We start from the raw sequence: 119837 nt of genomic DNA on the forward strand, positions 1-119837 counted from the left end.
TTGACTTGAGAAAGTTGCAGAGTTCAAAAAGTTAAACCGCAGAATTAACACACATTCTACAGTTGGAAAGTTCAAGAAGTCAAACCGCAGAGGTCCTATGTTAAAATGCAGAATTAGCCCACATGGAGTTTCCTGCTTAAGAAACAAGGGAAGACTAGCTAAAGAGGCAGATCTAAGATACTTCCTGTTTTTGTTAGTATATAGGTACATATCTTAAACAGAATCCTTGTTCAGATGTTAGGGTTAATATTATGCTATCTGAACCTTTTGGCCAAAATAAAGCTTTTTCTGGTTTTGAAATTCATCTCTTTATTTTTCCACGACAATGTGATGTGACCATGATGCAGTGTGAAAAACAGTCCTAAGTTATTTTTTTTCCCAGTGCCGTTGTAACTTCAAACGGTCACTATACGAGTTGTCAGTGGTAAGTCGAGGACTACCTGTAAACCAGCGAAGTGGTCCGACTGAACCCGGAAGCCCCCCCCCCACAAACAGAAGGCGAGGTTGGACCCCTCTTCATTTTCCTACTTCTAGGCTAAACCGCGAATCACGTAAAGTCGTTCCGGCAAAACTTCCTTTGCGCTCTCAACCAAACTTCTCTAAGGGGGCGGGGCCACACGACGCTAACCTATCGGAGCCCGAGAGTGACGAACTTGTTGGCCGGAAGACGGAAGAGGCCCGTGCGCCGCTGTAGGCTCCACGTGGTTTTGTCTTTTTTTTCCCCCTTTTTTGCCGAGTTCCACCCACGTGGCTGCCCGAGCTGGTCGGCTGAAGGTGAGTTTGCGGCTGAGCGGAGCGCGGTGCGGGGGAAAAAAAAGATCTGGGAGAAGCAGCACCGTAAAGGGACCCCGGGGAGCTTCTCCCGTCTCCTCCTCGGACTACAAACCCCATCATCCACGGCCGGGGGGGGGGGTCAAGGACGATGGGAGTTGTAGTCCAGGGCTGCCCCAGTCTCTCTCCCTCGCCTCGTTTAAGGTTTGTTTTTGGGGGGGTAGGTGGGGGTGGTGGAAGACAATCTTAGCCTGGTCCCAACTTGGCCAGAGCTTGATCTGTTGAACTGGAGGGCTGGACTAGAAGACCTCGAGGGTCCCTTTTGTTATTCTGAGTTTTTTTTCTTTTTTTTTCGATTTTAAAAACAAACATTCAATATAAAAAGATAAAAGATTGTACAAAACGTTCTTAATTCTAAAAAAAGAAGGTACAATTCTAAATTTTATATATACTAAAAAAAACTAACAAACAGGATTATCTATCTATATTTGAACATGTAAGTACATATATACATTAACCTTAATTTCTTAATGACGGTGTAAATTTGTTATCCTTAATTTCTTACTGTATTTTGACTTTAATTTTTTTTTCTTTCAATTGATCCATTCATACCATCTGTTCCATATTTTGTAATACTGTGAGTCTTCCTTGTTGTTTAATTTTAAAGTTAATCTATCCATTTCTGCACATGTGAATAGTTTTTTTTTTTCCTTTTTGGATGCATCTCAGCATCGCTGTGTAGTTAATTTTGGGAAAAAAGGGGGAGAAAGGAACTTTTTTTCCTCGCCCCCCCTCACCCACCCCGTATTTCCTGCAAAATATATTTGATTTTATGCTGCCTTCTGTTTCTTGCAGCAGCTCAGGTAGTCAAGGCCACTTGTGAAGAAGATTTAAGGGCCACCAAAGCCACTTTGTAGGGTTTGGTGGCTGCAGATGGACCAGGACTTGGCTCTCCTTTCCATTGCCTTGTTTCAGGATGCTTTTATTTATTTCCTGCAAACCTGGGATGCCTGCCTGCTGGCTTCTCACTCAAAAATGAGACCCCAAGGATGGAACCTTATTTAAGTTTAATCTTAAGAATAACAGAGTTGGGTGTCCCAAAGTGAGCTAGGCTAAGATCCGATATTGGGACAAAATTCAAATATTATAATTCTAAATCTTTGGTCAAGACAGAAGTGCCTCTTCCGTGCCAAGGTGCTAAATTGACAAAAAGTATTTTTTTTTTAATTTGATTTATATGCCGCCCTTCTCCGGAGACTTAGGGCGGCTTACAATGCATTAAGCAATAGCCTTCATTCTTTTATATATTTTATACAAAGTCAGCTTATTGCCCCCACAAACTGGGTCTTCATTTCACCTACCTTAGAAAGGATGGAAGGCTGAGTCAACCTTGAGCCTTGGCGAGATTCGAACCTGCAGTAATTGCAGGCAGCTGTGTTAATAACAGGGTGCATTAAACCACTGTACTATCAAGGCTCTTTGATTTCTATTTCTATAGCTCTTTGATGCCTATTTGACGAAGGCCCAGAATTGTAAAAGGGCAAACTGACCCTAAACAGATACATCCTGTTGTTTATTGTTTATTGCATCCCAAATGTCATGTATATCCCTAGATGAGAAGTACTGCTTCCTTTACTGCCCTTGAGGTGTCTCCAAGCCTCTTATCTCCTTTTTATTATGTCTTGAGCTCCGGAGCAGAGAACCTGAGTCTGTGAGAACAGGATTGTTATTTCCTTTCCTAGAGATAGATGAAAGGGCAGCTTCTACGTGTGAAATGTATCACTCTCTGTAATAATTTTGCCTTTAAATTGTATGAATACATGGCCAGAAGAAGCCATCAATGTTCAGACTTTTTGCTTGTCTTTGGACTGTTTGAACTGTGCACAATAAACTCTTTCCTGCATTGAAGAGCTTGGCCTGGTTCCGTTTCTTTTCCTGCAACAAAAGGGTTTTTTTTCCAAGAGGCAACTGGACTTTTGTGGTTTTTCTTTTGAAGACGTTTCGCTTCTCATCCAAGAAGCTTCTTCAGCTCTGACTGGATGGTGGGGAAGGGAAGGATTGATACTCCTTGCAGACAGCTGGTTATTTGCATCCTTTTTAGCAAGTTTGTTGGAGGTTTGTCTGTAGTCCTCAGGGTCACCTGAGTGATGCAAATGGGTGTGGAGCCTTCTTAGAATTGCTACAACTGTGTTGTAGACTGGAGATAGATGATATCAAATCCCTCCCCCCACTGTTGAGAGAGGGCTGTTCAATTTGGACATAGATGGCCTCTTTGGCCCTCTAAAAAGGATGCAAATGACCAGCTGTCTGCAAGGAATATAAATCCTTCCATTCCCCACCATCTCAGTAAGAGCTGAAGAAGCTGCTTAGATGAGAAACGAAACCTCTTCAAAAGAAAAAACTAGAAAGTCCGGCTGCCTCTTGAAAAAAAGCACTTTTGGGACATCCATGACCTGGATGACTGAAAATCTTCATAAATTACAGAGTTGGAAGGGACCTTGGAGGTCTTCTAGTCCAACCCCCTGCTCTTAATCGTCTTAACTATTTTTTACTTGATTCCACAATACCTGAGCCACCCACAGTCACTCTGAATGGGAGATGGGTGACATAGCAATTTAATAAACAAATAAATAAAATAATGGGGGGCTGAAAACAGAAATAGTATTGCAGTATTAAAGTATGGTATAAAAAGAGCAGGCAGTTATAGGTAATACCGCCTGATGGATCCTGATAGGTTCCAGACGGAGCTTGGGCCATTTCCTGAGGATCTAGCACATGACTCGGCCGAGGACCTGGTAGCCGCCTGGGATCGGGCGGCTGGTGGGGCCTTGGACCGAGTTGTGCCTTTGCGGCCTCTGACCCGGTGTCGATCCCTCGCGGCTCCTTGGTTTACTGAGGAGCTGAGGGAAATGAAGCGCCGGAAAAGACGCCTGGAGAGCGGTTGGAGGGCCAGTCTCGCTGAATCTGATTGAACACTGGTAAGGTCGCATATTAAGGCCTACCTAGTGGCGATAAAGACGGCAAAGTCTAACTACTTTTCCGCCTCTATTGCGTCATCAGGGAATCGTCCGGCCGCCCTGTTTAGGGTGACCCGCGCCCTGCTCCATCAGGGAGTGCGGGAGGATCCCTTAGAAGGCAGGGCGGAGGATTTTGGACAATACCTGTATGACAAAATCGCTCAGATCCGGGGGGATCTGGACTCTGACTGGGTAGATCAGGGCAGGGTGACGAGGAACAGTCTTGAGAATGTTATCTGGGAAGAGTTTGATGCTGTGACTCCCGATGATGTGGACAGGATTTTGGGGAGACTTAGTGCGGCCACATGTTTACTGGACCCGTGTCCCTCTTGGTTGGTACTGGCTTCCCGGGAGGTTACACGAGGCTGGCTCCAGGGCGTCATTAATGCTTCGTTGAGTAAGGGTCACTTCCCCGCTGCCCTGAAAGAGGTGGTGGTGAGGCCTCTCCTCAAGAAGCCGTCCCTGGATCCAGCAATATTGGCCAACTATCATCCTGTTTCCAACCTTCGCTTCATTGCGAAGGTTGTTGAGAGTGTGGTCGCGCAACAGTTTCCGCAATTCCTGGAGGAAACATCCTATCTAGATCCGTTCCAGTCCGGTTTCAGGTCTGGGCACAGCACGGAAACGGCATTGGTCGCGTTGGTCGATGATCTCTGGAGGGCTCGGGACAGGGGTTATTCCTCTGTTCTGGTCCTATTAGATCTCTCAGCGGCTTTTGATACCATCGACCATGGTATCATGCTGCACCGGCTGGAAGAGTTGGGGGTGGGAGGCACTGTGTTGCAGTGGTTCTCCTCCTTTCTCTCCGACCGGTCGCAGTTTGTGTTGGCAGGGGGGCAGAGGTCGACCTCGAGGCCTCTCATCTGTGGAGTGCCGCAGGGATTGGTCCTCTCGCCCCTTCTGTTCAACATTTATGTGAAGCCGCTGGGCGAGATCATCCGTGGCTTTGGGGTGAGATACCACCAGTACGCTGATGACACCCAGCTGTACATCTCCACCCCAGGCCACCCCAACGATGCCCTTGAAGTGATGTCCCAGTGCCTGGAGGCTGTGCGGATCTGGATGGGGAGGAACAGGCTCAGGCTCAACCCTTCCAAGACTGAGTGGCTGTGGCTCCCGGCATCCCGATATAGTCAGTTGACTCCATCACTGACTATTGGGGGCGAGTCTTTGGCCCCCACTGAGAGGGCTCGCAATCTGGGAGTCCTCCTGGATAGGCAGCTGTCTTTGGAGGAACATCTAACGGCTGTTACCAGGGGGACCTTTTATCAGGTCCGCCTGATTCGCCAGTTGCGGCCCTTTCTCAATCGGGATTCCTTGTGCACAGTCACTCACGCCCTTGTCACCTCTCGCCTTGACTACTGCAACGCTCTCTACATGGGGCTCCCCTTGAAGAGCACCCGGAGGCTCCAGCTGGTCCAGAATGCAGCAGCGCGGGTAGTGATGGGAGCAACATGGCGCTCCCATGTAACACCGCTCCTGCGCGAGCTGCACTGGCTCCTGGTGGTCTTCCGGGTGCACTTCAAGGTGTTGGTTATCACCTTTAAAGCGCTCCATGGCATCGGGCCTAGCTATCTTCGAGACCGCCTGCTGCTACCGATGACCTCCCATCGACCCGTGCGCTCCCACAGAGAGGGCCTCCTCAGGGTGCCATCAGCCAGACAATGTAGGCTGGTGGCCCCCAGGGGGAGGGCTTTCTCTGTGGGGGCTCCCACCCTCTGGAATCAGTTGCCCCCGGAGATAAGAAGAATCCATGACCTCAATGCCTTCCGTCGTTCCCTGAAAACCTATCTTTTTCAGCAAGCCGGGTTGGCTTAGAACAAATTTTTAAATTCTTTTAATTAGTTTGTGATTCTTAACTTCGGGCCAAAATTTATATATATTTTAAATGTTTTAATATTTGTATTCTATGTTTTTTATCTTGGCTGTACACCGCCCTGAGTCCTCAGGGAGAAGGGCGGTATATAAATTGGAAATTAAATTAAATTAAATTAAATACTTGATTTACCACTAAAATTGAGCCCAAAATTTGTGTTGCTAAGTGAGATGGTTGTTAAGTGAATTTTGCCCCATTTTATGACTTTACTTGCCACAGTGAATCATTGCAGTTAGTAACTCGGTTCTTAAGTGAATCCGGCTTTCCCCTTGACTTTGCTTGTCAGAAGGTCAGAAAAGGGAGTCACGTGACCCCTGGACACTGCCACCGTCATAAATACGAGTCAGTGACCGAGCGTCTGAATTTTGATCACCTGACTATTATTGGGGAGGTTGCAAGAGTCTTAAGCATGAAAACCAGTCATAATTCCTTTTTTTCAGGGCTGTTGGAAGTCTGAATGGTCACTAAACAAAAGGCTGCAAGTTAAGGACTGCCTGTGTAATTGTTGAGCAGCGTAGTTTTCAAAGATGGAATAACTATACAAATGTTATCCATAAAGAAAAGCTTAAAAGCTCACGGAGGAGGGGAATAAATAATAAATACAGTTTAAAAGTTTGTGAAGGAGGAGAATTAGTTGGCTTAATTCTGTTCTTGGGCTTCAAAGAGGCATTGGCTGGCTGGGGAATTCTGGGAGTTGAAGTCCACACCTCTTAAAAGTTGGTAAAGTTGAACAAAACACTAACCCAAGGTGGAAAAAAGGATCTAGAACAGGTATGAAAAGCAGGAGGGGCTTGCCTCTTTTGTGACCACGGTGTTAAAACAGACCAGGTAGCAAGACTCTTAAAGACAAAATCAGCATCTTTATTTGGGTGAATAGAATAGAATAAAATAACAAGAGTTGAAGGGACCTTGGAGGTCTTCTAGTCCAACCCCCTGCCCAAGCGGGAAACCTTACACCACTTCAGACAAATGGTTACCCAACATCTTCTTAAAAATTTCCAGTGTTGGGGCATTCACAACTTCTGGAGGCAAGTTGTTCCACTGATTAATTGTTCTAACTGTCAGGAAATTTCTCCTTAGTTCTAAGTTGCTTCTCTCCTTGATTAGTTTCCACCCATTGCTTCTTGTTCTACCCTCAGGTGTTTTGGAGAATAGCTTGACTCCCTCTTCTTTGTGGCAGCCCCTGAGATATTGGAAGACTGCTATCATGTCTCCCCTGGTCCTTCTTTTCATTAAACTAGATATACCCAGTTCTGCAATAATTCTTCATATGTTTTAGTCTCCAGGCCCCTAATCATCTTTATTGCTCTTCTCTGCACTCTTTCTAGAGCCTCTTTTTTATGTCATGGCCACCAAACCTGTATGCAGCATTCCAAGTGTGGCCTTACCAAGGCATTATAAAGTGGTATTAACACTTCATGTGATCTTGATTCTATCCCTCTGTTTATGCAGCCCAGAACTATGTTGGCTTTTTTGGCAGCTGCTGCACACAGCTGGCTCATATCTAAATGGTTGTCCACTAGGACTCCAAGATCCCTCTCACAGTCACCACTATTGAGCAAGGTACCACATATACGGTACCTGTGCATTTGGTTTTTCTTCCCTAAATGTAGAACCTTCCTTTTTTCACTGTTGAATAATCCCTTTCTTCTTCTTTTTGTTTGTTGTTACCTGCAGATGTTACCTGAAAGTGACGAGGGAACTAAAGGTCCGGAGAATGAAGAGAAACAAAATGGCATCTCTAAGGAAGAGAAACCAAGGGGAAAGAAACGGGCTTCTTCTTCCGAAGGCCTCTTGCAGCCGGTGAAATTGGGCAAAAGTGAGCTGTACAAGGTGCCCACCAACGAAGAGCTGAGCCACCTCAAGGAGACCGAGAACCTGTTCCATTCCAACCTTCTGCGCCTGCAGGTCAGTTCCGGTTGGGAAATTGGAAGGAGGAGTCAAGCTGGGACCTAGCTTGGAATCCTTGTGTAGCTGCAAACGGGATAAACTTGACGCCTCCAGAGATCACTGAAGCCTTATCTGGGCGTTTTCAGTAGAAGGAAAGCAATCTAGGGAGATTCTTGTAACACAGGTAGTCCTCTACTTACGACCACAATTGAGCCCAATATTTCCGTTGCTAAGCGGGACAGTTGTGAACTGAGGTTTGCCCCATTTTATGTCCTTTCTTGCCACAGTCATGTAGAATACTCTACCTTTGAATTCGTAAATAGAACAAATAATTTTCCAAAGCACCAGAAGGCAGAAGAAGAAGCAATGGATGGAAACTAACCAAGGAGAGAAGCAATCTGGAATTGAGGAGAAATTTCCTGACATTGAAGACAATTAGCCAGTGGAACAGCTTGCCACCAGAAGTTGTGGGTGTTGCTCCATCATTGGAGGTTTTCAAGAAGAGATTGGACAGTCACTTGTCTCAAATGGGGTGGGGTCTTCTGCTTGAACAGAAGGTTGGACTAGAAGACCTCCAAGGTCCCTTCCAGCTCTATTCTGAATCTGATTCTATTCATTGAGAAGGTCATAGTGAGAGGCTTTTTAACATTCTTGCCGTATGCTCAACAAATGAATAAATCAAAGTCCCAAATTTCTGTGGCTCAGCCAGACTATTATGAAGGGAGTTTCCCTCCATTTTATGACCTTTCTCGCCAACGTTGTTAAGTGAACCGCTGCAGTCGTTAACATTAGTCACACGGTTCTTAAGTGAATCTGGCGTCCCCTCCTCAACTTTGCTCCTCAGAAGGTCGCAAACTGGGATCACATAACCCCAGGACACTGCAACTGTCATAAATATGAGTCAGTTGCCAGAGCCTCCAAATTTTAATCGCGCGACTTTGAGGTTGCTGCAATGGTTGTTAGCGTCGAAAACCGGGCCCAAGTCAGGTTCTTCCAGTGCCTTTGTAACTCCCGAACGGTCACTAAACGGACTGCTGTAAGTCGAGTTCGGCTACCTGCCTGGGAAGAGGACAACAAAGTTGCTTCCTGTAGTTAGTTATGAGTAACTCTTGTGTTGCTTGCACTTGCTTGGCATCTTAGTGGTTTGAGTAGATTTGGCAGGGGGAACCAGAAAGGCAATTCCTATGACCGTGATGGCAAACCTATGGCACCATATGGCTATGGAGCCATATTGGTGGGCACGCGAGCTGAGCTCTGGCGTGCATGTGTGTGCCCACCAGCTGATTTTCAGGTTTTCTGGGCCCACCGGAAGTCAGGAAACATAGTTTCCGGCCTCCGGAGGGGGGGGATGGGTGAGAAAGGCTCGTTTTTTCGTTCTCCCCAGCCTCCAGAGCCTTTCTAGGAGCCTGGGGAGGGCGAAAACAGCCTTCCTCACCCCTCCGGAGGCCTTCCAGAGGCCGGAAACAGCCCGTTTCCTGACTTCCGGTCCACCAGAAGTCTGGTGGCCCACTGTGCCATCACATGCCAAAAAGGGGGGGGCATGCGCTCATGTGCATGGGGCAGGGCACATAGAATTATGGCTGTGGGCACCCCCCGCATTCCCCTCGCTTTTGGCACTCGATGGCAAAAAGGTTAGCCATCACTGTCCTATAACAAAAGGCACATCCAGAATGCTTTGCACTCCATTCTGAGGAAGACCCCTATATATTGCATTTTTCTCCTTTTTGCAGATTGAGGAGCTGTTGAAAGAGGTGACCCTCAAGGAGAAGAGGAAGCAGAGGATCGATGCCTTCCTTCACGAAATCAGCGCCATGCTTAAGAACGTCCCGGAGGTTCCGGCGAGAGACGTATGTTTTGGATCCGTGCAGTTGATAGTATCTTGAGATACGACTATGGTGTCATCCAGGTCCTGGTTTGTCCCAAAGGTGCTTTTTTCAAGAGGCAACTGGACTTTCTGGTTTTTTTCTTTTGAAGACGTTTCGCTTCTCATCCAAGAAGCTTCTTCAGCTCTGACTGAATGGTGGGGAAGGGAAGGATTGATACTCCTTGCAGACAGCTGGTCCTTTGCATCCTTTTAGCAAGTCGTTGAGGCCACTTGGAGGTTTATCTATAGTCCTCAGGGTCACCGGAGTGGTGCAAATGGGTGTGGATCCTTCTTGGAACTGTTGAAAGGACTATATTGTAGATTGGAGATAGATGATGTCGTATCCTTTCCCTTCTGTTGAGAGAGGACTGTTCAATTTAATTTAATTAATTTAATTTAATTAATTCAATTTATATGAATCGCCCCTCTCCGAAGACTCAGGGCGGCTCACAATACATTTTAAAAAATCATTATAAAAAACATTTAAAAATTAAAAACAATTAAAACTCATTCACACCATTCATGGCTGGATCTCTCCAGATCGCAACAGCGAGATCAACGGTGATTTCCAGGTCTGCCGGAAAAGCCAGGTCTTCACCGCTTTCCGGAAGGCCAATAGGGTGGGGATGGTCCGGATCTCAGGAGGTAACTGGTTCCAGAGAGCTGGAGCAGCCACAGAGAAGGCCCTCCCCCGCGGGCCCGCCAGCCGGCATTGTTTAGCTGACGGGACCCAGAGGAGACCAACTCTGTGGGATCTTACTGGTCGTTGGGAGCTATGCGGTAGAAGGCGGTCTCGAAGATAACCTGGCCCTGAGCCAGGTAGGGCTTTAAAGGTAATTTGGACATAGACGGCCTCTTTGGCCCTCTAAAAAGGATGCAAATGACCAGCTGTCTGCAAGGAGTATAAATCCTTCCATTCCCCACCATCCCAGTAGGAGCTGAAGAAGCTTTTTGGGGTGTCAGACTGACAGTCTGTGGGATCAAAGAGGCCATGTATGTCCAAATTGAACAGCCCTCTTTCAACAGAGGGTGAAGGATACGACATCATGTATATGGAACTATCAAGGAACATAATCCTTCCCTTCCTCACCATCCAGTCAGAGCTGAAGAAGCTTCTTGGATGAGAAGCGAAACGTCTCCAAAGGAAAAAACCAGAAAAGTCCAATTGCCTCTTGAAACAAAAAAGCACCTTTGGGATTCCCATCCAAGAATCTCTGAGCTCTTCAGTCAGAACTGAAGAAGCTTCTTTTTTTTTTTTAAATTTGATTTATATGCCGTCCTTCTCCGGAGACTCAGGGCGGCTTACAATGCATTAAGCAAAAGCCTTCATTCTTTTGTATATTTTATACAAAGTCAGCTTATTGCCCCCACAATCTGGGTCCTCATTTCACCTACCTTAGAAAGGATGGAAGGCTGAGTCAACCTTGAGCCTTGGAGAGATTCGAACCAGCAGAAATTGCAGGCAGCTGTGTTAATAACAGGGTGCACTAAACCACTGTACTATCAAGGCTCTTGGATGAGAAGCGAAATGTTTTCAAGGGGGAAAAAAAACACCCCAAGCAAGTCTAGTTGCTTTTTGGAAACAGCACCTTTTGGGACATTTGAGACCTGTTTCCAAGGAAGACAATTGTTCTGTTTTTGGATGGCACGTGCTCACATTTCCACATGCTGGCCAAACAGGTTGTTACAGTATGTGATGCCCACCTCTCGTCGGGGGTTTTGAGGGGGACCTTTGGACTGGACCTGGCAAGTAACCCCAGATTAGTGGCTTCCTGGCCCTGTGTTCGAGTTTACAACCCAACCTCCAGAGGTCAATCCTGACTCGAATGGGATAGAGAATAATGGGAGATTGTGTTAAAGATGCTTGTGCACCTTCGGGAATATTTTTATGCTAATTTGCACAGGTGAGGTGTAGGATACCTCACACTAAGGACTTTCTGGTACAGTTGGGAGGGTCTCCCCCAAATTTGGGAAGAAACCTCAATCTCCTTGCAATAATGTATTGAATTTTGAACGCCTGAACAGGAATATAGCTTCTTTTGACTTAGCATGGCCCCCTCCTATTGTGGGATCAAAGGAAGGATTGCAAAACCAGCACGAGTAGTCCTCAATTTACAACGGATCATTTAGTCATCATCCTCTTTTAACAATCCTATAATCCCTTTAGGGCAGTGTTTCTCAACCTTGGAAGCTTGAAGATGGGTGGACTTCAACTCCCAGAATCCCCCAGCCAGCAACGCTGGCTGGGGGATTCTGGGAGTTGAAGTCCACCCATCTTCAAGCTTCCAAGGTTGAGAAACACTGCTTTAGGGGGTGGAGTCTGGGCAACTGAATGGAGCTGAATGTTTCCTGGCCGGATGCCCTTCCTGTCACCAATGCGGAGTTTTGTTCAGCAGATAGATTCTCATTGTGCCCAGAGAGAGAAATATCTGCCTCTACCTAGGATTGAACTCACAACCTCCTGACTTTGAGGCGAGAGCTCCACCTCTAGGCTACTGCACCACTCTACAACAGTTCACTTAGTGACCATTCGAAAATTGCAGTGGCACTGAAACATGTGACTTGCGACTGTTTTTTCACGCTTAATGACCGTTGCAGCCTCCCCGTGATCAAAATTCAGACAGTTAGCCACCGGCTCATATTTATGACGGTTGCAGTTCACACCGGATCCTGTGATCCTCTTTGGCGACCAACAAAGTCAATGGGGAAGCTGGATTCGTTTAACAACCGTGTTTTCCTCACTTAACAACTGCAGTGTTTCACTTAACAGCTTGAGGCAAGAAAGGGCGTCAAATAGGACAAAACCCAACAACTGTCTTGCTTAGTAACGGAAATTTTGGGTCGTAAGTCGAGGACTACCTGTATTTTTGGAGTTTCTGGGATTGTTCCGTTTGGACCACCTGGGACCGTTTCTCCCACTGAACCTTTGATCCAGGGACAAAAGGGTGGATTCCACTTTCTGTTTTTCAGATCACCGACCAGTCCTGGCTTCCCACGGGAGTGAAAGTCCCTATCCTGCAGATTCCTTTCAAGGTGAAGGGCAAGTTCCATTTTCTGCCCCCAGCAGAGGTGAAGGTGGTGGGGAGTTACCTGCTGGGCACCTGCATCAAGCCAGAGGTGAACGTGGATGTGGCAGTGATCATGCCCAAGGTGAGTGGCCCTTTTATTATTTATTTATTCATTTTGACTCCCATCTTTTATTGTTTTTTTGTAAAGAACTCGAGGGGGAAAACATAATACCAATACTCCTTGTTCCACCTATTTTCCCCCACAACAACAATAATCTTATGGGGTGGGGTGGGCTGAGAGAGAGAGGCTGACTCAAAGTCACCCAGCCGGCTTTCGTGCCTAAGGCGGGACTAGAACTCACCGTTCTCCTGGTGATTGGCCCAAAGTCAGCTAGCCAGTTTCCGTGCCTAAGACAGAACTAGAATTTACTGTCTCCTGGTGATTGGCCCAAAATCACCCAGTTGGCTTTCATACCTAAGGTGGAACTAGAACTCACTGTCTCCTGATTGGCCCAAAGTCCCCTAGGTGGCTTTTAATGCCCAATGGGGAACTAGAACTCACCATCTCCTGGTGATTGGCCCAAAGTCACCCAGCCAGTTTCCGTGCCTAAGACGGAACTAGAACTTACTGTCTCCTGGTGATTGGCCCAAAGTCACCCAGTTGGCTTTCATACCTAAGGTGGAACTAGAACTCACTGTCTTCTGATTGGCCCAAAGTCCCCTAGGCGGCTTTCATGCCCAAGACCTAGGCTTTTATGCCTAAAATGGAACTAGAACTCACCATTCTCCTGGTGATTGGCCCAAAGCCACCCAGCCGGTTTTCGTGCCTAAGACGGAACTAGAACTTACTGTCTCCTGGTGATTGGCCCAGAGTTCTCCAGCTGGCTTTCATGCCTAAAGCAGGACTAGAACTCACTGCCCCCTGGTGATTGGCCTAAAATCACTCAACTGCCTTTGAGGCCAAGGTGGGTACTAGAACTCACGGTCTCCTGGCTTGGTGCCTTCACCATCCACCAAAGGGATAGTAAGACGGATAACAACATTGGCAAGACGCTCAGCACATAAAGAGATCTTTCATCCTCATCGGTGTTCTGTTTTCTTGGCCAGGCTTCTGCAAAACTCTGTTAACCAATATCTGGCTTAGCAACATAAATTTGGGGCTCAGTTGGGGTCGTAAATCGAGGACTACCTGAAAACGGCTTTTGTCTTGTTAGGAAGTTTTCCAAGAGAAGGATAACCTCAACCAGCGCTACCACCGCAAGAGGGCCCTCTACCTGGCCCACCTGGCCCAACACCTGGCCGAGACAAACCGCTTCGGGAGTGTGGCCTTTGCCTACCTGAACGGCAACCATCTGAAGCCCATTGTGCTCCTCCAGCCACAAGGTGAGAAGGGGGGAAGCGAAGGGTTGCTAAAAGTGAGGAAGTGGAGGAAGCAGGAGCCTTTCTTGGCCGGCTGAGAGGAGAGGATTGCTGTCATCTTCCAGGACTTCCTTCCTTCCTTTCTCCCCTCGCCTTCTGACTCTCTTTTCCTTCTTGTCTCCTTCCTCCCTCCCTCCCTCCTTCCTCCTTTCCGCTCTCCCTCCCTCCATCCTTGACTCCTTCCTCCCTTTTCCTTCCTCCCTCCCTTCATCGGTTCCTTCCTCCCTCCCTCCCTCCCTCTCTCTGTCCTTGACTCCTTCTTTCCTTTTCCTTCCTTCCTCCCTCTCTTTGTCCCTTCCTTCCTTCTTTCCTTCCTCCCTCCGTCCTTGACTCCTTCCTTCCTTCCTTTTCCTTCCTCCCTCCCTTTGTCCCTTCCTTCCTTCTTTCCTCCCTCCCTCTCTTCTTTCTTCCTCCCTCCCTCTGTCCTTGACCCCTTCCTCCCTCTCTCGCTCCGTCCTTGACTCCTTCCTTCCTTTTCCTCCCTCCCTCCCTTTGTCCCTTCCTTCCTTCTTTCCTCCCTCCCTCTCTTCTTCCTTCCTCCCTCCCTCTGTCCTTGACCCCTTCCTCCCTCTCTCGCTCCGTCCTTGGCTCCTTCCTTCCTTTTCCTCCCTCCCTCCCTTTGTCCCTTCCTTCCTTCTTTCCTCCCTCCCTCTCTTCTTCCTTCCTCCCCCCCTCTGTCCTTGACCCCTTCCTCCCTCTCTCGCTCCGTCCTTGACTCCTTCCTTCCTTTTCCTCCCTCCCTCCGTCCCTTCCTTCTTCCCTCCCTCCCTCTCTTCTTCCTTCCTCCCTCTCTCCCTCCGTCCTTGACTCCTTCCTTCCTTCCTTTTCCTTCCTCCCTCCCTTTGTCCCTTCCTTCTTTCTTACCTCCCTCCTCCCTCCTTGACTCCTCCCTCCCTCCCTCTCTATCAGCCTGCCAGACAGGCCCCCATCCATAGCTTCCGCTTCCCACCACTGCAACCGATTCCCATCGGGTGGGATTTTTTAAAAGGCTTATTTCAAGATAAAGCCCAAAGCCGAACAGACAGGACTCTGATTGCTTCTGTCTCTGCGTTCGGGTGTAACGACATTTTGAACAACGTCCACGTTGCTAATTTCTCCCTTTTTTTATTCTCTTCTCCCTTCTTTTCTTCCCCATCTGCCTGGGTGTGTGTGTGTGTTGTTGCAGGGAAGGATGCAAAGACGCTGACCATCCGCCTCCATGCCTGCCCAGCCCCGGGGGTCTTCCGGCCTCTCCGTTTGCACCCCAGCAAAAACAACGTCCGGACTGCTTGGTTCACGGAGAAGGACTTGCCCGGGACAGGTAAACTTCAAAGAAGTTCAGGGGCCGTTTTCCAAACGTGGCTACTAAACCTAACAAGAGTTGGAAGGGACCTTGGAGGTCATCTAGTCCAACCCTCTGCTCAGGCAGGAAACCCCACACCATTTCAGACAAGTGGTTATCCCGTCTCTTCTTCAAAACTTTCAGCGATGGAGCACCCACAACATCTGGTGGCGAGCTGTTCCACTGGTTAATTAATTAATTAATTAATTAATTAATTAATTATTCATATTTCTATGCCGCCCACTCTCCGAGGACTCTGGGCGGCTTACAACAATCAACAGTATACTAAATAGCATATTGCCCCCTAACAATCTGGGTCCTCATTTTACCCACCTCGGAAGGATGGAAGGCTGAGTCAACCTTGAGCCAGTGAGATTTGATCTGCTGAACTAGCAGTCAGCTGAAGTAGCTGCAGTACTGCACTCTTAACCACTGCGCCACCTCGGTCATTGTCCTCACTGTCAGGAAATTTTTTTCCTTACCTCCAAGTTGCTCCTCTCATTGATTAGCAATTGGTTTGCATGCTCTTACTTGTTGCTCCAGCCAGACAGGAAGTTGGTCCGAAGCATCCTTTGTCAGCATCCAGGTGAGATGATCCTGACCATCCCATCCCTCTATGCTTCTTTCCAGGAGTCGCTGAGCCCCCCACCCCTCATTACAACAACTCCATTTTGTGGGACCTGGTGATGGAGACCAACCTGCTCTACCTTTCTGAGGCGGCCAGCGCCTTCCGGGGCTTCCAAGATGGAGTGGCCCTCCTCAAAGTTTGGCTCCGCCAGCGAGAGCTGCATCAGGTAAACCGGGTTGACTGGTTGAAATTGGTCAAAGCACAGAAGCTCTTTTGAGGTTTCTGTCATGGATGAAACGTTGGCAGCTACATGCCTCTTCCTTTCAACTTGCCATTAGAGTGGGTGGGTGGGGGGGACAGGGAGGTGTTGCTTTTGAATGGGTTAGATCAGGGGTGTCAAACTCAAGGATCCAGCCTGCAGGGTGCTTCGATCTGGCCCACGGAGTCGGCCTGGAAACGGCAAAGGAATGGCCCGTGGTGCCTCCAGCAACGAAAACTGAGCTCGGGTGGACGTGGCCCTCTGCACCCAATTTTCGTCCACAATGGCCGCCTGCAGCCCTCTGCCAGCGAAAACGGTCCCCCCACCCAAGCTCCGTTTTCGCTGGCAGAGTGTTCTGCCCCAGCTACGGACCCCAAAGAACGCAGCACACACAAAGTCCGTGCAAACCTTAGTTTACTAATTAAGGACTACTAATGAGCTTTCTTAGTAGTTGTTCGAACACAAGTACAGTTTAAACCAGTCTTTTCTGAACAAGGGCTGTTAATTTAAATTCATTAACAGCCAACAAGAATCCAAAGAATAATAACTCAGTTCTGAGGCACAGTCTTTCAGATAACCGTAAGCTTACTGTGGTTGGCAGAATGCCCAGAAGCAATTTGCAGGAAAACTGACACGAGAGAAACAAGAGCCGATCAGACGTTTCTGGAGTCAAGACGCGAAAGAATATGAATGAAGTTGTTCCCTGCAAATTGCTTCAGTTGGTGTTCCTCCTTAAATAGGCTAAGGGAGTGGCCAATTAGCCCCAAGCCTTACTCTCGAGGAGACCTCCTCCTGAGGAGCCACTCCTGCCTTTTGGCAGCTCTGCGCGCCCGTGCATCGAGAAGAGGCTCCTCCCCTTCTTCCTCTTCACTTATGGGAGCTTCTGGAGGCCCTGGCTGAATCCCCGGGATTTTCGCTCCCAGGAGGCTTCAGGGAGGCCTCCTAGGCCCAAAACGGGGTGCAGGGAGGGTGCGCCTCCCCCAGCCTGTTTTTGCTCCCGGAGAGGTGCAGGAGGTTGAGTGCTGCCTATCACACCCCCTGGCCACGCCCACCATGGCCACGCCCACCCAGCCGGTCATTTAGGCAGAGAACTGGTTGCCTTCCCCTTATCAGGGCCAGAATTATGGTTCTGGAGGGCATGGAGTTGGAGAACAATTTTGACCAATAGAAGAATATCTTTGTAGCTTGGAATTGAACTGTAAGGTCCTCAGTGCTCTCTGAGCTTGGGTGTTTTCTTGTGGACATTTCATTATCCAACTAGGTAACCTCATCAGTGCTAGGAGGAGGAGGAGGAGGAGGAGGAGGAAGAGAACTGTGGGTTCCTTGATGCTCTCTGAGCTTGGTGGCTTTCTTGCAAACATTTCATGACCAAACTAGGTAACAGCATCAGTGCTAAAAGAGAGAGGAGGAAGAGGAGTGAACTGTGCAGTCCTTGGTGCTCTCTGAGCTTGGGTGATTTTTTGCAGACATTTCATGACCAAACTAGGTAACGTCATCAGTGCTAGAAGGGAATGGGGTTTTCCCTATTGTTTACATAGATGTGATTTGACCTGTCTCCGCTTCCCTCAAGCACTGATGATGTGTCCTACTTGGGTAATGAAATGCCCACAAACCAGCAAGCTCAGAGAATACCAGGGACCCCACATTTCTCTACTCTTTCCACCAGGACGAAAAATTGTCGGCAGGGAAACAAGGGAAGGTGTGATCTGCGTCTCGAAAGTTGTCTTCTGTGCAAAGACTGTTCTACGATACACACCAGAATTACGTCTCAGTTTTTTGGGTTTTTTAAAATCAAGATTATGAGCCCTGTGTGTTTTGGACTGTGGAGGGAAGGGGTGTGTGTTTGTGTTAAGATCTCACGTCCGTCAACATTTCCCAGGGTCTGGGATGTTTCAACGGCTTCATGGCCTCCATGCTGGTGGGATACCTGCTGGCCACTCACAAGATCAGCAAAATGATGAGCGCGTACCAGGTGCTGCGAAACGCTCTCCACTTCTTGGGTAAGTTGCATAAAACCTCGAGCTTCAGCCAGGAGGCTGAGTTCAGATGAAGCCGCCTCCCTGACGCTACATGGGGGGCTTCTGGGGGCTTTGGGTCTGATCGGCGGCCCTTGGGCCGAACCTCAGATGGGATCTGTGTGTGAGGGAGGGAGGGAGGGATGGGGTTTTGTTTTGATTGTTTTTCCCACCTGAGGAATTCCCCCTGTGAAGGAAAAGGGAGCAGGCCATTTTTCTGAAATGCTGAAGTTCTAGGTGTAAGATGGGGCAGCAAGGAGGTACGTAAATGGAAGAATAAAGGGTCTACGTGGAATCCAGAGAAGCAAATCTTTTGGCAGATAAAATAATACAGTTCAGAGGACATAACTTGCTCAGATCCCTTTCCCTTCCCTTCCTGCATTTTTTTTCCTTCACTCCTTTCTCTGATTTCTTTTTCTGCCTTCCTCCCTTCTCTGATTTCTTTTCCTCCCTCCCTCCCTCCCTTCTCTGATCCCTTCCCTTCCTACCTGTTTTCCTTCCCACCCTCCTCTTCTGGTGTCTTTTCCTTTCTTCCCTCCCTCCCTTCTCTGATCCCTCCCCTTCTTGCCTGTTTTTCTTCCCTCCCTCTCTTCTCTGATTTCTTTTCCTTCCTTCCTCCCTCCCCTCCCGCCTTTCTTCCCTCCTTCTGATTCCTTCCTTCCTCTCTCCCTCCCTCCCATCTTTCCTATCTCCTTCCCCTGTTTTCTTCCCTTCCTCCCTCCCTCCCTTCCCTTCCTACCTGTTTTCCTTCCCTCCCTCCTCCTCTGGTGTCTTTTCCTTTCTTCCCTCCCTCCCTTCTCTGATCCCTCCCCTTCTTGCCTGTTTTTCTTCCCTCCCTCCTTCTCTGATTTCTTTTCCTTCCTTCCTCCCTCCCCTCCCGCCTTTCTTCCCTCCTTCTCTGATTCCTTCCTTCCTTCCTTCCTTCCCTTCCTTCCTTCCTTCCTTCCTTCCTTCCTTCCTTCCTTCCTTCCTTCCTCCTCCCTCCCTCCCTCCCTCCCTCCCATCCTTCCTATCTCTCTCCCCTGTTTTCTTCCCTCCCTCCCTCCTTCCTTTCCATCTTACCTTATTTTAAAAAAATAAAGGTACTTTTAAGTACTTTTAAAATCTACAGTGGCCCTTCCTGTTCACAGTTGGAAATAGCTGTAGATTGTCCTACACTCCATCCAATAAGAATGTCCTAATGAAGCAGCCCCCAAACTCTCGTTCCAAATCCAGCCTTGTGATTGGATCTACTTTATGGTCCTTACCCTCCAATTATTCCTGGGACCAGTAAGCTTGGGGGTAAAGGGATCCTTCAAGGTTTAGATTCCTCCACCAAAGAGTGGGCCTCTCACTGCGTGGGACCAGATTTATGGGACTCTAATTCCCATCATCCCTGCATGCCTGTGATGTATGGAACTTGAAGTCCAATGGCTTGTTGGGTGCAGGTAATCCTCGACTTACAACAGTTCATTTAGTGACTGTTCAGAGTTACCACAACACTGAAAAAAGCGACATGACCGTTTTCCACATTTATGACCATTGCAGCATCCCCATGGTCACATGATCAAAATCAAATTCATGGCAACTGACTCATATTTATGACGGTGGCAGTGTCCTGGAGTCACGTGACCTTCTGACAAGTAAATGGGAAAGCTGGATTCACTTAACAACCCTGTGACTAAATTAACAATTGAAGTGATTCACTCAACAACTGTGGCACGAAAAGTCGTAAAATGGGACAAAGCTCACTTAAAACATGTCTCGCTTAGCAACAGACATTTGTCATAAGTCAAGTATTACCTGTAACTGCCTACTCTTTTTATACCATCCTTTAACTTTTGGGCTCAGTTGTGGACGTAATTCGAGAACGACTTGTATTTATTTATTTATAATTTATAATTTAATTATAAATTAAATTATAATTTATACTTATAGTGTATACTTATAAGGATATAAGATGGGGACCTCCGTCCGAAGTGATTATTTCTCTTTTTCCTCTTCCTTCCCAGCTACTACAGACCTGACAACATCTGGAATCAGTCTCTCAAAAGACAGAGAACCCAGTGTGGTAAGAGAGGCATTTGAATTATTTACTGATAAAGAAAAGATGGAGAGAGAAGATCACATTTTAAGCTTATTATGTAAATATGTAAAATGTTGATTATGTAAAAAAAGATGTGGAGACTCTAGAAAGAGTGCAGAGGAGAGCAACGAAGATGATGAGGGGGCTGGAGGCTCAAACATACGAAGAACAGTTTCAGGAACTGGGTATGTCTAGTTTGATGAAAATAAGGACTAGGGGAGACATGATGGCAGTGCTCCAAGATTTGAGGGGATGCAATAAAGAAGAGGGGGTCAAGCTATTCTCCAAAGCACCTGAGGGCAGGACAAGAAACAATGGGTGGAAACTAATCAAGGAGAGAAACAACCTGGAACCGAGGAGAAATTTCCTGGCAGTTAGAACATTTAATCAGTGGAACAACTTGCCTCCAGAAGTTGTGAATGCTCCAACACTGGAAGTTTTTAAGAAGAGATTGGACAACCATTTGTCTGAAATGGTTATAGGGTTTCCTGCCTGAGTGGGGGTTGGACTAGAAGACCTCCAAGGTCCCTTCCAACTCTGTTATTCTAGTCCAGTCTAGTCTATTCCTCATTCATATTCTATTCTATTCTATTCTATATTTTCTATTCTATTCTATTCTTCATTCATATTCTATTCCATTCCATTCCATTCCATTCCATATTTTCTTTTCTATTCTATTCTGTTCTATTCTATTCTATTCTATTCTATTCTATTCTATTCTATTCTATTCTATTCTATTCTATTCTATTCTATTCCATTCCATTCCATTCCATTCCATTCCATTCCATTCCATTCCGATATTCTATTCTATTCTATTCTATTCTATTCTATTCTATTCTATTCTATTCTATTCTATTCTATTCTATTCTATTCCATGAATCTCGCTATTGAATAGGGAGCAAGTTGATGTGAGTGACCTAATGGTATTGTAGTTAAAGTATGTTATGGAAGTGGAGAAAAAAATCAAGTTTTTCTGTAATCTTGGAAGCAACTTGAATGACTTGGGCTAGAAAGACAGTCCTGGCTGTTGTTGGCTAAAATTGGAAATATTATTATAGGCTTTGCCTCAAATTCAGAGATTGAATCGTAATCTGATTTTTAAAAACTGCACCAGTGAAATTCATAATGGAGATATTAAGTGGAGGGCAGTCTTTTGTCTATCTGCCTCTGTTTTAGTGTGAGATGTGAAGATGTGAGATCTCTTGAAGGATAGCTTGATTCCTTGGAAGCTGCCACTCATGTTTTAATCAACGCTGTCTTTGCAATCTTGATTTTCTTCTTAGCCTTCCCTGACGGACTTCCACCAGGCATCCCAAGTGGTGTTTGTAGACTCTTCTGGACTGGTGAACCTGTGTGCAGATATGACTGCCAACACTTACAAGCAGGTAAAGAGGGGAGGAGTGAAATTACTCCTGGAGTAGGTTACCAGGAGGAGGTAGCAGCTGCTAACTAGAAAGGAGAGTTTGAAAGACTCCGCAGTCTATTCAGATTCCGAGGCTGGGTCCCATTACAAGCGGAACTAGATAGTCCACAGGTAGTCCTCGACTTAACGACCATAGTTGAGTCCCAAATTTCTGTTGCTCAGCGAGACAGTCCCCCCCCTCCCAATTTTACAACCTTCCTTGCCACAATTGTTAAGTGAATAAACGCTGCAATTGTTGAGTTAGTAACACGGTTGTTTAATGAATCTGGCATCTCCATGGACTTGGCTTGTCAGAAGGTCAGTCAAAAGGGGACACTGCAACCGTCATAGATATGAGTCGGTGGCCAAGGGTCTAGATTTTGATCACATGATCATAAGGAAGGCTGCAACGGTCATAAGTGTGAAAAATGGTCATAGGTCCCCTTTTCCAGTGCTGTTGTAACATCGAATGGTCACTAAATGAACGGTTGCAAGTCAAGGACTACCTGTACAATTTCATAAGGGACTATTACTTCCGCCTAGCTAATCTGGTCCAAAATGATGGCTGCAAAGACCTTTAGATGCCTTCAGAGAAGAAAAAATGCTGTTCTCTGTTTTCTTTTCCTTCCTTCCTTCCTTCCTTCCTTCCTTCCTTCCTTCCTTCTCGCCCTCCCTCCCTCTTTCTTTATTTCCCTCTTTCTCTTCTTTCTCTTCTTTCTTCCTTCCTTCCCTTCCTCTTTCTTTATTTCTCTTTCTCTTCTTTCCTTCTTCTTTCTTTCTTTCCTTCTTCTTTCTTTCTTTCTTTCTTTCTTGCTTTCTTTCTTTCTTTCTTTCTTTCTCTTCTTCTTTCCTTCTTTCCTCCCTCCCTCCCTCCCTCCCTCCCTCCTTCCTTCCCTCTTTCTTTCTTTCTTTCTTTCTTTCTTTCTTTCTTTCTTTCTTTCTTTCTTTCTTCCTTCCTTCCTTCCTTCCTTCCTTCCTTCCTTCCTTCCTTCCTTCTCACATCCCTCTCCTCCTCTTCTTCCTCTTCTTCCTCCTCCTCCTCCTCCTTTTACTTTGCAATCCACCCACCTCCAGCACTGATAATGTTTATTTATTTTATTTTATTTTATTTTATTTTATTTTATTTTATTTTATTATTTTATTTTATTTTATTATTTTATTTTATTTTATTATTTTATTTTATTTTATTTTATTATTTTATTTTATTATTATTTTATTTTATTTTTTTATTTTATTTTATTTTATTTTACTTTACTTTATTTTATTTTATTTTATTTTATTATTTTATTATTTTATTATTTTATTTTATTTTATTTTATTTTATTATTTTATTTTATTTTATTATTTTATTTTATTTTATTTTATTTTATTATTATTTTATTTTATTTTATTCGGCTTATATGCCGCCCTATCTCACAATGGACTCAGGGCGGCTCACAACAATAAAACACAAGCCACAATAAAAATAAAGACTAAAATCTAAAAAATTTAAAATTAACCCATTAAAACCCTTAAAACCCCATCATCAGACCAGGTCAAGGGATTTGAAAAGCCAAGTTTTTAATTCCCGGCGGAAGGTGCGAAGGTCGGGCGCTGGTCGGAGCTCCAAGGGGAGTTGATTCCAGAGGGTGGGCGCCCCAACCGAGAAGGCTCTACCCCTGGGGGCCGCCAGCCGCCACTGTCTAGCCGACGGCACCCTGAGTAGGCCCTCTCTATGGGCGCGAACCGGGCGATGGGATGTTGTTGTTGGCTGTAGGTGGTCCGCCAAATATCCTGGTCCTAAGCCACGTAGGGCTTTATAGGTCAACACCAGCACCTTGAATCTCACCCGGAGGGCAACCGGTAGCCAATGCAAAACGCGCAGGAGGGGTGTAACATGGGAGTATCGGGATTCTCCCGTCACAACCCGCGCGGCTGCATTCTGCACCAGCTGAAGCCTCCGAGTGGTCCTCAAGGGCAGCCCCATGTAGAGAGCGTTGCAGTAGGCAATCCGTGAGGTGACCAGCGCATGAGTAACTGTGTGTAGGGCATCTCGGTCCAAGTAGGGACGCAACTGGCACACCAGACGTATCTGGGCAAATGCCCCCCTGTTACCTGATCGGGTAATGAAACATCTACAAGAATGTTTCCTTCTCATCTTACCTTAATTTAAAAAAATAAAGAAACCCGATTCCTGTACTCACTAATATTCAGGTGGTTCTGTTCTTCCTTAGGTCCAATTTGAAGCCAGGCAGTCGATGGAGATTCTGGATGATAAAATGGTAGATGGGTTTCAGCTGCTTTTCATGACCCAGAAGCCTCTGCTCCGGACCTTCGATCACGTGTTTCAGTAGGTTGTGGATTTCAAAAGGATGGAGGGATGGGTGCCTTTCGGTTGTTATCAAGGCCAGGAGTGGGTTTAAAAATGGGTTTTGCCTCTATTTTCCCACCACTTAACAGAAAACAAAACCTAAGTTTCTAGTCCACACTGTTGGAGAAAAGTTTTTGAAGGTCTTCCAGGGTTTGAAAGGCAGGGAAAGAAAGCATAGAGTAATTGAATGATAGAGAGAGAGAGATAGGTAGAAGATAGGTAGGCAGGTAGAGAGATAGCAAGATAGATATAGGTAGAGGATAGAATAGATAGATAGATAGATAGATAGAGAGAGAGAGAGAGAGAGAGAGAGAGAGAGAGAGAGTGTTTGCGCAGAAGTGGAAAGAAAAAGATACCCCAAATGAAGAGGAAATACTACTAAAAATTTTCAACTGCACAGAAATGGATAGACTCACCTTGGAACTCGAGGATAAAAGCGAAACATTGTACTATAAAATCTGGGCAAAATTCTATGAATGGTTAGATAAAAGGAGGATAGCCGAGACAAATGTGTAATGTTAGACTAGAATTAGATACGTTATTATAGATAAATATGTATGTGAATTGTATAGATAGGCATATGTAGGTATAGATATGTATAATTGTATAGGAATAAGGTATAAATGATTAATATTATACTATGTTTAAATAATGTATAAGGAATATATTATTATATCATCATTGGTATATTATTGTAAAGTGTTGGAAGATGCTTGGGACCAGTGATATCATATCTATGTCCAATGTTTTTAATTTTGAATTACTAATAAAAAACTTTTTTTTAAAAAAAAGAGAGAGATAGAAAAAGAGAGAGAGAGAGAGAGAGAGAGAGAGAGAGAGAGAGAGAGAGATGTATAGGTAGAGGATAGATAGAAGATAAGACAGTAGATAGGCAGGTAGAGAGATAGCAAGATAGATACAGGTAGAGGATAGATTAGATAGATTAGATGGATGGATGGACGGATGAACGGTATATACTGTAGGTAGGAAGTTAGAGATGGATGAATATATAGAGAAAGATGAAAGAGGTAGTTAGGTAGATTGATAGGAAGATAGAGGTAGGTAAATAGGGAGAGATGAAAGATAGCTAGGTAGATAGATGAGTAGATAGGTAAGTAGGTAGATAGATAAATAGATAGATAGGTAGATAGATAGATAGATAGATAGATAGATAGATAGATAGATAGATAGATAGAATACGAAGGAGGATGGATGATAGATAGATAGATAGATAGATAGATAGATAGATAGATAGATAGATGATAGATAGATAGATAGATAGGTAAATAGATAGATAGATAGATAGATAGATAGATAGGTAAATAGATAGATAGGTAGGTAGGTAGATAGATAGATAGATAGATAGATAGATAGATAGGTAAATAGATAGATAGATAGATAGGTAGGTAGGTAGGTAGATAGATAGATAGGTAAATAGATAGATAGATAGATAGGTAAATAGATAGATAGATGATACATAGATAGATAGATAGGTAAATAGATAGATAGATAGATAGATGATAGATAGATAGATAGATAGATGGATGGATGGAAATAAATGATAGAAAAAGAAAAAAATTGGCTACTTTTTGTGTGATAAAAACTCACACTACCTGGGGATTCTGGGAGTTGAAGTCTTAAGACTTCTAGAAGATGAAAGGTCTACAGATACAAAGGTATATCTATAGCTCCGTACAAATATTTTCCTTAACACAAATGTTTAATTTCCTTGCTTGTGAGCCCTCTTGCCCCAAAGCTGCTCACCTGTTTCCCCTCTGAGAAGCTTCCTGCGTGTCGCTCACGTGTCTCCTCCTGTCCTTCAGCCTCCGTCACGTCTCCAAACTCCAGGCGGCTTGCAAGAAGATGCAGCTGCTCAACGCGTTGATGGACCGCGGCGGGAATTACGTGGCCGCCGTTCTCCCGTTCTTCCTCAGCTTGCTGGAGCGTGGACTGGCCCGGCGATTGGTGCTCCTGGCTCATCGGTTGCCTCAGACTCCACCGGTAACTTCACCAAAAACTTACTTTCTTTACTTGCTGAAAGAATCCAGTGTTCAGAATTGACCAACTTAAATAAATAAATAAATAAATAAATAAATAAATAAATAAATAAATAAATAATTTTATTTCTATACCGCCCTTCTCCCGAAGGACTCAGGGCGGTGTACAGCCAATTTAAAAACACAGGACACAACAATGATTAAAAATTAAAATTTTTAATTTTAAAACTTTTGCTTTTGCAACCATTATGGCTTTTCAGCTTGCCAACGAACCAGGGGGGAGAGAAGTGGGAGATGGAATGTAGGCTCCAGACATCAATAATAATAATAATAATAATAATAATAATAATAATAATAATAATAATAATAATAATAATAATAATAATAATTTTATTTCTATACCGCCCTTCTCCCGAAGGACTCAGGGCGGTGTACAGCCTATTTAAAAACACAAGACAAACATCAATTTAAAATTTAAAATTATTAAATAAATTTGGCTCCATTTAAAACCCCAGAAATTTAAAATACCCTAATTTAAAATTATCATGTCGATAGCCCGGCCTGGCGGAACAACAGGATCTTCAGTGCGCAGCGAAACACCCGGAGGTCGGAGATCTTACGCACTTCCGGAGGCAGTTCATTCCACAGGGCTGGGGCTCCCACAGAGAAGGCCCTCCCCCTGGGTGTCGCCAGCCGACATAACTTGGCTGATGGCACCCTGAGGAGACCCTCTCTGTGGGAGCGAACTGGCCGGTGGGCGGCTATTGGTGGGAGAAGTCGGTCTTGGAGGTACCCGGGTCTTATGCCATGGAGCGCTTTAAAGTTGGTAACCAGCACCTTGAATCGCACCCGGAAGACCACTGGGAGCCAGTGCAGCTCGCACAGGAGGGGTGTCACGTGGGCACAACAGGTTGCGCCCATAACCACCCGCGCGGCCACATTCTGGACCAGTTGGAGCCTCCGAGTGCTCTTCAAGGGGAGTCCCATGTAGAGAGCATTACAATAGTCCAGCCGGGAGGTAACAAGGGCATGAGGGACCGTGCGCAAGGCATCCCGGTCCAGAAAGGGCTGCAACTGGCGGATCAGGCGAACCTGATAAAAGGCCCCCCTGGCCATGGCCGTCATATGCTCTTCTAAAGACAGCCGTGCGTCCAGGAGGACACCCAGATTGCGAGCCCTCTCTGTTGGGGACAGCGATTCACCCCCAATAGTCAGCGATGGCACCTGCTGACTATATCGGGACGCTGGAAGCCACAGCCACTCGGTCTTGGAAGGGTTGAGTCTGAGCCTGTTCCTTAAGGAGCTGTGTGGTCCTTTCAATACTGTGTTTTCCCCAAAATAAGACTTACCCCGAAAATAAACCTTACCCTGGTTTTAAGTGTGCGCCTAATATAAGCCCTACCCCAAAATAAGCCCTAGGAAAGGAGGGTGGGCACAGGAGGCGGCAAGCGCACGGGGGACGATGGCGTCAGGCAGCAGCCCACACAGCACAGGTGAGTTGATTACCTGTCCAAGCAGCAGGCGGAGGTAGTGGGGAGGCACGCGATCTGGACGCGTCGTGCAGGCCGCAGAAAAACCAAGAGTGGTTGAACTGGAGCTGTGGACGGTTGCGGAAGGCTTGTCTGTGTGTGGTGGCACTGGCAGCAGATGAAGGCAGAGGCGGGGGAGGGGAAGGCAGGCGATCCGGACACGCCGCGGGAAAGCCAAGTGTTGGTGGGCTGGAGCGGGCAGCTGGCTACGGGAGACTCATCTTTATGTCTCTCGGCTTTCCCGCGGCCCGGTAGGTGCATCTGGATCGCCTGCCTCCTGCCACCCTCCACCCTGTGTCTCTGCTTTCTTCTGCTGCTTGGACAGGTAATCAACTCACCTGCGCTGTGCAGGTTGCGCAGCCCCAGAGTGCGTTGACCAAGGGGGCCAGCAGGCTGCAGCTGCTCCCGGATACTGTCGGTTCCTGCGTGCTTGCTGGCTGTTGTGTGCGCGCTGGGGGGGTGTGGTGTCCAGCCGGACTGATCACCCTGAAATCGCGTTTCCCCCAAAATAAGCCCTTGTACTTGCGGGCCCCAAAAATATAAGACCAGGTCAGTGGTGAAATCCTCCACAGTTTGCCACCAGTTTGCTTCCCGCGCATGCATGTTGCGCGCCAAACGCATTCTGCTTTCCTGCTTTCTAGCGACTATAAATCGCGCGGTACAGCTGATTGTCAGAAATACTAGTTCAGACCAACCAGTAGCTTTTTTTTTTTACTGCCGGTTCGTCAAACTGGTAGCTTTTATCACTACCGGTTCGCACGAACTGGTGTGAACTGGTAGAATTTCACCACTGGACCAGGTCTTATTTTCGGGGAAACACAGGTACTCAATTTGTGGCTGTTCAGATATTGGCCATCTATCAGGGCCAAAGTGTCACACGGTCAGAGATATAGGTTGTCCTTGACTAACGATGATTCATTTACTGACTCATTCATATTTACAAATTTATGAGTAATTTTCAGATTTACAGCTGTGACAGCTTTCCTCATAGCCACCTGATCAGAATTCAGACACTTGGCAAGTGGTTCATACAGGTAGACCTCGACTTACCACAGTTCGTTTAGTGACCATTCAAAGTTACAACAGCACTGGAAAAAATGACTTACAACCGTTTTTCACCCTTACGACCATTCCAGCATCCCCACAGTCGCGTGATTGACACTTGGATGCTCGACAACATGACGGAGGTTGTGTCCCTGGGGGTCACGTGATCCCCTTTTGCGACCTTCTGGCAGGCAAAGTCAACAGGGAAGCCGGATTCACTTAACAACCGTGTTGCTCATTTTACTGCTGTAGCAATTCACTTAGCGACAGTGGCAAGAAAAATCATAAAATGGGGCAAACAAACAGAAACTGAACAAATTTCTCATTTAACAACATAAATTCTGGGCTCGATTGTGGTCGTAAATCGAGGACTACCTGTATTTATGACGGCCGCAGTGTCCTGGGTTCAGGTGGTCTCCTTTTGTGACTTTCTGACAAGCAAAAGTCAATGGGGAAGCCAGATTTCACTTAACCCCAAAACTCCTGCCTTCTAAGGGTTCAGAGTATTATACTTTCTGGGTTATCTAAAATTGCAGTCAGTTGCCATATCTAGAGTCTGAAGATGACAGCACAGTCCTCAAAATGACTTAAAATAGAATAGAACAGAATAACAAGAGTTGGAAGGCACCTTGGAGGTCATCTAGTCCAACCCCCTGCTCAGGCAGGAAACTGTATTCCATTTCAGACAAATGGTTGTCCAGTCTCTTCTTCTTAAAAACTTCCAGTGTTGGAGCAGCCACAACTTCTGGTGGCAAGCTGTTCCACTGGTTAATTTTTCTCACTGTTGGAAGTTTCTCCTTAATTCCAGGTTGCTTCTCTCCTTGATTAGTTTCCATCCTTTGCTTCTTGTTTTGCCCTCTGGTGCTTTGGAAAAGATTTTTCTGTTGTTTTATTAATTTATTTTTTTTTATTTAAAAAAAAACAAACTTTATTACGCTTAAAAAGATAAAAATATACAAATTATTCTCAATCATAAAATTACATATACAATACAAATCACCACAAACAGACTAAATATATGTAATTATATATACACACATATATAGACAGTGACTTATTACCTATTCTATCTAAATGACGGTGCCTATTTATTACTTTTAATTTTTTACTAAATTTTATCTTTATCCTCTTTTCTTTTGATTTATCCACTTATACCATCTATTCCATACTTTAAAATACTTTGAGTCTTCCTCGTCTTTCAGTTCTAAAGTTAATTTGTCCATTTCTGCATATGTATAATTTTTTTGAATTACCTCCTGATCCATTGGCAAACGATCTGTTTTCCACAATTGTGCTAATGCCAGTCTAGCCGCCGTGATTATATGTAGTGTTAAATATTTTATGTCTTTTCTAATATTCCCTTTAATCATGCCTAATAAAAAGATTTCTGGTTCCAATTCAATTTCTTGCTCTATTATTTCTACTATCCATATTTTTATTTTCCTCCAATATTTCTTGATTTCCGGACAAAGCCACCAGATTTTTGTGTTGTGCTAACAGGACATTTGTCCTACTCAAAAGACTTGAGGTCCCAGTAGGACCGTTTAATTCCAGAAGCTGTGGGTGCTCCATCACTGGAGGTTTTCAAGAAGAAACTACACAGCCAATGTCCAGAATGGTATAGGGCAGAAGTGTCCAACCTTGGCAATTTTAACAGCTGTGGATTCAGCTCCCAGAATACTCCAGCCTTCAGGAATTCTGGGAGTTGAAGTTCACAGGTCATAAAGAGGCCATAGTTACCCACCCCTGACGGGGACACTTCAAATTGCCATAAATGCAGGCTGGTTGCCAAGTGACCAAGATATGATCTTATTGATTGCTGAGAAAGAAATGCCTCTCAGAACTCCAAATCTGGGTCATAAGAGAGTTGGAAGGGACCTTGGAGGTCTTCTAGTCCAACCCCCTGCTTTAGGCAGGAAACCCTACACCACTTCAGAGAAATGGTTGTCCAATCTCTTCTTAAAAACTTCCAGTGTTGGAGGATTTACAACTTCTGGAGGCAAGTTGTTCCACTGATGAATTTTTCTCACTGTTAAGAAGTTTTTCCTTAATTCCACGTTGCTTCTCTCCTTGATTAGTTTCCATCCTTTGCTTCTTGTGCCGCCTTCTGGTGCTTTGGAGAACAGCTTGACTCCCTCTTCTTTGGGGAAGCCCCTGAGATATTGGAAGACTGCTCTCATGTCACCCCTGGTCCTTCTTTTCATTAAACTAGACATACCCAGTTCCTGCAATCATTGTTTGTATGTTTTACCCTCCAGTCTAAAGATGGCAGGTGGTGGTTGGTTTTTCCTAGCTGCCCTCGCTAATTTTTCTCCTGCTGTCTTTTCTTCCAGTGGCCGATTCACGTCGACCCCCCAAAGCACAAAGACGTCGGTTCCTTATCCTTCGGACTGTTGCTAAATCTTGACTTCGCAAACAGTGTTTTGGAGCGAGGACCAGAAGCAGATCAAGACGAGGTGAGGACCAGATTAGGCTGCTGATTTACCGTTTCTTCTCTCTGGATGGAAAACTTCAGCCAGTGCAAGATTTGACCACAAAAACTTTAGTTCTCATAGCCCACCAGGTTAGAGGATGCTTCGTGAAGAATGTGCCTGGCACACTGGACAGGCATGTCCATCTAATTCAGAACATGTTGCGGAATCAAATGCAGGACCCAGAGCAAATAATCACGGCTTACTGAAGTCTTTATTGGACAGCATGTATAGAACAGAACAGAACAGAACAGAATAGAATATAGAAATAGAATAAATAGGAATAGAATAGAATTATAGAAGAGATTATAGAATAGAATATGGGAATAGAATAGAAAAATAATAGAATACAATATAGTAATAGAATAGAATAGAATATAGTAATAGAATAATAATAGAATAGAGTAGAACAGTGATGGCTAACCTTTTTTCCTCGGATGCCAAAAGAGCGTGTGATAGTGCTTCCATGCGTGCTCACACCCATTATACAATGCCCCCCACGCACGCCCCCCCCCGCCATCACAGGAATAGAATAGAATAGAATAATAGAATAGAATAGAATAGAATAGAATAGAATAGAATAGAATAGAACAGAACAGAACAGAACAGAACAGAACAGAACAGAACAGAACAGAATAGAATAGAATAGAATAGAATAGAATAATGGAAGGGAAGGGAACAGAACAGAACAGAAAATAGAGTAGGGTAGAGTAGAGTAGAGGAGAGGAGAGGAGAGGAGAGGAGAGGAGAAAAGAGAAGAATGCAATGCAATGCAATGCAATGCAATGCAATGCAATACAATACAATAACTTTATTTTTACTTTCTACATTAATTGGCATACATTAAAATGAAATTTTGTTCCATACAGCTCTCAAAGGTGATGGGACTCTTCCAAAGAATATTGGAATCAGTTCCTCTTTTTAGGGGCCAGTTTGGTGCAGGGGTTCAGGTGCTGGTCTAGAAACCAGGAGATTATGAGTTCTAGTCCTGCCTTAAGCAATCAGCAGGAGAAAGTGAGTTCTAGTTTTGCCTTGGGCGTGAAAGTCACTTGGATGACTTTGGGCCAACTCACCAGGAGACAGTGTGTTTTAGATCCACCCTAGGCATAAAAGCTAGCTGAGTGACTTTGGGCCAATCACCAACAGATGGTGAGTTCTAGTCTTGTCTTAGTCATGAAAGCTAGCTGGGTGACTTTGGACTAGTCGGTCTCTTTCAGCCCAGCCCACCTCACAGGGTTGTTGTTCTGGGGAAAATAGCAAAAGAAAGGAATATTATGCATCGATACTACCTTGAATTATTTATAATAAGAAAGGCAGGATAAAAAAACAAAACAAAATACCACTTTATAACGCCTTTCTAGGAGCACACTTGGAATATTGCATCCAGTTTTGGTTGCCATGATGTAAAAAAGATGTGGAGACTCTAGAAAGTGTGCAGAGAAGAGCAACCAGGATAATGAGGGGACTGGAGGCTAAAACATAGGAAGAACGGTTGCAGGAACTGGGTATGTCTGGTCTATCATGTCTCCACATGACAGCAGTCTTCCAATATTTGAGGGACTGCCACAAAAAAGATGGAGTCAAGCTATTCTCCAAAGCACTCAGGACAAGAAGCAACGGGTGGAAACTAATCAAGAAGAGAAACAACCTGGAACTAAGGAGAAATTTCCTGACAGGGAAAACAATTCATCAGTGGAACAACTTGCCACCAGAAGTTATGGGTGATTCATCATTGGAGGTTTTTAAGAAGAGATTGGACAACCATTTGTCTGAAATGGTAGAGGGTCTCCTGCTTGAGCAGTGGGTTGGACTAGGAAGACCTCTAAGTTCCCTTCCAACTCTGTTATTCTGCTAAAATCCCCATGGAATCTCCAATTGTTAAAATACTTGAATTGCCTTATAGTTGTTGAAGGATAATGTGCCGAAAAGGGTTGGAAAATATCTCTCTTGCGTCTGTTCCTGTAGGCCATGGAGTTTCGGCAATTTTGGGGAGAGCGGTCGGAGCTGAGGCGTTTCCAAGATGGCGTCATCTGCGAGGCCGTTTTGTGGGATGCTGCAAATCTGTGCCAGAAACGTCTTGTTCCGGAGCAAATAATACGTCATATTTTGAAACTGTGAGTAGAGTAAGATAATCCTTCCGTGTAAGAGAACAGGAAGATGGAATGGGGGGCTTATCTTGTCAGGAGCATCTTGATTTTCATTTTTAATTCTCTCTGATCTTGGCTTGTTTTCTTGCAGATGTTTCATTATTCTAACTAGGTAACATCACTAGCACTGATGATGTTACTTAATTAGGTAATGAAACGTCTGCAAGAAAAAAAGGCAAGCTCAGAGAGCACCGAGGACTCCTCCTGAGCTACGTATATTCTCTCTTTTATTTGGAAATCTGACTAGAACCCTAACTGGATAATTTATTTATTGTATTATTTATTTATTGGATTTGTATGCCGTTCTTCTCCAAAAGGATAATGTAGGAGTGAGCAAAATCCCACAAGCAAACCCTTTTTACAGAAACAGAGGCTTGAGGTGGAATGCAGGCTGTATTCCACCTTTCTTAAAAATAGAGAATATTTGTAGCTCAGGGTTGAAAAGTGACGTTTTTGGTGCTCTCTAAGCTTGGTTGTTTCCTTGCAGACGTTTCATGGCCCAACTAGGGAACATCATCAGTGCTAGAAGAGAGGGGGGTTTTGATTCTGTTTAAATGCAACAGGTTTGAAGAGAATATTTATAGCTCCAGGTTGGGCTGTACAGTCCTTGGTACTCTCCGAGCTTGGTGGTTTTTTTGCAGACGTTTCATGACCCAACTAGGTAACATCATCAGTGTTAGAAGGGAGGGGTGTGTGTGGGGAGGAGGAGGAGGACTCTAAAGTCCTTGGGGTTCTCTGAGCTTGGTGGTTTTCTTGTAGACGTTTCATGACCCAACTAGACAACGTCATCAGTATACAACTAAGCTCAAGAGGGACCAAACATCCTATTGACCACTTTTATCTCCTTGAAATCCCAGCAGAGTTTCACCCTATTCACCCATTGTACTAAACCGTGGCTCGTTTTCACCACTGTTTACTGAAAAAGCAACAATGATCATTGTGTGCAGCTGTAAACCGTGGTTTACAAACCATCTTGGCTGGTTTTAGACGTTGCCCCAAGCTGGCCTTAAGCCAACGATACCTTTGTTTTGGGGGGAGATGCCTGAATGCAACCCTAATTCTTGGCAGCTTCAGAAGTTGTTTAAGAGACAGGAAGAATGCAAACGGACTTTGAAGAAGAAGAGATATTTATAATGCTGCTTTGTCTCCTTTGTTTTCTCTTCTTTCCAGGCACCTGGACATTCCAGAGACTTCTATTTCGTACACGGGGGCCCTGCTGGAACCCCTAATTAAATTGGGGCGTGAGGTGAGGTCCCTTTCCACCTTCTTCCTTGTCTTCTTCTTTGCCATCCCTGCACGTCTCTTGAGATATTTGCCCAAGTTTAGTTTAGTTTTATTAAATTTGTATACCGCCCTACTCCCGAAGGACTCAGGGCGGTGAACAGGCACAGGATAAAATACAGAAATACAAAAGTTAAAAACCAGTTAAAATCAAATTAAATCATTTTGGCCCAGACAAATTAAAACACCCCAATAATTTAAAAACAGATTAAAATTTACATATTAAAAGAGGGAGGAGATTAGGCCAAGCCTGCTTGATGGAATAAAAAAGTCTTCACAGCGCGGTGGAAGGTACGCAGATCCGGGATCCTCCGTATCTCCAGGGGGAGCTCATTCCAGACGGTAGGTGCCCCCACAGAGAAGGCCCTCCCCCTGTGGGCCGCCAGTCGACACTGCTTGGCTGATGGCACCCGGAGGAGCCCCTCTCTATGAGAGCGTACCGGCCGGTGGGAGGCTATTTGTGGTAGTAGGCGGTCCTGTAAATAACCAGGTCCTAAGCCATGGAGCGCTTTAAAAGTGGTAACCAAAACCTTGAAGCGCACCTGGAAGACCACCGGGAGCCAGTGCAGCTCGCGCAGGAGAGGTGTTACACGGGAGCACCATTACCACTCGCGCGGCCTCACTCTGCGCCAGTTGGAGCCTCCGTGTCCTCCTCAAGGGGAGCCCCATGTAGAGAGCGTTACAGTAGTCCAGGCGGGAAGTGACTAGGGCATGAGTGACTGTGTGTAAGGAGTCCCGATCCAGAAAGGGACGCAGAAAAGTTAAAAGTTGGCCACGCCCACCCAGTCACATTACCCCCCACCACCAAGCCACGCCCACAGAACCAGTAATAACAATTTATTTTTTATTTTTTAATTTTTAATTTAGATTTATATGCCGCCCTTCTCCGGAGACTCAGGGTGGCTTACAACGCACTAAGCAATAGCCCTCATCCTTTTGTATATTTATACAAAGTCAGCTTATTGCCCCCACAAACTGGGTCCTCAGTTTACCTACCTTAGAAAGGATGGAAGGCTGAGTCAACCTTGAGCCTTGGAGAGATTCGAACCTGCAGTAATTGCAGGCAGCTGGTCTTAATAACTAACTTAATAACAGGGTGCCTTAGACCACTGTACTACCAAGGCTCTTTTTTACATTTGACCCCTGCTTAAACCCCACTCCCTTCTCGCACTGATGTTGTAACCTGGTTGGGTAGTGAAACGTCTACAAGGGAACAACCAAGCAATACTTTTTATGTTTACTATTTATTAAATTTATATTAAGCTGCATCCTTGTGGTTTAGTACTTAGAAGGGGCGTATCAACTTCTCAGCCCCACCCACCCCCTCTCTGTCAAAAGCCCCTTTTCCTTTGCTATTCCTTTTCCTCCTGATTTTGGAAAAAGGTGGATTGACTCTGTGCTGTTATTCCTTCTTGGCCCCCTGGTTTCTCTGGGGTGTCCGCAGCCTGCAGGGACTGGCGAGGAAGACATGGTCAGCTTGATCCGTTCCTACGACGACCTGAGCCGCAAGCTCTGGCACCTGGAGGGGATGCCCTTAACGGTGACGGCGGTACAAGGAGCTCACCCTGCCCTTCGCTACACAGATGTGAGTTGAGTGCAATGAACGGAAGGTGCCGGGAGAAGGGGTGGCAACCCAGGAAAGAAACCTTTGGGGGCACAGGTAGTCCTCGACTTACGACCCCAATTGAATCCCAGATTTCTGTTCCTAACAGAGACGATAGTTACGTGAGTTTTGCCCCATTTTATGACCTTTCTTGCCACTGTTGTTAAGTGAATCGCGTAACCCGGTTGTTAAGTGAACCTTGGCTTGTCAAAAGGTTGCAAAAAGGGATCACATGATTCAGGGACCCTGCGATCCTCATGAATATGAGCCAGTAGCGTCTGAATTTTGATTACGTGTCCCTGGGGATACTGCAACGGTCGTTAAGTGTGAAAAACGGCCATAATTCATTTTCAGGGCCATTGTAACTTTGAATGGTCGTTAAATGAGCTGTTGTAAATTGAGGATTACCTGTATTCTGGGGAGTGGGTGGTGGTGGTGGAAGGAAGGGGTCTCAGGAAACTTTGCATCAGGCTGAAGCTATCAAACAACTACATCAGTGTTTCTCAACCTTGGTAGCTTGAAGATGGGTGGACTTCAACTCCCAGAATCCCCCAGCCAGCAGCGCTGGCTGGGGGATTCTGGGAGTTGAAGTCCACTTATCTTCAAGCTTCCAAGGTTGAGAAACACTGAGCTACATTCTGCCCAGGCTGAAGTTCTCAGGTAGGCTGTCCTACCTAGATTATTTGGGATGTCACTGTTTCTGGGGTGACCAAAAATGAGGGCAGAGCTTTCTTGTAGAGGTACCAACCCCAACACTCTTGGTTGATTGAAAATCTGAGGATTTGCAGGGAAGAGCAACCTGGATGATCAGGGGCCTGGAGGCTACATCGTATGATGAACCGCCATCGGAGCTCGGTATATGTAGCCTAACAAAGAGAAGGCTTAAGAGAGACATGAGAGCAGTCTTCCAATATTTGAGGGGCTGCCCCAAAGAAGAGGGAGTCAAGCTATTCTCCAAAGCCCCTGAAGGTAGGATCAGAAGCAATGGGTGGAAACTCTTTGGAGGAGATCCAAGCTAGAAATAAGGAGGAACCAACTAATACAACGACTCACAGGGTTGTAGATGTTCCATCACTGGAAGTTTTCAAGAAAAGATTGGACAACCCTTTGGTAGGGATGGTATAAGGATTTATGCCTTGAGCAAAGGGTTGGAGCAGAAGACCTCCAGAGTCCCTTCCAGCCTTACGATTCTAGGAGTTATGATGTTCTAGAGAACCTACCTTAAATGTGTTCTAGGCTGCATTAACAGAGCGATAGAATCAAGATCACGTGAAATGTTAATGCTGCTTTCTAATGCCTTGGTAAGGCCACACTTGGAATCCTGCATCCACTTTTGGTTGCCACGATGTACAAAAAGTTGTGGAGACTCTAGAAAGAATGCAGAGAAGAGCAACAAAGAGGATTAGGGGCCTGGAGGCTAAAACATATGAAGAACGGTTGCTGGAATTGAGTATGTCTAGTTTGATGAAAAGAAGGACTAGGGGAGACATGATAGCAGTGTTCCAATATCTCAGAGGATGCAACAAAGAAGAGGGAGTCAAGCTATTCTCCAAGACACCAGAAGGCAGAAAAAAGAAGCAACGGATGGAAACTAATCAAAGAGTGAAGCAACCTAGAATTAAGGAGAAATTTCCTGACAAGGAGAACAATTAACCAGTGGAACAGCTTGCCACCAGAAGTTGTGGGTGCTCCAATACTGGAAGTTTTTAAGAAGAGATTGGACAACCTTTGAAATGGTATAGGATTTCCTGCCTGAACAGAGGGTTGGACTAGAAGACCTCCAAGGTCCCTTCCGACTCTGTTATTCTATTCTATAACATAGAAAGTGCTATCAATTTTGGAGTGATTTTTAGGAGTTTTCTCTACTCCCCCCCCCAAGACTTTCATTTTTATTTTGGCATATATGTCTTTTTTTTCTGATTCTTTCCTAGACTTTTCCTCCAGTCCCTGTGAAACCAGATTATACGTTCCACGGCAAGATCAAAGACCGAGCATCCTTTCTCCCCGTGGCGGAAAAACCATGTCCTGCTTACGTGGCCCCAATAAAAGGTAAGGATTTTCTCACCAGGATGGGTGGGAAGGAAATTCGAGTCTTTCTTGGGTTGAGTTCCAGTAAGTTTTGAAAAGGGATGACTTCTGGTTTTGAAGATCCTGGAAGGAAAGGAGGCGATTGAAAGTGGCCATGTAGACTTTGGGATCAGAGGCTCAGTTTTCAGCGCATGGGTTAATAATCCCACGTTACAGGAACACGGATTCAAGTTGAACGTTAGAAAAATTATCTAAAGACAAGAACAGTTTTGACGCTCAACCCCTATTATCTAGAGAGGTAAAAACATCTAAAGATAAGGAGAGTTTGACGCTTAACACCTATTATCTAGAGAGATTGTGGTACAGCTGGGTGGGTTAATTTGAGTTGCTTTGATTCGGATACCTGCGTTGAACAGAGAGTTGGACTTTGAGGCCTCTTCTAACTCTGCAGGTTTGATAAGAAGCCACCTAACTCAGCTTTTTCTTCACTTAGTTACCGTTGTTGGGTAGACACTGTTTCTGGGTGTGTTTCTGAGTTTTTGTGTTGATGTTGAAAAATAGAGTAGAATTAGGATTAGAACAGACCAGAACATGAATATGAATAAGGAACTTAGAATGGAATGGAATAAGAAATTAGAATAGAATAGAATAGGAATAGAATAGGAATAGGAATAGAATAAGAAATTAGAATAGAATAAGAAATATAGAACAGAACAGAATAGTATAAAAATGGAATGGAATGGAATGGAATGGAATGGAATGGAATGGAATGGAATGGAATAGAAGAATAGAATAGAATAGAATAGAATAGAATAGAATAGAATAGAATAGAATAGAATAGAATAGAATAGAATAGAATAGAATGGGAGGGAGGGAAGAGAAGGGAAGAGAATATAGAACAGAACAGAATAGTATAAATATAGAATGGAATGGAATAGATATAGATATAGATATAGATATAGATATAGAAGGGAGATATAGAAGAGAATATAGAACAGAACAGAATAGTATAAATATAGAATGGAATAGAATAATGGAATGGAATGGAATGGAATAGAATAGAATAGTATAAATATAGAATGGAATGGAATAGATATAGATATAGATATAGATATAGATATAGATATAGATATAGATATAGATATAGATATAGATATAGAAGGGAGTTATAGAAGAGAATATAGAACAGAACAGAATAGTATAAATATAGAATGGAATAGAATAATGGAATGGAATAGAATAGAATAGAATAGAATAGTATAAATATAGAATGGAATGGAATGGAATGGAATGGAATAGATATAGATATAGATATAGATATAGATATAGATATAGATATAGATATAGATATAGATATAGATATAGATATAGAAGGGAAATATAGAAGAGAATATAGAACAGAACAGAATAGTATAAATATAGAATAGAATGGAAGGGAAGGGAAGGGAAGGGAACGGATCATAACATCCGATCAGTCATGTAATCAACGTATTTTATGGCCATCCTGAGTTACTGCTGGGATGGCCAGCTCCGTTACAGTCGTAACCCGAGGACGACCTGTACACGGGAGGAGAAGGCCATTCAAAACTGCCAGTCCCAAGGACCATCTCTGTCACCCTGGCAACCCCAGCTAGTGTCCCTAAAGTTGCTGACCTTCCAGAGGCAGCTGCCCAGCTGCCTACCAGGTGGAGGAGGAAAGGCTGGTCCTTGGGCTGATGCTTCTTCAGCAGGGCTCACGGATGGCCGCTCTGTGGCTCCTTGGTTGACCATTGCTCTCTTGCTGAGCTTCCTTCTCTCGTTCCAGTGATTTGCCAGATGGAGGGAAGCGGTCAGTGGCCTCGGAACAAGGAGGCCATTCAGCGCATCAAAGCTGCTTTCCAGTTGCAGCTGGCGGAAATCCTGAACCAGCAACACCACCTGCTGTGCCGGCCATCCGCCACCTACACCGATATACATAAGGTGATAGTCCTGGGGCACCTTCCCCCCCTCCTTCCCTTCCATCTATCTATTATCTCCTTCCACCCACCCATCTATCCATCTATATTATCTTTCTTTCTCTCTCCTTCCTTCCCTCCCTTCCTTTTCTATTATCTTCCATCCATCCTTCCTCTCTCCCTCCCTCCCTCTCTTTCCTTATTTCCTTCCGTCTATATTATCTTCCTCCCTTCCTTCTCTACTACCCTCCTTCATTCTATTATCTTCCTTCCATCCATCCTCCTTCCCTCCCTCCTTCCCATCTATCTCCATCCATCCATCCACCCACCCACCCATCTATCCATCTATATTATCTTCCTTCCTCTCTCCTTCCCTCCCTTCTCTATTATCTTCCATCCATCCTTCCTCTCTCCCTCTCCCCTTCCTTCCTCCCTCTCTTTCCTTATTTCCTTCCATCTATATTATCTTCCTCCCTCCCTTCTGTACTATCCTCCCTCCCTTCTGTACTATCTTCCTTCGTTCTCTATTCTTCCTTCCATCCATGCTCTCTCCCTTCCTTCCTTTCTTCTTTCCATCCTTCCTTCCTTCCTCCCTTTCCTTCCTTCCACCCATCCTCCCTCCCTCCCTCTCTTCCTTTCCATCCACCCATCCTTCCTCCATCCCTCCCTCCTTCTACCCATCTCTTTTCTCCTTTCCAGCCCTAGAGAAAATATAGGCAGTCCTTGACATATATCCATTCATTTAGTGATCATTTGAAGTTAACAGCAGCAATGAAAAACAGAGACCGATCACCGTTTTCCACACTGACGACCGTTGCGGCATTTCCCCTTGTCACGTGATCGAAATTCAGATGCTTGGCAACTGGCATGTACTTACGTCGGTTTCAGCATCTCAGGTCACGTGATCTCCTGACAAGCAAAAGTCAAAAGGGGGAGCCAGATTCACTTTACAACCAGATTACCCACTGAAATTGCAGTGACGGGCTTAACAACGGTCGTAAGAGAAGTCCTACAAAGGGGCAGAACCCAACTGTCTTGCTTAGCAACGGAAATGTTGGGCTCAACTGTGGTCGTAAGTTGAGGACTACCCGTCGGGGATACAGAGGCTTCCCAGCAAAGTTGGGATGGAGAAGCAGAGAAAGACGGTTGTAATTTCTAATTTGGTGTATTTCTGTAGGATGGCTACGTCTTCCGCCTTCAAGTGGCCTACCACCGGGAGCCCCAGATCCTGAAGGAGTTGGTCACCCCAGAAGGGATGCTGAAGTACCAGGACACCCCAGAATCTCAGCAGCTGGAACTTGAGACCATACATCTGCCTGTCTTGACTAGCTCGCTCCATGGGTAAGAGGGAAGAGCCCTGCTTGGATCCAGTCCTCTTGTGCTCTTTCGGGGGATATACACAGAGGTGGTATTTAGCCGGTTCGGGCGAACTGATTCGGGCGAACCGGTAGTGGCTATTTGTGGGTGGACCCACCCACTCGCCCTGGCGCTATGCCCTCGTCCTATTTAGCCACGTTTTCGAAGCTGTGCGCATGCATGAAAGCCACATGTATGTGCAAAGTGAGCATTTTTGGTGTGGGGCGAACCGGTGGTAAAATTATGCAAAATCCACCTTTGGATACACAGGTAGTCCTCAACTTACAACAGTTCATTTAGTGACCGTTCAAAGTTACAACGGCACTGAAAAAAGTGACTTAGGACCGGTTTTCACATTTACGACCTATGCAGCGTCCCCATGACGACAGGATCAAAATTCAAGACGCTCGGCATCTGTTTCGTACGTATGACCGTTGCCGTGTCCCGAGGACATGCAATCCCCTTTTGCGACCGGGCAAAGTCAAGAGGGAAGCCGGATTCACTTAACAGCTGTGGCAGGAAAGGTTGTAAAATGGGGCAAAACTCATTTAACAAATGTCTCACTTAGCAACAGAAATTTTAGGCTCGATGGTGGTCGTAGGTCAAGGACTACCTGCATGTTCTTTTTAGGGGGAATGAAGGAAGAAGGGGGTATTTGGCCTGGGGTCCTTGGTGCTGTCTAAGCTTGGTGGTTTTCTTACTGACGTTTCATAACCCAGCTAGCACTGATGATGTTCCCTAGTTGGGTCATGAAAAGTCTGCAAGAGAACCACGAAGCTCAGAGGGCACCAAGGACCACACAGTCCTTCTCCTCCTCCTCCTTCTTGCACTGATGATGTTCCCTAGTTGGGTCATGAAACATCTGCAAGAAAACCACCAAGCTCAGAGGGCACCAAGGACCCCATAATCGTCGTCATCGTCCTCCTCCTCCTTCTCTTCCTTGCGCTGATGATGTTCCCTAGTTGGGTCATGAAACGTCTGCAAGAAAACCACCAAGCTCAGAGAAGACCCCACAGTTTTGTTTTGTTTTTAAATTAGATTTACATGCCGCCCTTCTCCGGAGACTCAGGGCAGCTTACAATGCGTTAAGCAACAGCCTTCATCCTTTTGTATATTTATACAAAGTCAGCTTATTGCCCCCACAATCTGGGTCCTCATTTCACCTACCTTAGAAAGGATGGAAGGCTGAGTCAACCTTGAGCCTGGGGAGATTCGAACATGCAATAATTGCAGACAGCTGAATGTTAATAACAGGTTTTTAGTCTGTTGAGCTATCCAGGCTCAACCCTGAGCTATAAACATTCTCTTCTAGCCAGTATTTGGTGTCTCCTCTCCCATGCAGTTATGGTAGAGAAGGTCCTTTGTGAACACCAAGAGAAGTCCTCCATGTTTTCAGCCCAATAAGTCTTTGTAGGCCCCAACTCCCTGAGCCCTTCCAAGCTCTCCATGAGTCAACCCTTGGGTGTGATTGCCAACTTCCTTCTCCTATCCTTGATGGAAGCTTCAACCACCAATCTCTTCCTTTCCCAGGGCAGCTGATCCCCGGCCAAGATTCAGCTCCTGAGGTCCATCTACTTCCTGCTTGGGCCTTTGCATTTCCATAGTTGCGGAGGATTGGAGTCCTCAACTTACGACCACGATAGAGCTCAAAATTTCTCTTGCTAAGTGAGACAGGTGTTACTTTCGTCCCATTTTACGACTTTTCTTGCCATGCGAATCCCTGCGGTTCTTAAGTTAGTAACATGGTTGCTAAGTGAATTTGGCTCTCCCCCCCCCCCCATCTTTGTCAAGAAGGTCACAAAAGGGGATCACATGACCCCGGGACACTGCAACCCGTCATAAATATGAGTCGATTGCCGTGCGTCTGAATTTTGACCGCGGGGATGCTGCCAACGGTTGTAAGTGTGAAACACGGTCGTGTCACTTTTGTTAGTGCCGTTGTAACTTCGGTCACTAAATGAACTGTTGTAAATCAAGAACTAACTTGAGACCCCTTCTCATCATCTCCTCTGTCTAGAGAGCAGAATCTCTTCCAGCAAGAACTCATTGGCCATTCCATCCTCTTAGGATCTTTGATCCTCAAAAGATCCTAGTCCTGATTCCTTCACTTCTCTTCCCAAACAGGCTGCAGCAACAATATCCGGCTTTTAGCGGCAGCTGCCGTCTCGCCAAGCGATGGATCAACGCTCAGTTACTCAGCGACAGCCTCACGGAGGAGGCCGTGGATTTATTAGCGGCCTTCCTTTTCCTCTCTCCAGCTCCCTTCACGACACCCAGGTGAGGAGGCAACTCGTTGGGCCTCTCCTCTCCTCTCCTCTCCTCTCCTCCTTGCCTTCCCTTCAATAACACTCTCCTCTCCTCTCCTCTCCTCTCCTCCCCTTCTTCCTCCTTTCCTTCCCTTCTATAACTCTCTCCTCTCTCCTCTCCTCTCCTCTCCTCTCCTCTCCTCTCCTCTCCTCTCCTCTCCTCTCCTCTCCTCTCCTCTCCTTCCTCCTTCCCTTCCCTTCTATAACTCTCTCCTCTCTCCTCTCCTCTCCTCTCCTCTCCTCTCCTCTCCTCTCCTCTCCTCTCCTCTCCTTCCTCCTTCCCTTCCCTTCCATAACTCTCTCCTCTCCTCTCCTCTCCTCTCCTCTCCTCTCCTCTACTCTACTCTACTCTACTCTACTCTCCTTCTTTCTCCTTCCCTTTCATAACTCTCTCCTCTCCTCTCCTCTCCTCTCCTCTCCTCTCCTCTCCTCTCCTCTCCTCTCCTCCCCTTCTTCCTCCTTTCCTTCCCTTCTATAACTCTCTCCTCTCTCTTCTCCTCTCCTCTCCTCTCCTCTCCTCTCCTCTCCTCTCCTTCCTCCTTCCCTTCCCTTCCATAACTCTCTCCTCTCCTCTCCTCTCCTCTCCTCTCCTCTCCTCTACTCTACTCTACTCTCCTTTCTCCTTCCCTTTCATAACTCTCTCCTCTCCTCTTCTCTCCTCTCCTCTCCTTTTTCCTCCTTCCCTTCCCTTCCATAACTCTCTCCTCTCCTCTCCTCTCCTCTCCTCTCCTCTCCTCTCCTCTCCTCTCCTCTCCTCTCCTCTCCTCTCCTCTCCTCCTTCCCTTCCCTACCATAATTCTCTTATTCTCATTCTATTCTGTTCTATTCTATTCTGTTCTGTTCTGTTCTATTCTAATACACACACACACACACACACACACGAAGAAAGAAGAAAAAGAAGTAAACAGTTTAAGCTAAGCATTACCCTAATCTTCAAATCTCTCTGTTAAGCAACTGTTATTCTTTTGGCGCGTAGAAAGTCCACAAACGGTTTCCAGTCTCTTATAAAGCTGTCTAGCCCATCATCTCTAAACAAAGCAGTTAATTTCACCATCTCTGCTAATTTAGTCAATTTCAAAATCCACTCTTCCAACTGTCGGCAACCCTTTTTCTTTTCCAGTGTGTGGCAAGTGCAGTCCTCGCAGCCGTCACCACCCCAAATTGTTTCTCAATTGACTTGTCCATCACACCTAAAAGGAAAAAAAAAAAAACAGCTTCAGGTTTCATTAATATTGGTAAAAATATTTTTTTTTTTTTGCATTGTCATTGTTCATGTCCCAAAGATGCTTTTTCAGGGGGCAACGGGACTTTCTGGTTTTTTTCTTTTGAAGACGTTTCGCTTCTCATCCAAGGAGCTTCCTCAACTCTGACTGGATGGTGGGGAATGGAAGGATTTAAAAAAAACGCTTTTGGGACAACCATGACCTGGAGGACTGAGAATCTCTACTGACGTTTAGCTATAGAATTTGGGATGGACACCCTTGGAACGGTGTGGGAGTAGGAATGGATTTCCAGAGGAAAAAAATGCAGACTACAGGAACCATTTGCACCATTCAGGTGACCCTGAGGACACAGAGAAACCTCCAAGTGCTTCAAAGACCCTCTAAAAAGATGCAAATGACCAGCTGTCTGCAAGGAGTATCAATCCTTCCATTCCCTGCCATCCAGTCAGAGTTGAAGAAGCTTCTTGGATGAGAAGCGAAACGTCTTCAGAAGAAAAAAACCAGAAAGTCCAGTTGCCTCCTGAAAAGATCGCCTTTGGGACAACCAGGACCTGGATGATGGAGAATCTCTACAGACTGTCATTGTTCATGTTTATCCAATTGTTTTTCACATATTTGCAAGACCACATAGGACCAAATGAACCTGGATTTCGACTACAGTTCCAGCACTTGTTAGAAATCCCTTTGTACCACTTTGCTAGTCTTATCTGGGGTCAAGTACCAGTGATACATCATTTTATAAAAGTTTTCTTTCAAACTATAATGTAATGTAAGTTTTAGTCCATTCGTCCATACCTTCTCCGTTATATTACACCCACATTTTTTTGCCCGTTTTACCATATACTCTTTAACGTATTTTTTTTTTTTAATTTGATTTATATGCCGCCCTTCTCTGGAGACTCAGGGCGGCTTACAATGCGTTAAGCAATAGCCTTCAGACTTTTGTATATTTTATACAAAGTCAGCTTATTGCCCCCACAAACTGGGTCCACATTTCACCTACCTTAGAAAGGATGGAAGGCTGAGTCAACCTTGAGCCTGGTGAGATTCGAACCTGCAGTAATTGCAGGCAGCTGTGTTAATAACAGGGTGCTTTAAACCACTGTACTACCAAAGCTCTTGGTATTCATCTTCTAGATTTATCTTTTTTTTTTTTTTGTAAAATTTTATTATAAATTAGAAACAAAAAACAGAATAGACTATAACGAAACACAATCACATACATACAACTGAGGTTGATTCAACCCCCATATATATACAGTTTCTAAATAACATTACATATCATACTACAGCTTCAATTTGGTTTATCATACTGCATCTTGCATTTGTTAAATCTTCTTATATCGAATGTTCCCTTATTTATATTTAGCTTGCTATTTACTACATGCTTCCCTATGATCTACCTCATGACATTTTTACTTCTATCCATTGGTACCATTTATCCCAGCTTTGATTGAAAATTGATTCTTGTCTATCTTTAAGTATGTATGTTAATCCATCACATTCTGCACACCACAAAGTTTTATCTTTATCTTGAGTAACATTTTATATACTTTAGAAATCAAGTGGTCATCTCCGGAACGTAAATCTCCGGTCCAGTTCAGATTTAGTTCCTGTGAAACCAAAATTTTTCAAATCGAAATTTGAAAAAATTCTATAACAATTAAACCAATCACAAGCAAATCCTTCACTTACTAATTGTTCTCTGTCTATGGAGATTCTCAGTCCTCCAGGTCCTGGTTGTCCCAAAGGTGCTTTTTCAAGAGGCAATTGGACTTTCTCGGTTTTTCTTTGAAGACGTTTCGCTTCTCCTCCAGGAAGCTTCTTCAACTCTGTCGTAGCTAAATGCCAATGGAGATTCTCAGTCCTCCAGATCATGGTTTGTCCCTTCCCTTATCCTCCTTTGAAGTATTATCCAGGTTCAGTTCTACGAACCCTCAATAAAACTGGACTTTCTTGTTTTTTCTTTGAAGACGTTTCGCTTTTCATCCAAGAAGCTTCTTCAGCTCTGACAGGTCAGAATCCTTCCATTCCCCACCATCCTGTCAGAGCTGAAGAAGCTTCTTGGATGAAGAGCGAAACGACTTCAAAAGAAAAACCAGAAAGTCCAACTGCCTCTTGAAAAAGCATCTTTGGGATTCTCTTGTCGTTATCTTAAATCCCACTTTTTCAACTATCAATGTCTTGGGATTTATGATTCATTTTGATCCCACTTGGATAAATATGGCAAGTCTGTCTCACAAACAGGTGAACTGGAGTGTGCAAAGCAAAATATTTTTTTCCCATCCTGTTTGTTTGATCTGTCTGCAATTACAAAATTCCAGAAGTCATAATACGTCTAGAAGGTGATGAAAGCAGACAGGTAAATGCTAATCCTTAACGACTGCTGTTGGGTAAATCTTTCCACCACTGGCAAAATTAGCATTCCAGGTAGTCCTCAACTTGCAACAGCTCATTTAATGACCCTTCAAAGTTACAAAGGCACTGAAAAAAATAATTTAGGACCATTTTTTCACTCTTAATGGCCTTTGTAAGCTGCCCCGTGATCACGGGATCAAAATTCAGAGGCTTGGCAACTGACTCATACTTACGACCGTTGCTGTGTCCCAAGGTCAGCTGATCCCCTTTTGTGACCTTTTGTGAGGAGCAAAATCCACGGGGAAGCCAGATTCACTTAACAACCGGATTACTAACGTGTCCACTGCAGTGATTCACTTAGCAACTGGGGCAAGAAAGGTGGTTAAATGGGGCAAAGTTTACTTTCACCAATGTCTCACTTAACGACGGAAATGTTGGGCTCAATTGTGGCCGTAATTCGAGGGCTACCTTATTCTGCAGAGAATCTCTTTGGTGCTTTTCCCGTAATCAACCAATGCCATTAATTAGCAGTGAGAACTGTGTTAATTAACCTGTAGTAGCTAAAAATCCTCAGAAAATAGGTAGCCCTCTCTTTACTCCTGATAAATTTTATTACAGGTAGTCCTCGGCTTACGACCTCAGTTGACCTATGTTCCTAAGCAAGACATTTGTTAAGTGAGTCTTGCCCCATTTTACGAGCTTTTTTGTCACCGTTGTTAAGTGAATCACTGCAGTTGTCAAATTAGTGACACAGTTGTTAAGTGAATCTGGCTTCAACGTTGACTTGGCTTGCCAGACGGTCGCAAAAGGGATCACGTGACCCCAGGACTCTGCAACTATCATAAGTATGAACCAGTTTTCCAGTATCCAAATGTAAATCACTGTGAGCATGGGGGGAAATGCTGCAACAGTCCGTAGATGTGAAAAACGGTCGTAAGTCACTTTTTTCGGTGCCGTTGTAACTTCAAAACAGTCACCACGTAAATGGTTGTAATTGAGAATTACTTACAGTGGCTAAAAATCCTTAGGAAAACTGGTAGCTAACCCTTTTCTGCTAAGAAATTTGATTAAAAGGCACAGCCTCACGAGCTTAGGCCTTATTGCGGGTAGTCCTCGATTTACCACAGTTCACTTAGTGTCCATTCAAAGTTACAACTGCACTGAAAAAAAAATGACTTAGGACTATTTTTCATACTTATGACCGTTGCACCATCTCCGTGGTCATGTAATTTACATTCAGATGCTGGACAACTGACTCAATTTACGACGGTTATAGCGTCACAGGGGTCATGTGAGCCCCCCCCCCTTTTACGACAGTCTAACAGGTATCCTGTCGCCCTGCCTATTTAACTTATATGCAGAGCACATCATGAGAAAGGCGGGGCTAGATGAATCAAAAATTGGAATTAAGATTGCCGGGGAGAAATATCAACAACCTCAGATACGCAGATGATGCCACTCTAATGGCAGAAAGAGAAGAGGGAACTCAAGAGCCTCTTGACGCGGGTGAAGGAGGAGGCGAGTGCAAAGGTTGGCTTGAAACTCAACATGAAGAAAACTTTAAGATCATGGCATCCGGCCCTCTCAATTTCTGGCAAATAGATGGGGAAGAAATGACAGGTAGTGACTGATTTTATTTTCCTGGTCTCCAAGATCACTGCAGATGGGGACTGCAGCCAGGAAATTAAAAGGTGCTTGCTCCTGGGGAGGGAAGCCATGGCAAATCTAGACAGCATACTAAAAAGCAGAGACATCACCCTGCCAACAAAAGTGCATATAGTCAAGGTGATAATTTTCCCAGTTTGCAATGGATGGCTGTGAAAGTTGGACCATAAGGAAGGCTGAGAAGGCCAAAGAATGGAGGCCTATTGAACTCTGGTGTGCTGGAGGAAGACTCCGGCGAGTCCCTTGGACTGCAAGGTGATCCAATGGGTCAGTCCTAGAGGAGATCAACCCTGACTGCTCTCTAGAAGGCCAGATCCTGAAGATGAAACTCAAATACTTTGGCCACCTAATGAGAAGGAAGGACTCCCTGGAGAAGAGCCTAATGCTGGGAACGATGGAGGGCAAAAGGAGAAGAAGGGGACGGCAGAGAACGAGGTGGCTGGATGAAGTCACTGAAGCAGTCCGCGTGAGCTTAAATGGACTCCGGGAGATGGTAGAGGACAGGAAGGCCTGGAGGAACGTTGTCCATGGGGGTCGCAATGGGTCGGACACCACTTCACAACTAACAACAACAAAACAGGCCAAGTCGATGGAAAGCCAGATTCATTTAACAACTGTGTGACTAATTTAACAACGGCAGTGATTCACTTAACAAACGGGGCAAGAAAGTTCGTAAAATGGGGCAAGGCTCACTTAAACAAATGTCTCACTTAGCAACCTAAATTTTGGGCTCAATTCTGGTCTTAGGTTGAGGGCTACCTGTATAAAATTTGTTAGCAGGACAAGGGGCTACTGCAGTAGCTCCTTTTTTGGATTCTTTTGCAAGGAACAACTGCAATTTCATGTTCCTTACCAAGAATTAAGTACGGTAGAACCCAACTCCGCTTAACATTTATTTACTTACTTACTTACTTACTTACTTACTTACTTACTTTACTTACTTACTTTACTTACTTACCTACCTACCTACCCTACTTACTTACTTACTTACTTATTTATTTTATTTAACTTCTTTAATTTTATTTAACTTCTCAATAAATCAAGTTTTCTCTTGTGGAAAAAAAAAGCGCAGAGAGGAGCAACACTAAGATGATTAAAGGCCTGGAGACTAAAACATACGAAGAACAATTGCAGGATTTGGGTTTGGCTAGTCTAGAGAAAAGGAGGAGTGGGGGGGGGGGAGACCACGCGATAGCAATATTCCAGTATTTGAGGGGCTGCCACAAAGAAGAGGGGGCTCAACTTACTTTTCAAAGCACCAGAAGGCAAGACAAGAAACGATGGAGATGAAATCGAGGAGAAAAGCAACCCTAGAACTAAGGAAAAATTTCCTGACAGAACAATTGATTTAATCCGATTTTACTTCTGCTCTAAATTTTTGCATTCTATGTGTTTTATCTGTGCCTGTTCACCGCCCTGAGTCCTTCGGGAGTAGGGCGGTATATAAATCAAATGAAATGAAAATGAAATGAAATGAAAATTAACCAGTGGGACAGCTTGCCACCAGAAGTTGTGGGTGTTTCAACACTGGATGTTTTTAAGAAGAAATAGGACCGCCATTTTGTCTGAAATAGTAGAGGGTCTCCTGCTTGAACGGGGTTGGACTAGAAGACCTCCAAGGTCCCTTCCAGCTCTATTCTGATGGAGCGATTTGTGTGTTTGCTTTTTCTACTCGCAGCCCAAAGCTTTCCTTTTCTATTCTCTGTCGTTAGAGGCTTTGTTTCAATCTGGTGTTGAGATATAATACTTCTCACCTGCTTCCGATTGTTTTCCTCCGCCCGCAGCTCTCCCCAGGTGGGCTTCCTTCGCTTCCTTCACCTGCTCGCCACCTTTGACTGGAAGAACAGCCTTCTGTTGGTGAACCTCAACGGTGACCTTAAAGTGAGCCAGCGGAGGGGATGAAATTTCCATTTGTCCTTAATTTTTTTGGGGGTAGATCCAACGGCTCAAGAGGCGGTTGGATGGAGGTGAGAAAATTCTTTCCCCCGAAAGATTGCCTGGCCCAGGGATGTCTCCGAAGACACAAAAGATGGAAAGCGGCACTGCAAACACAAGGATTTAATCATCCCTGCTTTCTTTACACCTTGTTGTAAGGGATGTTGTCATCTGATCTGGGCCGCAGGGCAGGTGGTTGTAATCCAATTGACACGGCAGCTTAAAGACCATCCCGAACCTTTTGTTCCAAATCCCTCCCCCCCCCCAATATAAATGTACTAAATCACATTGTCGAATATAAGTTGAGGCTTGCTGGATTTTTGTTGTTGCTGTTTCCAACAATTGTCAGCCCAGCGTTTCTGGAATTTTCCAGCCAGGTTGGGTGCTGGCCTGAGGTAGATGGATCTTCCAACTCCTCTAGGTTATTTGTACAGGTATCCTCAACGTACGACCACAATAGAGCTCAAAATTTCTGTTGCTAAGCGAGACGTTGCTCCTAAGTGAATGTTGCTCCTTTCTACAACGTTCCTTGCCGCCGTTGGCAAGTGAAATCGCTGGCACTTGTTCAGTTAGTGACACGGTTGTTAAGTGAATTTGGCTTCCCTGTTGACTGGGATTATCAGAAGTCACCAAAGGGGGGATCGCATGATCGCCCCTCGCAAATTTTGATCACGTAACCAGGAAGATACTGGATGCAACGGTCGTTAAGAGAGCTTTGAGTACAGGTTCTCCACAGGGCTGTGCCTTGAGTCTTTTTCCTTCTGTCCTGGTCACTTTTTACAGAGCCACAATTGAGAGCGTTTTAACAAACCGCATCCCTGTTTGGTTTGGTGGCCGCAGTGCCTGAAATAGAAAGTCCCTATAGAGAGAGGTGAGGACAGCGGAGAAGATTATAGGAAGCTTGCTTCCCGTTATTCAGAATACCGCTTATTAGTGCTATGTGCATAAAAGCTCAAAGCATTGTTAGAGACCCCACACCGCCCCTCCACAGTCTGTTTCTGTTGCTCCCCTCTGGGAGGAGGTCTCGAAGTATCTCTAGCAGGACTTCCAGATTCTGTGACAGTTTTGTTCTCTAGGGCATCCGTCTGGTAAACTCGCAAGATTCCGTCTCTCTTCTCGCCATGTACATGTATACATCCGAAACTTTTTTCTTTTCTTTTCTTTTCTTCTTCTTTTTCTTTTCTTTTCTTCTTTCTTTTCTCTTTTCTTTTCTTTTCTTTTCTTCTTTTTTTCTTTTCTTTTCTTTTTCTTTTCTTTTCTTTTCCTTTTCCTTTCCTTTCCTTTCCTTCCCTTCCCTTCCCTTCCCTTCCCCTCCCTTCCCTTCCCTTCCCCTTCCTTCCCTGTCCCTTCCCTTTCTTTCTTTCTTTCTTTCTTTCTTTCTTTCTTCTTATCTTCTTTCTCTTTCTTCTTCTTTCTTTCTTTCTTTCCTTCTTTCTCTTGTCGTGTTTATGTTTATGTTAGAGGTAGAGACCCTTTGAGAACTGCGTGCAACATAATTTCATTTTAACGTGTGCCGATTAGTGGACATTCAAAGTGACAATAAAGTTATTCTAACTCTTCTAAATCTAAGAATGAAAAACAGTCAGAAGTCACTTTTTTTGAGTGCCGTGGTTACGTTTTAATGGAAAAACAGAGTTGGAAGCTACCAAGGTTGAGAAACCCTGAATTAAATAGTTTTGAAGCGCCGGGGAGAAAGACTGCAGAAGGGGTGAGACCTGCTCAGTTCTTTTCCACACTTGTCAAAACGCACAACCTTGACATGCCACATCCTGAGTAGGGCGCCTAGGTATTTCTGCGTAGACCTGTTTACCTGACCGGGGCGTAAACCTGAAAAGGTTGCAAAATGATAGGGTTTCTCCCACCCCCCACCCCCTATTTCCCACCTCCCTTCTCACCCCTCTCTGAGGTCAGGCGAGGCATTGCGTGTTTTCAATCATATACGGACAGTCCGACAACTTAACAACCGTTCTTTTGTGGCCCTTCAAAATTAACAATGGCACTTTAAATAAGTGAGGTATGTCCGGTTCTCGCACTTTATGACCATTGCAGCATTCCCACGGTCTCGTGATCAAAATTTGGGCTCTTGGCAACTCACACACAATGGCACATAAACAAAGGAGCCTGAGTGGCGTAGGAGGCTAATGCCTCCTACTAAGGCAGCATTTAACATCCAGCTGCCTGCAATTACTGCGAGTTCAATAACTCACCAGGCTCAAGGTCGACTCAGCCTTCCATCCTTTCTAAGGTAGGTTAAATGAGGACCCAATTTGTGGGGGGGCAATAAGCTAACTTTTGTATAAAAATATACATACGTATATATGTACGTATGTATAACGTACTTATGTAAAAATATACAAAAGTATAAAGGCTATTGCTTAACGCATTGTAAGCCGCCCTGAGTCTCCGGAGAAGGGCGGCATATAAAAATGAATAAAAATTAAAAATTAAAATTAAAAAAAAAAATACAGCTTTAGGGGCTTACGTCGACAAAGGAGCTCAAGATTTTACATGGTTAGGTGAGACATTTGTTCAGTGAGTTTTGCCCCATTTTACGACCTTCCATGCCACGGTTGTTAAGTGAATCACGGCAGTTAGTCTAGTAACACCGGTTGTTAAGTGAAATCTGGTTTCCCCCCAATTGACGTTGCTTGTCGGTAGGTCACAAAAGGAGACCCTGCAGCCGTCATAAATACGAGTCAGTCCGTTGCCAAGCGTCACCTGTGGGGGGATACTGCAGCGGTCGTAAGTGTGAAAAAACGGCCGTAAGTCACTTTTTTCAGTGTCGTCGTAGCTTTGAATGGTCACTAAATAAACTGTTGATAAGTCGAAGCTGCCTGTATAAGAGGCTTAAGCTTAAAACAGCAGATTTAGATAGAACTAAAATAATTTAGAGCCTTGGTAGAACAGTGGTCTAAAGCACCCTGTTATTAAGACCAGCTGCCTGCAATTACTGCAGGTTCAAATCTCCCCAGGCTCAAGGTTGACTCAGCCTTCCATCCTTTCTAAGGTAGGTTAAATGAGGACCCAGTTTGTGGGGGCAATAAGGCTGACTTTGTATAAATATACAAAAGGATGAAGGCTATTGCTTAACGCACTGTAAGCCGCCCTGAGACTCCGGAGAAGGGCGGCATATAAATCAAATTAAAAAAAATAATAATTAAAAGAATCGTTTTTTTAAAAGGTGCCATTTTGTGGCCTCCTCCTTAGTTTTTGGAGTGGGATCTTTAGTTCTTTAGAATATCCGGGCCTGGAGATAATTAATGCTAGAATTGAAATTAGCGCCTAGTTCAAATATAGTGCACTAGGTGGCATAGATGTCAGCCTTTTTCAAGGGAACTCCTGCGTTAATTTCCTAAGAGGCGTTTCAGAGTTAAACACTGAAGCATTTCTAGAGGCTCTGGCTAGGAGAACATGTCTGCAAATCGGTAAGGTGGCATATAAATTTCTTTGTCCTTGTCCTCCTGTTGCTGCTTTTTTCATGTTATTTACAAGGGCAAGCTACTTGTACATAAATAGGGAGAAAAATCTCACTCCCTTCTGGCACTGAGGTTGTTAAGTAGTTGGGTTGTAAAAGGTCAGCAAGGAACAACCAAGCACAGAGAGCATTGAGGACCCCATCCTCCTCCTCCTCCTCCTCCTCCTCCTCCTCCTCCTCTCCTCCTCCTCCTCCTCCTCCTCCTCCTCCTCCTCCTCCTCCTCCTCCTCCTCTCCTCTCACAAACCCCACTCCCTTCTGGCACTGAGGTTGTTACCTACTTGGGTCAGGAAACGTCCGCAAGAAGCGTATGTTGTTTTTTAATAATAATAATAATAATAATAATAATAATAATAATAATAATAATAATAATAATAATAATAATTTTATTTCTATACTGCCCTTCTCCCCGAAGGACTCAGGGCGGTATACAGCCAATTTAAAAACACAAGACACAACAATAATTAAAATTGAAATAATTAAATAGATTTGGCCGATTTAAAACCCCAAAAATTAAAATACCCCAATTTAAAATTATTATATTGACCAGCCCTGCCTGTCAATAAAATTTATTTTAAAATAATTTCCTTGAAATTATAATAATGTAATATATACAAACGTAAAGTAAAAAGAGTAGGGCAATTGGAAAGGATAAGAAAGGAAGAGAAATATAAGATACAGGTGGAAAGGTTTTATAAAAGAAGGTTAAAAAATAGATTTCAGTGCCAGAATAAAATACAGAATAAACTTTTTTTTTGACTTTTTTTTTTCCTTTTACATGCTTAATAATCACATAGCCATTTCTATGATTTTAGAAATTATAGGTAGTCCTTGACTTATGACCCGTTCCTTTAGTGACCGTCCAAAGTTACAGCAGTGCCTGAAAAAAATGGACTTAGGACCGTTTTTTCATACTATGTCCATTGCAGCGTCCACTGCAGTCAGGGCGATCAAAATTCAGACGTGTGGCAACTGACTTGTATTTATGACGGTTGCAGCGTCCCAGGGTCACTTTTGATCCCCTTTTGCGACCTTCCAGCCTGCAGAGAGTCGACAAGGGAAGGCAGATTTCCTTAACAACCATGTGACTCGTTTAACAACTGCAGTGATTCACTTAACAACGGCGGCAAGAAAGTTCATAAAATGGGACAAAATTCACTTTAACAACTGCCTGGCTCGGCAACAGAAATTTTGGGCTCAATTGTGGTTTGTAAGCCGAGGAACTACCCGTGGGTTGAATCGATCAAACCAGGACTCAAAAAACTCCATTTATTTTTTTTTTCCTGTTTTCTGGAGAAGAGCAGAAGCTGAAAACAAAACCCGAATCTGTTCTTTTCTCTAATTAAAAGCACCCAATTTTGCATTTCTGGCAGCTCCGTCCTAGTTTGTGTACTTTTGACTAAAAGAGTATTCCCCCCACTTCCTTTTAAAGGGCGGAGGCCCTTTTCCAGCTCAAAATCCTGTTTGGCCACTTGCTTTGCAGAAGAAAGAAAATAAATCCTGGCTGAGAAATTATCCCGAAAATTAACCGGATTCGATTTCGGAAAGAACAGCCCCTGCTTTTCAAGCTGAAACAGGCTCCCTTTGCAGTATCAACCTGTGAAAAACAGGATTTATGCTGAAAGAAAAGAAGGTGGATGAGCTAAGGGACCTCAACCCAAGCGGGTTACAAAATTAGGCCACTTTGAAGAGGTCCACGCGGGGACTGCCCTTGGAGACTGCCCTTGTTTTCCTTTCAGAAGTAACCTCATCAGTTCTAGAAAGGAGGGGGGATAGGAGGAGGAGGAGGAGGGTGGGGTTCTTGGTGTCCTCTGATCTTGGGTGTTTTCTTGCAGACTTTTCGTTACCCAATTTAGGTAGCATCTTCAGTGCTAGAAATGTTGGGTTTAGCATGGGCAAGTCTAGTGCTGATGACGTTACCTAGTTGGGTCAAGAAACGTCTGTAAGAAAACAAGCAATCTCAGAGAACACCAAGAACTCCATATTTCAACCCTGCAGAACAAATATTCTCCTCTATTGGTGTCTGTCTGTCTGTCTATATCTATTTGTCTATCTGTTTATCATCTATTTGTCTGTCTCTGTCTGTCTATCTATCACTTATCTCTATCATATCTATCTATTTATCTCCATCCATCATCTATCTATCTATCTATCTATCTATCTATCTATCTATCTATCTATCTATCTATCTATCTATTATCCTGTTCTGTCCCCCTTCCTCACACAGGCAAACGTAATACCAAGCATGCCTGCCAATATTTTATTAGGTAAACAGATTAGAATTCTTGGCAGACCAAGGTTTTGGCAGCAAACTGCTGAATGCCTGCCAAGACCGTTTTCGCTCCCATAAAGCAGAAGAGGACTTATCTTCAGTCCGTTCCAGGAGCAACAAATTATCCACCAGACAAGAGTTCAGTCAATGTTCGGTCCAAAATATATCCAAGCCGAATTTCAGAGATCACGGTGTGACATTCAGGTTTTTAACTTTGTCCGTCACAAAGCCTGAAGAGCAATCCCACCCACTTTTATTTCCCGGTGGGGCGTGGCTCCGTGACTCAGCTCAATCTCTGGCCCTCCCACGCCTCTTCCGTTGCTGCGCACGCTTCTCCCTCCGACGCTGCCTGGGATCAAGCCAGGATTCATCCTCCTCACTCCCTATCAATTGGTGCTCCGATATGCCTTCTTCCTGGCACATCCCAGGCTGTTCCTCCTGGCCTTCGGATGGAACCTGAGGCATTGCCAGAGAGGAGGGTCCTGGAGAGGGAGGCCTTGGCAGTTCCTCCCCATCACCTTCTGAGTCCTCTTCCTCTGTTAGGACAGGCTCGGGAGTTGGGGTCACAACACATCCATCCATCCCTCTCTCTCTCTCTCTCTCTCTCTCTCTCTCTCTCTCTCTCTCTCTCTCTCTCTCTCTCTCATCGTCTCTCTCTCTCTCTCTCTCTCTCTCTCTGTCTCTCTCTCTCTCTCTCTCTCTCTCTCTCTCTCTCTCTCTAAATTAATGCTAGACCAAAGGTCAAAAACTAAACAACAGCTTAATTGTCAAGTTTCCGAAAGATGCCCTAATTAATTCATGAGCCATGATCCAAACTTCAAAGGAAATACAGTGATTTATTAGGAGCACCATTCCGGCAATACTGGGATGCAGTCAGGACTCACCCCACGCAGATTTACGTCCCCCTATGACCCTTTCTCTCCCCTCCTCCCTGGCCATGTCATAAATCACATTCTCCAATTAACCACTTTGGCTGGCTGTGAAACCTAACACCCTCCTTCTGATTGCGGTCAGGAAGAATGTATGGAATTCACTTCAGTTCTCCCTCCCTCCTGCTCATGGCAACTGGAAAGCTTTGCAAGTTGACATTAATAAAGAACCACCAAGAACATTCACAGTAACATTGTCAGGGCAAGCAACTTGTATATAAGTTCATTACCTACAGTTAGGTAATGAAACGTCTGCAAGAAAACTTCCAACCTCAGAAAGCACCAGAAACCACACCGTCCTTTTCTTCCTCCTCCTCCTCCAACCCCACTCATTTCTAGCACTGATGATGTTCCCTGGCTGGGTCACGAAACGTCTGCAACAAAACCTCCCAGCTCAGAGAGCACCAAGGACCCCACCGTTCAACCCTGAGCTACAAATATTCTCTGTTGTTATAAATGAGTATCAAAAACACCCCACTTCGTGCCCCTTAATAAAACATCTCTTTCTCAAAATGATGATTCTGCCTTCTTGGGGCCCAGAGAGTCAAGAGGCTCAGTCAGGAGGCATTATTAAAACTCAGCTAAATGCGATCATCAGTTTTGGAACCCGGGGCAGTCAAGTTAACAAAAACTGCCCTCCTAGACGGGTGTATGAAAATCTGCGTTGTGCGTCTACGTGAGGGATACATCAAAGGCAGATCTTGGCTGGGTCAGCTTGGTTCTTAACGAAATGCAAGCCCTTTGATTAAATCACCCCATTAAGTTTTTGCTGCCTTGAAATGCAAAATTTATGCCAGAAAAACCTGTTTTCTTTCCATCCTGTGGGGGGGGGGATTTACCCCTCCCAACACGTTTGCCTTGTCATTCTCTTTTTTTAATTAGTGCAGTATATTGTGACAGACAAACATAGAACAAGGCAGCAGTGTCAGTACAATGAAAAGTTATGGTGATTGGCACAAAGTCACCCAGCTGGCTTTCGTGCATAAGGCGGGACTAGAACTCAACGTTTCCTGATGATTGGCCCAAGGTCACTCAACCATCTGGTTTTCATGCCTAAAGTGGGACTAGAACTCACTGGCTCCTGGTGATTGGCCCAAAGTCACCCAGATGTCTTAAATGCCTAAGGCGGGACTAGAATTCACCGCCTCCTGGTGATTGGATCAAAGTCGCCCAACTATCTTTCGTGCATAAGGCGGGACTAGAAATCACCGTCTCCTGGTGATTGGCCCAAAGTCACCCAACCGTCCTTTGTGCCTAAGGCAGGACTAGAACTTAACGTCTCCTGGTGATTGGCCCAAAGTCACCCATCTGGCTTTCATGCCTAAAGTGGGACTAGAACTCACTGGCTCCTGGTGATTGGCCCAAAGTAACCCAGCTGTCTTTCGTGCATAAGACGGGACTAGAATTCATCGTCTCCTGGTGATTGGATCAAAGTCGCCCAGCTATCTTTCTGGACTAGAACTCACTGTCTCCTGGTGATTGGCCCAAAGTCACCCAGCCAGCTTTCGTGCCTAAGGGGGGACTAGAACTCACCGTCTCCCTCTTTTTAGCTTGGTGCCTTAACCAGTAGATCAGGGGTGTCAAACTCACCGCCCGCAGCCCGACTGTCACCTGCTGGCCCGCCCCTTCCCAGTTTAGCAAAGGGAGGAGGGAAGTCCCGATACGTCACGTGACACTGCCATGACGACCCAAGTTTGACATCTCTGCAGTAGACCAAAGTCTCTCTCTCTCTCTCTCTCTCTCTCTCTCTCTCTCTCTCTCTCCCTTTGAATTTTCCTAAAAATATGATTGCGAATAAATGGTTAAATACAAAAGCAATTCAGGGATGGGCAACTGTCTTCTGACATGGTGACATTTTGGGTTTTCTTTCATCCAGAGGCAGATTGTGTAGCCATCAGAAGCCACTTCTTGGAAAATCGGCCTCGTCTCCCGGCCATGTTCATTGCTACCCCCGAAAGACCAGAAATTATCAGTGTGGACCAGAGAGAAGCCATCACCTCAGGTACGTCCAACTGTGGCCCCCTTACCTGGGCAGTGTCTTCTTTTCTCTACTTCTCATTGCGGAATGAGATCAGCTGCTGGAGCTTTCCGTTGGCACAGATGAATGAAAGGTCCGGTATGAAGGCCTGTCCTTCACGTGGCCCAACTCTGTTGTTCTCACTTGGTTTTTTTTTTTTTTTTAAATTTGATTTATATGCCGCCCTTCTCCGGAGACTCAGGGCGGCTTACAATGCGTTAAGCAATAGCCTTCATCCTTTTTGTATATTTATACAAAGTCAGCTTATTGCCCCCACAAACTGGGTCCTCAATTTACCTACCTTAGAAAGGATGGAAGGCTGAGTCAACCATGAGCCTTGGCGAGATTCGAACCAGCAGAAATTGCAGGCAGCTGTTCTTAATAACAGGTGCTTTAGACCACTGTACTACCAAGGCTCTTTGGTAGGCTTGCAACTTGGTTGCAAGAGAACTGGTGAAATCTCATTGCCCACTCAGCCTTGTGGAGTCCTTGGTGGTCTCTCAGCTTGGTGGTTCTATGGTAGACGTTTCATGACCCAACTAGGCGACATCCTCAGTGCTAGAAGGGACAGGAGTTTGTGGAGAGGAGGAGGAGGAGGACTACGAGGTCCTGAGCTTGGTGGTTTTCTTGTAGACATTTCATGACCCAACTAGGTCACATCATCAGTGCTACTGAGTGTGGGATTTATGGAGAGGAGGAGGAGGAGGACTTGGGTTCTTGGTGATTTCCTTGCAGAAGTTTCATTACCAAACTACATAATATCATCAGGGCTACAAGGGGATGGGGTTTGCTCTAGGTTTATGTAGTCGTGACTTGCCTGTCAGTGTTGGTGGAGAACTTCTTGGTAGTTCTGTTATTTATTGAGTTGATAATCAACTAAAAACAGCAAACCTCACTCCCTTCTTGCACTGATGCTGTTACCTAGTTGGGTCATGAAACATCTAAAAGAAAACCTTCCAAGCTCGGAGAGCATCAGGGACCCCACAGTTGAACCCTGAGCTACAGATATTCTCTTGTCACCACCAAGCTTTCAATCCACCACTCAGAGCTGAGAAATAAGATACAGATAGTCCTCAGGTTACGACGGTAATTGGGACTGAAATTTCTATCACCAGGGATGCCAGAAAGGTCACAACTGTGGAAAATGGTCCTAAGTCACTTTTCTCAGTGCTGTTGTCACTTTGAATAGTCACTAAATGAACTGTTATAAGTCGAGGTCTACCTGTACTGAAAAAAAGTGATTTAATGACCATTTAACAACCGTGATCATAAGGATGCTGCAATGGTCGTAAGTGTGAAAATCAGCCATCAGTCACCTTTCTTTCAGTTCTACTCACCCTGCCTGGTTGACCTCTCCTTAAGTGCTCTTCCTCTTCCCTTCCGCAGATCCTTCAGCGCCTCCTTGTACTGGCCCAAGAGGCCCTTCAGGTGTTGGACAAGCAGCTGATGGACCCTCTGGAAACCCAGGATGTGAAGGTGAGTTCTTCAAGAGGAGGCCAGAGGTCCTTTTCACCAGAGGTGGACCACCCCAGGATGGCCATGTCCTACTTTGAATGCCCTTCTTATCGCTCAAGCTGGAAGAAATCGGAATGGGGCAACTTGCCATGGCCAACTCACCAAAGCTGGCTCACCATGGCCAGCTCCCTAGTGAACTCCCCATGGCCAACTCCCCACAGTCTATTCACCATGGCCAACTCACCATAGCCATTTCACCAAGGTCAACTCCCCACGGCCAAATCTCCATGGCCAACTCACCACGGTCAACTCACCACGGCCAACTCACCAAGGCCAATTCTCCATGGCCAACTCCCTATGGTCAACTCCCCATGGTCAACTCCCCACAGTCAGCTCCCCACAGTCAATTCACCACAGTCAACTCACCATGGCCAACTCACCATAGCCATTTCACCAAGGTCAACTCCCCACAGTCAACTCCCCACAGTCAATTCACCACAGTCAACTCACCATGGCCAACTCACCATAGCCATTTCACCAAGGTCAACTCCCCACAGTCAACTCACCATGGTCAGCTCACCACAAACAACTCCCCACGGTCAACTCCCCACGGTCAACTCTCCATGGCCAACTCACCATGGTCAACTCACCACGGCCAACTCACCAAGGCCAATTCTCCATGGCCAACTCCCTATGGTCAACTCCCCATGGTCAACTCCCCACAGTCAACTCCCCACAGTCAATTCACCACAGTCAACTCACCATGGCCAACTCACCATAGCCATTTCACCAAGGTCAACTCCCCATGGCCAACTCACCATGGCCAATTCACTATAGCCATTTCACCAAAGTCAACTCCTCACAGTCAACTCCCCATGGTCAACTCACCACAGACAACTCACCACGGTCAACTCTCCATGGGCAACTCCCCACGGTCAACTCCCCACAGGACAATTGGAGAATTCAATTTAATTATTTAAAATATACAAAAAAAATCATTTTTTCATTTTTGTGTCATTCACCTTTCATTCTGCCTCTCCTTTTGCATCTCTTCTTTAATTGTTCTGTTCCACCGTTTCATTGATATTAGCGTAATTATTGTCCCGCAGCGAGTTGGCCGTGTCAAGTTGTCCACGCACGTTGGCCGTGGGGAGTTGGCCATGGGCAAATTGTCCTAGACCCCAGGGGAAATCCTTCAGAAGATCGACTCAAGATTCAAAAGGTTTTTGACAGATCTGAGCATTGGGCCCTATCGAATAAAATACAGTTCATTGGTGAAAAAAGCAAGGCTCTACACTTCGGCCGGAAAAACCAAATGCACAGGTAGAAAATAGGTGGTACCTGGCGCAATAGTAGTAACTAGGAGAAGAATCTGGAAGTCCTGGTGGACAATCTTCAGTTTAGAATAACAGAGTTGGAAGGGACTTTGGAGGTCTTCTAGTCCAACTCCCTGCTTAGGCAGGAAACCTTACACCACTTCAGACAAATGGTTATCTAACATCTTCTTAAAAACTTCCAGTGTTGGAGCATTCACAGCTTTTGGAGGCAAGTTGTTCCACTGATGAATTGTTCTAACTGTCAGGAAATTTCCCCTTAGTTCTAAGTTGCTTCTCTCCTTGATTAGTTTCCACCCATTGCTTCTTGTCCTGCCCTCAGGTGCTTTGGAGAATAGCTTGACTCCCTCTTCTTTGGGGCAGCCCCTCAAATACTGGAACCCTGCTATCATGTCTCCCCTAGTCCTTACTAGACATACCCAGTTCCTGCAACCGTTCTTCAAATGTGTTAGCCTCCAATCCCCTAATCCTCTTCATTGCTCTTCTCTGCAGTCTTTCTAGAGCCTCTTTTTTATGTCATGGCCACCAAACCTGTATGCAGCATTCCAAGTGTGGCCTTACCAAGGCATTATAAAGTGGCATTAACACTTTTAACGTGATCTTGATTCTATCCCTCTGTTTATGCAGCCCAGAACTGTGTTGGCTTTTTTGGCAGCTGCTGCACACGGCTGGCTCATATCTAAATGGTTGTCCACTAGGACTCCAAGATCCCTCTCAGAGTTACTACTATTGAGCAAGGTACCACATATACAGTAGCTGTGCATTTTGTTTTTCTTCCCTAAATGATCATATAATCAAAATTCAGGCACTTGGCAACTGGCTTGTACTTATGACGGTTGTAGTGTCCCGGGGTCAAGTGATTCCCTTTTGCGACCTTCTGACAAGCCAAGTCCAGGGCGAAGCCGGATTCGCTTAATGACCCCAGGATTTGCTTAACAACTGCAACAATTCACTTCACATCTGCGGCAAGGAAAGGAAAGGTCGTTAAAATGGGGCAAAACTCACTGAACGACTGTCCCGCTTAGCAACATGAAATTTTGGGTTCCATTGCAGTTGTAGGTCGAGGACCGCCTGCCATGCGATCCACTCGGAGAATTTTCTCGGCGAAATTAGGGGTGAAGATTTTTATAAGGATCTTTTATCATTTGGGAGACGTTTATACATGTATTTCTTCACGAAGTGCAGTACTGGGTTCCAGTTACCTCGGCTACCAGATCGGAATTTGGGAGCGTGTGTGTGCGCACGCTTGCTTTGCTTGCGTGCGGTGCTTCTGTGCACGCGCAAAGTGTCCGTGATGACGTCGGGCGGGCGGGGCAGAGCCAAACGGTTCGTTTGTGTGTGTAAATGTTCCCCAAACAGAAGGGATGGAAAAAGCAAACACGCAGCAAACGAGCCTTGATTTGATTTAATTTAAAGTTAATTAAAATCAGATTACAGCGATGACGATGTTTGTTTATTTCCGCTGACTTATTAAATAGTAACCTGGAGTTGGATGCTCTTCGTAGCTTCCCTTCTGGAAACCCAGACTGTACTTTCTTGCCATGCAAAGAGGCCAGTGATATTAACCATAATCTCTGCTTCCCATCTCGGTTAAGGTGGCTGTTTTTCATGGCTTAATTATATCTCAGAAGCTGCTGTTTTTTTGGGTTTTTTTTACGTCTTCTACCGTAAGTCCATTTCAGCTGTTGGCATAAAGATTCAGGTCAGAAGAGAGAATAGAGCTGGAAGGGACCTTGGAGGTCTTCTAGTCCAACCCCCTGCTCGAGCAGGAGGCCACATATACTATTTTTATTTTTTTTATTTTGATTTATTTATTTTGATTTATATGCCGCCCTTCTCCAGAGACTCAGGGTGGCTTACAAGGCGTTAAGCAATAGCCTTCATACTTTTGTATATTTATACAAAGTCAGCTTATTGCCCCCACAAACTGGGTCTTCAATTTACCTATCTTAGAAAGGATGGAAGGCTGAGTCAACCTTGAGCCTGGTGAGATTCGAACTCGCAGTAATTGCAGGCAGCTGGAAGCTAAATACTACCTTTTAACAGTAGCATTAGCCTGCTGCGCCACTCAGGCTCCATTTGAGACAAATGGTTGTTTGTGTCTCTTCTTAAAAACTTCCAGTGATGGAGCACCCACAACTTCGGAAGGCAACTTCCATCCCTCTGATTAATTTCCAAAATGACAGAATTGGGAGGGACCTTGGAGGTCTTCTAGCCCAACCCTCTGCTCGAGGAGGAGATCCCATTTCAGACGAGTGGTTGTTTGTGTCTCTTCTTAAAGCCCTCCAATGATGGAGCACCCACAACTTCTGGTGGCAAGCTGTTCCACTGGTTTAACTGTCCTTACTGTTAGGAAATTTCTTCTTAATTCCAGATTGCTTCTCTCCTTGGTTAGTTTCCATCCGTTGCTTCTTTTTTCTGCCTTCTGGTTTTTTGGAGAATAGCTTGACTCCCTCTTCTTTGGGGCAGCCCCTCAAATACTGCAAAACTGCTATCATGTCTCCCCCAGTCCTTCTTTTCATTAAACTAGACATACCCAAATCCTGCAACGGTTCTTCGTAGGTTTTAGACTCCAGGCCTTTAATCATCTTAGTTGCTCTTCTCTGCATTTTTTTTCAAAGTCTCAGCCTCTTTTTTGTAATGTGGTGACCAAAACTATGTGCAGTAACAGCTCATACAGGCGCTCCTCGACTTACAACGGTTCATTTAGTAACCGTTCAAAGTTACAGCAGCACTGACAAGAGTGACTTATGACCATTTGTTCACACTTACGACCTTTGCAGCATCCCCCCTGGTCATGCGGCTGCATTCTGTTGCAGGTAAGTAGTAGCATAAACCATTAGACAAAAGCATTAAGTGAGTCTCGCCCCATTTTTTCCGACCTTTCTTGCCCCTGTCGTTAAGTCAGTCACCGCAGTTGATAAGTTAGCACCCCGGTTGTTAAGCGAATCTGGCTTCCCCCTTGACTTTGCTTACCGGAAGGTCGCAAAAACGGATCACCTGAACCCCCCCCCCCCGGGGACATTAGAACCGTCGTAAGTACGAGTCAGTTGCCAAGTGTCTGAATTTTGATCACGTGACTGCGGGGATGCTGCAAAGGGAGCTGTGAAAAACGGCCCTGAGTCACCTTTTTCAGTGCCGTTGTAACTTCGAACAGTCACTAAGCGAACTGTCGTAAGTCAAGGACTACCTGCATTGAATTCGCCCGGTGCGCGATACTCTTTTCAGATAGTCAGGAATCAGTAAAATAATAGAATAAAATATAAAATAATATAAAATAATAATATAAATACATTTATATAAATTCTTTTATATCCCCTGTTTCCCCGAAAATAAGACCTCCCCTGATAATAAGCCCAATCGGGCATTTGAGCGCATGCGCTAAAATAAGCCTCTCCCCCGAAAATAAGCCCTCCCTGAAAATATTTAAACTTAGAACTGGAAATCAGGTAAGACGGCAAAAGGAGCCCCATTTTGCTCCACGCCCCCCAAAATAATAAGACCTCCCCGAAAATAAGGCCAAGCGCTTATTTCGGGGTTCAAAAAAATATAAGGCAGGGTCTTATTTTCAGGGAAACACAGTAAATAATATATAAATAATATATAAATATATATAATTATATATATATTATAAATATGAAATAAATATAAAATATGAAATAATACAAAATAATATAAAATGTAAAATAAAATAAAATGTAAAATAAAGATAAAATATGAAATAATATAAAATTTAAAATGCAAAATGAATATAAAATATGAAATAATATAAAATTTAAAATGCAAAATGAATGTAAAATAATATAAAATTTAAAATAATATAAAATAATCAATAAAATTGTGTGATTTTTGTGATTTTTTTTGTTTTGTTGTGTTTTTTTTTTTTTTTTTTTGAGCCTGCCTTAATTTTATTTAAAGCCGGATTAAGCCCGACAGCTGCTTCCTCTTGCTGCTCTACGCCAGGAAATCTTTTGCACGGTTCCCTTTTTTCCAAACTCTTTGCGGCCGAATCGGGAGCCCGAGAAAATTGCGCAGACGGTCGCTTCGGGGGCCGAGGGGGGTGGCGGTATCTGAACCTGTGAACACCAGCAGTGTGTGACTCAGCCCTGGCGTTTGTGTGCAAATGTGATTTGTGGTCATTGATGAGCTGGTCTCATATTTGATTTTCTTTCTTTTTTTTTCTTCCTTTCCCAGGAGAATTGCTTAATGGCAATTGGGAGGGATTGGTTTTTTTTTTTTTTTTTTTTTCCTTTCCTGCCCGACGTCAATTAAGCAAAATTAATCTTTAAAAGCTTGTGGGGAGGGGAAATTGTCAGCCCCATCAGCAGAAGGAACGTGGCTGGGTTTGTACTGATCTCAAGTTCGGGAGTCCTTGGTGCTCTCTGAGCTTGGTTGGGTTGTTTTTTTTTTTGCAGACCTTTCGTTGCCCAACTAGGGAACGTCATCAATGCTAGAAGGGAGTTGGGTTTGTGGAGAGGAAGAAGAGGAGGAGGAGGAGAACTGTGGGGTCCTTAGCACTCTCTAATCTTTGTTGTTTTCTTGCAGACATTTCCTGACCCAACTAAGTAACATCGTCAGTGTTAGAAGGGAGTGGGGTTTATGGAGAAGAGGAAGAGGAGGAAGATGACTGTGGGGTCCTGGGTGCTCTCTGAGCTCGGTTGATAGTTTTTTGTTTTTTTTTTGGCAGACTTTTCATTACCCAACTAGGGAACGTCATCAGTATTAGAAGTGAGTTGGGTTTGTGGAGAGGAGGAGGAGGAGAAAGAAGAAGAATGTGGGGTCCTTGATGCTTTCTGAGCCTGGTAGTTTTCTTGCAGATGTTTCATTATCAAACTAGGGAACATCATCAGTGCTAGAAGGGAGTTGGGTTTGTGGAGAGGAGGAGGAGAAAGACGGCTGTGGGGTCCTCGGTGCTCGCTGAGCTTGATAATTTTCTTGCAGATGTTTCGTTACCAAACTAGGGAACATCATCAGTGCTGGAAGGTTTAGGGTAAGAGTGGGCAATCCCCACTCTTTTCTAGAACTGATGATGTTCCTTAGCTGGGTAATGAAATGCCTGCAAGTAAACAAGCAAACTTAGAGAGCACCAAGGACCCCTACAATCATTCTCTTCCTCCTCCTCCTCCTCCTCCTCCTCCTCCTCCTCCTCCTCCTCCTCCTCCTCCTCCTCCTCCTCCTCCTCCTCCTCCTCCTCCTCCTCCTCCTCCCCCTTTTCCACAAGCCCCACTTCCTCCTAGCACTGATGATGTTCCCTAGTTGGGTCATGAAACGTCTGCAAGAAAACAGCCAAGCTCAGAGAGCAGCAAGGACCCCACAATCCTCCTCCTCCTTCTCCTCTTGACAAACCCCTCTCCTTTCTAAACTGATGATGTTCCCTAGTTGGGCCATGAAACGTCTGCAAGAAAACAGCCAAGCTCAGAGACCACCAAGAACCCCTCATTTCAACCCTGAGCTACGGAGATTCTCTTGGATCGATACCAGGCAAACGATCAGGCAGAAAACGGCACCCTGATCAAGGAGTTATCAAGGAGGAGAACTCACTCCACCAAAATGGCAGAGCGAGTTACTGTATCTAAGCACCCTCCCTTGCACTGATGATGCTACCTAGTTGAGTCATGAAACGTCTGCAAGGAAACACCCAAACACAGAGAGCACCATGGGCTCTGCGTTCAATCCTGAAGCTGCAGATATTCTCTTCGGTTGGATCTGAAGTCTCCCCTTCAACCCAGACCCAGAGGGTTCATCGTCTTCTGTGATGCTCTTTTTGGGAGAGATCAGGTGTACATGGCCTATTTTTGCGTGTGCGTGTGGAGGTGTTAAAACAAAAACTTAAGTGCGATTAAAGCGGCGTGAAATTATTATTCGGTCTAATTCATTCATCTCTCCTATTATTTACGTAGTCATTTTTTTTCCCCTTCTGGCGTGCAACAAATTACAGTTTGATGGCAACTTTTACGCGGCTTGGAACCTTGATCAAAGTTTTATCGTGGCCAGCTTTTGATTCTCGCTTGTGCCTTGGGCGACTGCAGCATTCAAGCTCTGAATTGTGGTTGCTCTTAAGTGGAGGTGGCCCATCTTGAATTTCCAGATGTATAGTAAGAAAAAGAGCATTTTGTAGCTGGGGGTGTTGAATTATGAGGTTCTTGGTGCTCTCTGAGCTTTGTTGTTTTCTTGCAAGACGTTTCATGACCCAGCTAGCTAATTTCATCAGTGCTTGAAGGAAGTGTGGTTTATTCTCTGTTCACATATAAGGGGTTTGGATAGAAGAGAGCCTTTGTTGCTCAGGGTTGAAGTGTGGAGTCCTTGGTGCTCGCTGAGCTGGGTTATTTTCTTGCAGACGTTTCATGACCAGACTAGATAATCTCATCAGTGCTAGAAGGGAGTGGAGTCTACAGAGTTTAGGAGATGTCATATGAAGAATAGTTGCAGGAATTGGGTATGTCTAATTTAATGAAAAGAAGGACTAGGGGTGATATGACAGCAGCCTTCCAATATACGAGGGGCTGCTACAAAGAAAAGCCTGGTGGCGCAGTGGACTAAGTGCTGTTAAAGTAGCACTTAAGTTTCAGCTGCCTGCAATTATTGCAAGTTCAAATCTCACCAGGCTCAAGGTTGACTCAGCCTTCCATCCTTTCCAGGTAGGTAAAATGAGGACCCGGTTTGTGGGGGCAATAAGGTGACTTTGTATAAAAAAGAACACCGTTTGGGGGGGGCAAAAGCCCTACTAAGCAGGTATATACAAAAGTATGAAGGCTATTGCTTAAAAGCATTGTAAGCCGCCTTGAGTCTCCGGAGAAGGGCAGCATATGAGGGTGGTGAATGAGTTTTTAATGTTTTTAATTTTTCAGTGTCTTTTTATAATGATTTTTTAAATGTATTGTGAGCCGCCCTGAGTCTTCGGAGAGGGGTGGCATATAAATTTAATTAATTAAATTAAATTAAATTAAATATAAATCTAACTAACAAACAAACAAACAAACAAACAAACAAATAAATAAATCTGTTCTCCAAAGCATGTAAAGGCAGGGCAAGAAGCAACAGATGGAAACTAATCAAGGAGAGAAGCAACCTAAAATTAAGGAGACATTTCCCAACAGTGAGAACAATTAATCAGTAGAATGGGCTTTCCTCCAGAAGTTGAGGTGCTCCATCATTGGAAGTTTTTAAGAAGAGAATAGACAACTATTTGTCTAAAATGGTATACGGTTTCCTGCCTGAGCAGGGGGTTGGACTAGAAGACCTTCAAGGTCCCTTCCAACTCCATATTCTGTTAAAGAAGAGGGTGGGGTCATCCTATTCTCCAAAGCACCTGACGGCAGAAGAAGCAACAGGTGGAAACTAATCAAGGAGAGAAGCAGTGCAGAACTAAAGAGAAATTTCCTGACAGTGAAAACAATTCACCAGTGGAACAGCTTGTCACAAGAAGTTGTGAATGCTCCATCCCTGGAGGTTTTCAAGAAGAGATTGGACAACTATTTGTGTGATATAGTATAGGGCAGGGGTCAGCAACCTGTGGCTCTGGAGCCGCATGTGGCTCTTTCACCCCTCTGCTGCGGCTCCCTGTCACTCAAAATATGCGTCACAACCGCCAATGTGCGACACCCACCGGCACATGATTTATTGAGCTTTTCAACCCCCAGAACACCAGCCATGGATAAATCCAAGACAAGAAAAGTTTCAGAAGAAAACAGAACGTTTCATTCAACTACATCTGCTAGTTTTGTGGCTGCTCAGGAAATAGTCAGGCACGGGAAGACTTTTGTGGCTCCCGGTGTTTTCTTTTCTGTGGGAAATGAGTCCAAATGGCTCTTTCAGTGTTGTTGTTGTTGTTGTTGTTGTTGTTGTTGTTGTTGTTGTTATTATTATTATTATTATTATTATTATTATTATTATTATTATTATTATTTAAATTTGATTTATATGCCGCCCTTCTCCGGAGACTCAGGGCGGCTTACAATGCGTTAAGCAATAGCCTTCATACTTTTGTATATTTTTATACAAAGTCAGCTTATTGCCCCCACAAACTGGGTCCTCATTTAACCTACCTTAGAAAGGATGGAAGGCTGAGTCAACCTTGAGCCTGGCGAGATTCGAACCTGCAGTAATTGCAGGCAGCTGGTCTTAATAACAGGGTGCTTTAGACCACTGTACTACCAAGGCTCTTTTAAAACCATTTTTTCTACAAGAGGTTGTAGAAAAAATGCTTTTAAAAGCCTCTGATGATCCCAGCTGAGCCGCGCAATCATCAGAGGCTTTTTTTTTTTTAACTTTTAAAAGCATTTTTTCACCCAAAGAGGTTGTAGAAAAAATGCTTTTAAAAGTAAAAAAAAGCCTCTGATGATCGTGCGGCTCAGCTGGGTATTGGGGAGGGGGGGGGCAGGGATTTTTGCTACCGGTTCTCCGAACCACCCGCCTCCATCGCTACCGGATCGGGAGCATTTCACCCCTGGGTTGGGCTAGAAGACCCCCCCCCCCCCCAAGGCCCCTTCCAGCCATAGAATTCCACGATGATTTTCTCAGGTTTTTGCGGGTGTTTGTATGTAGGTCTTTGGTTATTCGGGTCTTCTCCCACGTAAAATTGGAAGTGTCTTGGCGACGTTTCGACGAAGTCTCATTCGTCATCTTCAGACTGGTGTTCTCGGCTTCCAGGAGCTTCATTGCTCTTGGAAGCACGAAGCCGAGAACACCAGCCTGAAGATGACAAATGAGACTTCGTCGAAATGTCGCCAAGACACTTCCAATTTTACGTGGGAGAAGACCCGAATAACCAAAGACCCATTTTAATTTATTTATTTATATATATATTGTGATGACCCTGAGCATGGCGGCATATCCCCAAGAGAGCTTGTGTTTGTCAGTGGCTGTGGGCAGGTGCTTTCAGCACCTGGGTAGATGTCTATTTATTTAAAGCCTTAAGCCTTTCAGATCAGGCCCTTTTGCTAACGCCTTGCAACTTTTAATCTTATGGTTGTTAAAGGCTGGTGCATAACGTTGTTTTCATTGCGTTGTGTTTCTTATGGTATGTTCCTCTGAAATCCCATCAACGTCCAGAGCGGATTTGGCAGGAGAAAAAGATCAGCTCGTGGTTGAAGTCTATGGCCGTGAACTTTGGAAATATGGGGGATTTGTAATTTTGCAGCCTGATTTCTACAGTTGTTATAATTCAATTTTTCCCCCCTCTCTCATTAATCTACATTCAGTACTTCGTAACGACACAGTGGAAACAGAATTTTAGAAATGTCTGTGAATTTATTAAAAAGAAAAAAAACTGAAGTATCACATTCGGCATAAGTATTCAGACCCTTTGCAATCATACGTGAAATTTAGCTCCGGTGCCTCCCATTTCTCTCTCTCTCTCTCTCTCTCTATATATATATATATATATATTCCTCGACTTACAACAGTTTCATTTAGTGACCGATCAAAGTTACAACAGCCTTGGAAAAAAGTGACTTGTGACCGTTTTTCACTCTTACGGCCGTCGTGGCCTCTCCTTGGTCACGTGATCAAAATTCAGAGCTTTGGCACGCTGACTTGTATTTATGACGGTTGCAGTGTCCTGGGGGCACGTGGATCCGCTTTTGCGACCTTCTGACGAGCAAACTCTAGGGGCAAGCCAGATTCACTTAACAATCATGTGACTACCATAAGAACTGCAGTTTTTCACACTTACGACCGTTGCAGTATCCCCACAGTGGTGCTTGACAACGGACTGACTTGTATTTATGACGGCTGCAGTGTCCCTGGGGATCAAGTGATTCCCTTTTGCGACCTTCTGACAAGCAACGTCAATGGGGGAAACCAGATTCACTTAACAACTGGGTTACTAGACTAACTGCCATGGTTCACTTAACAACTCTGGCAAGAAATGTCATAAAGTGGAGCAAAACTCACTTAATAACTGGCTTGCTCTGGTCTCCATTGCAGTTATAAGCTGAAGATAAGATGTATTATAGAATCAACTTAAAACCCCAACTAAAGTCTTTTCTTTCTAATAGCCATAGTTAAATATCTGGCTGTTGTAATCTTAGGATATTCATATAAAGGAGAATCTTTGTAGCTCAGGGTTGAACTATGGGGTCCACGGTGCTCTCTGAGTTTGGTTGTTTTCTTGTAGACGTTTCAGGACCCTACTAGGTAACATCATCAGTGGGAGAAGGGAATGGGGTTTGCTCTCTTGTTTATTTACAAGCAGATTGGATATGTTGTGGTCCACCAGGAGCCTGCGGAGCTGACAGCGGAGTCAGACAGTGAGGAGGCTGGGGAGGACCATGGACCAGTCCTGGAGTCTGGGGAAGGCCCAGACGTGGGCTCTGCGTCGGAGGCAGAGATGGAGCCAGGGCCATCTGGGAGTGATGCGCAGACTCTGGAGCCCCAGAATCAGACAGCAGAGAGGAGCCTGTTCCTAGTGCACACATGCGCAGAGCTGCGAAAGGCAAGAGCAGCTAAAGCAAAAGGGACGACTCAGGAGGAAGGCCAGGAGATGATTGGCCCCTTCCTTAAGGCTTAAAAGAGAAACAAAGGCACTTGGGCCTTTTTGCAGGAAAGCAACGTTGCTAACTCTGTTTTCCAGTCAGCATCTCTTGTTTGTTTCTGAACTCCGTGGGGCTTTGCCAAGTAAGGCCTTTGGCAGGGTGTCAAAGAAGATAAAGGTTGGTGATTATCCCGAAGAACTTCTTCCGAAGGTCTTGTTTTGCAACTAATTGGGACTCAGCTGGGAATGAATGTAATTCTCAGCTGTTACAATAAAATGGGTTTTTTGGGGACTAATTGTGTATTGTAATGACTCAGTAAGCCTAGGTCACAACAGGATAGAAGAGAATATTTGTAGCTCAGGATTGATGCTCAATCAATTGAGCATCAATTGGTGCTCTCTGAGCTTGGTTGTTTTCTTGCAAACATTTCATGACCCAACTAGGTAACATCATACGTGCTAGTAGGGAGTGGGATTTGCACTCAATTTATACTCGCTCTGTCAATGTTGGTGGGAGTGGTCTTGGAGGTTTTTTGTTTGGGCTGTTTACTTTTAGCTTGTTTGCCAGTTCCTTGATTGAGTTATATGTTTGTTACCTTTTCGGCTTGTTGATTGTCTCTTGCACAGCATGTAGATGTTGTTTATGTCTGTGGGTCTGTTGATGGCCAATTTGTCGGAGTGCCAGGCTTCCAGGAATTCTCTAGTGCCGTAATGGCGAACCTATGGCACGTGTGCCACAGGTGGCACACGGAGCCATGTCACCTGGCACACCAGCTCAGCTCTGGCATGCGCCTTCTGGACCCAACAGAAATAGGGAAATAGGCTGTTTCCTGCCTCCAGAGGGCCTGGGGGAGTGGGGAAGGCCCGTTTTTCTTTCTCACCTGGCTCCAGATCTTCTCTATGCATCTGGAGAGGGCAAATACAGCCTTCCCTACCCCCTTGGAGGCCTCTGGAGGCTGGGGACAGCAAAAAAGTCACTTCCTGTCCAATGGAAAGTTGGAAAACGGGCCGTTTCGGGCCTCCAAGGGGGTGGGGAAGGCTGTTTTCGCCCTCCCCAGATGCATAGAGAGGATCTGGAGCCAGGTGAGAAAGAAAAACGGGCCTACTGGGCCATCGCGTGCCAGGAGCGGGGGGGAGGGGGGGGTCGCTCACACATGCATGGGGTGGGGCGCATAGAATTATGGGTGTGGGCACGAGCATGCGCGAACCTTCCCCGCCGCCCTTCTCCCTGGCACACGATGGCAAAAAGGTTAGCCATCACTGCTCTAGTGTATTTGAACTTGCCTTGGTCTAGGATGGTCACTTAGAAAAAACCAGCACCAGCAATCAAAACCCAGATAAACAGAGATTAACACCAAGATTACTCATCAGGCCCACAATCAAGAAGCAAACACTACTCCAGTGGGCGGAGGGTTGGACTAGAAGGCCTCTGAGGTTCCGCCCAGCCCTGTGATTCTTATCTGCTGACCATAACACCATGGCTTCTCCCTTGCAGATGGCCTTCCGGCCTCCCTTGGACCTTTACGATGTCCTCATCCACCTGAACCCCAAGCAGGTTCCCAGGTACCTGGAGGCCGTGGACCGGCCCACCATGTCCTTCTACCGGGGGATGTTGAAGAGCAGCAGTACTACAAAAACCATTTCTTTCCCAGTGGTGGATTACGACCCCGTGCAGTGCTACCTGCAGGAGCTCCGAGTAAGTAGCTGGCTGGTGGACATCCGGCTTGTTTGTTTGTTTGTTGTGCTCTGCATCTAGTCAGATGACACCTTCTTAATCACCCCCATTAAAGCCAGCCGGGTGATTCAGAAGCTGTTTTATTTTTTATTTTTTATTTTATATCAAATTTATATACCGCCCTTCTCCCTGAGGACTCAGGGCGGTGTACAGCCGAAGTAAAAACATAAACTACAAACATTAAAATACGATTAAAAAGATATATATATATACACATTTGGCCCCATAATTAAAAGCAATGGCAAAACAATTAAAAACATTTTAAAAACTGTTAGGCCAGCCCAGCTTGCTGAAAAAAGAAGGTTTTAAGGGCACGGCGGAAGGCACCGAGGTCTTGGATTCTCCTTATCTCTGGGGGCAGCTGATTCCAGAGGGTGGGAGCCCCCACAGAGAAGGCCCTCCCCCTGGGGGTCACCAGCCTGCACTGTTTGGCTGATGGCACCCCCGAGGAGGCCCTCTCTGTGGGAGCGCACGGGTCGGTGGGAGGTCGTCGGTGGCAGAAGGCGGTCTCGGAGATAGCTAGGCCCTATGCCATGGAGCGCTTTAAAGGTGATAACCAACACCTTGAAGCGCACCCGGAAGACCACTGGGAGCCAGTGCAGCTCACGCAGGAGCGGTGATACATGGGAGTGCCAGGCGGCTCCCGTCACTAACCGCGCAGCCGCATTCTGGACCAGTTGGAGCCTCCGGGTGCTCTTCAAGGGGAGCCCCATGTAGAGAGCATTGCCGTAGTCCAGGCGAGAGGTGACGAGGGCATGAGTGACTGTACACAGGGAATCCCGATCAAGAAAGGGCCGCAACTGGCGAATCAGGCGAACCTGACAAAAGGTCCCCCTGGCTACAGCCGTCAGATGTTGAAGCAACCCAGTGCAGAAGCTTTGTAGAAATGGGGGAAAGCCATCCGCGAGAAACTCTCTCCTCCCGAGAAGGAAACAGATCAGGAACGAACCTGTTTTATGCAGTTCTTGCAGGATTGTCCGTCTTTTGTAAGAGAGGACGCAACAACCCCTTTGCATGTCCCTGGCTTCTCCGTGGCGGGGCCTTGATCAATCCCTTGTGCCCGGGTTTGTGATGACAACGCCTCTGAGGCAATTGTCTCTCTGTGTGTGTGGTCTGGATTGAGTAACCTACAACTCACTCATTTTGACACCAAAGGAACTTTCTCCCTGTCTTGGAGTCTCCATAAACAAAAATAGAGATGATTTTTTTTAAAAAAAAATACAAATCGTTTTTGACGGGCGGGGAGATTGAGACACACGCACTCCCATTTTCTCATTTGGGTGTCCCGATATTTATATTTATCTATAACCCGCCTTTGTTATTGTTATAAATAACTCAAGGTAGCAGACATACTTAAATTGTCTCCCTGATTTTCCCTACAAAAACCACCCCTGTGAGGTGGATTTTTTTTTTTTTTTAAATTTGATTTATATGCCGCCCTTCTCCGGAGACTCAGGGCGGCTTACAGTGCGCTAAGCAATAGCCTTCATACTTTTGTATATTTATACAAAGTCAACTTATTGCCCCCACAAACTGGGTCCTCATTTCACCTACCTTAGAAAGGATGGAAGGCTGAGTCAACCTTGAGCCTTGGAGAGATTCGAACCAGCAGTAAATTGCAGACAGCTGGTGTTAATTACAATGCTATTAGTCTGCTGAGCCACTCAGGCCCGGATTGAGCTGAGAGAGAGAGAGCTGGCCCTAAGTTACCCAGTCAATTTTTATAGTCCCCTCTTAGGCACGAAAACCAACTGGGCAATTTTGGGACAATCATAAGGAGACAGAGTTCTAGTTCTGGCTTAGCCATGAAAGCCAGCTGGGTGACTTTGGGCCAATCACCAGGAGACAGTGACTTCTAGTACCATTTTAGGCACGAAAGCCAGCTGGGTGATTTTGGGCCAATCACACTCTCTCTCAGCCCATCCCACCCCACAGGGTTGTTGTGGGGAAAATAGGAGGAGGAAGGTATGTTGGATATGTATGCCTCTTTATTTGTAAAAATAATAATGGTAGGATGGATTTGATGGATACCGCTAGATTATTAATTTGGAGATTTTCTTTCCTAATATGTTTGCTGCCTTATTTCTAAAAATAAAAATAATACAGATGGGATGGAAGGATGGATGATAGGTAGGTAAGTAGGTAGATAGATAGATAAGGATGGACGGATGGATATGGATGATAGATAGATTATATATTTATTTTATTTATTTATTTATTCAAATTTCTATACCGCCCTTCTCCTTTCGGACTCAGGGCGGTGAACAGCCAAGATAAAAACATCTATACAAAACATCACAGTTTAAAAATAAAGTTAAAATAATTTATAATTTGGCCCATAATTTAAAACTTGTCAATTAAAATCAATATTAAAATTTTAAAAACTAACCCTAAAATCAAGACAGACCGGCTAACTGGAAAAAATGAGTTTTTAGGGCCCGACGAAAAATCCGAAGGTCGGAGATCACTCGTATCTCTGGGGGTAGATTGTTCCATAGGGTAGGTGCCACCACAGAGAAGGCTCTCCTCCTGGGGGTCGTCAGCCGGCATTGTCTGGCCGACGGCACCCTGAGGAGGCCCTCTCTGTGGGAGCGAACCGGCCGGTGGGAGGCTATTGGTGGCAGAAGGCGGTCCCGTAAGTACCCTGGCCCTAAGCCATGGAGCGCTTTAAAGGTGATCACCAACACTTTGAAGCGCACCCGGAAGTCCACTGGAAGCCAATGCAGCTCACGCAGAGAGGAGTCACATGGGAGCGCCCCGTCGCTCCCATAATCCCCCGCGCAGCCGCATTCTGCACCAGTTGGAGCCTCCGGGTGTACCCCAAGGGGAGCCCCATGTAGAGAGCGTTACAATAGTCCAGACGAGAAGTGACGAGTGCTTGAGTGACCGTGCGTAGGGAGTCCCGGTCCAGAAAGGGGCGCAACTGGCGTATCAGGCGAACCTGACAAAAAGCCCCCCTGGCCACGGCTGTCATATGCCCTTCTAAAGACAGCCGCGCATCCAGGAGGACACCCAAGTTGTGGGCCCTCTCCGTGGGGGCCAATGATTCGCCCCCAATAACCAGCGATGGCGTCAGCTGGCTATACCGGGACGCCGGCAGCCACAGCCACTCGGTCTTGGAAGGGTTGAGTCGAAGCCTGTTTCTCCCCATCCAGACCCGCACGGCCTCCAGGCACTGGGACATCACTTCCAAGGCATCATTGGGATGGTCTGGGGTGGAAATGTACAGCTGAGTATCATCAGCGTACTGATGGATAATATATATATAAATATGGACGGATGATAGATAGATAGATAGATAGATAGATAGATAGATAGATAGATAGATGATAGGAAGGTAGATAGATAGATGATGGATATGGATGATAGATAGATGACAGGGATTGATGATAGAAATGGATGGATGATAGATAGATGGATCGATGGATGGATCAATGGGTATAGATGATAGATGATAGATAGGATATTTTCTTTCTTGATACGTTTGCTGTCTTATTTGTAAAAGTAATAAAGGTGGGATGAATGAATGAACAGTAGATGGTGATAGATGATAGATAGATAGATAGATAGATAGATAGATAGATAGATAGATAGATAGATAGATGAGAGAGGGTGGGAGAGAGCGATGGATGGATATAGATAGATACATAGATAGACAAACAGATAGGTAGAGATAGATAGAGATGATTGATAGATAAAAAATAGATAAACCTCATAGATATAGATAGATGGATAGATAGATTGAGAGAGAGAGAGAGAGAGAGAGAGAGAGATGTAGGATAGTGGAAACCATTTTAGCTTTTTGTGCCAGAAACTTGCCCTTTTGGACACCAAAACGGGGCTAATTCAGCTGCCAGATGGAGCGTGTTTCATCCGTGGTATTGATGGTTGCCCTTCAGTGATGTTGGCTAGGCGTGAATGCTCCTCCCCAGGATTTCGGGATCTTATTTTCTTTTTTAATCATTTTAAAAGAATTAACAAAAGGTACCACCCAGGTTGGATGGGTGTGCCCTGACAGGACTCCTTCGCCTGAGGCGTTCCGCGTGACTTGTAAAACATACGTCGAATCTTGTAGGAAAAGTCAAAAAAATATTCTAAAAACAAGAAGCTTATAAGAAGGAGGCGATTCTCAACTTACGACCACAAATTTCCATTACTAAGCCAGACAGTTGTTAAGGGAATTTTGCCCTATTTTACAACCATCGCTGTTAAGTGAATCACTTCAATTGTTAAGTGAGTCACACGGTTGTAAAGCGAATCTAGCTTCCCCCTTGACTTTGCTTGTCAGAAGGTCGCAAAACGTAACCATGGGACACTGAAACTGTCATAAGGACATGCCAGTTGCCAAGCCGCTGAATTTTGATCATGTGATGGTCATAAATGTGAAAAGCGGTCATAAATCACTGTTGTAACTTCGAGCGGTCACTAAAGGAACGGTTGTAAATTGAGGATTACCTGTACAGGGTATGGTCATTCCATGTCAAGATGGCAGCCATGCCTGTTGTTGTTTTTTTTTTAATGCTGTTGGAAATAACCAAGAGTAAACCCAACATAACCCAACTAAACCCGGTTAGTAAGATACTTCCTTCAGCTTGTTGCTGAAAAGACTCTTAACCCCAATTTATGGCTTTCTTCTGAGTACCACAAGGTTAATTGTTCCTTAGGCTGAGCTTAGTGTCTTGTGAGTAGAGAGATCAGTTTCCCATTTCAGGTAACAGCTTGTGGGTTTCCTGGTGGTCTCCCTTTCGCACTCTAATTCAGTGTTTCTCAACCTTGGCAAATTTAAGACAGGTGGACATCAAGACATCAAGAATTCCTAGAACCACCAAGATAGAAAATAACAGACCCATCATCACTCACAGTGTTGTGGCTCCGTTGCCTGAGCCTGGGCTATTGACAGATGCAGACTCTGAGAGTGAGGGAGAGGAGTTGGCAAGGCCTCCCTCTCCAGGACGCTCCTCTCTGGCAATGCCTCCGGAGGACACCGAAGGCCAAAAGATAGGCTCAGAGCCAAGCACGTCCCCGCAGCCACAGGCAGACAGCGACGAAGGAGATAAGTGCTGGCTGGACCCTCAGCAGAGGCGCAGGGAGAAGCGTGCACAGCAGAGGGGAAGGCGTGCCAGAGATTATCTGAGTCACTGGACCACACCCCACAGGGTATAAATGTGGGTGTGGTGGCCGGTTCAATTTGTGACGAGCAAAAACTGGTAATACTCCATGATCTCTGCTGGACTTTGCCTTTGACTTTATCGGACTGCATTTGGATTAATCCTTGTATTGTTGAAACTCTGCCTGTTTTATCAGAATGCTTGCAGTCTAATCTTTGTTTTGTGCGAGTAAAGTCTGAATTGGCAGCTAGCCACTGGGTTGCTGCCAGCTTTATCTTCAGAGTTTTGTCGTGTGGCTTATTAACTCTGGGCCATCAGTGGGGGTACGTGTGTGGTACGGGGACAGAACAGACAGGGCAAGCCACTGTATATAAATAGAAAGCCAACTCTCCTTCTTTGTAGAAGTGATGATGTTACCTAGTTGGGTCATGAAATGTCTGCAAGGAAATCGCCAACTCAGAAAGCTTAGAGAGCACCAAGGACCCTAAAGTTGTTGTTGTTGTTGTTGTTGTTGTCGACCTCCTCCTCCTTGTCCTCCACAAGCCCCATCTCCTAGCACTGATGATGTTAGCTAGTTGGGTCATGAAACATCCACAAGAAAACTACCAAGTTCAGGGAGCATCAAGGAGCCCACAATTCAACCCTGATTGCAAATATCCTCCTCCTCCTCTTCTTCTTCTCCTCCTCCTTTTCCCCTTCCTTCCTTCCTTCCTTCCTTCCTTCCTTCCTTCCTTCCTTCCTTCCTTCCTTCCTTCCTTCCTTCCCCTCCTCCTCCTCCTCTTCTTCCTTCTTCTTCCTCCTCTTCCTCCCCCTCTCTCTCATCTCTCTCCCCCCCCTCCATCCAACACCCTAATTAAGGAATACCAAGTTACTACCAACTTCCAACTTCCACCATCGCTCATAGGGCAAGCCACAGTATGTAAACTGAACCAACCTCACTCCCTTCTAGCCCTGATGATGTTCCCTAGCTGGGTCATAAAACGTCTGCAGCAAGGAAACAACCAAAGAGTTGTTGACCTTTAGAGTCAAAGGCCCTAGAAGAAAGCCTTGGCCAACCACCTCCATTCTAGGAGTTAAAAGAGACACCTTCACTTGTCCCTGTTGCAAGCTGAAACACTTTCAGGCAGGGTCACCCTCTGTGTGTGTGGGTGCCAAGATGGCAGTTGTGAGCTTGGAATCATGAAGCTGGAGTAGACTTGTAGATGTTGGCATTTCCCTTTAATGGAGCCTTTCTCATTGCAGGAAGCCTTCAGTGACTTCGCCCTGTTCTTCTACGACAAATACGGAGGAGACGTTATTGGGGTCCTCTGGAAGCCCTCGGCCTTCGAACCCCAGCCCTTCAAGGTGAGCCCTCAACTCTGAGATTTGACTCATTGTCCCCAGTTTCTACTGTTCGCAAACAACATTTTAACTTTATCTAACTCTTGGGGAAGTTTGGAGTTCTCGTGAGAATTCCCTCATTTTGTAAAAAAAGAGAAATGGTTGTGTATCCATATTAAAAAGATACCTCATACAGTAGTGGCCAAAATTGTGGAAATCTTTTGGGAAAAGTGTATTTTTGAGGTTTTCATGGCTAATAACACCCCCTTTTTTTTGGAGTTTCAAGATAATCTAATTCCGTTGCTGGAATGGCCTGGGAATAGCCCAGACCTTCACCCAATTGAAAATCTATGGAGAAGAAACTGGTTAGTCAGAAGCGACCCAGCAATAAAACCCAGTTAATAGAAGCCATCCTTCAATCTTGGTTTCCCATTAGAACAGCTGCAGAACTAAAAGACTTGGTTCCCTCCATGGGAAGACGTTGTAAGGCTGTAATTCATGCTAAAGGTTACCCAACTAAGGATTAACTGACATGGGGATGATATTTGCATATCTCATTTTTTTCTATCATGATCATTTTTGTACATCTCATTTTTTCTATGTGTTTCACTTTTCTTCTTTATCCTGTAACTGCTATTCTAATAGCAAATCCTTCATACAAGTTATTGCATTACGTTCTTGATTCAATTATCTTTCCACTGATATATAATTTTATGATACTACTCCAAAAAAAAAAAAAAAGTGGTGCTATTAGCTAGTTTTAGAAAATACACTTTTCCCAAAAGGTTTCCACAATTTTGGCCACTACTGTATATGGAGATACGGAGGATCCCGGATTTACGCACCTTCCGCCGTGCCCTCAAGACCTTTTTATTTCAACAGGCTGGCCTGGCCTAACTTCCCTTTTTAATTGTAAATTTTAAATTGTTTTAAAACATTAGGGGTGGTTTAATTTGTTTTTGGGCCAAATTATTTAATGGGTTTTTATATTGTCTTTTAAATTTTGCAGTTTGTGTGTTTTATCTTTTTGGCTGTTCACCGCCCTGAGTCCTTCGGGAGTAGGGCGGTATATAAATCCAAAAAATTAAAATTAAAATAAAAAAATAAACTAAAAAAATATACTCAAAGATAAGCCAAGAATTTTAGGTGCTAAAAAGTTACCTCCAAAATTGTGATCAACTACATCTGTGGATAGGCTTATCTGCAAGTACAGTATATACAGTAATTTTTAAAGCATGCTTATCTCCCATATACGACTGCAGATGAGCCCGACATTTCTGTTGCTAAGTGAGACATTTCTTAATTGAATTTTACCCCATTTGTACGACCTTCCCTGCCACTGCTGTTAATTGAATCACTTGCAGCTGTTAAGTTAGCAACACAGTTGTTAAGTGAATCGGGCTTCCGTGTTGACGTAGCTTGTCAGAAGGTCACAAAAAGGGATCACGTGACACCCCCCCCCCGGGGGACCCTGCAACTGTCGTAAATATGAGCCAGGCATCCATATTCTGATCATGTGACCCCCCAGCGGGAGGCCGCAAAGCTTGTAACTGGGAAAAACAGTCATATGTCACTTTTTTCAATGCCGTGGTAACTTCAAGCAGTCACTAAATGAATTGTTGTAAGTCGAGGGCTATCTGTCTATGCGGATAAACCTATGGATAAGCAGATCCTTAGTTTCTGTAACCAAAATGCCATCAAAAATGCTTGTGATGGCAACAATCGAGCTCAGAAAGCACTAAGGATCCCATGTGTAAAAATTGATGGATTATCGGCAATCATTTAATGCAGTGGTCACCAACTGGTGGTCCGTGGACCACTGGTGGTCTGCATGACAATTTTGGTGGTCCGCAGAAAAATTATTTGCATTTTTTTATATGGCACTAAATCAGGGGTCCTCAAACTACGCCCCCTGGGCCGGATACGTGCAATGAACGTTTGTGTTGCTGCAGAGAGTCTCCCCCTTCGGGGTCTTTTTGTGTGGGTTGGAGTGGGGGGCAGAAATTCTGACTCGGGGTCTGCTTCAGCCTCCTGGTGTGGGGCTTTGGGCGAAGGCTGGAGGGAAGCGCTGCTGGTGGCAAAGAGCCGGAGGACCTCGTTCCAGTGGGACTGCATCATGGCCTGGAACTGGCTGACCATCTCAGCCCACTGAGCCTCCAGGCGCCGGTACCTGGCCTTGCACTCCCGCAGGTCTTCCCTCTGCTTGGAAAGCCTATGCTCCTAGTCCTCAGTGAGGTGCTTCTGCTGAGCCTCCTCCTCGGCCAGATCCAATTTGAACTGAGCTGTTTTGCCAACTCTTCCTCGTGGTGGCTGCTTAGCTCCAACAACTGCTTCCTATTGGGGCCCTAAGGAGCCCAGGTGGGCAGGCGAGGAGGGGCTGGGAGGGGAGGGGAGGGGCGAGTAGAGACCAGCAAGGCGCTCCTCCACATGAGTGACATTGAGTTGGCCATGCCCACCCAGTCACATGACCACCTAGCCACGCCCACCCAGCTGGTCATTCGGCAGATCATATTAGTGGTCTGTGGGATTTAAAATTATGAATTTAGTGGTCCCTGAGGTCCGAAAGGTCGGTGACCCCTGGTTTAATGTTCTTCTCTTAATTCCACCAGGTATCAAATGTTAAAGGAAGGATGATATCCAGAGTAAGTTCTCAGCCAACCGTAGTTCCAAACGTGGAGGCTATTTTGGAAGACTTCAAGATCTTGGGGGAAGGCCTGGTCAAAATGTTGGAAGCTCGGACAGAGAAATGGTCCATCTAGAATCACCTGGAGCCCTCCTTGGATTTGGAAACGTTGAGGGTGGGTTCTTCTCACCCGTAACTTTTTTTTTCTTTAGATTTTTCCTAGATTTTTTTATTACATTGTGATTGGAAACTCTTTCCATCCTAGTCTCCTTCCAAAAGATGCATTCAGTTCAGATGAGCCTCCATTAAAGGACTTTTATTCAATCTTTGTGCCTTCTGGTCAAAGAAAGAAACCCTGGAAAATGTCTCTTCGTTCATTGAGTTGAAATCAAATGGACCTCCAAGGTCCCTTCCAGCTCTGTTATTCTATTCTATTCAAATCAAGCATCACTTCGCTTCCTCCCACTTTCCCACTTCCTGGAAGGAAAAAGAAGATTACAGCAGTGGCCAAAATTGTGGAAATCTTTTGGGAAAAGTTGTTTTGGAGTAACACCGTAAAACTATATATCAATGGAAAGATAATTTAATCAAGAATGTAATGCAATAACTTTTATGAAGGATTTGCTATTAGAATAGCAGTTACAGTATAAAGAAGAAAAGTGAAACACGTAGAAAAAATGAGATATACAAAAATTATCACCATAGAAAAAACAAGATACACAAAAGATACAAGATACAAAGGAGCCTTGGTAGTACAGTGGTCTAAGGCACCCTGTTATTAAGCTGGTTATTAAGACCAGATGCCTGCAATTACTGCAGGTTCGAATCTCGCCAAGGCTCAAGGTTGACTCAGCCTTCCATCCTTTCTAAGGTAGGTTAAATGAGGACCCAGTTTGTGGGGGCAATAAGCTGACTTTGTATAAATATACAAAAGAATGAAGGCTATTGCTTAACGCATTGTAAGCCGCCCTGAGTCTCCGGAGAAGGGTGGCATATAAATCAAATTAAAAAAAAATAAATATCCCCATGTCAGTTAATACTTAGTTGGGTAACCTTCAGCATGAATGACGGCCTTACAACGTCTTCCCATGGAGTGAACCAAGTCTTTTAGTTCTGCACCTGTTATCATGTGAAACCAAGATTGAACGATGGCTTCTCTTAACTGGGTTTTAATGCTGGGTCACTTCTGACTAACCAGTTTCTTTAGTCGGCTCCATAGATTTTCAGTTGGGTGAAGGTCTGGGCTGTTCCCAGGCCATTCCAGCAGTGGAATAGGATTATCTTCAAACTCCAAACGAAAGTGGTGTTATTAGCCATCAAACCTCAAAAATACACTTTTCCCAAAAGGTTTCCCCAATTTTGGCCACTACTGTAGAAGAGGAAAAAAAGAGTGGGATTGGTTAGGGTTTTTTCCCAGAATACGTTTTATTAGGTTACAAAGTGTTATAAAACACAAAATATGAAAGCAAATAAGGGGGCAGGGAGAGCGAAGGGGAAGGGGCAAAGAAAAGTGAGGAAGGGTAAGGAAAGAAAAAGAAAAAGAAGCATTGACTTCTGATTCGATCAGTTATAGTAGGATAGGGCATTAACAACAATCACAACTTTTTGGTTTACCACAATCGTACAAACCAATCATTTCTACAATAATCTATCAGTTCAATCTGTAAAACCCAGAATCAAAGTTTCATTCTTTTCCACATCAAGCACGAAGTTCAGAAGCAGTTTCCATGTGGAGACAAAGGTACTTATGTTTTTTTCTTTAAGCAAAGTGGGCAAGTTTGCCATTGCAGCCAACTCTGAAATGTTGGATGGGGATTGCATCAGTGGTGAAATTCAAATTTCTTTACTACCGGTTCTGTAGGCGTGGCTTGATGGGTGTGGTGTGGCTTGGTGGGCGTGGCAGGGGAAGGACACTGCAAAATCTCCATTCCCTCCCCACTCCAGGGGAAAGGTTACTGCAAAATCCCCATTCCCTCCCCACTCCTGGGGAAAGGATATTACAAAATCCCCATTCCTTCCAGGGGGAAGGAAACTGCAAAGTCCCCATTCCCACCTCACTCCTGGGGGAAGGATATTGCAAAATCCCCATTCCCTCCAGGGGGAAGGAAACTGCAAAATCCCCATTCCCACCTCACTCCTGGGGGAAGGATATTGCAAAATCCCCATTCCCTCCAGGGGGAAGGAAACTGCAAAATCCCCATTCCCACCCCACTCGGGCCAGCCAGAGTTGGTATTTGCCGGTTCTCTGAACTACTCAAAATTTCCGCTACCGGTTCTCCAGAATCTGTCAGAACCTGCTGAATTTCACCCCTGGATTGGATGTAAGAAGCAAGGCTTGGGTTAAATCTGGTGAGGGCTGAGGTCACGATGCCGTCCAGAATCGGAATCCCCTGGCAGCTGGCATTTATGGCCATTCTCAATCTCTGTGACTGTGTTTTATGATGGGTTTGCTGAAAACCCACATTTCCAGGTTTTGAGAAAATGGCTCCATGGCAAGTCTGTTAAGGAAATACTTCTGAAACGATGACCCAGGGACTCATGGGTTGTCTGGGAATAAATAAATAGGATACCCATGGGTCTGAGCTCAACATCACAATCTTTCAGGTGTGTTGGTTGGAGAAGACTCCATAGCTAGGTCTCCAACTGCAACACTGGAGGCCATTGTTCCTCAACCTCAACAACTTCAAGATGGGTGGACTTCAAATCCCAGAATTCCCCCAGAGAGCTTCAGTTTGGGTGTTGAAATCCACACAGCTTCAATTCTAGGAGCTGAAGTCCACCAAATTTCCTCTGGGAGTTGAAGTCCACACAACTCAGCGTTGGTCCACACAGCTTTAATTCTGGATGTTGAAGTCCACACAGTTTCTGGGAGTTGAAGTCCACCACAACTCTGGAAGTTGAAGTCTACACAATTGGGAGTTGGTCCACACAGGTTCGATCTGGGAGCTGAAGTCCACCCAACTTCAGTTCTGTGTGTTGAAGTCCACACAGCTTCTGGGAGTTGAAGTTCACAGAACTCAGCGTTGGTCCACACAGCTTTAATTCTGGGTGTTGAAGTCCACACAGCTTCTGGGAGTTGAAGTCCACCACAACTCTGGAAGTTGAAGTCTACACAACTGGGAGTTGGTCCACATAGGTTCAATCTTATTCAAAATTATTTAATTGTTTTTAAATTGTTTTTTAAATTTTGTATACAATGTTTTATTTTGGCTGTGCACCGCCCTGAGTCCTGCGGGAGAAGGGCGGTATAGAAATAAAATAAATAATAATAATAATAATAATAATCTGGGAGCTGAAGTCCACCCAACTTCAGTTCTGTGTGTTGAAGTCCACACAGCTTCTGGGAGTTGAAGTCCACACAGCTAAAGTTGAGAAACACTGCCGTAGATTCTATTCTGATATTCATGTAGACTGCGCTGCTATTCATTCCTGCCTCCCTTTTTGGCCCTCAGACCGGTTCAGTTATCTCCTTCCGGAGTCTTCCGTGCTTTACATAATCCTCCCCTCTCCCACCTGCTCCAGCAGTGAGCCCTGCCCTGTGCTTTACATACATGATTGAACAAACTCAGTTACGCAATCACCAGGACGGCTGATAGTTATATAATGAGCATTTGGTGAACAGCTCTACAGTATTCAAGGGCCCAAGATGAGTCACCAACAGGAAGTAGTCAAGATGATGAGATGGAGTCAAAAGAACGCAGCAAGAAGCCACTTTGGCTGGAGGACTAGGCAGGAGAACCAAGTCTGGATCTAGCAAACATCTTGATGTCAAGTTAGAAGTTTGGTTCTTCTGATCCAGGGCATCTAATCCATCTGAGGGACATCTTCTCTTAAGATGTTTTGGGTTGGGAAGCTGGAAATCTAAGACCAGGAAAGTCTGGTTGACTGCTGACTTGACTGTCTGAGGTTGTATTTGCATAAATGCTTATTGGGCTAATTGTAATAATGATTACTTCCCTAACCCATTTTCTGGGCTTGTATGACACATCCACACAATAAGCACATACTGTGTGCAATTCTCTAGAGCAGCGTTTTTCAAGCTCAACAACTTGAAGATGCTGGGACATCAACTCCCAGAAAAGCTCGTTGATTCCCTTTGTTCTTTCCTCCTGAGATGGAGATCCATCTCCTTGGCTGAGTTAATTCAGAATGCGGAGTAAAGAATAACGAGAGTTGGAAAGGACCTTCGAGGTCATTTAGTCCAACCCCTTGCTCAAACAGGAGACCCCCTAGCCTAGATCATCCCAGAGAAATGGCTGTCCGGTCTCTTTTTGAAAGCCTCCAGTGATGGAGCACTTCTGAAGGCAAGCTGTTCCACTGATTAATTAACAGAATAACAAGAGTTGGAAGCAGTGGTGAAATCCATTTTTTTTTTTAACTACCAGTTCTGTGTGCATGGTGGGCATGGCTTGATGGGCGTGGCAGGGGAAGGATACTGCAAAATCTCCATTCCCACCCCATTCCAGGCGAAGGACACTGCAAAATCTCCATTCCCACCCCACTCCAGGCGAAGGACACTGCAAAATCTCCATTCCTACCCCATTCCAGGGGAAGGATACTGCAAAAACCCCATTCCCACCCCACTCGGGAGCCAGCCAGAGGTGGTATTTGCTGGTTCTCCAAACTACTCAAAATTTCCACTACCGGTTCTCCAGAACCTGCTGGATTTCACCCCTGGTTGGAAGGGATCAAACACATATTTCACACACCTCTTATCTAAAACAAGAAGTACCAGAACCAACAGAGCAACAGGTCAGAAGTGACTTTGGAGGTCTTCCATTCTAAGCTTCTGCTTCAATCTGAATAGAGCTGGTAGAGACCTTGGAGCTCTTGTACCCTCTGCTCAAGCTGGAGGCCAAGTGGCCGGGCACAATCGGGGGTTTGGGGACGCCTGTTTTAGTCCATAACTACTTTCCATAGTTGAGGTTGAGTGACACTGATCTCCCTACTACTGGAAGCCATGAATTCCACAGGATGAAGCACCCACAACTTCTGAAAGCAGAAGTTCCACTGGTTAATTGTTCTCACCGTCAGGAAGTTTCTCCTTCGTTCTGGGTTGCTTCTGTCCTTGATTGGTTTCCATCCATTGCTTCTTGTCCTGCCTTCAGGTGCTTTGGAGAATAGGCTGACCCCCTCTTCTTTGGGGCAGCCCCTCAAATTTGTTAGCTAGATGGCTCAGTGGCTAAGATACTGAGCTTGTCGATTTGGCAATTCGGCAGTTCGAATCCCCAGTACAGATCTCCTGCGTGAGCAGGGGCTGGGACTAGAGGACCTCCAAGGTCCCTTCCAACTCTGTTACTGTTACTGTTAAATACTGCTATGGTATCACTCTTAGTTCTTCTCTTGGTTAGACTAAACCAGGGGTTTCCAAACTTGGCCCCTTTAAGACTTGTGAACTTCAACTCCCAGAATTCCTCAGCCAGTGGAGGAATTCTGGGAATTGAAGTCCACAAGTCTTCTTTTAAAAAATAATTTTATTTATGGGTTTTTTTCTTCCCCCTCCCAAATACATATAAATCTCCCCCTCTCCGTTACTATGGCAGCCGATAGCAAGCAAGCATCATAGAGGCTGACAATATATAAGTATTTAGTGAACAGTACATTGTCTGGGTCAATTTCAGGGGTGAAATCCAGCAGGTTCTAACAGGTTCTGGAGAACCGGTAGCAGAAATTTTGAGTAGTTTGGAGAACCAGCAAATACCACCTCTGGCTGGCCCCAGAGTGGGGTGGGAATGGAGATTTTGCACTATCCTTCCCCCAGGAGGGGAGGGAATGGAGATTTTGCAATATCCTTCTCCTGCCACGACCACCAAGCCATGCCCACAGAACCGGTAGGAAAAAATTTTGGATTTCACCCCTGGTCAATTTACTTTATACAAAATACTAGTAACAATAATAATACTGTCAGCACTCCAAGCTGCATTTACTCTAGTGCTGACATAAGAAGGAGAAGCGTAGGCGTCTGGAAAGGGACGTTTGACTTTTCACCTACTTATTTTCCCTGGAGATAATATCCCCTAGGAGATGGGATGGGAGGGGGGAAATTCCTTTGAGCTGGAGCAGTAGATTAGGGGTAGAATGACTTGGAAGATGGCCAATGAGTGCAGGGGAGTGGGGAACGGAAAGGGAGGGTTTTGGGTCTGGAAGTCAGTGTTGGCTTCGATGGAGTCGGATTTAGAATGTCGTGCTTAATAAATAAATAGGAGTTTTTCTTCAAAGACTTGTTTGAAATGCAATTTATTTGAGACGACCTCGAAACCTGACAAATACTGTTTAGATATACATAATAAAATTTCAACTTCTAAGATTTACAAATGTATTATATTTTGTAGCAGTATACAGAGTAATACTGTATTTTCTCCATTTTTCGTCCACTTTTGCTGTAAAGTGGCCAAGTTCCCTGGAGCGGAGATACAGTTGCATGTATCTGCAACCATGAAGTTGCATGTCTGTAATTATGGGGGGAAAAAAACATCCAGATCTAACAACCTTCATGGCATGGAGCCTCCCCTGGCCCTCAACTTTGATTCAGCAGTCCACATTTTGCACATGCCCAGTGGAACTCTTGCCAAAGAGCAGGATTCGATCCGGCGTTGAGCGGCACCAAAACCTTTCCCAAGTAAGGGTGGAAATATTTCCTTTCACCCTCCAGCAACGGGTTAATGCTGCCTGGGCCACGTCAACCAGGCCTCCAGGTGAAAGCTGCAGAATTTCATTGCCTGCACACCTGTGCTCACCTGCCCCCAGGACGCTGCAGCTTGTAAAACCCACAAGTGGTGGGGGGGAGAAAAGCAGGAGAAACTTGCAAACAGCCTCAGGGTGGGGTGTTCAGAGCGCCAGATTTTTAAATCTCCTGTTGATCCTACACAAGCTCTGCGTAGTTGCCGGACCGGTCCGAAGGCTCTTATTTCCCATAGGTGCAGCACAAATCCACGGGGAAGGTTGTAAGCTATCCGTGGTTCATGTCAGGACATTTTCTGGCGTATTTGGTAACCCCTGGTGCGGGGGAAAGCAAGCTGGCTGGATGACTGGACTCCAGCAAAGAACTGGAAACATTTCCTGAGCTCACACTGCATTGCAAAAGTATCTTATCCATCAATCCTTTTCTCAACCCTGAAGCTGGCCGGACTGAGGCCATTTTATTTATTTTATTTTATTTCGAATTTATATACCGCACCTTCTCCCGAGGGACTCAGGGCGGTGTACAGCCAGATAAAAACATACAATACAAACATTAAAAACAATTAAAAGAATATATATTAATTTGGCCCCAGTTTAAAATGACAAACCAATTAAAAATTAAAAATTTAAAAATATGTTAAGCCAGCCCGGCTTGTTGAAAAAAGAAGGTTTTAAGGGCACGGCGGAAGGCACCGAGGTCTTGGATTCTCCTTATCTCTGGGGGCAACTGATTCCAGAGGGTGGGTGCCCCCACAGAGAAGGCCCTCCCCCTGGGGGTCACCAGTCTACATTGTTTGGCTGATGGCACCCCGAGGAGGCCCTCTCTGTGGGAGCGCACGGGTCGGTGGGAGGCCATTGGTAGCAGCAGGCGGTCTTGAAGATAACTAGGTCCTATGCCATGGAGCGCTTTGAAGGTGGTAACCAACACCTTGAAGCGCACCCGGAAGACCACTGAGAGCCAGTGCAGCTCACGCAGGAGCGGTGTTATGTGGGAGCGCCATGCAGCTCCCGTAATTACCCACGCGGCCGCATTCTGGACCAGTTGGAGCCTCCGGGTGCTCTTCAAGGGGAGCCCCATGTAGAGTTGCATTTTGAGACTTCAGTGCTGACACATTGGAGAAGAGGGTCAGGGAGGGGGGGGAATAGGAGCCGCTGTGGCGCAGTGGTTAGAGTGCAGGACTGCAGGCTACTTCTGCTGACTGCCGGCTGCCTGCAATTTGGCAGTTCGAATCTCACCAGGCTCAAGGTTGACTCAGCCTTCCGTCCTTCTGAGGTGGGTAAAAATGAGGACCCAAATTGTTGGGGGCAAGAAACTGACTCTGTAAAGCGCTTAGAGAGGGCTGTAAAAGCACTGTGAAGTGGTATATAAGTCTAAGTGTTATTGCTAATAGAGATAGTTGGCCTGTCATAGCCAAAACAAAATACTTTCTCTTGGGAACCAAGGACATTCCTGCAGGTGCTCGGAAGGAGGCGACAGGAGTCACCTAGCAACTGGACAGCCCCCTGATTGGACCATGTGACTGATTGTTTTGAGAAAGTGAAAAACTTATTATTAATGAGGTGAAAATCGCGGGAATATTCAGAGTCGGATTTCACCAGAACTGTGCCAATATGACATATCAAATAAACTTATTCTTTGAGGAATATACTTGCCTCGGAGTTTTGTTTCCTACGGGTATTTTACTTGGAACCCTGAACACCTTTTTAATGTTATAGGCAGTCCTTCAATTACAACCATTCATTTAGTAACCATTCAAACTTCCATGGGATTGGAAACAGTGACTTCCAGCTGGTTCTCACACTTACAACTATTGCCAATATCTCAGGGGCTGCCCCAAAGAAGAGGGGGGTCAACCTATTCTCCAAAGCACCAGAGGGCAGGACGAGAAGCAACAGATGGAAACTCATCATGGAGAGAAGCGACCTAGAACTAAGGAAGAACTTCCAGACAGGTAGAACAATTAATCAGTGGAGCGATTTGCCTCCAGAAGTTGTGGATGCTCCATCACTGGAGGTTTTCAAGAAGAGACTGGACAACCACTTGTCTGAAATGATGTAGGGTTTTCTGCTTGAACAGGGGGTTGGACTAGATGACCTGCAAGGTCCCTTCCAACTCTGTTAATCTGATACCTCCAAGGTCTCTTCCAACTGTGTTATTTTGTTAATCGGTGGAACAACTTGCCTCCAGAAGTTGTGGATGCTCCAATACTGGACAGTTGGAAGAAAAGATTGGACAATCATTTATTCACAATGGAATAAGGTTTCCTGCTTGAGCAGGGGGTCAGACTAGAAGACCTCTAAGGTCCCTTCCAATGACCATTGTAGCATTCCCCCGGTCACGTGAATAAAATTCAGAGGCTTGGCAACTGACTCGTATGTATGCAATGTTCTGGGGTCATGTGACCTGCTTTTGTGACCTCCTGACAAGGAAAGTCAACGAGGAAGCCAGATTCACTTAACAACCATGTTACTAACTTAAGAACTGCAATGATTCACTTAACAGCCGTGGCACGAAAGATCGTGAAATGGGGCAAAACTCACTTAATAAATGTCTCAGTTAACAAGGGAAATTTGGGGCTCCATTGTGGTCGTACCCCGAGGACTACCTGTATGCAAATAAATAAATAAAGGCGTTCCAAAATTTTGTTCTGTGTTATGGACTGAATTCCTGAATACAGGTAAGCTGGCAATAAACCTGTGTCTGTTAAACGATAGAAAATCCTGACTAGAACAATCTGATCTCTCGAGCTGGGTGGATTTATTTACATGCATTTGCTTATATAAATAAAATAAATGACATGAGCTGCCTTTTTAGCCACAAAGGTTCATGCAGCCTTGCTTATAAATGTGGGGAAATTTACTTCCCCAAACCACGGATGAAAACAGGTAGAAATTCATCTGCTTTCGCCTTTTTCAAAATGCACTTCTTTAGTTAGTTGCCGTAGGAAATTTGCAGGTCTGTGAATTTCACAACACCATTTCTCAAGAGTTGGGTCTGTGTAGTTGTGTGTCACCCCCCCCCCCCGCCCCTCGCACATAGGAAGCATCTTTACAAAAACCAGATTGTTATCAAACTAATCTACCCAAATATTTCAGGAAGGACGATTTGCAGAATCTAGGCTGGTACAGATTAGGGCAGCCTGTCAATCAAATAAATGCATCTTTTAGGGATCACGTGCCGAAAATGTGTTCGGTGTGTGTCATGCTTGCAAAATTTGAAAAATCAAAACGGAAAGGCCGGGGGTCAGAATAACAAGATAACAGAGTTGGAAGGGACCTTGGAGGTCTTCTAGTCTCACCCCTTGCTCCTGAAACGACAGTCCTGGAATGTCGTTTCAGGAAGTGACACACAAGTGACATGAATTGCGCAAATGACATTGTGGTATGAATGAAGTCACCGATGGGTCTATGTTTATCCAGGTAATTGTCGACTTACGACCACAATTGAAACCAGAACTTTTATGGGTGAACGAGGAAGTTATGTGAATCGTGCCTGATTTATGACCTTTTTTAGCTCTGGTCCTTAAGAGGATCACGTGGCCCTTAAATGCATTCAGCTTCCCCCATTGGCTTTGCTTATCGAATGTTGGCTGGTCAGGTTGTAAATGGCAGTCACACAACTCCAGGGCATTGCAAGCATCGTAAGTCCATGGCGGTTGCTAAGGGTCCAAATTTTGATGATGGACTACAGGGACCTTGTGGCACTTGTAAGTTGGTTGTAAATCACCTTTTAAAGTCATAACTTTGAATTAAAGAATGGTCGTAAGCAGTGGTGGGTTGCCCCCGGTTCGGTCCGGTTCACTAGAACCGGTAGTAAAACCGGAGGGAGGCCCCGCCCACCGCCCTGGATGTCGTCATCAGCGATCTGCGCATTCGCAGAAGCAAAGCACGTGCGCGATCCCGTTGCGAGCCAGTGGTAAAGGTAAATAGAACCCACCCCTGGTCGTAAGTCGAGGCCTGCCTGTATCACGATCCTCCTGACGTTATCAAACCAGCTTGATTTTGAAGATTCCTTATTTTGATTTGATTCCTTATGTTTCCAGCCACAATTGTTTAGTATGGATTCCCCATGCAAGGGACCACACAAATGAGAGGCACTGATTGAAAGCCAGTTTGGAAAAAAGAAGGACTAGGGGTGACATGATAGCAGTCTTCCAACATTTGAAGGGTTGCCACAAAGAAGGGTTGGGGGGAACCAAGCTATTCTCCAAAGCACCAGAAGGCAGAAGAAGAAGCAACGGATGGAAACTAATCAAGGAGAGAAGCAACCTGGAATTAAGGAGAAATTTCCTAACAGTGAGGACAATTAACCAGTGGAATGGAAGTTGCCTCCAGAAGTTGTGGGTGCTCCATCACTGGAGTTTTTTAAGAAGAGACTGAACAATCATTTGTTTGAAATAGTATGGGGTTTCCTGTTTGAGCAGGGGGCTGGACTAGATGACCTCCAAGGTTCTATTCTATTCTATTCTATTCTATTCTATTCTATTCTATTCTATTCTATTCTATTCTATCCTCCCCTCCCCTCCCCTCCCCTCCCCTCTCCTCTCCTCCTCTCCTCTTCGCTTCGCTTCCCTTCCCTTCGCTTCTCTTCCCTTCCCTTCGCTTCCCTTCCCTTCCCTTCCCTTCCCTTCCCTTCCCTTCTGTATTTATTCTATTCCATCCCATCCCATCCCATCCCATTCCATTCCATTCTATTTCCTCTCCTCTCCTCTCCTCTCTTCCCTTCCCTTCCCTTCCCTTCCCTTTCCTTCCCTTCCATTCTCCTCTCCTCTCCTCTCCCCTCCTCCCCTCCCCTCCCCTCCCCTTCCATTCTCCTCTCCTCTCCTCTCCTCTCCTCCCCTTCCCTTCCCTTCCCTTCCCTTCCATTCCATTCCATTCCATTCCATTCCATTCCATTCCATTCTATTCTATTCTATTCTATTCTATTCTATTCTACTCTATTGATTCCATTCCATTCCATTCCATTCCATTCCATTCCATTCCATTCCATTCCATTCCATTCCATTCCATTCCATTCTATTCTATTCTATTCTATTCTATTCTATTCTATTCTATTCTATTCTATTCTACTCTACTCTATTGATTCCATTCCATTCCATTCCATTCCATTCCATTCCATTCCATTCCATTCCATTCCATTCTATTCTATTCTATTCTATTCTATTCTATTCTATTCTATTCTATTCTATTCTATTCCATTCCATTCCCTTCCCTTTCATTCCATTCCATTCCATTCCATTCTATTTTCCTCTCCTCTCCTCTCCTCTCCTCTCCTCTCCTCTCCTCTCCTCTCCTCTCCTCTCCTCTCCTCTCCCCTTCCCTTCCCTTCCCTTCTATATTTATTCCATTCTATTCCATTCCATTCGTCTCCAGAGTATGGAGATGCATGGGAAAGCACTTCAAAGTTGACCCAAACACCAGCTTTACTCATCAGCCTCTGTCTCTGAGTTACCCAGCACTGGCAAAGCAGGTTTGATCTGGAGCTGCCCCTGTCAATTCAATCATGATTCACGGATGCCCAACTCCCTCCAGCCGGCATGACCAGGCCTATCTCCAGACAGCCTTTCCGTCTTTTTGCACCCTTCTCTGAAAACCCACCTGGCATTGGGAAGCCAGCCCTTTCATGCCCTGTTCCTCCACCCCTTGGGTCAACCGGTAAACAAGCTGTCAGACTGCAAGTAAGAGAAAGTTGAAGGGAGAATGGGTTGGGAAGGCGGCCAAGAGAAGCCAGCTTCTCCAGTTTTGAAGCTTTTGGGAGAGGGAGAGAGGGAGAGAGGGAAGGGCAGGTCCAAAAACACAAGGTGTTTCCCCCACAGAGTGAGTGAGAGAAACAGGAACTGCACGCACAAATTGCACACCTCCTGCAGATTGATGGAAGAGGAGGTTTAGAGCTCAGGGTTGAACTGTGGGAGTCCTGGATGCTCTCTGAGCTTGGTAGTTTTCTTGTAGACGTTTCATTACCAAACTAGGTAACATCATCAATGCTTGAAGGAAAGAGGAGGAGGAAGAGGAGGAGGAGGAGGAGAGAACTGTGGGGTCCTTGGTGCTCTCTGAGCTTGGTAGTTTTCTTGCAGATGTTTCATTACCCAACTAGGTAACCTCATCAGTGCTTGAAGGAAGGAGGCGGAGGAGGAGGAGGAGGAGGGGGGGAGAACTGTGGGGTCCTTGGTGCTCTCTGAGCTTGGTAGTTTTCTTGCAGATGTTTCATTACCCAACTAGGTAACCTCATCAGTGCTTGAAGGAAGGAGGCAGAGGAGGAGGAGGCGGAAGAGGAGGAGGAGGAGGAGGTGGAGAGAACTGTGGGGTCCTTGGTGCTCTCTGAGCTTGGTAGTTTTCTTGCACACGTTTCATTACCCAACTAGATAATCTCATCAGTGCTTGAAGGGAGGGGGGTTTGCAGAATAGGAGAGGAGGAGGAGAGGTAGAGGGGAAGGAAGAGGAAGAGGAGGAAGAGGAGGACTGTGGGGTCCTTGGTGCTCTCTGAGCTTGGTAGTTTTCTTGCAAACATTTCATAAACCAACTATGAAATATCATCAGTGCTAGAAGGGAGTGGGGCTTGCAGAGTGGGGGAGGAGGAGGAGGAGGAGAAAGAAGAGGAGGAGGAGACACAAAAACAACAACAACAACAACAACAACTGTGGGGTCCTTGGTGCTCTCTGAGCTTGGTGGTTTTCTTGCAGACGTTTCATTACCCAACAAGGGAACATCATCAGTGCTGGAGATGTTACGTAATTGAGTAATGAAACATCTGCAAGAAAACAGCCAGGCTCAGAAAGCACCAAGGACCCCACAATCCCCCTCTTCCTCCTCCTCCTCCTCCTCCTCTCTGCAGACCCCATTCCTGTGCCCTGGCGATGTTCAAAGGGACTATTTAAAGTTACATCAGCACTGAAACAAGTGACGTAGGACTTATCTGCCCCTGGATCAGGGATGTCTGAAGCCAGAGTTGAAAGAGACCTTCTGATGGCCACCCCAAGTTCCATGATCCATGTCCCACCTCCCAGGTATGCTAAAAATAAGTGGGGCTCTGATCACACAGTGGTGGTCACCATCTTGACTCGGGGGAGTCGTGACCCCAACAAATGCAGGAGTCACCAGACGGAAGGTGGCCACCCTAAGGCCTTGTGGCCTTGAGGGTCACCTCAAGCTTTGCAAAGCACATCCAAGCCTCCCCTTCAACAGCCACGGCTTGTCTTTCTGTGGGGTGTGTTTCTTGGGAACCTTAAGCAGTGAAATGTTTTTTCTTCAACGTCTGGAAGGTGATGCTTCAGGGGAAAAAAAACACCATTTCAAATTGTATTTATTTACTGCATTTTTAGAATAGAGAATAATAAGAGTTGGAAAGGACCTTGGAGGTGTTCTCATCCAACCTCCTGCTGGAGCAGGAGACCCTATACCAGTGATGGTTAACCTTTTTGCCATTGTGTGCCAGGAAGGGGGGGGGCAGGGGGGTTGCACGCGCACATGCCCACACCCATAATTCTATGCAACTCTCCCACCCTCCCCCCACTCACCCCGCTTCTGGCACGCAATGGACCAGAAGGCCCATTTTTCTTTCTCACCTGGCTCCAGGACCTCTCTAGGCATCTGGGGAGGGCGAAAACAGCCTTCCCCACCCCTCCGGAGGCCAAAAATGGCCCGTCTGACAACTTCCAGTCCCATCGGAAGCTGAGCTTGTGTGCCCACTGATATGGTTACATGTGCCACCTGTGGCACACGTGCCATAGGTTCGCCATCACGGCCCTATACTGTTTCAGGTAAATGATTGTCCAGTCCTTCTTGAAGACCTCCAGTGATGGAGCACCCCAACTTCTGGAGTTAAATTGTTCCACTAATTAATTGTTAATTGTCAGGAAATTTCTCCTGAGTTCTAGGTTGCTTCTCTCCTTGATTAATTTCCACCCATTGCTTCTTTTTCCTACCCTCAGGTACTTTGGACAATAGTAGGGGGACAACTCCCTCTTCTTTGAGGCAGCCCCTCAAATACTGGAACCCTATCATATCTCCCCTGGTCCTTATTTTCATTAGACTAGTTGTACCCAATTCCTGCAACCGTTCTTGGTATGTTTTAGCTTCCAGCCCCCCCCCACCCCAATCATTTTTGCTGCTCTTCTCTGCACTCTTTCCAGAGTCTTAACATCCTTTTTATATTGTGGTGTGACCAGAACTGGATGCAATATTCCAAGTTTAGGCACCACCCATCTCATTTTTAGACCTTGATTTTTCTTCTTAGTTTCAGGTTGCTTCTTTTCTTAATCAGTTTCCATCCATTGTCCTGCCTGCTGGTGCTTTGGAGAATAGCTTGGCTCCTTCTTTATTCCTTTAGGGAAGGAACAGATATAGATTAACAGAGTTGGAAGGGACCTTGTAGGTCATCTAGTCCAACCACCAACACAAGAAGGAGACCCTACCTCATTTCTGACAGATGGCAATCCAATCTCTTCTTGAAAGTCTCCAGTGATGAAGCTCCCACAAATTCTTGAAGGCAACATCTCTTCCATCGGTTGATTGTTTCTCACTGTCAGAAAATTTCTCCTTATTTCCAGGTTGAATCTCTCCTTGGTCAGTTTCCATCCATTATTCCTTGTCTGGCCTTCGGGTGCTTTGGAGAATAGCTTGACCCCTTCCTCTCGGTGGCAGCCCCTCAAATATTGTAAGACTGCTATCGTGTCTCCCCTGGTCCTTCTCTTCACTAGATTAGCCATGCTCAGTTCCTGCAACCGTTCTTCATATATTTTAGTCTCCAGTCCCCGCATCATCCAGCTTGCTCTTCTTTGCACTTTTTCTAGAGTCTAAACATCTATTTTATAGTGTTGTTACCAAAACTGGATTCTAGGTGTGGCCTTACTAAGGCTTTATAGAGTGGTATTAGTATCTCAGTAACAGCACAGGACTCTGCCAAAGGAGGGCTCTTTAATTTGGGGGAGAGGAAAAATCAACGGTGAAGTTGGTTCCTAGTTTGTTTGTTCGAAAAAAAAGCAGACAACAATGAAAACAAATGAGGCATCTCGGTGGAGACAGGCTGTGGTCTTGCTAAGTCAACCTATGGACTCCAGGGATGGTAAATGGAGCCACTCATTTTGTGCAGAAGAAAAAATACATGTTAATTAGCCCTGGCTCTTTTATGTTGGCAGGTAATTATGCTGGGATTCCTGTCTGGGTGAGGATGTGGGGCAAAGGGATTGGCTTCGTGCCAGGTGCCATCCCGAGAAATAATAAAACATCCCACAGACATTTCCAGGTTGTGCAACCAATTGGAAAACCCGATGGCAAAGCTACCCAAGGAGAGGCAGATCCAGGGAAGTCAATCTAAGAACTTGGCTGAAATGATAGGTGGTCTTTGATTTACAGCCAATCCTTTAGTGACTGTTTGAAGTTACACCGGATGGAAAAAAAAGTCACTTCCCACCAATCCTCACACTTACAACTCAGTGGTGAAATGTAAAATTTGTTACTACCGGTTCTGTGGGCGTGGCTTGGTGGAGGGGTAATGTGACTGGGTGGGCGTGGCCAACATTTTTTTTTTAACTTTTCTTTTAAAAGCATTTTTTCTACAACTTCTTTGGCTGAAGAGGTTGTAGAAAAGATGCTTTTAAAAGGCTCTGACAATCCCAGCTAAGCTGCGCGATCATCAGAGGCTTTTTTTTTTTAACTTTTAAAAGCATTTTTTTGGCCAAAGAAAAAATGCTTTTAAAAGTTTTTTTTTTAAAAAAGCCTCTGATGATTTTTTTTTTTAAATTTGATTTATATGCCGCCCTTCTCCGGAGACTCAGGGCGGCTTACAATGCGTTAAGCCATAGCCTCCATAATTTTGTATATTTTATACAAAGTCAGTTTATTGCCCCCACAATCTGGGTCCTCAATTTACCTACCTTAGAAAGGATGGAAGGCTGAGTCAACCTTGAGCCTGGCGAGATTCAAACTTACTAATTGCAGACAGCTGGAGTTAAATTACAATGCATTAGTCTGCTGAGCTATCCAGGCTCCTTTGCACGGCTCAGCTGGGCATGGGAGGGGGCAGGGATTTTTGCTACCGGTTCTCCGAACCACCCGCCTCCATCGCTACCAGATCAGGCAATCCAGTCCGAACCGGGAGCATTTCACCCCTGTTACAACTGTCGTAGCATCTCCCTCAGTCACATGATCAAAATGCGGTCACTTGGCCACTGGCATGTATTATGGTTGACCGTTGCAATGTCCCTGTGTCATGTGAGACTCTATAAAAGAGCGCAGAGAAGAGCAACAAAATGATTCAGCGGGTTGGAGAGTAAAATATACGACGAACGGTTGTAGGAACTGGGTATGTCTAGTTTAATGAGAAGAAGGACTAGGGGAGACATGATAGCAGCCTTCCAATATCTCAGGGGCTGCCCACAAAGAAGAGGGAGTCAAGCTATTCTTCAAAGCACCAGAAGGCAGCACAAGAAGCAAGGGATGGAAACTAATCAAAGACAGATCCAAGCTAAAAGTAAGGAGAAATTTCCTGACAGTTAGAACAATTAATCAGTGGAACAACTTGCCTCCAGAAATCGTGGGTGCTCCATCACTGGAGGCTTTTAAGAAGAGACTGGACAAACATTTGTCTGAAATAGTGTAGAATAGGGGGTTGGACTAGAAGACCTCCAAGATCCCTTCCAGCTCTATTCTGATTGGAAACACTTCCATTTCCAGCAATACCAAGGGAATAATTTAGAACATCTTAAGTACCAGGTTGAAAGTATGAAGGAAGATTTATGAAAACTTTTCCTTCTCCCTATCACACTCCTCCTATTTCTCAATATTTTTGACTCATGGGATGTGGGATTATCTTGAGGATTTTTGAGTAACTATGCAACAGCACAGAACATTTGCCTAAATATAGGTGATCGTAGCTCTGGTTATAGATCTGTAGATGTTTGTAGATGATGTAGATCAGAGGTCTTCAAACTTGGCAGCTTTAAGACTTGTGGACTTCAACTGCCAGAATTCTCCAGCCAGCATACCTTCTGGGAGTTGAAGTCCACAAGTCTTAAAGCTGCCAAGTTTGAAGACCTCTGATGTAGATGGTTGTAGATGTTGATGTGGTTGCTCCATGACTGGAGGCTTTCAAAAAGAGACTGGACAGACATTTGTCTGAAATGGTATAGGGTCTTCTGCTCGAGCAGGGAGTTGGACTAAAAGACCCCTTCCCACTCTATTCTGTTCTTTCTTTTGCAATTTACAAGGTCAACCCACACAATGCACAATGACTCAAGGAGATAACCTTCTCGGCAACCATCCTCTCTCCTAGGTTTGGTACTCAACTGATCTACTCGGTCAACACCACGAAGGACACAGAGAGATAGCTCATCCCATAAAAGCAGAGATAAATATCCCACACAACGAAGGTTGCTGATGTCATAACCTCCCCTCCGCAGTCATCAGACGTCTTTCCAACTTCCGCTAAGCACACCCAAGATAAGGGCCGACAATCCCCTTCTTAGTATTTTTTGCAATCCACTTGTCCCTTCTTAATGGACAACCGAGCTGCTTAAAGAGATCAAATGGATAACAGAGATAATGTTTAGGATTCAGTTGATAGTGGTAACTTTCCATTTTCACTGGTTTGTTTTAATAAGTTCACACTTTTCTTGGCTTCTGAGATGTCTGTCCAGCAATATCTGGAATAATTAGACTTCCAGATTTCAAAAAGATAAATAGTACCATCTCTCTCTCCTCCCCCTCTCTTTCTTTCTCCCCCCCTTTCTTTTTTCTTATTTTCTTCCCACCTTCCTTCCTTCCTCTTTCTCTCTCTCTTTCTTTCTATCTTCCTTCTTTCCTTCCTCTTTCTTTCTTTCTTTCTTTCTTTCTTTCTTTCTTTCTTTCTTTCTTTCTTTCTTTCTTTCTTTCCATCCTTCCTTCCTTCCTTCCCTTCCTTTCCCTTCCCTTTCTCCCCTTCCCTCCCTCCCTCCCCCTTCCTTCTTTCCTTCCCTCCCTTCCCTTCCCTTTCTCATCCTTCCCTCCCTCCCTCCCTCCCTCCCTCTCCCTTCCTTTCTTCCTTTCCTTTCCTTTCCTTTCCTTTCCTTTCCTTTCCTTTCCTTTCCTTTCCTTTCCTTTCCTTTCCTTTCCTTTCCTTTCCTTTCCTTTCTCCCTCCCTACCAGCCAAGTATCATGCCTAAGGCAGGACTAGAACTCACCGTCTCCTGGAGATTGGCCAAAAATCACCCAGCAGCTTTCATGCCTAAAGTGGGGCTAGAACTGATGGTCTTCTTGGGATTGCCCCAAAATCATCCAGTCAGCTTTCAAAGGTAGAGTTTGTTGAGTGGAGGAGGAGGAGGAGGATTGTGGGGTCCTTGGTGCTCTCTGAGTTTGGTTGTATTCTTGCAGACATTTCATGACCCAACTAGGTAACATCAACAGGGCTAGAAGAAAGTGAAGTTTATGGAGAAGAGGAGGAGGAGGAGGAGGAGGAGGAGGAGGAGGAGGACTGTGGGGTCCTCTCTGTGCTAGATGTCAAGTTTCCGAAAGATGCCCTAATTAATTCATGAGCCATGATCCAAACTTCAAAGGAAATATAGTCATTTATTAGGAGCAACATTTCGGCAATACTGGGATGCAGTTAGGACTGATCCTCCGTAGATTTACGTTCCCCTATGACCCTGTCTCTCCCCTCCTCTCTGGCCATGTCATAAATCACATTCTCCAATTAACCACTTTGGCTGGCTGTGAAACCTAACACCCTCCTTCTGATTGCGGTCAGGAAGAATGTATGGAATGCACTTCAGTTCTCCCTCCCTCCTCATGGCAACTTGAAAGCTTTGCAAGTTGACACTAGGGTTGTTCTCTTGCAGACATTTTATGACCCAATGAAATAACATCATCCATGCTAGAACACCAAGTTCTTTCAACTCCTGTTTGAACCACTGTTCCCTGCACTCTTTCTAGCTCCTCACCATCCTTTTTCTACAGGTGCTTCTCTCCTTGATTAGTTTCCATCCATTCTGGTGGCAAGCTGTTCCACTGGTTAATTGTGCTCACTCTTAGGAAGTTTTCTCCTTAATTCCAGGTTGTCTTCTCTCCTGGAAAAGGGGGAAGGAGGGAGGGGTGAAATGCTACCGGTTCGCACCGGTTCGGGGAAACCAGTAATAATAAAAGCTACCGATTCGTCTGAACCGGTATTTCCGATGATCAGCTGTGCCGCACGATTTATATTTGCTAAAAAGAAGGAAATCCTGCTTTGTAGTGAATCTAAATTGTGCAGCACAGGTGTTTCCCCCCCCCCCACTGTTCTACTTACCTTCTTAAGCCTCCTTTTTTTCCACGTGAAATGCGTGTTTGATGCGCCCTGTGCATGTGTGCGCAGCAAACCAGTGGGAAACCTCGGAGGATTTCACTACTGGAAGGAGGGATTGAAAATGAGTCTCTCCAAAATGAAAACCTAAATGTTCTTCAGACCTGGGTCCACAACAGTGGTGGGTTTCAAAATATTTTACTACCGGTTCTCTGGGCGTGGCTTGGTGGGCGTGGCAGGGGAAGGAGACTGCAAAATCTCCATCCCCACCCCACTCCAGGGGAAGGATACTGCAAAATCCCCATTCCCTCCCCAGGTCTGGGGGAGCGATATTGCCAAAATCTCCATTCCCACCCCACTCTGGGGCCAGCCAGAGGTGGTATTTGCCAGTTCTCCGAACTACTCAAAATTTCCACTACCGGTTCTCCAGAACTGGTCAGAACCTGCTGAAATCCACCTCTCGTCCACAACCAACTCAGGAAGGATTTTTGGTCGCCTCTGGGATTTATGTCCGTTTGTAGCATCCTGCGGGGGGGGGGGGTTCACATCTTTTATGACGGTTTTGCTAAAAAAAATGGCATTTCCAGTTTTTAGCAAAAATGCCCTCATCATGAACGACCACTGCATTTGCTTAATTACCACAGATTCACTTAACAACCATTGCAAAAAACAAAGGTCATAAAATGAGGTCGCTCACAGTCTACGAAGATCAGGTTGAACTTCCATCCCATTTTTTTTTTTTTTTTTACAAATCCTGGCCAGCCCCCCCCCCAATTTTTTGAGAACCCCAAAAGCCGTGGAGAAACAGTCCTCTCTCAGTCGAAAGTAGACTGCCCCTGAAGCTGGAGGCTCCCTTTAGGCTACAGACCGAACTGCCTTATTTTGTCCAACATTTTAAAAGGAACCCAGGTTGATGGGAGGTGAGAAGCATAGGAATTGCATGGGTGCCGGAATATCTTTAACCAGGTTACGGTTGGGGGGGGGTCTGCCAAATGCCCTGGATGGTGAACTAACCACATTTTCTGGGTTCTTGCAAACACACTAAGCCACCATATGGAATGTATTTCCCCCACCTGAATTTAGATTAGCTCCATTTCTTTGGATGTTCCTGAAGGCCCCCAAGATCAGATGATGACACTGGGACTGGTGAGACTGGGGAACTCGGAGATATGCTCAGATGCTCCACTCTTGAGGTCTTATTTTTCCTATCATGTTTATTGCCGAATAGAATAGAATAGAATAGAATAGAATAGAATAGAATAGAATAGAATAGAATAGAATAGAATAGAATAGAATAGAACCGTGATGGCGAACCTATAGCACGCGTGCCACAGATGGCACACGGAGCCATATCAGTGGGCACGTGAGCTCAGCTCTGGCGCACATGTGCATGCTGGCCAGCTGATTTTCGGGCCTTCTGGGCCCACCGGAAGTCGGGAAACAGGCTATTTCCAGCCTCCGGGAGGCCTCTAAGGGGGTGGGGAATGCTGTTTTCACCCTCCCCAGGCTCCTAGAAAGGCTCTGGAGCCTGGGGAGGGTGAAAAAACGGGCCTTCTGGGCCCACTGTGCCATCATGTGCCAAAAAGCGGGGGGGAGTGTGGGGGGGTTGCACATGCATGTGCGGAGGGGGGCACGGCACATAGAATTATGGGTGTGGGCACTCTCACGCACGACCCCCCCCGTGCTCCCCCCGCTTTTGGCACGCAATGGCAAAAAGGTTAGCCATCACTGGAATAGAATCACAGAGTTGGAAGGGACCTTGGAGGTCTTCTAGTCCAACCCCCTGCTCAGGCAAGAAACCCTATACCAGTGGTGGCGGACCTTTAACTAACCGAGTGCCGAACAGGAATGTGCTTCGCGCCCTGCGCGTGCTCGTGTGCCATCCACGGTAATGCACGGCTGCTCCCCATGTGCTGCGCGCGCATCTGCGCATGGGCACAGCTTTCACACGCACAATGCACACACATAAACGCTGTCTGCGCATGTGCGCACAATCTCATGCTTATGCGCAAACATGCACGCATGCGCAGGAGAGCTCCAAAGACCAGCTAGGTCCCCTGAATTGCGCGCATGTGCACCAGAAGCCTAAACACCAGCTGGGGCGCACGGTCATGCGCAGTTTCAGGTGAGCTTTGCGACGGCTCGAGTGCCCGGAAAAATGGCTCTGCGTGCTACTTCCAGCACACGTGCCATAGGTTCACCAGCACGGCCCTATAGTATTCCACACAGATGGTTGTCCAATCTCTTCTTAAAAACTTCCAGTGTTTTTTTTTTTAATAAAAATTTGGAATTTTATTAGAACACATATATGACATTTACACAACATACAACATACAACAGACAGAGACTTGGTGGTGCAGTGGACTAAAACTGCTGTTAAAGTAGCACTTAGCTGCCAGCTGCCTGCAATTACTGCGAGTTCAAATCTCAACAGGCTCAAGGTTGACTCAGCCTTCCATCCTTTCGAGGTAGGTAAAATGAGGACCCAGTTTGTGGGGGCAATAAGCTGACTTTGTATAAAAAAGAACCCACCGCTTAGGGGGGCCCGAAAGCCCTACTAAGCAGGTATATACAAAAGTATGAAGGCTATTGCTTAAAAAGCATTGTAAGCCGCCCTGAGTCTCCGGAGAAGGGCGGCATATAAATCGAACCAATAAATAAATAAATAAATAAATAAATAAAAGTATCTTACAACTTTTAAGCATTGTTTCATAGTGGTCTTCCATCTACTTTATTCTTCTTCCCCTATATCTTAATCTATTACTCCTTCTTCTTCCCCTCCTTTTCCTTTTTTTTCCCTTCTTCCCCCCTATAGAGATCTATATTTATTTGTTTATTTATTAACTGTACACCGCCCTGAGTCCTTCAGGAGAAGGGCGGTATAAAAATTTAATAAATAAATAAATAAATAAATAAATAAATAAATAAATAAATAAATAAATAAATAAATAAATAATACCATTTATTCCATATTCTATAGTAATCTGTCTCTTCTTTTTCCTTAATTTCTTTTGTTAATCTATCCCTCTCAGCGCATTCTAAAATCTTATCTATCAGTTCTTCCTCAGTTGGAGTTCTTTCCTGTTTTCATTTTTTTTTTGCATATGTTATTCGTGCTGCTATTAAGATGTGTAGCATTAAATATTTTATTTCTTTGGAATATGGTTTTGTAAAAATTCCTAACAAGAATGTTTCTGGCTTCCTTTCTATTTGCTGTTCTGTTATTTGTTCTATCCACTTCTTAATATTTGACCAATTTTTTTTTGCTGCCGGGCACGTCCACCATAGATGATAATATGTTCCTTTTGATTTCTTACATTTCCAACATGTTGCACTATTGTTCGGGTGTATCTTTGCAAATCTTGTCAGTGACAGATGCCATCTGTAAAATATCTTCAGCTGATTTTCCTTGTATGCCGCCGATAAAAACAAAAAACTTCCAGTGTTGGAGAATTCACAACTTCTGGAGGCAGGCTGTTCCACAGATTCATTGTTCTAATCGTCAGGAAATTTCTTCATGCAGATTTTTATATATTGTGTCTTGGGTTGATTATAAGGAAGGTGGGAGAGAAAGAAAAGATAAATTAGTTTATAATGTATGTTTGAATTAATAAAATTAATCAACGGGCCTGGTGGCTCAGCAGACTGATAGCATTGTGATTAACACCAGCTGTCTGCAATTACTGTAAGTTCGAATCTCCCCAGGCTCAAGGTTGACTCAGCCTTCCATCCTTTCTAAGGTAGGTAAATTGAGGACCCAGTTTGTGGGGGCAATAAGCTGACTTTGTATGAATATACAAAAGTATGAAGGCTATTGCTTAGCGCATTGTAAGCCGCCCTGAGTCTCCGGAGAAGGGTGGCATATAAATCAAATAAAAAAAAATAATAATCATTATCGAATGGATATAAAGGAAAGATGAGATGAGATGACATATGATAAAAGATAAGATGATAAGGTGGTTTTCTATTGGGTGGTTGTCCGCTGCCCAGAGATTCTTTGGGTCAAACGGGGCAGTTATACAAATTTGATGACCACATAAATAAGTTTGCACCTTAATCTTGGATTGGAACCAATGTTGGCTGGACCTCAGCAGTCGGGAAAACGATGTGTTTCTCTAACCAGAAAGTGTTTTCCCTGCTTTCTCTCTTTCCTTCAACTATAAAACAAGGTTTCTCTCCCTCCCTCCCTCCCTCTTTCTGTGTGTTTGGGTTCATGCCCGTGTGTGTGTTATATATTTATTTATTTAATTTATTTATTTTATTTTGTCGCATTTCTATGCCGCCCCACTCTCAAGGGACTCTGGGTGTTCCCGTGATCCTACTAGGACAGCATCGTCCTGTCTGCACGGAGGCCCCGGGCTCTTCTGCGTCTTTCCTTGAGTGAGGCCACATTGCTCTCCATGAATGCCAGTGAGGCTGAATTGAGCAATGGGGCTTAAGTTAGTAAGTTGCTTCGGTTTAATTGTGCAACTCACCGCACAAACAATTCCCTGTTCCCCTTAGAACAGAAGCCACAAGAGCTGTCAATTTTGCAGGTCCCCCAGCCTCCCAAGATCAATCAATATCTTTCTTTCTTTCTTTCTTTCTTTCTTTCTTTCTTTCTTTCTTTCTTTCTTTCTTTCTTTCTTTCTTTCTTCTTTCTTTCTTTCTTTCTTTCTTTCTTCCTTCCCTCCCTCTTTCTTTATTTCTCTCTTTCTCTTCTTTCCTTCTTCCCTCCCTCCTTCCTTCCCTCCTTCCCTCTTTCTTTATTTCCCTCTTTCTCTTCTTTCTTCCTTCCTTCCTTCCTTCCCTTCCTCTTTCTTTATTTCTCTTTCTCTTCTTTCCTTCTTCTTTCTTTCTTTCCTTCTTCTTTCCCTCTTTCTTTATTTCTCTCTTTCTCTTCTTTCTCTTCTTTCTTTCTTTCTTCCCTCCTTCCCTCTTTCTTTATTTCCCTCTTTCTCTTCTTTCTCTTCTTCCTTCCTTCCTTCCCTTCCTTTTTTTATTTCTCTTTCTCTTCTTTCCTTCTTCTTTCCTTCCTTCCTTCTTTCTTTCTTTCTTTTTCTTCTCTTCTTCTTTCCTTCTTTCCTCCCTCCCTCCCTCCCACTCTCCCACCTTCCTTCCCTCTTTCTTTATTTCCCTCTTTCTCTTCTTCCTTCCTTCCTTCCTTCCCTTCCTCTTTCTTTATTTCTCTTTCTCTTCTTTCTTTCTTTCTTTCTTTCTTTCTTTCTTTCTTTCTTTCTTTCTTTCTTTCTTTCTTTCTTTTTCTCTTCTTCTTACCTTCTTTACTCCCTCCCTCTCTCCCTCCCTCCTTCCTTCCCTCTTTCTTTATTTCTCTCCTTTCTTTCTTTCTTTCTTTCTTTCTTTCTTTCTTTCTTTCTTTCTTTCTTTCTCTTCTTCTTTCCTTCTTTCCTCCCTCCCTCTCTCTCTCCCTCCCTCCCTCCCTCCCTCCCTCCCTCCCTCCCTCCCTCCTTCCTTCCTTCCTTCCTTCCTTCCTTCCTTCCTTCCTTCCTTCCTTCCTTCCTTCCTTCCTTCTTTCTTTCTTTCTTTCTTTCTTTCTTTCTTTCTTTCTTTCTTTCTTTCTTTCTTTCTTTCTTTCTTTCTTTCTTTCTTTCTTTCTTCCCATCCAACTCACACATAGGTGACTCTGGCAGCTTACAAACATTTAAAAATCCACCATATGAGAAGATCCCATTAAACAATACCCACCCCACCTCTCATGACAGCAACCACACAAGACCCTTCAACCAACCATCTTCTTTTTCTCTTCCGTCTTTGGTGTAATCATAATCTCACCCACCTGCCCTTCCCCCCCCTCCCATTTAACCTATGTTTGTTTCTTCCCCTGTTTTCCTAACCAAACGTCAGCCAGAAAAAGGAATGAAGTGTTATTGCACAATTCTCATAACATCAGCTCTTGTGGGAACGGTTGTGAGGCACTGAAATTCACCTTTCTGGAGATTTCATACCTTTCCTGCAAAACTAGGTGCAAACTGGGTTGGATTTAGAGTTGCATTTTTGTGGCTTCAAACTCATCTGAGGGGGTGGGGGGGGGGTGGAGGGGTGTTCCCTTTGCTGCAGGCTGCGACTCACACATTTGTTATGACGTTGCATTAATAATGGCTGAAGTTGCATTAATTATGTGGCTTGGAAAGCTAAGAAATGCTAGGCTTAGGAGAGGTTATGCCCTGGATCTGAGAAACGATGGTTGTGAGATTTATAAACTGTGCCTTATGTTATAATTATCAACAAAAGGAGCTGTGTTAAGGACATCTGTTTCTCTATTGCAACAGACAGGAATAACCTACATTCTTAGCTTAATCCCTGTTTAGATCAGAGCAAGGGAGAAAATTATAGGCAGTCCTTGACTTACAACTCCAATTAGCACCAAAATTTCCATCCTAAATCAGCCTGATCCTAACACGAGTCATCACACGTGACTGGACCTGATTTTATGACCAATTTTATAATGGTTGTTAAGTGAACCTGGAGTTTTTGTTCTGAGGCCATGGTAACTTTGGGCTGTTGTTAAACGAACAGCTGTAATTTGAGGACTATTTAGGTTGTCCTTGGCCTTACAGGGTGGACTTGCGACCACAATTGAGCCTAAAAAATGATGTTTTTAAAGTGAGTTTTGTCCCGTTTTACGACTTTTCTTGCCACCGTTGTTAAGCGAATTTGGTTTCCCCCTTGACTTTGCTTGCCAGAAGGTCGCAAAAAGGGATCAGGGGACACTGTCATAAATGTGAGTCAATTGTCAAGCATCTGAATGTAGATCAGGTGACCATGAGGATGCTGCAATGGTCATAAGTGTGGAAAATGGTCATTTTTCAGTGCTTTTGTAACTTCAAATGGTCACTAAGCAAACTGTTGTAATTTGAGAGCTACCTGTACTAGTTTTGCAAGACCATTGCAATAGCCTTCATACTTTTGTATATTTTATACAAAGTCAGCTTATTGCCCCCACAAACCGGGTCCTCATTTTACCCACCTTAGAAAGGATGGAAGGCTGAGTCGACCTTAAGCCTGGTGAGAATTGAACTCGCAGTAATTGCAGGCAGCTGGATGTTAAATGCTGCCTTAGTAGGAGGCATTAGCCTCCTATGCCACTCAGGCTTTTTTGAGGTTTGATGGCTAATAATACCACTTTTTTTTTGGAGTTAATCCTATTCCACTGCTGGAATGGCCTGGGAATAGCCCAGACCTTCACCCAATTGAAAATCTATGGAGCCGACTCAAGAAACTGGTTAGTCAGAAGCGACCCAGCAATAAAACCCAGTTAATAGAAGCCATCGTTCAATCTTGGTTTCACATTAGAACAGCTGCAGAACTCAAAGAGTTGGTTCCCTCCATGGGAAGACGTTGTAAGGGCGTAATTCATGCTAAAGGTTACCCAACTAAGTATTGACTGACACGGTGATCATTTTTGCATATCTCGTTTTTTCTACGTGTTTCACTTTTCTTCTTTATACTGTAACTACTCTTCTAATAGCAAATCCTTCATAAAAATTATTGCATTACATTCTTGATTAAATTATCTTTCCACTGATATATAATTTGATGGTACTACTCCAAAAAAAAAAAAAAAGTGTTATTAGCTAGTTTTAGAAAATATACTTTTCCCAAAAGGTTTTCACAATTTTGGCCACTACTGTATAGAGTTCCAACTTCAGAGGTAGCTTCAGGCCATTAAGCTTCGGGCAATTTCTCAGGCTCAAAACGAGAAATAATTTTGGATGCAGCTCAGAGTTCAACCGTGGAATTCATGTTCACTGGAGGTTGGCAAGGCATTCCTAGGCTGCAGCCACAGAGGGATAGAATCAAGATCATATGAAATCTTAAGACCACTTTATAAGGCCTCAGTAAGCCCATAGATGGAATATTGTGTCCAGTTTTGGTCACCACGATATAAAAAAAGATGTTGAGACTCTGGAAAGAGTGCAGAGAAGAGCAACAAAAATGATTAGGGGACTGGAGGCTAAAACATAGGATGAACGGTTGCAGGAACTGGGCATGTCTAGTTTAATGAAAAGAAGGACTGGGGTGACAGTCTTCCAATATCTCAGGGGCTGCCCCAAAGAAGAGGGAGTCAAGCTATTCTCCAAAGCACCCGAAGGTAGGACAAGAAGCAACCGATGAAAACTAATTAAGGAGCGATCCGACCTAGAATTAAGGAGGAATTTCCTGGTTGTGAGAACAATTAATCAGTGGAACGGCTCCCCCTCCAGAAGTTGTTCTTGCGTTGTCCACAGGAGGCTTTTAAGAATAGATTGGACAACCATTTGTCTGTGTTGCAATATTTTCAGGATCAGACTCAATAAAGATAATAAGAATTAGAGATTTAAATATATTTCTCTTTAATAATAATAGGCATTCTATATTCGCTGAATATTCAAGATAGAAGCAATGAAAATGGGGAGGATGGCTCCTTATATATACAAGGGGTGGAGCCAGGAATGGGAGTGGTAAATTATGAATACATTAAAATCCAAAGAATAAGTTAACCCCTGATGTCCCATATATACATTATTTACACAATAGAGAATAAGGCATTTACATCTGACAAATCCCCCTCTAAATGCCGGTTCGCTATACAACACCAATTACATTCAGATTCAGGACAATATAATACATACAATTTAGAAGTTAAATATTTGTGCTGTTTAGAAGGTAAAGGCTTCGTTAATATGTCAGCTAATTGTTCAGAAGTATCACAATGTATTGCTTTGATGAATCCATCTTGAGATAATTGTCTCACGTGCTTAAATTTTATATCAATATGCCTGGACCTTTGTCCAATGGCATCGGATCTGGATATTTCAATGGCTGCTTTATTATCTTCATGCACAACAAAAGGTAATGCAGGTTTTTTCCAAACATCTGAGATCAAGTCATTGAACCATACAAGGTTATTTGCAGCTTTGGATAAACAAACATATTCCGCTTCTGTGGTTGAAGTGGCTACCAGTTCTTGTTTACCAGTGTACCAGTAAACTGGACAATCATTCAATAGAAAAATATAACCAGAAGTACTCTTTCTGCATGATGTATCACCAGCCCAATCTGCATCCGCATAACAGGTAATTTTTGGTTCTTTGTCATTATTAGGTTCTAATACTAAACAAAAATCTAATGTACTTTTCAAATATCTTAGAATTCTTTTGACAGCTTCCCAATGATACATGGTTGGTTTGCTAACATATCTTGACAATAAATTGAGAGGTAATGCAATATCTGGTCTGGTCCAATTAGATATATAAAGGAGTGAGCCTATAACTGATCTGTAAAATGTATTATCTTTAAATTCAGGGGAAGACTCATCAGTGTTTCTAAGGAAATCAGTTTGCATAGGAGTGTCACAGGGTTTGGCATTGTTTAAATTGCATTTGTTCAGAAGTTCAATGATCTTATCTTTCTGAGTAAGTTTGAATCCCCTTCTAGTTTTGTTAATTTGTACACCAAGGTATTTATTCACTTTACCTAGAGATTTCAACGAGAAATGTTCGTTTAACTTATTTACAAAGATTTCTCTGCTCTCTTTGTGTTTTCCTATATATAAAATATCATCCACATAAATTAATACAAATTCAATGTGATCATCACTCTTTTTTACAAAGAAACAGTTATCAGCAGTGGTAGCGTTGAAATCCATGGTCTTTAGTACTTTTACCAAGCAATCGTACCATCTCTTGCCAGATTGCTTTAATCCGTATAGACTCTTGTTTAATAACCAAATTTCATTCTTATTAGTGTATTGACTATGTGGTGCTCTTACATATATTTCCTTATCTAGTTTTGCGTGTAAATACGCAGTCTGTATGTCATATTGAAATACGTCCAGATTGAGTGCAGATGCTACTACTAGAGCTGTTTTAACACTCTCTGTCCTCACCGTGGGGGAGTATGTGTCTGTATAATCTTCTGGATATTTTTGTGCATAACCTTGTGCAACTAGTCTAGCCTTGTATAAAGTATTGCCTCCTTCTAGGTTCTTAATTTTATAAATCCACCTGGTACCTATAATTGTTTTATCCTTAGGTGCGATCGCAGGAGTGAATACATTTAATCCTTGCAAACTTTCCATCTCTTTTTTCATAGCTAGTTCCCATTTTTCTCTTTCTTCACGAGGGAGTTTTAATACTTCCTCATATGTATTAGGTGTTATTTGTTCTCCATTCATATGCATTATGTAATCTTTGTATTTACTTGGTATTTGATTTCTATTGTTTCTAATAGCTCTTTCAGGTTTGCTATGGTTGTCGTGCAAATATCTAGCTTCCTTTTTTGTTAATGTGTCTGTCTTTATTTTATGCTGACTATTTGTCCAAGTTTTGGTTTTGTTCTTATTTTTGTTAATGTTTTGATTTTCTATTGTCCCTTCCTCGCAAGATATCGCATCTTTGCATTTATTTGGAAATATTTCATTAAGGTGCAGTTTAGACCAATTGGCCTGCTCATGGAACACAGCTGTTCTGGAGACTATAAATTTGTTATTATTATCAATGAATCTGTACCCTTTGGTTCCAGTTTCATATCCCATAAATCTTAATCTTCTGGATACGTTTTCTCCCTTTCTCCTCAACTGCTTAGGTATGTGCACATCTGCAGTGACTCCAAATATGTGCATGTGTGCTAATTTAGGTTTCCTATTGTACATCACCTCATACGGTGTCTTATTCACAATACTGGACCAGGTTCTATTTTGAGTGTAATTTGAATAATGTAGGGCTTCTGACCAGAATTGTTTGCCTAAACCAGCATCCTCTAATGTGCATCTAATCATGGTTTGTAGTGTGGAATTCTTTCTCTCTGCAATCCCGTTTTGAAACGCAGAAAATGGATTGGACGTGAAATGTAGCATTCCCCTATCCTTTAACCATTGGGAGAATTCTTTAGACATGAATTCACATCCCCTATCTGTCATAATTTGTTTTATTCTGATATTATGTTGTGTTTCTATGCGTTTGTAGAATTCCTTAAATTTCTGAAAGGTTTCATCCTTGTGCTTTAATGTGTAAACAAAACCATAGCGACTATAATCATCCACTATTGTTAGAAAGTAACGTTTTCTATAGGTAATTGATGGAGTTAATGGACCAACTAAATCCATATGTACTAAGTCAAAAATATTGTTAGTTGATCTGTTAGATTTTTTTGGTCTGGGACTGGTTTTTAGTTTGGTGGATTTACATACTGAGCATTCCAAATAATTTTCACAATTTTTTATTTTGACACCTTCTGCGTGTTCAGTCATTTTTTGAACTACAGGAAAGCTTGCATGTCCTAACTTCCTATGTAAGATGTGAGCACACTCATCATGAATTGGTTTACCTATTTTTGGTTTCTTCTCATTGTGTGTATTTTTGTGATCATGAGGTATTTTACATTCATCATTGTCACTGTTACTAACATTTTCATCATCTGCTTCAATACAATCTTCCATATTTGAATCAATGTTATGTAACCATCTTTCTTTTGTTATCAGATAGGGTAGACCTCCTTTTATCATCACAGTGCCTATATTTGTTTTGTCCTTCTCTAAAGTTGCTTTCCCCTTTGAGAAAACTATATTGATGTCAGAATCTCTGCTTAGTTTTATAGCACTTAGTATGTTATGAGGTATTTCTGGGATTAATAATACCCCCTCTATTTTACCTAAACCAGGCAAGGTCACATTTCCTCTGCCTAATACTTGAACCTTTTCTTGATTAGCTACCTTTATCACAAACTTATCTTCTGTAAATGAAGATAATATACTTTTGTTGTTAGTGGTGTGATTGGTTGCACCAGAATCAATAAGCCAATTATTGTTCTCATTTTGTTGTGTTTTGGTGCTTTCTTGTTTGTTTAGTCCATTTAGTGACCCAGATTTTCTCTCTTTTGAATTTTCTCTACCCCCTCTACTTTCTCTGTAATTTGGTGGGCTTCTATATTTGTGTCTATCTGTGGAAGACTGTCTATAATTGTATTTGCTCCTATATTCTGGCCTATGTCTCTCCCTTGAGACTTTGGGACAGTCTCTTCTACTGTGTTCCCTGGACCCACAATTGTGGCATCTAAAGGCTTCATTATATTTTTCTTGGAAAGCTACTTTCCTAAAAGATTTGTGTTCTGTTTGATTACTGGAACGATTTTTTCTTGAATTGTCTTCTGCTATCAATTTGTTAGATAGACTTTCTATGGTTAAATATCCTAAATTAATAGTATCTAAGTGTGACATAAAGCTATCCCATGATGGATCAAGTGAATTGATAATAACACTTTTCATTGTTTGATCTGAAATCACTTCCCCCCTCAATTGCAGCTCAGCTCTTATTTTGTTTAGAGATATCAAATGCTCACTTATAGAAACCCCTGGTTTCACTCTAGAAGAAAAGAAATCCTTAGACATTCTTGTAGTTGTAGCTACGCTATCGCTGTGAAATAGATTAAACATGCATTGAATTATTTCTGACACAGTTAGGTTTGATTTGATGCTATGATACATTGCAGGAGATATGCTAGATATTATTATGAAAAATGCTCTATGATGTAAACAATCTATTTTTAAAGTCCAAGGTCTTCTTGGAGGACTAGTTATAAAGAATAGTAAATTTTCTTTCATAAAGACAACCTGAAGCTGTTGATACCACTCTTGTAAATTAATGCCATCAATTCTAAGTTTTGGGAAGTCACTGGGTAAGTTCCCCACATTATTTTGTCCATTACTTACAACCTGAGGCAGTCCGTGGTCTCGCAAGTGCAGGAAATTACAGAACGGCATGGGGATGCTCGCAACGAGTCTGCGCGGTTCTCTGGCCAGTTCAAGTCTTTCGGGGCCGTCTACGTAGCTTTGCACATGCGCGTTGCTCATTTCTTCCTTGGCGTCGTCGTGGAAGGTTCTCTCCATTTCAGCTCTCTCGTTCCGCTCCTCTTCAGATGAGTCGGTCTCTGGTTCGGTTTTAGGGGTTCTGGTGGTGGCGACAGCTCTTCTCTTTCTTTCGTGTGCGTTGGCACTTGATCCGGTCTGCGGTGTAGGACGGAATCGGCATGGCTCTCTGGGCTCAGGTGTCGTCGCCTTCGAAGTCAGGATGGGAGCGTGCAGGTCTCGAGTTGTCGGTTTGATCTCTTGCTTCTTCGTTGGTGCCTTGGAAATTTTCAATCTTGGCCCAAAAGCAGCAAAAAGCGTTTTCATTGCTGACTTTACTTGAGACTTTGTTAAATCGTCTTCACTTTCTGATTCTGGTTCTTCTGAAGAGTTTGAGTCTTCTTTTTCACTTTCGTCGTCTGATAGCGTTTTTCGCGCCAGAAATTTTGAACTGAGCGTTTTGATTGGCTCTGCTTCACTCTCTTTTGAAGTTCGTTGAAACCAAGATGGCTGCCATTCAAAATTTCACGCGGGATCACATCTTTTCTTTTTTACAACGACTTTCTCAGTATTCATTTCACTCACAGTTTTTTGATCTTTGGGTTTTTCTTTAACGACGTTTTTCTCTCTCGCTGCTCCGTTGTTCTTCAGCATTTCTTGGAGGTTCGCGATGAGGCTTTCATCGTTCTTCTGGCTTTTTAGTATCTTCAATATCTCTGACCTGAGTTCGTTATTTTCTATTTCGATTTCTTCCTGGTCATTATTTTCATTTATCAGTTCTTCTTCTTCAGTGGTGTATTCTTCGGATTCTCTCGAAATCGCGTTAGTGGATTCGTTGATCATCTCTTGTTCAGTTTCTATTTCCTTGCTGTAGGCCCTGGTGTTGGGCCTATCTTTCTTAGACATTTTTAATTATTTATTGAGTCAATTAACCATCCTCTGCTACCAGCTTGTTGCAATATTTTCAGGATCAGACTCAATAAAGATAATAAGAATTAGAGATTTAAATATATTTCTCTTTAATAATAATAGGCATTCTATATTCGCTGAATATTCAAGATAGAAGCAAAGAAAATGGTGAGGGTGGCTCCTTATATATACAAGGGGTGGAGCCAGGAATGGGAGTGGTAAATTATGAATACATTAAAATCCAAAGAATAAGTTAACCCCTGATGTCCCATATATACATTATTTACACAATAGAGAATAAGGCATTTACATCTGACAGTCTGGCATGGTAGAGGGTCTCCTGCTTGAGCAGGGGGTTGGACTAGAAGACCTCTGAGGTCCCTTCCAAATCTGTTATTCTGTTACGTGAAAGAATTCTGAGACTGGCTGGGAAGCTGAAAAAAACGATTTTTGGAACGAGATGGTTATCAATCATTTTGCAAAACCAGAAGCCGGGCTAAACTTATAGGACGTGAGCTTTTGAGCATTGGTGGTGGGCGTGGGAAACGGCACTCAAGAGACCCCCCTCAGCTCTGGGTCACTAATCCCAACAGCTAACTCTGATTAACTTCCAAGGGTTGCAACTTTTCTCTTTCCCCGTAAAGGAATTTTAGCAATGTGCAGGACAATGCAGTCTCTTGGTGCCGGATTATTTCCAGCGTTTTGCTTTTGGTTGATGTCAACGTATATCTTCTTATTACCAAGGATCTGGGTTTGTGTAGACCTCAGGGATGTCCCACATAGAGGCAGTTTGGACTACCGAGTGATGAAGGCACCAAGGTGGAAGCCAGGAGACAGTGAGTTCTAGCCCCAATTTAGGCATTAAAACCAGCTGAGTGACTTTGGGCCAATCACTAGGAAATGGTGAATTCTAGTCCTGCCATGGGCATGAAAGATAGTTGGGTGACATTGGGCCAATCACCAGGAGACAGTGAGTTCTAGTCGTGCCTTAGGCAAGAAAGCTGGCTAAGTGAGTTTGGGCCAGTCACTAGGAGACGGTCATAAATCGAGGACCTGTAGGTTGACCTGTATGACCGTCTCCACGAGGAGACGGTCATAAATTTGCACCTGTATTGCAAAACATTCATGACCTGAAGGTGGACAAATCTCCCTGGACAACAGAAATATCTTGAGATCACCAATTTCCTTTCTAGCTCTATTTATGGAGAAATATCTCCCAGATGGTCCTTGATGATGTCCCAGATGATGTCAAAGGCAGGAACGAAGCGGTGAATAAGAAGGATTCAAGATAAGATCTTCCAGTACCTTCAAGGGTTTTTTTTTTTTGGTTCAATTTTAGAATTTGGAAATCTGAAACTCAGGAGCTTCTGGTCTTAGGGAAGTGACTTCCTTCCTCCACCTCCTGGATTATGATTGCAGCATGACACCTTAATGAGCAATCTTATCTTCTCGGCTATCAGTATAACTCACCTTCTGAAGGTTTTCCAGAAAGTGAGGCTTTCAGGAGGGGATCCGGGAAAGAAGGACAATCCACAACAAAGTAGGACACCAAAAATTCCAGTGGAATTCCATTCCCCTCCCCCCCGTATTGAATCACATGACAGAATCAGAATCAAAATAGAACTGGAAGGGACCTTGGAGGTCTTCTAGTCCAGCCCTCTGCTCAAGCAGGAGACCCTATACCAGTGATGGCTAACCTTTTTGCCGTTGCGTGCCAAAAGCGGGGGGAGCGCAGGGGGGGTCACGTGTGTGTGTGTGCCCATACCCATAATTCAATGCGCCCCACTCCCTGTGCCTGTGCATGAAACCTCCCTGCTCTCACCCCACTTTTGGCACGTGATGGTGGGCCCGAAAGGCCTGTTTTTTGCCCTCCCCGGGCTCCAGAAGCTTTCTGGGGAGGGTGAAAACAGCCTTCCCCCCCCGGAGGCCCCCTGGAGTCCGGAAATGGCCTGTTTCTCAACTTCCGGTGGAACCGGAAGGCCCAAAAATCAGCTGGCTGATGCATGCTGGAGCTGAGCTATTTATTTATTATTTATTATTCGTATTTCTATGCCGCCCACTCTCCGAGGACTCTGGGCGGCTTACACCAAAGACAGTATACTAACTAGCATATTGCCCTCAAACAATCTGGGTCCTCATTTTACCCACCTCGGAAGGATGGAAGGCTGAGTCAACCTTGATCCACTGAGATTTGATCCGCTGATCTGCTGAACTAGCAGTCAGATGAAGTAGCTGCAGTGCTGCAGTCTAACCACTGCGCCACCTCGGCTCAATGCTAGGGCAACTTGCGTGCCCACAGATATGGCTCCGTGTGCCACCTGTGGCACGCATGCCATAAGTTCACCATCATGGCCCTAGACTATTTCAGACACGTAGCTGTCCAGTCTCTTCTTGAAAACCTCCAGTGATGAAGCACCCATAACTTCTGGTGGCAAGCTGTTCCACCGGTTAATTGTCCTCACTGTCAGGAAGTTTCTCCCTAATTCCAGGTTGCTTCTCTCCTAAATTAGTTTCCATCCATTGCTTCTTGTTCTACCCTCAGGTGCTTTGAAAAATAAATTGACTGTTCTTTGTGGAAGCCCCTCAAATCCTGGAACCCTGTTATCATGTTCCCCCCAAATCCTTCTTTTCTCTGGACTGGCCAAACCCAAATCCTGCAACCGTTCTTCACATTTTTTTGTCTCTAGGCTTTTAATCATCTTAGTTCCTCTTCTCTGCACTTTTTCCAAAGT

General features: G+C 44.6%; 1 protein-coding gene across 1 annotated transcript; it reads left to right on the forward strand.

Annotated features, from left to right (window-relative positions):
* The first annotated feature begins 700 nt into the window (after positions 1-700).
* NOL6 (nucleolar protein 6) lies at positions 701-83767 on the forward strand. Its single transcript, XM_070938987.1, is given in 28 exon segments — positions 701-774; positions 7342-7572; positions 9285-9401; positions 12389-12568; positions 13641-13809; positions 15011-15145; positions 15797-15960; positions 17873-17993; positions 20000-20058; positions 21357-21458; positions 23689-23804; positions 25649-25826; positions 30729-30851; positions 32832-32980; positions 34184-34259; positions 35739-35879; positions 37829-37946; positions 39730-39884; positions 41037-41200; positions 43340-43492; positions 50552-50648; position 52553; positions 59254-59327; positions 59329-59379; positions 60781-60870; positions 74153-74353; positions 80743-80844; positions 83430-83767. Coding segments are annotated over 27 exon segments (3417 nt in total). The 5' UTR covers positions 701-774; the 3' UTR covers positions 83580-83767.
* The last annotated feature ends 36070 nt before the right edge of the window (positions 83768-119837 follow it).

Source organism: Pituophis catenifer, unplaced genomic scaffold (assembly GCF_029215685.1).
Source record: "Pituophis catenifer annectens isolate HBS135680 unplaced genomic scaffold, rPitCat1.0.hap2 SCAF_2, whole genome shotgun sequence".
NCBI lineage: Eukaryota > Metazoa > Chordata > Lepidosauria > Squamata > Colubridae > Pituophis > Pituophis catenifer.